This window comes from Lampetra planeri, chromosome 40 (genome assembly GCF_965212315.1).
Source record: "Lampetra planeri chromosome 40, kcLamPlan1.2.h2, whole genome shotgun sequence".
Classification (NCBI taxonomy): domain Eukaryota; kingdom Metazoa; phylum Chordata; class Hyperoartia; order Petromyzontiformes; family Petromyzontidae; genus Lampetra; species Lampetra planeri.
The window spans coordinates 1,526,117-1,670,295 of record NC_136146.1 but is presented as its reverse complement, the minus strand read 5'-3'; the positions used below and the strand labels follow the sequence as shown (position 1 = coordinate 1,670,295).

Sequence of the window (144,179 nt, the reverse complement as noted above, 5' to 3'; positions counted from 1 at the left end):
TGTGAGTGTGAAATCCGGTTGATGTGTGTGTGTGTATAATCTGGAAGGTTTGTGTGAAATCCGGTAGATGTGTGTGTAATCCGGTAGGTGTGTGTGTGTGTGATCTAGTAGGTGTGTGTGTGTAATATGATAGGTGTGTGTGTAATCTGTTAGATGTGTGTGTAATCTGGTAGGCGTGCGTGTAATCTGGTAGGCGTGTGTGTAATTGGTTATATGTTTGTGTAATTGGTTAGATGTGTGTGTGTCTGTGTGTAATCCGGTAGGTGTGCGTGTAATCTGGTAGGTGTGCGTGTAATCTGGTAGGTGTGCGTGTAATCTGGTAGGTGTGCGTGTAATCTGGTAGGTGTGCGTGTAATCTGGTAGGTGTGCGTGTAATCTGGTAGGTGTGCGTGTAATCTGGTATATGTGCGTGTAATCTGGTAGGTGTGCGTGTAATCTGGTAGGTGTGCGTGTAATCTGGTAGGTGTGCGTGTAATCTGGTATATGTGCGTGTAATCTGGTAGGTGTGCGTGTAATCTGGTAGGTGTGCGTGTAATCTGGTAGGTGTGCGTGTAATCTGGTAGGTGTGCGTGTAATCTGTTAGGCGTGCGTGTAATCTGGTATATGTGCGTGTAATCTGGTAGGTGTGCGTGTAATCTGGTAGGTGTGCGTGTAATCCGGTAGGTGTGCGTGTAATCTGGTATATGTGCGTGTAATCTGGTAGGTGTGCGTGTAATCTGGTAGGTGTGCGTGTAATCTGGTAGGTGTGCGTGTAATCTGGTATATGTGCGTGTAATCTGGTAGGTGTGCGTGTAATCTGTTAGGCGTGCGTGTAATCTGGTATATGTGCGTGTAATCTGTTAGGCGTGCGTGTAATCTGGTATATGTGCGTGTAATCTGGTATATGTGCGTGTAATCTGGTATGTGTGCGTGTAATCTGGTAGGTGTGCGTGTAATCTGTTAGGTGTGCGTGTAATCTGGTAGGTGTGCGTGTAATCTGTTAGGCGTGCGTGTAATCTGGTAGGTGTGCGTGTAATCTGGTAGGTGTGCGTGTAATCTGGTAGGCGTGCGTGTAATCTGGTAGGTGTGCGTGTAATCTGGTAGGTGTGCGTGTAATCTGGTAGGTGTGCGTGTAATCTGGTAGGCGTGCGTGTAATCTGGTAGGTGTGCGTGTAATCTGGTAGGTGTGCGTGTAATCTGGTAGGTGTGCGTGTAATCTGGTAGGTGTGCGTGTAATCTGGTAGGTGTGCGTGTAATCTGGTAGGTGTGCGTGTAATCTGGTAGGTGTGCGTGTAATCTGGTAGGTGTGCATGTAATCTGGTAGGTGTGCGTGTAATCTGGTAGGCGTGCGTGTAATCTGGTAGGTGTGCGTGTAATCTGGTAGGTGTGCGTGTAATCTGGTAGGCGTGCGTGTAATCTGGTAGGTGTGCGTGTAATCTGGTATATGTGCGTGTAATCTGGTAGGTGTGCGTGTAATCTGGTAGGTGTGCGTGTAATCTGGTATGTGTGCGTGTAATCTGGTAGGTGTGCGTGTAATCTGGTAGGTGTGCGTGTAATCTGGTAGGTGTGCGTGTAATCTGGTAGGTGTGCGTGTAATCTGGTAGGTGTGCGTGTAATCTGGTAGGTGTGCGTGTAATCTGGTAGGTGTGCGTGTAATCTGGTAGGTGTGCGTGTAATCTGGTAGGCGTGCATGTAATCTGGTAGGTGTGCGTGTAATCTGGTAGGTGTGCGTGTAATCTGGTAGGTGTGCGTGTAATCTGGTAGGCGTGCGTGTAATCTGGTAGGCGTGCGTGTAATCTGGTAGGTGTGCGTGTAATCTGGTAGGTGTGCGTGTAATCTGGTAGGTGTGCGTGTAATCTGGTATATGTGCGTGTAATCTGGTATATGTGCGTGTAATCTGGTAGGTGTGCGTGTAATCTGGTAGGTGTGCGTGTAATCTGGTAGGTGTGCGTGTAATCTGGTAGGTGTGCGTGTAATCTGGTATATGTGCGTGTAATCTGGTAGGTGTGCGTGTAATCTGGTAGGTGTGCGTGTAATCTGGTAGGTGTGCGTGTAATCTGGTAGGTGTGCGTGTAATCTGGTATATGTGCGTGTAATCTGGTAGGTGTGCGTGTAATCTGGTAGGTGTGCGTGTAATCTGGTAGGTGTGCGTGTAATCTGGTAGGTGTGCGTGTAATCTGGTAGGTGTGCGTGTAATCTGGTATATGTGCGTGTAATCTGGTAGGTGTGCGTGTAATCTGGTAGGTGTGCGTGTAATCTGGTAGGTGTGCGTGTAATCTGGTAGGTGTGCGTGTAATCTGGTATATGTGCGTGTAATCTGGTAGGTGTGCGTGTAATCTGGTAGGTGTGCGTGTAATCTGGTATATGTGCGTGTAATCTGGTAGGTGTGCGTGTAATCTGGTAGGTGTGCGTGTAATCTGGTAGGTGTGCGTGTAATCTGGTAGGTGTGCGTGTAATCTGGTAGGTGTGCGTGTAATCTGGTAGGTGTGCGTGTAATCTGGTAGGTGTGCGTGTAATCTGGTATATGTGCGTGTAATCTGGTAGGTGTGCGTGTAATCTGGTAGGTGTGCGTGTAATCTGGTATATGTGCGTGTAATCTGGTAGGTGTGCGTGTAATCTGGTAGGTGTGCATGTAATCTGGTAGGTGTGTGTGTAATCTGGTAGGTGTGCGTGTAATCTGGTATATGTGCGTGTAATCTGGTAGGTGTGCGTGTAATCTGGTAGGTGTGCGTGTAATCTGGTAGGCGTGCATGTAATCTGGTAGGTGTGCGTGTAATCTGGTAGGCGTGCATGTAATCTGGTAGGTGTGCGTGTAATCTGGTATATGTGCATGTAATCTGGTAGGCGTGCATGTAATCTGGTAGGTGTGCGTGTAATCTGGTATATGTGCGTGTAATCTGGTAGGTGTGCGTGTAATCTGGTAGGTGTGCGTGTAATCTGGTATATGTGCGTGTAATCTGGTAGGTGTGCGTGTAATATGGTAGGTGTGCGTGTAATCTGGTAGGTGTGCGTGTAATCTGGTAGGTGTGCGTGTAATCTGGTAGGTGTGCGTGTAATCTGGTAGGTGTGCATGTAATCTGGTAGGCGTGCGTGTAATCTGGTAGGTGTGCGTGTAATCTGGTAGGTGTGCGTGTAATCTGGTAGGTGTGCGTGTAATCTGGTAGGTGTGCGTGTAATCTGGTATATGTGCGTGTAATCTGGTAGGTGTGCGTGTAATCTGGTAGGTGTGCATGTAATCTGGTAGGTGTGCGTGTAATCTGGTAGGTGTGCGTGTAATCTGGTATATGTGCGTGTAATCTGGTAGGTGTGCGTGTAATCTGGTAGGTGTGCGTGTAATCTGGTAGGTGTGCGTGTAATCTGGTAGGCGTGCGTGTAATCTGGTATATGTGCGTGTAATCTGGTATATGTGCGTGTAATCTGGTAGGTGTGCGTGTAATCTGGTAGGTGTGCGTGTAATCTGGTAGGTGTGCGTGTAATCTGGTAGGTGTGCGTGTAATCTGGTAGGTGTGCGTGTAATCTGGTAGGTGTGCGTGTAATCTGGTAGGCGTGCATGTAATCTGGTAGGCGTGCATGTAATCTGGTAGGTGTGCGTGTAATCTGGTAGGTGTGCGTGTAATCTGGTAGGTGTGCGTGTAATCTGGTAGGCGTGCATGTAATCTGGTAGGTGTGCGTGTAATCTGGTAGGTGTGCGTGTAATCTGGTAGGTGTGCGTGTAATCTGGTAGGCGTGCATGTAATCTGGTAGGTGTGCGTGTAATCTGGTAGGTGTGCGTGTAATCTGGTAGGTGTGCGTGTAATCTGGTAGGCGTGCATGTAATCTGGTAGGTGTGCGTGTAATCTGGTAGGCGTGCATGTAATCTGGTAGGTGTGCGTGTAATCTGGTAGGTGTGCGTGTAATCTGGTAGGCGTGCATGTAATCTGGTAGGTGTGCGTGTAATCTGGTAGGTGTGCGTGTAATCTGGTAGGTGTGCGTGTAATCTGGTAGGCGTGCATGTAATCTGGTAGGTGTGCGTGTAATCTGGTAGGTGTGCGTGTAATCTGGTAGGTGTGCGTGTTATCTGGTAGGTGTGCGTGTAATTTGTTAGATGTGTGTGTGTGTGTGTAATCCTGTAGGCGTGCGTGTGTGATCTAGTAGGTGTGCGTGTGTTATCCGTCTCAATCGTCAGTGAATAATAACTAAATAGTTGCCCAAGTTGCACTTGTTTTTGTCCCAATAATACTGTTTTATGATTTAAACAACCGTATGTTGAATTGGAAACGCCGCAACGTCACGGTATTCTCTGTTTTATCACCAACTATGTTTCTCTGTGTTCTAAAGTAACAGTTCGCAGTGAGTCCGATAATCCGCTATCTGTGTGCGCGAGTGATACCAGACTTGTGTAACTTTATTGACACCGGGCACCCGTTTGGGATGTGTCTTACATTCCACAGTGTCTTATAAGCCGGAGAATGTGGTAAACCTGATGGTGTAATTTTTTGCTCGTTCGTAATTAAAATCTAAATATGAATAAAATATAACTGTTTCGTAAAAAATCACGAACGACTGAGATGAACAAACGTCAACAAATCACGTCTTTGCAAAGACTTTCTGAGGAGAAAAAAAAAACCCATCCGCTTTGTTATTTATGAAATAAGTTATTAATTTATTTATTAAAGTCAGTAAGTGCTGCATTTAATTGCAACAGGAGATTGCAGATCTAAATAACTCAAGGGACCCTGACAAAATTACACTCGTGGGATGCAGACTGACAAACAAATGAGACGTGGCTTTGGCACGGGATGCAACAAAACAGACGAGTTCACATTTAGTTATCGTAACAACATTCGGCCTCACACGGCTACATTTTATATTCTATCGGACACAAAGGCGACCTTGACACACGCTGTTAATTCAATTGCACACGAGGAGGCTGAACGCTAACACACTTTACAGAAACAATCGCAGAATTATACCTGCATTCGCTAAAGAACAATAACAAACTCAATAAAGAGGCCAAGGAGAAAGTGTATATATGGCTACGTAATTGTTGATGCTTTGGCTAATGGACGTTCTTCATAGCAGAGAGACAGGGAAGTCAGGTGAATGGAGTGCGTCATAGTCGGAGACTCCAATATACATCATGCGGCCCTGATAATACATTATCTTTGAATAATCTTTCTAGATGAACTTAACTTCAAGTGGCACGTGAAAAGTTGCCCAATAGTAAACAAACCCTTACAATTGTCAAAAACTTTAGAGCGGACACTCATTTGCCGGAAGAGTACAATTCTCTGAATTTGTTGACACATTGAACTCTGGGTGCCCATGACGTGTTATGGTATCTTATTGCAGATAGGCCCATTGTACAATTAGTGATGCATTCCTGATGCCAAGCCACCATTATCATCAGCCATGGTTAAGCCACTGCTGGATGAAGGCCTTACCAAATCCGTCGCTACTTTTCACGATCTTGCATCATAATAATCGACCGTGCACCTGTGCACAAACCTAATTTCATAACTTCATCTCCTCAGTGGAACGAGTCATACCGAACATATTAGTTGGCCAAATTATTTTAGGGAAAAAAACGTACAGTCCACTAAATATCCCACCACAAATTACACTTTTTTTTGGATGACTCATTGCAGTCACATTTCCCGCACCTCCAATAAGCACGGTGTGTGAAAGAAGTTCAACATCCATACACACGTTAATTTTTTTCTATCACAGCTTGGCAAACCACCAAAATAACTATGCCCAGGGTTTCATTTGCTGCTCCCTGGAAAGAGAAGAAAATGTGCAGCCGATCACGAAAACACGAGATGATGTTGAATATATTTTCTTATTCGATGTAGCACTGAGCTTGCTGTTGCAAAACAAGGGGGCTTGATTGCCTTATGAAGCCGAGTAGCTAGGGGGGCACTCGTGACTGTCATGTACTTGGCGAGTAGCGAGACAAAATTAGTTCTCTTCAGAAACTCGCAGTGACCGGCATGCAGAAGTGTGGTCAAGCCCCCCACCCCCATCCCTAATAATCATAATACAATGTGACTTGTTGGGTCAGAGACAAACTGACATTGGCTCCTCCCCCCTCAACCAGTATATATACGGGGTCGGATCTCTTGGAATTTCTCATTTACTTGATACAGCGAGCGTGCTGTGACGGTTCCACCTGAACAAGGAGGCTTGTGTTGCCTCCGAAACGTCGTGATTTTCATTATATGTTTTATTTTATTTTTATTAGTTAATTTTTTTTACCTACGTGACTTTACCGAAAAAACCCAAGAATATGAATCATTGCAGTCACGAAAGCTTCAAATCTAGAATTGACATTGGCAAATGAGAATAAGAAATGGCTCTGTGCTGCGTGTACATCCGTAATGGCATCCTCCCATACTCTTCCATTGGCGGTCGGAAGGAACGCGAACGCACCAAGTACGTATGTATCCACAGCTTGAGCGCTAATAGCCTGCAACTCAAATGTGTTGTTGGGCGCAGCATTGAGCACAGTGCCATCATCAAACGGGGCATTATGCATGCTGTCCCATCTGCTTGCTTGCGAACAAAGTGCGTCCCTCGATGCACTTTACAAAAGTGAGCCATTGCGACATCCCGCGACGATTGGCGTCATACACCGAACTTAATCCGCGCTACCAAGAATTCCAAAACGAGCGGATTGTCTTTTTCTCCGGAATAATGCACTAATCCCAAGGAATAATAATAACATCCATGTATACATGGAAGGCCAATTTCGTCCATAGATCCCAACGTGCCGTGGCATGGAAAACAGGACATGTTAGAGAACCGGCGTGAACGGCAAGCGATGGGGGGGGGGGGTTGAAGAATAGAACGCGCCTGCGTCTGACAAGAGATGGCGCAATGACATCAGTTCTCGTGCAGGTTGCGAGGTGGATCACTGTGATATGGGGGAAGCTTTCATCCAGCAGAGGACTGACCACGGCTGATGACCAGAGACACTGCGAATGTGTTGAATAGGTCTCGTGTCCTAGACAGTGGGGATTTAATAGTGGAGGTAGTGGGGTGGGGGGGGCTCTCATGGCCCATTTAAGAACAGCTGTGTGCCTCCCCCACGTGTCCCCCATTCAAAGGCCACTTACGTTCAAGGTGAAGACGTAATTACGCCAACAAATTATGACACCTTGTCATAACATCAACTGGGACTAAAGTAAACCATTTTAGTTCTACCAGATAAGGCTCCACTGAGCCATATAGATATTGTTGCAGAAGTGAACCTGGCCACAGACGATTGCTCAATGAAGCGGCTAATCATGTGGAAACGTTTAGAAGCCAAATACTCTAAATGCATGTTTATAAATGTGGAAGGGAAACCCCGGAAAACCCGGAGAAACATCCACACGACCATGGGGAGAACTGGCAAACTTCCAAACATATAGGCGTTAGGGACGGGATCGAACTTATGACTTCCTGCAAACCCGACGAGGGAGTTAACATCTCGCCACTGCAGCGCCCGACCATTCCTTGCAATCGCAGCCTTCATTTTGGTCAAGGGCAATTTTAGGGACATTTTCAAGACCAATTGCTGATCACTATTTTTTATCATCATTATTTTGAAAAAATGCAGTTGACCTAATTTGGAAAAAATAAAATCTGGTTACATCTCTCCGACATGCTCTCCGGTTTCACGGTATGTTTTTTTTTTATTCGGTACGATGTCCGACGTTTCAGTTCACGTCCCACGTGGTTTCTTTACGTGGAGCACAACGTCAGCCAGTCTCACCGTTGCCGGACAGCACGCGGTGTGACCCGAGGGTGCAGCATCAGCAGCAGCATCAGCATCAGCAGCATCAGCATCAGCAGCATCAGCAGCATCAGCATCAGCAGCATCAGCAGCAGCAGCATCAGCAGCATCAGCAGCAGCAGCATCAGCAGCATCAGCAGCATCAGCAGCAGCATCAGCATCAGCAGCATCAGCAGCATCAGCAGCAGCAGCATCAGCAGCATCAGCAGCAGCAGCATCAGCATCAGCAGCATCAGCAGCAGCAGCATCAGCATCAGCAGCATCAGCAGCATCAGCAGCAGCAGCATCAGCATCAGCAGCAGCATCAGCAGCATCAGCAGCATCAGCATCAGCAGCATCAGCAGCATCAGCAGCAGCAGCATCAGCAGCATCAGCAGCAGCAGCGCAGCTGTGAAGACCTTGCACAGTGGAGCCCTCCCTTGTGGGCAACTGGGATAGCCACTTCCACTCAGATCGCACAGATCACACGACTACCCAGTGGTGTGCGTTCTGTAGATCTGGATCACCCCCTCCTCCCATCCCGCCCCCCAAAAAAACATATGAATGGGTATACCTTTGAACAAACTGTGCTTTTATTGGTTTCAGATAACTCCGTTAGTTCACGCCGCTCCTATAACACGCTGCATGGTTGTGCATGGTAAAAATGCGTTGCTGGTGATGATTGCCCTAAAGTTACCTGAGCGTAGAGCCATCATTACAGCCTGCCACTTAATGAGTGATACCTATAGCCTCTATCCGTGCCCTTCCATGATTAGGCTGTGTTCCTGCCTTTTTACTCTGCCCAAGAACCATCACTGGCTCAGAAAATAGTTTTCTAAACTTATACTATGTTGTTATTGTTGTTGTTGTTTTCGCATTGGTTTAATATCGAGTTTCCCAACTACTCAAACCGTGGGTTGCAACCTCCCACCCCCCTAGGGAGGATGGGATGGGGGGGGGGGCACAGCCTGCGGCGTGGTTACCGTGCAGGAATAATTTCGGAGTTGCGATGCGAATAGCCGGTGCCGTGTTGTCGCGCGCGACACAACGCGCGAATACAGAATACGAAACACATTTCACAACATTCCCGCTGACACCGCGCTGCACAGAGCTGCGGACATGCGATATGCGTCTGTGTTGTGGCCTTAGTAGCCACCGTTATGTTTCGGGTGGATATGGGTGGGAGGCACGGATCCCAGTGGTCTTGGCTGGGGAGCTGCCTCGCCAAACAGATTGAAGACCGCTGAGTTCTCCCTCTCCCAGAGGTCGCAACCGGGTACCCGATACCCGTACCCTACCCGATACCCGGCTACCGGCCGGGTACGGTACGGGTACCCGTTTGCGACCCTGTTGCGGCCGGGATACGGGTAGGCTGTGAGTCACTGGTGAGTCACCGTTTGTCACTCATTTCCCAACGTCTTGTCTCTTCTCACAATTCAAGTTCCTAGAATCAACCTACCAGCGCCTGCAACATGGCTTCATCCCAGAGGTCGCAATCAGGTACCCGATACCCGTACCCTACCCGGCCGGGTACGGGTAGGGTGCGGGTACGGCCGGGTACGGGTACCCGTTTGCGACCCTGGTGCGGCCGGGTACGGGTACGGGTAAGGAATCAAAACCCGTTTGCGACCTCTGCCCTCTCCTAGCGTCCACGCAACGCTCCCCTCCCCCTTCCCACCTCCCTTGCTCCTCCCCCCTCTCTTACCTATATAACCTCTTACCACGGTATCTCTCTCCTACTTCAGCAAAACATTTTCTTGCTGTGGTTTTCCCACCTGATGATGATTTGCTTGTGTTGCGATCGAAACGTCGTGATTTCATTTATTTTATTTTATACCTACGTGACTTTACCGAAAGAACCAAAGAGTATGGATCCATGCAGTCACGAAAACTTTAAATATAGGTTGACTGCTGGGTTATTTGTGTGTTCCTGCTCATTACAAATACTGTACCGCATTCTAAGTCGAGGCTGCAAACAGCATTAGCCTGGAAATGGGAAAGCATTGGTATTGACAGCGCCCAGTCGAGGTTTATTGGCTACACCTTGATTCAAGAAATGTGGGGGGGAAAACATTTCCGATTCCATTAACTGGAACATAATGTCATAATAAACAAGCCTGATTAACGAGGTTATTATAAAGTCAGACAGTCCACAGTTTGACTCTAAAAGTAAACAAACAGAAATACATATAACCACACACACACACGAGGTAATAAAAACAATCTTTAAATAAATTTCGATTTAAAGCTTTCGTGACTGCAGGGATTCATCTTCTTGGTTATTTCGGTAAAGTCACGTAGAAGGGAAATAATAAAATAATAAAAATAGAACATAATAAAATAATTCTCAATAATCCATTGAGGATGTAAAGAGAAAGTGGTTGATGGCCCGGTGCTTTGAGCCAGTACCTCTAATCAGGTTTCAACGACTTATTACACATTCTTGCGGAGGGAGCTGGTAGGAACGTTGGGTTGCTCGGTCAATGGCCAGGGTCAACGGCGGCGTGGTGTATTCCGCAAATATGCCCGACTGTGAGGGCGGGCACAAGCCGGCGTGAGTAGGTTAAACGTTGAGTTTTATAAGGGCACCACGGGGTGACCAGCCCCTCCCCACCCAGCCCCACCCCTCCCACCCCCCACCCAGCCCCACCCTCCCCACCCAGCCCCTCCCCACCCTCCCCTCCCCACCCAGCCCCTCCCTGCACGATGGACGGACGGACACAATAATCCCCTGTTAGCTGGTGTAACCAGGAGGTTCCTACCAGTATTATTCATCTCTCAATAAAGTTGGCACCAGTTCTGGTTTTTCCATGCTCCTTTTGGGGGGTCAGCTGGCCTGGGAGATCGGTAAGGGGTCTTGGGCAGGTCATCTCGCTCGCTGGAAGAAGCCGATGGCCAAGGGATGGAATGCATCCAAGGAAGAGGTCATCCATGAGGATATGGAGCAACAGAAATTCGCGCGTGTAGAGGTGCTAGGCGGAATGAGACATTGCAGGATCGTGACAGATGGCCAACGGCTCGGGGGTTGTCTTAATCCAGCAGCGGATCGAGCACGGTTGAGCATTATGATAAGCCACCGACGGTGATCGGAAACTTATGATAAGTAACGTGCGGGCCGGATGATGAGATGACGCTTTCAGACGCGCTGCTGAGGCCGATATTAGGAAGCCACTGGAGTTAGGCACTTTGAAAATGTAGATTGAAAACTAATTTCTTTTAAACTGCTTTTTGTGTTTTAGTTCTCTCCCCCCCCCCCCCCCCGGCTGTCTACGTACGGTGCGAAAAAAAAGTTCAACATAAATACAGACATGACGTTCAGAGCGGATGTCCCATTTTGACCCACAAACACCGTCCCATTGCCCGCATGCCTGTGCAGTGTTTGTCTGGGCATTGGCACACACGACACACACAGCATATACCCATCGTAAACAGTCTGCGTGATTATACTCTTTGGTTCTTTCGGTAAAGTCACGTAAGTATAAAATAAAATAAATCACGACGTTTCGGGCGCAACACAAGCGTCCGTCATCAGGTGGAAACGCGACGGACGCTTATGTTGTGCCCGAAACGTCGTGATTTATTTTATACCTAGGTGACTAAAACGAAAGAACCAAAGAGTATGGATTCCCGCAGTCACGAAAGCTTCAAATCAAGTCTGTGTGTTATTTACATAACCCTAATTAATCGATTAGTGGGCTAGCGATTCGGCTCTCGTTACGATGACTCACCCTGCAATGCATTCCATGTGTTTGTACCCCTACATACATTCTTGATTTGAAGCTTTCGTGACTGCAAGGATTCATACTTTAAGGTTTTTTTCGGTAAAATCACGCAGGTAAAAAATTAAGTAAATAATAATTTATAGAAATAATAATAGAAAATAAAATAATAAATCACAATTATTATTTTTATTTCTAATATTTACTATTTATTTAATGTTTTACCTACGTGACTTTACCGAAAAAACTCAGAGTATGAACCCCTACATACAGTCATCATCATCGCCATCACGGGCGATCTGCATGTTGGTGTCCACTGCGCAGTGATCGTGTTCTATGTTTACTTGTTGGATACTGCCACCTAGGGGTAAAGAATGGAAGCTTTTTTTTAAAGGCCGACAATTACATCACGTGGCTTATGTCAATGTCATAACGAAAGTCTTGAGACTGGACTTGAACAGTGCCAACTCGGCCATTGAGAGCACAACGTTCTGAGAGTAAGGGGATGTCCTGACTTTGTGGGCAGCAGAAGAGAATGAGCGACCTTCCACCAATGTATCAGTCACCAATGCAGGAGTATTATCTCCGTCCAGCTACTTGATATTAAACGACGTAGCCAACGGTGCTAATCGGAGGCGCGGGGGCGGTGGGGAAAAATTCGTATAGTCATCTAATTGCGTTGATTGGCTGCGCGTGCCGTGCGTCTTATTCGCCACCGTGCCAGATGTTTCGCTCAACTTGTTGCGCAGGAGCCGAGTTCTCGTCAATTCCTCGAGCGGCGAGACAATTCAAGAGGCCCATCGGAGAGCCACGCAGCCCAACTCGTGCAGAGTGATTTTGTGTTGACCGACCCAATATTGTTTTGCAAGAGCATCGTTCATCTCTTTCAACGAATCGCGCTTCTGGGCGAGGGAATATTGCTGAAACCGCTGTTTTTATTCGAACGCGGTGAGTCAGAATATAAAGGTTAATAGCGAGCGTACGCGAGCGCTGATGGCAGTTACAAATGCCACGAGTGCACGCACACAAACACACGCAGACTGAAGTCTTGAAGCCAATTAACATGCGATATGCACTTTCTAACAACGGAGGGAAGAGAGAGAAAAAAAACCCAACTTCCACATCACGGTCAAATTCTCTGCTGCGGCTGCAGTACACCAACAGCAGAGGCATTTGTTTCCATCGAATAGCTTTTTTTTCCCCCCCTTTTCCAAAAGGTCTTCTCGACACGCCGAAAACAATTGCCTCTTTTCAGAGATTGTGTCGGCTGCCTGGGAACCTCTGTTGTTGTTGTGCGGTGAGATGCGGTGGGGAGCGAGAAGAGCGGTGGGGCGCTTTGACTGCTTGGGAGTGCGCAGTTGCCGAGAGGATGCTGTGGTTTGATTCTATTCATGAGCATACCTAGAGGGCAGCCCTGTGTGTGACAGTGATGGATGGAGTTTAGCTCCGGTTCAGAGCCTCTGAAAAGACCCACGCAGGTGCAAAGATGACCACCGAAAGGCAGGACGCCGGAGTGAATGTGACCTTGGTTTTATTGACCTTTGGTTTGTTGGCAATATTTTCAGCCCACAGACCATAGCTTCGTAATTGTTGACTTTCGTGGGGGTTTGCTTTTGCTACTTTTGAAATGCGGTAATCGTTTATTTATATGTTGTGGGTGGTACGCTGCGTCCTATAGCGTCTTTGGAATTCGTCTTTATGAATGTCAGCCTCTCGTAAAATACTAAATCGTTTTCACACCGTGTAGAAATGTAACTATATAAGCGTACAGAGAAAGCCATGCAAAGGGTGCAATTTGTTGATATTCATAAACAAGTCGAATTTTAAAATGAGAGCAATTCACAGCGCACACACACACACACGTTCACCTCCTAACAGCGTAGCCAGCAGGTGGCAGACCAAACCTTGACTTGACACTCAATCCATTGCTTAGACGGTGTTAAAATATATAAACAACATTGTTTTAGCATAATGGAAATACTATACGAGCTGCAGTGTCCTAACAGCAACCCACTGCACCTCAATTATTAATTGGGAAATGCATTTAATTTTAGTGCACATATTCAGCAGATACGCTATGAATGGTTATTGCATCTATATTATTATTAGTTTTGTCCCCAAACATTTTGTAATGTTTTTATACAAAGCTCCATCAGTTCCAATGCATTGTTGTGCAAAGCACACACACACACACACATGCCGGACAAGATTAACAATGCGATGTAATAGTACACCGTTGCCCAAATACCTTCGTGAAAGAAAGAGAATAGTGGAGAATACCTCTCGGAGCGTGTAGCATGTCCCCGCGTGCCCTACAGATCATCGCACGTGCGTTATTGCAGCAGCAAATCACATTATTTCCAGCATTTTACTCTGTCGCCTGCCATGAGGCGTCCATTTATAATGCATGCAGCTGAAATGCTGTCGATTCAGCAAACGTCCGAGCTGATGGTGCGGCGGATGTAGATTAGCGATCGCTGGAATACTGGCACACCGATTGAGATTTGAAATGTTACTTCCAATAATGAAGGCGCTGTACAGTGACAATAATTGAGAACACTCCAGGATGTCTTTATACACTTTGTGCACCGGGACCCAAAAGCCTCGCTCCAATTTCTTAATTTGGCTTTTTTTTATAATTGCCCCCAAATTATATTCCAAATTATATTCCAGGCACAAATGCCCAATCGTCAGATAAAAAATGCTCATTCGGAACTCGACATCGAACCTTGTATGAGAACGGCCTTGGAAGAGGCTTTGACAGAGCAATTGTTGAATTAACTCGGGCCCTGTGGCATCTTTTACAAATCTTACGATGGCACACCCAAGCCATGGCCTGATACGGTTGGATGTGTTTTCCCATTTTCTATTTGCAGAGCAAGAAGCACATTGTGAACCTGTGGCCTTACAATACATCTGCATCTGGCTTCGGGCCAAGCTGGGCCAAGAGCAGCATGGCTCAGGTTCTGTAGTGGAAAAAAAAACCCTGGCAACACCACCGTTGTACAGTGGGGGAAAAAAAAAGGGATTTGTCTGCACCAGGGTCACACTATTGTAATGCCCTGTGGAATTAAACCACATCTTAAGCCACAGAGTTGCTATAAACCAAAATTGAGTGACAAAAAAAAAACTAATTTAAAGTGGATTTGTTTGTGTGTGTGCAGACATTGGTGACTATAAACTCATTCCACTTGAGAACCCGGGTTAACCGCCTGGATTTGAATCGAGGATCTCAGATGCGCCGGTTCAGGGCTCTCTCACCGCTGAGCCAACCGATCACCGCCAAAAGTTGGCTATGAGTCGGAGATTTTTTTTTTAACTCCCCACAATCCCAACAAATCCTTTAAATCCTATATTTGTACAACACCCCAGAAGCAAGGACGGATGGGTTGGGAGCGGTGGTGTGGAGGGTGGAACAGCTTTTAATATTTTTTCTTCTTACAGAAATAAGAAATTGTGTTGATAGGCACATATTGAGAAACAAATCAAAAGTATTTTTCCATCACCCACTTGGCTCCCCGTCTTAAAATATGATTAAACCCAATTTGTGCGGCGCAGCATCGCGCACACACACAATGCAGCGTCGGCCATCGAGACCGTGAAATTTACATTTTCACCTGCATTTGCATTCACAGCTTGTGTCAAAACTCGCAGCTGTGCCTATGAGTCGTTAACCTTCTTCGAGCACATCGTCGCCGCTGCCTTGTCTTGCGGCGTTATGACATTGCGATAGCTACGACATGAGTCGCCCCCCCCCCCCCCGTCTCGCATGCTCTTTCCGTGCCCGCTTTATCGATGCAACATAGCAGCAACAACAACAAAAAATGCCGCCCACGTTAGTCCAACGAAAGACAGGCGTAGAATTCGGCAGCAAAAAAAACCGGACATCTCTTAATGAGTCGCGGCCTCCCTCGATGTCAAAGTCACGAACCGCGCGGCCGTAATGGAAACGGTATGTAAACCAAGTCCAACCCGGTGTGACAAGCCTCCTTTCACCCAGGCGGAGATATGCCCAAGGACACTGTACAATAGATTTCTATTAAGGGCCTAGTTAAAAATGTATTACGTTTCTGTCACCGAATGAGTAAATCTCTGTCACCTGCTGTGGGCTGAAACAAAAGGCTTCACTTTTAAATATCCAAGTGCACCGTTTGTAATCAAAAAGTCAAGGTGTTTTTTTTTTTGCTCAAACGGTCATTGGCTCTCTGAGCCAGTGGTGGAAATTCCACATTTCTGTGACAGGGCCAAGTTTATCCACGGGACAACCACTGTTGACTTACACACAAAGTGGTGCTCATGTTATTGACCCTGATGGGATGATGGGCTGAGACATCCCCCAACCAGGATTTGACCTAACAACCATCCAATTCCAAGCCCCACTCACTCAAGTTTATTAAAACCTCCACCTGCCCAGCAATACAATTTGCGTACACCACAGTTAAGCCTATTGGCAGGCGGTGTTGCGTTGGCGTAAAAAAAACAATGTGCCTCCTCCCACCTCTTCAAAGATGTTTGGCCAGTTTTCAAGTTTTCAAGTTCATTTATTAGGTATAGCCCTGTGAGCCATTCGGCTCTTGAATCGGGTGCAACCGCAACAAACACAAAACAAAAACATGAACAAAAAACATCGTAAAGTGAATATGTGACTGAGTGCAAACAGAAAATCCAAGAAAAGACAGCAAAATATTGCAGAAAAAAACACCGTACACCAACGCTGTGTGCAAAAATCCCAGTGGGATGCAAGTCAAACAACCAACAACAACCACAAGACAACTTAGATTAAGGCCATCAGTCTAACTCTGTACTACAACAAACAAACATGGCCAAACCAATACACTTTTCGAAATCACCAAAATAAAGCCATGAAACCAATGAAACAGTGATCATAGGAACTGTGACGGAATTTTCACAATAAATGGCATAAACAACATGTACTACCAAAATCCTGCAGCCATAGCTGGCTGCATGAGTCACTCCACAACAGCAGGAGCATCAATCGGAGTATTATAATTTTTCAATGCACCAGTGAGGAAGAGTCGGCACAAATACCGTGTTGAGGTGCTCTCTAGGCCTCCCTATAGTCGAAGCCCTTCTGCCAGCAGCTGCGTGAATAAACAATTTCAGGGCTGCACATTTCCCTCTCTATATATACTTACAAGCTAGAAAATTAAAATAAATCATTTGGTTCCATTCCACTTTGCATATTCGTCTCAGGTAAATGAGGTATGCATCGCATATCATTATTATTATTGTAATGCAGCTTTAATTTTTGGCAATGACCTTTCCTTTTTTTTGGTGACATTTGCAATTATTTTCCTCTTTATTGACCATATGCAATTAACGAAGGGATAGAAATAACCACAATGGAAGCTCATTACCAAGGCTAAATGCTGACGAGGATTGACGGAATCTACTAAAGAAATCAATCATTCCAAATGATTTTGCTTTAATTAACGAGAAATTTTCTCTATCGGATGGGTCGCACACCCGTGACGTGGCAGCATACCGTTAACTGCGTGGTTCCACACATGCGTAGCTCTACAATCTGACGTCCAACTAAAACAAATATATATATCACGACCGCTGTGGATATTATACACGCTAAGCAATGCACTCGGAAATTGTATGTCGATGCAACGCGAGGGTGGTGACTGAAGTCACGAGCTGTGGAAACGATCGTCCCTTGATGCCAGACCGTGAAACCGTCCCCAGCGTTGGCGCATTGAGGAGACCTTTAGAATGCGCGAAGCGGTGAACGGAGCTGACAATGAAACACCGTTAACACGAACACTTTCCATCCACGGTGTGTCTAGGCGCGTATCATTTCGATCTTTAGTTATTGTACTCGTTTCATCATTAGGCAGAGACTAACATTGACTGCGTCCGTAACAAGTGCGGCGAGCGCATGGAGTCCACGCGCAGAGCATTGCACGTACGTCTGATGAACTTCTTTCGCACCGCACGTAGCCAAACGTGCTAATCGGAGGTGCGGGGGAATGACATTGCAACTCATGCCGTTGTGAAAATTTCTGAATCCTGCTGAAATCTCATGGCTTCGATGCCTGGGCAGTCTGGAGTTGGGTGGGCTGGAGTTGAAGCGTCAACTTGACCCACCGCTATTGTCAGCATCACAAACATGCTCACATCCTGATCGAAACCTTGTAAAAGTCGCCACGATTCGTCCAGCTGCCACCACAACGCAAACTTTCTTCTTCAATAAATGTCGCCTGTGTTATACTCTCCGAAGACAACAACAATAATAACAATAGTAAGATGTCACTGCTTTTCTAACGTCCATTTGTGCAAGCGGTACCACCATTTATGATTACGTGATACATCTGGCATTTACCAAAATTGCAGCAACCTGGGTTACAGAATTGTAAAAAAATTCATTTAGTCATTGAAGCAGCGTTACGTTCATACTTGTTACGCTTTTCTACCAAGTAATGTCAAATCTTTATTGCCAAATAACACATTCTCATGCACACGGATGTTCTTTTTGCCCAAACAAAGATGCAGTTAAACCTGTGTGCTGCACTTAAATGTATTGCCCCCCCGCCCCGCCCCCCCTCCACGTGATCGTCACTGCGCTATATCAACGCTCCAGTGTTCATTCGATCATTCAAAAGCGAGCGCTGTTGGACATTTGGAACCTTCCATGGTGCCGTTCTAGGCTGCACCAAGGGTCTCCCGAGATTGCGGCGTGCGATGCACTTAAAGTGTTACAACAAGTTTTAATCTTAACATAATAGATGGCGATCTGGTGGCTGGCTCACAAGCAAAGACGCAAAAATAAGGTAAAACATTATTTTGATGTTGCATCCTCCAACAGCATCTCATCTCGATTGGCTTAAAGGGCACCCGCCAGTGACAGCTGTCCCTGTGGGCACAATGTGGCTGAGCACGTGACCTGCAAACTAAACTAAACTATTTATTTTTTATTTTACCAGGTAAGGCTCAATGAACAATATAAAGCTCTTTTTCAGAAGCGACCTGGCCACAAATTGTAGCCCAATGAAGTGGCTTATCACATGGAAATGTATAGCAGCCAAATACTCTAAAACGCACGTTTCTAAATGCAGAGGGAAAAACCGGAGGAGCTGGAGAACAGTTCACGCAACCGCGGGGGGAGAGACACGCAAAACTCAAAATACACAGCCGACGTCAGGGTCGGAATCGAATCCACGACGTCCAACATACCAGGCGAGGGAGCTCACATCTCGTCACCACTGCGCCCCGGGCATCATTCTGGCAGTAGGGGGCGATGATTGCTACGTATGATCTCAATTTAGTCATTTGTACAATGCCACACACTGTATGATTGCCAGACACCTTAACTCAATGTAACATAATGCACAGGCTTATATCAATAATATAATAATTATTTACCAAGAAAAGCCACACTGATTCTATTATATTTTTTTACAGGAGGACCCTGCATTTGGATGTCTGACCAGCATCAATTACATTGCAAGTCTTTGGTTATAGGAGGAAACCAGAAAACACAGAGAGAACCCATGCAGAACAAGAGGAAACATTCACATGCCAACGAGAAAGCCTCCCGAGTTAGGATCTGAGCCTAAGTGGTCCCACTCTACGCAACCCTGCCACCCTAAATCTACTGCTGGATGATTGCCTCCCCACACCTTTAGGTCATGGGGGTTGTTTGACTGCACAATACACCCTTGTTAATTCGGCATATATGGGGCTCTTGCCGAATTATCCAATATTCCGAATTATGTACGATCGTACTCCCCAAATTTGTTTTCCAAACTCTTCACACACCATACGCGTTGATGTGCCGACATCAATTTAATCAGAAACTTTTAATTTGTCTCGCAGACTAAGGACTGCATACTTCAGTCCCCTATTACGTCTTGATGTAGGTGTAGACGACATCTCTGCCTGCACGGAGTGCATGAACAAAGCGGCAGGTCTGCACTACCGCTGACCACACGCCCAGCCACTAGACTGAGTCATTGTCTTGGTCGTGGCACGCGACGTCGTCCCACGTGCTATGCCGAAATTGGACCATTCGGTTCAGCAATTCGGCTCATGCCGAATTATCCCCAATTACGAATGATCAAATACCGAAATAATGAGGTTTAATGTACTTCAAAATGCTAGGCAATGCATGTTAGTGTGTGGGAGGCCCAGAACATGTTCATATACATATATCACTCACTATATTCATATATACCACACAATACTTGTGTTATCCATGGCCTGGAACTGAACTCAGATCGTCAGTTTTATAGTGCAATAACCACTGCGCCACCACTCTAAATTACATTTTTAATAAATGTTCCACCTAGACTCATGTCCATATTTATTCATTGCACCACAGCAAGAGAGAGATAGAGCCCAGCGTGCTATGCTCACAATGAGGAAACGCCTATCAACGACATTGCATGCCACCCACTATTGCGCATGGAACACATTAACAGCGGATGTGACGCTATAGCATTCTATACATTTGCCATTGCTACAATATTGAGAACAAAAATGAAGACCAATAGGTCGGAGCGTTAAGCAGGTATCACTGAATGCATTGGGCTCGCATCTGGGCATCCGCCGGTGATTAAACCGAATTCTCAAGTGCAGTCAGTCGATGATTTCAGTCCAGTTACCAATGAGTGCACACAAGAAATGGCGTCATTAAGTTTGTTGTTTTTCTTCACGTAATTGAGCCAAATCCTAGCTCTTAAAATTGTTTTGACTTTCATGTAACATTTCACTGGAGGAAGGAGGTTGGGAGAGTGCTGTGGCCGTTGTTTAGGTGAGGGTTCCACTTGATGGGATCTTTCGATTTAAAGCTTTCGTGACTGCAGGGATTAATCTTTTTGGTTCTTTCGGTAAAGTCACGTAGAAGGGAAGTAATACAATAATAAAACAGACGCTGTCTCCCCGACAGACCTGGTCTTCACCTGAGGACGGCTGCTTGCGTTGTGGCCGAAACGTCGTAAGAATGTTTTTATTATGTTGTATTTTTATTATTTTATTACTCTTCTTTGGTTCTTTCGGTAAAGTCACGTATAAAGATAAAATAATAAATTAAATAATAGCATACGACGTTTCGATCGCAACACAAGCAATCATCATCAGGTATAATGAAATAGCGACATAAAATCTAACCAGAAAACTATAGACAGACATATAAGCAGACAGATATCACCAAGATACATAGCGAGAGCAACACAGGTGACAGAGAGGGGTGATCGTCTCTGTGGGGTGGCCTTAAATAGACAGAGGGGGGCGGAGGCAGCGAGAGGGAGGGGTTAGAGACACAATTTGCATGTCAATGAGTACGAGGAGACGCGTAGAGAAGTACGCAGGCTTAGAGGGAGAAAGAAACACACTAAAATTAAATAACCTAGCAAAGTATCGAAATGTTATGTTTTACTTCCCTTCTACGTGACTTTACCGAAAGAACCAAGAAGTTGATGGAATCTCAGAAGGAGTTTCATGATGTCTGCTTCTGCTCTCTAACACGGGAGGGGGGGGGGGGGGAGGCAGGGGGGTTGCACTGCTTTGTGAAATTTCCTAACAGAATTGTCTCATTGCATGAAGCCAATAGTTTAATTGGTAGAATTTGTATAAAACTAGCAGAACATATATTTCATTTGAGTGTTCTCCAAGTCCAATATCTTAAGGTGCACATTCGGTAGATTCAGCACGTAATTGGTATACAGCATTCTAAACATACATTGGCCTTTCGTTAATGATGTTATACAGTAAAATCCCTTTCATAAGCGTCCGTTTATTGATAATTCGGTCATTGTGAGTATGTGTGGCTAAACCACAATAGTTAAACCATGGGATTCTGTCATCATTAAGCCCATACACTGCTCTATAATAATGATTAATCCATTTGTCAATTAATTCACTAAAATCAATTCCAATGCTCTTCATATATGAATTGAAAAGTGGTACTAATCAATATATTTTATTGATCCATAACCTTTACCGCATATAATCGACATGGTCCAGGGGTGATGAACAAAAACAAATATATAAAATATTTTTAAAAATCTATATATTTATGAATCGAAGTAAAGCGCATATCGTTATCGTCACACAGAATCATTGAGGTAGTGAATCTTTACATAGGCCGCCAGCTTACGCCCTCCGGCGCCGATTTGTCTTCATTGCGAGAAACACAAATAATTCCGCTTTGCGGTGGCATAGCCGTGACATGTAATAAATATGACACGTTTCAATTGAGTCAAACAAAAGTTACGTGTAGCAACTAAGCCTCAAGAAGCGACCATGTTTGTTGTTGTTTAATCTCCCAAATAAATTTGGACTTTAAACTTTCGTGACTGCAGGAATTCATATTCTTTGCTTATTTCGGTAAAGTCACGTAGACATAATAATAAAAATAAAGTGAATACAAATAAAATCAGGTGCATTGTTGAAGTCTTCCGAATGACATTTGCATCGCCTTGCGCCGCATATTGAGTAACGAGGAATTCTGAGAATGGGAAGCTCGCATCTTGCATTTATATTATCAGTGTTTTATGTCCAGTGCGGGCGCTTGGACTAGTGATACGTGTGGAGCCATTACTCATGTGTCAACATGGCCAGGGCTGATTTATGGGCTACCAAGCTTTTCCTTGTTCTGTACACTTGCGTTGTTATCTCTTTAAAAGGAAGCACACTCGCCGTACCGCTGTCTTGATTCATTCCATTGTCCTTTTTGGTCATCTGCAAATTATGTTAATCAGCTGTACGTACGAAGCTGCTGCATCTTTATATTCTGCGTTGCTGTAACTCTGGGCTCCTACGTAGGGAGAAGCTCATTGTTTTGTTTCTTCCAAACTCTGTAAAATATATATAAAGGAGTCTCCGACGGCCGACTGCGCGCTACTGCAAAGGCAATAACCATTCGGCATATTTCACCAAACCCAATTAATTTTGGCAGAGTGACCAGCAATATTTCCGTCCCATTAATTGGGATGGGGACGCTCTCCGTGCGCAGTTCTGGGTGGTGACGAGCGGAACCTAAACATCATTACAAGCCGAGAAGTTATCCCAAATAAGCCAGAGCCTCAGAACCCTGCTCTGATTGATGAATGGAGTTTATACAATGTCACCCATTGAGATTAATTTCCTCCCACATGTGTTCAATCCATCTTGGCCCTTGCGAGCGTATGAAGGTCAGTACAGCTGCCCGGACGACGTGGACCCCAAAAACTAGCTTCACATTCCCTTTGAGTCACAAACTCTTATTCACAATGTGACCTCACCTCCCAATGACCTGCCTAAATCCGTCCATTTTTCTGGTGGGTGATATTTGTTTATGATGACGGGGCCACGTTGTTGTTGTTGTTTTTGCCTCCGAAAGACAGCAAATGATTTATATATATACTAAGCATGTATGCCTCCCACACCACCACCACCACCCCAACCTTGTCTTTCCAAATGTCATCTGTTTGCATTAACGGTTGGCTGGAGTGTGCTTACAATGTCAAGGTTCATTTCATTTCCGACAGAGCCTTGCAAACATCCAAACAAACACACACACACACACTTTGCATGAGCAAACAAGGCGCTCCTCAAGGTGTTCAAATAGGCATTGCGGGCTTTGTTGTAAATTAGTTCGGTTTGTTAAGTGCAGTTTAAGGATGATGAATGTTGGCCACTGTGCTATCTTGTGGGCACGTGCAACCCATGTTAATCGCAGACGGGGAATTATTAATTCGATAATTCTCGCAGCAGAAGCCACGGGAGAGGCCTGTGCCTTGCATTTCAACGCGCGAGATGGGCAAGTAATTCAGTTTACAGCTGATCGCCTTCATGGCACACATCAGCAAACAGGTAAAGGTACAGCTCTGCAATTTCTCGCTCGCACCACTGCCGGTGGATAGGCCTCCACCAGAGGGAGCTCTGGAGAGCCTCACAAACTGTGGACGTACGTTTAACTTATTTTGCACCGTACGTGGCGAACTATGTTCATCGGCGTCATTGATTCTCCGTGTGTTTAACAACCTAAAGACAAGCGCTGTGTTTAAATCGCAACGCACCCATGCCACAAGCGCCATTGTGATTTTACTTAATTTTAAGTAATAAATGTGTTTTTTTTGGTCACAGCCTTCCGCTTCACAGATTAACCCGCATTGCGTGGTATTTAATTGATGTTATGGAAAACCACCTGGGATCCACCAAAACAATGGAATTAATTGTTGGTAATTAAAGTAAGGTCCCTTTGGAATAAAACAAAAAAATGGGCTATGCATTATTCCATAGCATAATACTGATTACCCTAATTACACGAGAGTCCACATGAGATGAGTACACAGAAACTGGTCCGTGCTATATTAAATAAACGTTCGATTTAATGCTCAAAAAAGCAACGCATATAACTGAAGGTGTGGTTTCATGTTTATAATACGTCGTGGTGATAATAATAATGAGGGCAATTATTTGCCCCGGAAAGCTTCACCGAGTTATAAGGAGATGCAATGGGAACGTGCGGACGATACCAATAACGAGTTTCACGCTTGGTGAGAGAGGACACCAGAGGAACCCGGTGACAACGGCAGGTGCGGGAGGTGACGCACATCACTTTGCACACCTGGCCATCCCGACCGATTTCAGGGGTAGGCTTCCACTTGTTTTTTTTTTTACACCATTGTACCACGTATCACTTTTATGAGCGAACCATTTGGGTGAAAAAATATATCTTTATATATCTTTATATTCTCAGAGGCATAGGACACATCCATGCGGATGTAGCAAGAGATGAAATAGCTACTATTCTTAAGAATGCTAAGAAACCCACTAGTAACATCAGCAAAAACGAACGCTCTGAACTCGCGAATTTAAAAAAGAGAGATGATATAGTCATCCTCTCGGCAGACAAGGGCAATGCCACGGTCATCATGGATAAAGATTCATACAACAACAAAATCCTGGACCTGCTTAATGATGGGAGTTACTCCAAAATTAAAAATGATCCCACTAAAAGCCTAACGACAAAAACCAACAGTATCATCACGAGTTCGACTTCCCTAATCGAACCAAGCAAACGTCCCTCTCTAAAACCATCGGCGGCAAGACCTCCCAGACTCTATGGTCTTCCAAAAATCCATAAAGAAGGCACCCCGCTACGACCCATCGTGTCGACGATAAACTCTCCGACGTACAAACTAGCCCGTTTTCTATCAGATACTCTGCTCCCCTTCACAGGCAAGACCTCTTCGGCAGTACTCAACTCAACCCAATTAGTCTCTATGGTTAAGGACATGGTACTATCTCCTGATGACATCCTCGTCAGCTTTGATGTAGTATCTTTGTTTACCAAAGTCCCAGTACCGGACACCCTAACAATAATTGAGGACTTAGTCCAACATGGATTGAATTCTGATGTACCTGTGCTGGTTAGGCATTGCCTCACCAACACCTATTTTACCTGGAATGGCACCTTCTACAAACAGAATGAGGGTACCCCTATGGGCTCCCCCTTGTCACCAGTTATAGCCAACATGTTCATGGAAAAGTTTGAATCAGACGCCATCCAGACATCCACCCTGCGTCCTTCCCTGTGGAAGAGATATGTGGATGACACTTTCGTCATCTGGCCACATGGCCTCCCAGAATTGAACCACTTCTTGGACCACATCAATTCTAGACACCCATCTATCAGATTCACCATGGAAGTGGAGAAAGACGGTAAACTACCATTCTTGGATATTCTGTTTAAGAGGAGGCTTGACGGATCCTTGGGACATTCTGTCTACAGGAAAGCCACCCACACAAATTCCTACTTGAAACCGGATTCCCACCACCACCCATCTCAAAAGAATTCTCTCATCAAAACGCTATACCACAGAGCTCATGGCATTTCTGACCAACACCACCTGACTGATGAATTAAGACATGTACATCGGGCCCTCAGGATGAACGGATACTCTGACCGCACTATCCGCCAAGCTGTCTCTCCCACCACACAGAAACAACCACATGAAACTCCGACCAAAACTATCACGTTACCATACATAGCAGGCGTGACCAAAAAGATCTCCAAAATTCTAAACAAACATAAGATCCAAGTCCGATTCAGTACAGTGCATAAAATCCGTGATCTGATTCCATCTGTGAAGGATGTCGTTCCTGACTTACAGTATCCTGGAGTCTACAAATTGAGTTGCATTTGTGGTGATTGCTACATTGGAGAAACAAAACGTCATGTTGCTGATCGTGTCCGCGAGCACAAGTCAGATCTGAAACACGGCAGAACTGATTCTTCGGCCGTTGCCGATCATTGCTACAACTCGGCGGGCTCTCATGAAATTGTCTTTTCCGAGACCAAGGTTCTCTGCAAACCTCCGGGCTACCATCAAAGGTTTGTACACGAAGCCATACAAATATACAAACACAGACATAATTTCAACCGTGATGATGGGTACAAACTCAGTAATCACTGGAAAGATGTTATTAACCACGCAAAAAAGACTTAATTACACTTTTTGGACCATCTTATCTGACAGGCACTATTTTAATTTACTTCACCGAGTGTTAACATCCACAGTGTTTAACAGTAATCTCTTCATTGTTCTTTGATCACCGCTCGCCACGTTTCCATTCATTGTGTTGAGCACTACGTGATGTCTTTGATCACCGCTCGCCCTCCGTCCCGGCGCTTCTCCATTCATTGTGTTGAGCACTGCGTGCAGTCTTTGATCGCCGCTCGCCCTCCGTCCCGACACGTCTCCATTCATTGTGTTGAGCACTGCGTGCAGTCTTTGATCACCGCTCCTCCTCCCTCCCGATACGTTTCCATTCATTGGCTACCACAGCCTGATAAGCTCTCCCCCCCCCCTCTCCAGCTCCCTTCAACTTGCTTATAAGGGATTACATCTTGAATCATTGCTTCACTTGATGCAGCTAATTCGGCTGTGACGGTCCCACCTGATGACGGAGACTTGTGTTGCCTCCGAAACGTCGTGAATTTTATTTTTGTTTTGTTTTATTTTACTTTCATTAATTTTAATGTTTTTACCTACGTGACTTTACCGAAAAAACCTGAGAATATGAATCATTGCAGTCACGAAAGCTTCAAATCTAGAAATATATCTTTATTTTACTTTAATTGCATGTTGTGTGATTGTTGAACTTTTTTCGCACCGTACGTAAACAACCGTGCAAATGATTTAAAGTTGGTACATTGTAAAATGGTTTCAGCATTAGCAGCCTAGTGCTTTGCTTACTCATAGCTTCAAGCATACTACACTTGGCAAGCGTTGGTGGGTCACCCATCCAAGTACTAACTGGGCTTAACTCGGTTTAGCTTCTGAGATCTGATGAAATCGGGTGCATTGAATTGCGATTTGATAATAGTATGCCGACATTATATGTACCATCTTCTATGTGAAAACACGGTTTGGAGCCAAAGACAATGTTCGGCTGGTGAACGGCTGTACATTAAAGAAAGCATTTGTGAAGGTTCTTATTCCTATTTAAAGCTTTCGTGACTACATGGATTCATCTTCTTGGTTCTTTCGGTAAAGTCACGTAGAAGGGAAGTAATAAAATAATAAAAATAAAACATAATAAAATAATTCTCACGACATTTCGGCCACAACGCAAGCAGCCGTCCCGACAGACCTGGTCTTCACCTGAGGACGGCTGCTTGCATTGTGGCCGAAACGTCGTGAGAATTATTTTATTATGTTTTATTTTTATTATTTAATTACTTCCCTTCTACGTGACCTTACCGAAAGAAACAAGAAGAAGTTCTTATTCCTGTTCAGATAGTAATTGGCTACAAGCAAAATGGGGGAGGGGGAATCAATATGCTGGCAACCACAAGATGCCTCTGTGCCATTCTGCGATATCTCATTGTGGGCATCTGTTTATGCTGGAGGCGATTTGCTGCTTCATCTAGGGCAGACGAAAATGCTGTCTCTTTTTTCAACAAGAGTGGTAGGTTTATATAATCCCAATGCACGTTCAGCGTCTTATAAGTTACGCGAAGCGGTGAAGTCAGTGCTCACAAAAGAATGCATCGTGTAGAGCTAGACATTGCTTGACATTCAATGTGCGTTGTTTATCATGAAGCGTTACCGTGGACTGTAGAGCACTTCTTTGGTATTTTTTGATTTCTGAGTGGGGATATTTGTGTGAACTGTGCAAACATAATTTTGAATTAAACAGCATTATACAAAACATGGATTTTATTCAAATAACTAATTTTGTTCTGCATATATTTATAGAGCTGAAAATTACTTAAAATAAACCATAAAAAAATGTCCAAAGAAGCAAATAAAAAATAAGCATGAACATGTAAAGAGATGGCCGTAACTTTCCAGCTGTGAATGGCCGATTTATTACAGCTGCCGCGGTGCGATGAAAATTGATTTTGCCCGTTGCATTGCAAGGCATCCCACCAAAGCATGTCAAGCAAGTGCTAGCCCGGTAATTGATTCGGTTAAAACAAATCCTCCTCCGATTTTCCACACTTTAATTGCCACGTTCTCACTGGGAGAGATGACGCACGTCTGCCATTTCAAGACGATGGCAGGGGTTAGCTGTCACCCCCGTGACAAAGAAAGCACTTTGACCTGTGACAGAAGGGCCTGTGTTCTTGTTATCTGAGGGTTTGTATATCCAAGAAGCTGGCTTCTGCTTTGAGCCTGCCTGCCAATTAGCGGGTATAATGTCACATTACATGTGCATCAGATCGTGTGTGCTGCCTGCTGCATCATTAGAATTTCCGGCACAAAAAGTGTGCAGTGCTTCATCGGTGGCAATTTTTAATATCTATAATTACCTGCAACACTATGAAGCATGCAAAAACAAAAGTAGCCCGAATTTGGATTGTGTTTTACACTACATAACAAGAATGCAAGCTTGGAATTACTTTGAGAGATGGTGAGGCGAAACACGTGGATTAGATCCAATGTGCAGGTTACTGACATCATGCCATTCGAAAAGACGTTTGCTCAGAGATGGAGCGATGGAATTGCCTCGTGCAGGTGCTGGGTGGATCGCTGCATCATTGTAAGAGGTGCTGGTGGCTTGGGTAAGCCTCAATCTGGCAGTGTACTGACCATGACTGATGATTTTGACTTAAAAAGTGAATAAAATAATAAAAAATTCATGAAAATGAAATATTTTTTATTTTATTTTTATTATTTTTATTCACTTTAGTTTTATATCTACATGACTGTACCGAAAGAACCAAAGAATGACTGATGATGATTATGAGAACAAATTTAGTAAAACGAATTAGATATTTGTTTCTTTCGTGCACAAACTGGCAAATGCTGCAGTACATTTCTTTTGGCTGCATTGTCATTTTAATATCTCACACGCTAACATATTGTACTGCATATTATTATTCTTGGTTTTTTCGGTAAAGTCACGTGGAAGGGAAATAATGAAATGATAAAAATAAAACATAATACAAATTCTCACGACGTTTCGATTGCAACACAAGCAATCATCATCAGGTGTGAAAACTACAGCAAGAAAATATTGTACTGGACTCATTTAACTTGAAAACATATATTTTAATCTCCTACTTTATCGAACACTAAATTCGTCATTTATTTTGCGTGGCATTTTTACTTTTACCACCATTCCTCCCTCCCTCCCCCCATTGGTCAATTAATTCTGACGACATCCTCAAAGCATGCAAGTGGACACACTAGAGCGAGTTTAGCCTCCCCCCGCCGTTGGCTTTGCCACCGTGACGCAAGAGTCGTCACAATCGTTACCTAGGCTGCAGGAGGTAGGAATCCGATGAGTCACTAAGCTCTTCTTGTGCCACAGCTGTCCAGTACGGGCTGCTTCGGCGGCTTGTGCCGGGGCAGCAGCCGTGCGAGAACTCCAGATGAGAGCCCGCGTCTGCTCGGCAAATCCCTTGGCAATGTTTCCCAAACGGTTTCACGAGGACACTTTTGAAACTTTGACTTAAAACTTTCGTGACTGCATGAATTCTTATTCTTGGTTCTTTCGGTAAAGTCACGTAGATAGAAAATAACAATAGTGAAATACAAAATTTTAAATGTCAAATAAATTAATATTTTTTTATTAAAACATTTTTTTTTCATCTACGTGACCTTACCGAAAGAAACAAGAATACTTTTGAAACTGTAACGTTGTCCGCGTCGTAAATGCCACAGGCACTGGGTATCCTCTGCGTGGCCGGGTGACACAGTCGTAACACTTGTGGCCTAACAGAAAAAAGCAACGGGGATCGTACTCTGAGTTTTCTCGGTAAAGTCGCGTAGGTAAAAACATGTAAATTTAAATTAATAAAAAATAAAATAAAAAAATTCACGACGTTTCGGAGGCAACACAAGTCTCCGTCATCAGGTGGGACCGTCACAGCCAGATCTGCTGTAGTGGGCAAAATAAAAAAAATAAAAATATTTGCTGGGGTTGTCCCACCTGATGACCGAGACTTGTGTTGCCTCCGAAACGTCGTGAATTTTTTTATTTATTTTTTATTAATTTAAATTTCATTTTTTACCTACGTGACTTTACCGAAAAAACTAAGAGTATGAATCCTTGCAGTCACGAAAGCTTCAAATCTAGAATCAACGGGGATCAATTTCAAACTCGAGCTCCTTCTCTGGGCAGAGGTTTATGTTCTGCCCTGTTCTGTGCAGGTTTCCTCTGGGTTTTTGTAGTTTTTGTAGTTTCCTTCCATAGATTTGTTTTACGTGCCATGTATTTGCCAAACATCCTAATGCTGAAAGAAAAATGCATCTAAAAATTACTCAACTAAGATTACAGGTAGCAACATGGCCCCCTACTGGATAAACTTGGCAGGACTCTCCTGAAAAATAAGTTTGAGACTCAGTGAGGATTTCCCGGGTAAAACAGCATGAGCTAAATTTAACACGTAAGGCTTTTCGCAACCAACATTATTCATGATATTGTTTTTGTTTGTGTTAGATCGTGTTAATGTAGATGTGCCGTGAACCCACCTCCACCCGGCGCAGCCAATTAATTTGGTTTGTCACCTGACCAAAACGTGCCGATTAGTCTGCACTGCACGTGACAAACCTTACTAAGGTGGGTTCATGACAAATGTACGCGATCCAACACACACACACACAAACGTGATCATGAAACAGAAGGAAAGGTAATGGCTGCAGATTATAAATTGTGCAACACGTCTCTCCTCCCCTTGACTAACATTTGAAGGGTATGAGGTGGGGTCTCATGTTAATTGACACTTCGCTGTGGATTATTATAATTATTGGATTACAGGTGTACATCGTGAAACAATGCTGCCCATGTTTTGATGTTTTGGATCAATACGTGCCTAAATTAGGCTGTAGGAAATGCTTGTTATAAATAAGGGTATATACTTCACTTTCATAAAAACGTATACATTATTTGAACATAAAAGTGTGTGTTTGATGTAGAAATCTGCTTGATTTAATATCAGATAATTTTTACTCCAAATATTCTAATATTCCAAAAAGCTCATGGGGCAAAACAAAATCTTCAAATGAATGTTTCTAATCTCAATATTTTTTTTGTTATCTAAGATATTGCCATCGCAGGTGTGTGCAAACTGTTAAGCATATGCTTAAAATGCACATTTTGAACAGAAACTTGCTATACGCGACACATGAAATGCATTCAAACGGTTTCAAACATTTGCGTAGCAAATGCATCAGAACTTCTGAGACCCATTTCTTTCTTCATGAAAAGAACTCAACTTTTAAAATAATATTCTTAGCTGGCTGTCACATATAGAGTATATAGTTGTGAATATGATAACAAAAATCCCTACTGTGACCAGAGAAAAATGTTGAAATGTCCCATTGTTCTCAGGAATGGGCTTCCCTTTTTACGTGAAGAATATGCGAGAATCACCACAAAGGAAAGTTAAGGACTCGGCTTCCAGATGTCCACGTGACTCCCGAGGGAGTTAAATAATGAGGTGTGAGAGGCGTCGTGGAACACATCTCAATAAACAGACACACTCTGTCTGCGGCAGCCCGAGCCTGTGACAAGCGCGACGCTTGATGGATTCCGGCAGGGATATCATGCAGCTTGGCCATCATTGGATAGTAATGGTAGTTTCCAGGTCACCATTTCATCTCTCCTTCAAATAGCCGAGTAGAATCAATGCTGCAGGCATAAACTCTATGTTTTTTTCATCTCTCTCCTGCATTATCCAGAGGAAGGAAATCTGCGTGACCTATCAATGCCCCAATGGCTCAATCACCAACGCAATGCCTTTAATCTGTCACGAGTGTTCATTATTTGAAGAGAGGCACACATACAGACAAACGAGCATAGATAGGTGCTGTCATATATATGTCCTTTAAAGCACTGCATAGATATAATGCTCGCGTGGGCTATCTGTACTTTATGCTGGTTTAAGGAACGTATACGCATAACCTAAGCACTCTTACATGTTGATTTCATACAGCATCTAGAGATGCAGTGACATTGAGATGGTGCATTCATTCAGAACGGTGTTGTATATTCCTGGAGATTCATTTTCGACGCCAGTTTTTCACGAACAAAAAAAGCAGGCACTCAGAAAGAGGCTGATAATATTTTAAATGAGGATTTCTTTTCACCATATGCATCCCCATGTTTTTGTATTTTAAGACGAGTATGATCCAGGTGAAGATTAAAATGTCACTCAAATTGGCAACCAAAATATACAATCTAGATTTGAGCATGATGCGTATGCATCCTCACTAGTAAAGAAATCTCGTAGTGAAATTCTGGATAACATGGATGTGAAATTAGAATGACATTTATTTATTGTTTCCTTCTCACGAGGGCAGAACTTTAATGATTAGCATGCATAGGCGGTTGAGTGGTGGAAGAGCGGTGTGCACAATGTGACTATGAGCCCATTGGCCTGAGTTGAGTTCGATTTCAGGCCATGGCTAACATCACCAACCCACACTGACCGGCATGGTTCAGTATGGTTTAACAAACCCTTCATGACCGACACAGGATGGGCAGGCCTTCAAGTAAAACATTTAGTATGTTTAACATTTGACCCAGACTGTGTGGGCGTTGGCATCTGTGTTTGGGTGGCAGAAATCCATCTGTAGCAAGCTCTGGTACAGCTATTGTGTTGAACTTTCTTGGATAAGGTGGAAAACCTCCATCGCAATCATTTCACAATGGTGCTATGTTTCCTAGATTCCCTGCAGTGGCCTTGCAGTTAGGGTGATTACTGCCATGTGTTTTCCAAATTGAGTTATTTGATTGACAAAGCACCGTAAATTGTTATTATTATAGGATTAAACGATACGTAGCAAGCAGAAAGAAATTACTTTCAAGGATATCAATGAGCGTATAAGATGTCTACAACTGCAGGAACATTCAATGCGACACAGAACAAACTCACGAGATATACAGGCCCCAGCGTGCTGGCCTGACCAGGTCCACTTTACAAAGGAGAGGCAGTGGTGCATCTCAGTGTATTTTATATTTACTTATTTATTCAAGAAACCCTGAAACACGGACATCACAGAGGTAGGGCTCTCACCTGCTTTCTAAATAGAGACCATTCACTGACTGACAGGATAATTGACCACTTCACGCATCGGAAATGTTTGCCGCACGGCGTTCTACCGCCATTCTTACTATCACCCAATTACCCAACAGTTTTTTTTGGTTTGTTATCGAGAATGAACACCCCTTCATATGAGCAGCCGATACATTTATCTCTCTCTCTCTTCAAATCTGATACCGGCAACAACAAACTCTGACACGTGTGATACACCGCGGTAAGCTGCGAAGGGGGAAGAAATGCAATCATTAGCAATGTGCAACGCTTCTAAATCGCTCGCCTGTGGAAATGATTCCAGAGCCGTAGTGGTTAATGCAGAGGTCAACGCAAAAAAACACCCCCAGAATCCAGTCACACTGACGGCGTGGCACCTAATCTCGGTGACTTTAAATGATATGTGTGTTGGAAATGACAAAGCACTCACAGATGTACGTTTATTTTTCTAGGACTTAAGCAGATCAACCAGGTTACATGAGACGTTGTTAAGAGAGTAGGGGTCGCTGGGGAGAAGGGATGGACTCTGGATACTACACCACCTCTGATAACATACGATCACTAACCATTTTTTGTTACCGGTTTTTTTTTTATTTTATACCAGAAGCGACCTAGCCACAAGTGATAGCTCAACGAAGTGGCTTATCACGTGGAAATGCATAGAAATAAAATGCTAAATGTGGAGGGAAAACCCGAAGGACCCGGAGAAAAATCCACATGACCACGGGGAGAACATGCAAACTCCAAATATATAGACGTCAGCGTTGGGATCGACCCCACAACCTCCTCTATACCAGGCGAGGTAGTTAACATTTCGTTACGGGAGCAGCGATAATTGTTGTTTCTGGGAGAAAACAAGAATGACAAATTTTGACTTAAACCTTTCGTGACTGCAGGAATTTTTATTATTTGTTTTTTTTTTCGGTAAAGTCACGTAGATTGAAAAAGAAAATTAGTTTTTGGGTTTTTAATTTTTTTATCTATCTACGTGACTTTACCGAAAGAACCAAATAATAAGAATGCCAAACTTGGATTTTGCGTTAATCTTATTTGTTGCTGCGTATGTTGTTATTTTATTAGATTGTTGTTTTATTTGTGGTTGTGTTTAGCTGCATTATTCTCCCCCCCCCCCCCACCATTCTCCCAATCTTCTTCTCCCCTTAAACAGCCCGCTCCCGATCGCTACCCCTGTCGCTTCAGGGCACCAAGCCCACACGTGCCCTCCCTGCCCAGTCGGTCCCTAATTTAGAGTGTGCATCGCTCCGGGTTTGATACACGCGATTTGCGATGTTTCCCCCACCACCCCCCTCTTCTGTATGTAGCCAACCAAACTAATCGGAGGTGCGGCAGGGGGCGGGGGGGTGCTTGAACAAATATACAAAACAGAGGCAACATCGCGGAGGTAAGTCAGCATCACATTGAGTACTGTGTAGATTTCCGTGGTTGTGCTGCTGCATATTTATCCAATGCGCTGAGGTTTAGGTGCCATGGACATGGGGGGGGGGAGGGTTGACCATACTTCACCATCCTACACAAGCGCCTCCGAAATGATGCCGCCACGGAGATGGAGCAATGGCACCAGTTCGCGTGCAGGTCGGCTGGGTGGATTATTTACTCCGCAGGATCGTGGGCAGTGACAGCCGCTTGGGGAGGACTTCGCCCAGCAGTGGATTGACCACGGCTCGTGATATGAGGTTTAGTTTATTCCCTTGTGGGTGCGTGACGCACAAGAGATGTTGGAGCGCTGAATAAGGATAGGACAAAGAGCTCAGAGCCTAAATATAGAAGCCAATATCAGAGAACATTGATATCGCTGCTGCTTATTAATCCACGTTGGGTCTCGCCAAACGGCAAGGGTACAATATTTCAGATTGCTTGCTTCCTTATTTATGCGTTGTCCTTTGCGAGACAGACCATGATGGATGCTGAACTCCAGGTAATCAAGCAACGTGCTCGCGTAGAGCGTCTGACGCGGGAGAAACACCAAACCGAATTGCATTTTGTGAACGCGTGAAAGAAAACTAACAAACAACAAACGCATGTGAATATCTCAGCCTCTCTTCTCGGACAATATTACGAAGCCTCGGCTACTGATTGTCAACATAGATCCGATCCCTACTTCTCCACTCAGCCAGTGTAATCGCGTGTTAATAATGGGACTGGCAGTAATGATAATTAATGTCATGCAGCCGACCCATTTGGCCTCGCGTATGCTGTTTGCGATGTCACGTCACTCACCCATCCATTGAAACAAGATTTTTTAATGAGCTTCATCAGCCAATGGCTTTTCAGACCACTGCCGCTCGATTCCAGTTGAAGTGCTGCGTACGTGCCGAGCCGAGACAATTAGTGAAACAATTCTACGATGAATTCATTGACACAGCATTTGCAGTCTACTACGTTGTTCTCTTGTCATTAACGCGGGGCCATTTTAAACGCTGCAATTGCCCCCCACAACCTGCCTTACCGAAGGCAGGAAACCTCCCCACAAGCCACTCCCAGTGTGGTGTGGCTTATGATGCCGACGGTGCCACGAGCTCCGCCCATCACCTCCCATTCAGCGGCACACATCTATAGAGAGGTGACAATCGGCCGACTAATAGGGGACTCAAATGACCAGAGATGCCAGCTTTATATCTGTGAGTACAAGTATGCAACAATAAGTTGCTCATAGTGTAATTAAATACTGATGTGCATCACAATCGACAGTGCTCTTTCAATTCACTTTGTCCATTCATCCAGCAGTGAATTTGCCAATTCACTGCTGGATGATGGCTTACCCTGGCCACGATGGTTATGGATGTTTGTTTAACCATACTTCACACCTCCCATTAGCATGGTTGGCTATGTGCAGTGTGACAGAAGTTCAACATACATTCATACATAAGTAGTGTCAGTGATTCGGAGTTTGTAGGAGGCACCTTCTTTATATAAAAAATTCCATGGTCTCACCCACACACTCTCCACAGTTGCTCAGCCTCGCCTGTACACAACACTAGCCGTCTAACACTGACGGCGCTGACTGAGAACGCCAACTACTATCTTGTAGCGCAATATCTAGCGGAGACGTTTAGCGACGACGGCGATGATACGACAGCGACGACGAGATGAGTCCACTCCCAGAACCGGCAGCCCCGAGCTCCCCGCTCTCGGCTCCTTTTATGCTCCCAGCGTGGCCTGGCTCCGCCCTGACCACGCCTCCCTTCTCGAACCCACGAGCAGGTTCCAGGGGCCTCCAGATGGGGTCCTCTGTGACCCTTGCCCCAGTTCCTCTGCCCTGCCAACACACCCGTGCCCACCCTCAGCAGCGTGTGTGCTGTCTGTCCACCACAGTTGTCACTGCTGTCCACCAGCCGGTGCTATTACACTACACATACATACTTCACTGCGCTGGTCAATGTAGGTTGATGAAGTAATAGCATCAGATAACACTCACCACTCATATTAGGAATTAAACTAAGGTCACCGGGTTCGTAGTGCAGTGCACCAACCACTGCACCACCACTCCACACTCAATATGTGTGGATAAAAACAAATATCCCCCGTATAGCCTTGTTGGTACAAGTGACTGTTAGCGAGGGTCAGTGAAGGCCAATACGGCACACGGGTGGCCATACCATGCGCGGCTACAATTGAATCTCTAGTGGCGACGTTAACACATCACATCAGGTAAACATGTGAGGCTGAGTCCACCTAGGGGAGGCCCAGGACCGGTTCAGATAATCATCACTGGTGTTGGCTGTGAGCGGATTCGAACTCGGTTCACAGGACCCATCGCGCAGCACTCTAAGCACTGCTCCACCACTGCCCATCCTCATATGCACAAACACAAAGACAATGATCTCCCCTATATCCTTAACAGACTGTTGGGGCAAGTGCTGTTAGCGAGCGCTTATGAAGGCCAGAACGGCACACGAGGGGATGGGTGGCCAGCACCACGCCCGACCGCCTTTGTCTCCCCAGTGGCGATGTTTACACACCGCACCAGGTAATAATTTGAGGCTGAGTCGACCTAGGGGAGGCCCAGGACCAGTTCAGATAATCGTCACTGGTGTTGGTCGTGAGCGGGAATCGAACTCGGGTCGTTAGGTTCGTAGCTCAGCATGCTAACCGCTACGCTACCGCTCCCCACCTTAACACACACTCACACACACACACTTGCATACACACGCTCAATAATAAAAGGGGGGGGGGGGGGGTAAAAGAACGAGGAGCCTGGCAACCCGTGATAAACCGCCCCCTTCCTAATTAATTACCGGCTTGTCAATCGAGACCCATCATCGGCATATCTGTGCGCTCCCTCTGTCATTTTTTGCCCCGGCTCAATATTGACTCAGCCATGTCACGGGCCACACGGCCTGAGATTCCAGTGTTCGGTTTCACGGCTCCTTGTCAACGGGCGCTTGTCTGACAGATCCCCACGCCGAAAATCAATTTCTTTGCTGCACCCTTTCCCATGCGACGCAGCAAAAAAAAACCCACATCGCCTGCATTTGGCTGACAAAGCACCTTCAGATACCTGCTCAATAATAACGTATTTACAGCCCCCCCCCCCAACACACACACGTATAAAGTTGATCTCGCGTTTAAACGAGGACAAGAAAGTTCCCGAAGGAGACAGAACAACTCTCAGATATTATGATCATAATTTGCATTGTTTTTTTTATCAGGTGTGAGGCCCACTGAGCTATACAGCTCTTTTTCAAAAGCGACCTGGCTGTTACAAATTCTAGCAAAAGCGACGTGGATTATCATCGTGTGGACATTTTATAGCAAGCAAATACTCTTAAACGAGTGTTGATTCGAAATGTCGAGGAAAATCCACACGAACTCAGAAAGAGAGTGACACGCATTCTCCAAATATACAGGCGTCCGAGTTGGGATCGAACCCACGGCCTCCTGTATACCAGGCGAGGTAGTTAACATCTCGCCACCGTTCACTCTGGCTTCCTGTCATTGTCAAAATATGCCACACTCAAGAAATCGAACAAAAATTCCAGGAAGACCTTGTTCAAGGATCACAATGCGCTTTGTTTAACCAGGAAAGCCTCGGGACTTTCTTATTTTTTTGAGTATCCGGCATTGGGATGTTTCGCCACTTCCATTCATGAGATTTCACCATCATTAAGATCATCAGTTATGCTCAATCCACTGCTGGACAAGGCCTCCCTAAGCAGCCGACATCGCCTCTGATGATCATGCGATGCAACAATCCGCCTAGTAGCACTACACGAGCCGAATTCATCGTTCCATCTCCCTGCTGAACGTCATTTACAAGAATGTTGATCTCCCCAAGCATTATCACCATCAAAGTGCACACCAGGCTCAATCTGATGAGCTTCCAAGATTTTGACGAGATAACAAAACATATCCAGGGCTATTGAATTGTATGACATGCGTTCCGTTGGATACTTTCCTGGGTAAATGTCGCGTTGTGAGATTATATACCCCCGAAACCGTAGCACGCATTTATACATGCAGATATGCCACGCGGAAATTGCCACAAAGCCTACTGTCGTCAACCGTTCGATCGCTAAAAGTGAGCAATCGTGTCGTGAAGATGCACTTAACACAGTGCTGGATGAAGAAAGGTCTCTCCACTTCTGTGCGAGTCCTGGAGGCTTGTTTGAACCGTACCTCGCCACGCCCGTCATCATTATGTTGGTGTCGTTTGAAACTTAACGGTGGGAAGACGACGACGAAGAAGGAGGCACCCCACGTCGGCGAAAAGAAACCAGAGCCGGGGGGAATCGGCAAAAAAAGGGCACCGAATCTTCCCGTTAAAAACCGTCGGCCACGTGATGAGTGCTTTAATTAATAGCAGCCGAGATGGTGCTCCTACGAGCTCTGGTAAAGCTTGCGGGGTTTCGCGCTGCGAAAGCGGCGAACGGCACTCCGCAAACACAGGGGGGAGACGCGAGAGCCCGGCAAAGGCGGCGAGCAGCATGTTTACTCTGACTTGTAAGCTGTGCATTAATCTTTGACCCTTTTTTTTCATACTCCGCCAAAAAAGAAGAAGAGTGGTTAATGTCCCCGTCATTGCTCGGAGTGAATGATGTGACACGGCCTGGGATTGGACAGGCTCCAAAGCACTCAGTCCTGCTGTGACACTGTGTAACGGAGCGGTGCTCTCTTTAAAGAGACCCATTTTCTCAAGCTCCACACTCCCCTCTCTCATCTCTCTCTCTCGCGTATTTTGTCTCTGGGCATCGTCGGATCAGTCTGAGAAAGCTGGTGATGCGAGTGTAAGATGTATGAGTATTATTTTATGACGGTATATTGTTTTCCATGAAAGCCTTAGCGTGTCTTTTTGCAGTCGCAGCAACAAATGCTCTGTTTCCCAATTAAGCAATTTGCAAGTCTTTTAGTTTTTACGTGTTGACATTTAGAGCGTGATGCCAGAATGAATTGGCCTACTTTTCCCGGAGTGATGTCACGGGATCGGTAACGTCCACTGTGAAGCAGGTGGCGCTAATGTTCTGGGCAATTCCACCTGCGGTGTTAACCAGGGCGGCCTTCCAGAGTTCAGACGCGAGACCTCTGCCGCAAGCAGTGAATGCACCACCCCTGGGCCGTGGCAAATCGACTCCAGCCGAGATGTCAACGCTTTGCCCAACGTCAACCGTCACCAGGTGTGCCGATGTATCACGATACCCATTAATGTGCAGGAACATGCTTTATGTATTTACTTGTATGATTTCAGACACTTTAACCCACACAGTGCCTTGAGATTGGCACGACCCGCTTTGCAAGAATGTCGAGGGCGGCAAGTGAGGCGTACGTAGCAAACTCGCAATGCCACGTGCGCAGGCATTTTAAAATCTACAACTTATCGAGGCTGCGTTGATACAGGGTGACCCAAAAAAAACGGGCCCCGTGTACACTTTATGTGATATCTCCTTTATTTATTCACCGATTGCCCTTATTTTACAGGACATGGCAGAATCAACGACCGTGAGTACACCAAGACCCCAGTGGGAGCTGGGACAAAGAATACACTGTGTTAAATTTTACTGCAAGACAGGCTCGTTTAAGAAAACCCAGGACAGTTTCATGCGTCAGTTCGAATGTGAAAAGGCTCCATCCAAAAGCAGAATTCAGAACTGGGTGGCCCACTTCGAGAAGTATGGGACCGTGGAGAACCTCAACGCTGCCAGTGAGAACCGTCCAAGCCACTCGGGACGTCCCAAGAAGCGAACAGCCGAGCTGGTCGAAAGTGTGAGAGAGTCTCTCCAGCAGAGTCCGAAACGCTCTGTGCGTAAGCGAAGTCAGTCCCTCGGTATGTCCCGTGAGACTTGCAGGAGAGTGCTGGTGAACGATATCAGGGCTTACCCATACAAAATACAGACGCTGCAGACCCTTACAGCCTCAGACAAGAAGCAGAGGAGCGCTATGGCAGTCAAGATGCTCGAGAAGATCGAGGAGACACCAAGTTTCCTTAACCTCCTTTGGACCTCAGATGAAGCCCACTTCCATCTTGACGGAAAGGCGAACTCCAAGACAAATGTCTTCTGGGGGTCCTCCAGACCCAATGAAGTAGCCACCAAGCCCTTGCACTCTCCTAAGTGCACGGTGTGGGCTGCAATCTCGGCCAGAGGCATCATCGGACCAATCTTCATCGAAGAATCTGGCGCAGCAGTGACAGTCACCAAGGAGCGGTATGTGGAGGTCCTCAAAACCTTCAAGAGTGAGCTCCAGACCCTCTACCCGTCGCTCATGAGCAAGTTCTGGTTCCAGCAAGACGGAGCAAGTTCTCACACCTCAAACCTGTCCCGAGATTGGCTGAAAGAGAACTTCGGAGGCCGAGTGATCAGTCTCAAGACTGATTTTGAGTGGGCACCCCATAGCCCGGACCTAAGCCCCCCAGATTTTTTTCTTTGGGGCTATCTTAAGGACAGAGTCTACGCAGGGAAACCCAGAACCATCACGGAACTCAAGGAAACCATCAGGGAGGAGATGAGAGCCATTACCAATTCAGTCTGTAAGAACGTCATGGACAACTTCGTGCTGCGCCTCAAGAAATGCACGGAGCTAAATGGAGGCCATCTAGAGCACATGCTGTAGAACGGAGAAAAAAAGGCCAAAGACCCTAGTGTTTTGATTTGATGTTTTGAATATAATAAACTAGTTATGACCAAAGTTTCATTTCATTCGGACAAAACACTAAGAAACGGGGCCTAATTAGAGTTGGGGCCCGTTTTTTTTGGGTCACCCTGTACAACGTCACGCACATTTACATAGAGGCCACGACAGGAACGAGACAGCCAGGGCAGCGTGCATGATTTCGCACCTCCGATTGGCACGGTTGGCTACGTACGGTGCGAAAGAGGTTCAACATGCATACGAGAGCATCACTCTGCGGCCGCACACGTGGATGTCACACTGCGGTCACACGCATGGTCATCACATCGTGGTCACACGCATGAGCATCACACCGTGGTCACACACAGAGAAAAGCGGTGCACACCACCGGCTCGTGTAGAATGTTCTCTCAGCCATAACGGTTGCGAATGTCGTGCAATTGATTTCTAATTAAAGACTGAAATGCATTGCGACTGCGGGTAGATTGCAGTGCGTGTGTGCGAGCAGCTGCTACTTTGTGACCACGTTATCAGTCGCTTAAAGCTCAGGCTGGAGACCCATCAAGTGTCGCAATCCAAGGTACAGCCCACATCGCCCCACGCACAAAAAACATCCCCATTTAAATGAAGGATTATCCAATAGCACCTATTAAAAAAAAACATATCCCTAGCATTAAGTAAATAATGTCATGTATTTAATGCGCGTATCGCTTGGGAATGTACAGCCTATGAATAATCAGCAGCCAGTCTCTAGATTACGGAATCACGCATTCTGCAATGCGATCATTCACTGCGGTGAACTTTTCATACTGCTGTGTGGACAGAGGTTGGTGATTAGTCAGTTTAACACGTCGGCTTCTGCGACCAATATTATCTATAATCGAAGGTGCAAATTCGTCACTAGTTCAGGACACCAGCGTGTGTTGGAGAGTAAACCCACAATAGTAAATTGTAAATATCGTGGGTTTGCTCACCAACACACAACCGGTGTGTTGTACTCGTAACATATTGGCATGTTTCGTTTGCGTGACAAACCTTCCTGATTGGCTGTGTCGGGTGGTGGCGGGTTTCACGATGCATTTTTGTTGACACGCTCTCACCCAAGAGCCTCTATTGTGGCGAGGTTGGGAAATCTAAGCAACTCAGCCAAACGCCGAGGTTTGTGTTATTTTATGCTGGGCTAACGATTCGGGAGCTTCGCGTTTTCCGTTTGAAATTCGAGACTCCGCCAAAGCAGTGCAATCATTGGACATTTCCGTTGCTGTGAGTTGGCCGCCTTTGTTGTCTAATAGTTTTGCTTTTCATCGCATTGCACTCCATGCATCCTTTAAAACAGAGCAGATAAAACAATTATTGTCCCGACATCCAATTGTATGCGATATTTTCCCAATCACCTGCAGTGTGCTACATTTGTCGTGTTGTATTTTTTACATTGCATTCCTTTGTAGTCTATGTTATCATGTCATGTTTATGTAATGCATGTTTAATATGTATGCCAGTATACCCACATGTAATGGTGTTTGACGATGTGATGTCCTAAACAACCCACCGTATACTCATGGGTTTGGAATTTCAGCCGCATGTTATTAAGTAAATATATAAACTGAAATCTATAATGAATAAATTTCAAAGGTGCATATGCCATTAAACACAGAGCATCGGTAAACAGACATTCACATGAAGACAGACATATTTGCTGCATTCATTATACATCATATGCAAAGCAATAGCGGCGTTTCCTTCGTGTATAAGCCAAGAAATGTTTTAAATTTTACAAACGAATCTTATTACATTCCCATGGTGCAACGTCAACAACAAGGTGCAGCCCCGCAATAGCCCGCTCACAACACCGCTGGCGGAAGGCCTCCAAGGAAGTGCATTTTGCCCTGCTCAGCCTTGCCCATCAGACGTCTCGGAAGACGTGGCAGAAGACAGCGCGCTCGTGACGAGCTGGGTTAAAAAAAAGGAGTGTCGCGTTCACGAATGTGCTCGCTCACCTTCCCACACTTTCGCCCAAGCCACACGCGGCCGTCCAATCGACTCACTGTGGTGTGCCCATTGAGACTGCCGGGTGGACAGATGCGGTGGGGGATTGAGAAACCCGGCGCCGCTGTCGTCAACTGGTGTGCCTGAAGACGCGAACCGGCGAAACTCGGTAATTGGAAGTCCAGTGTGCTAATCGAATTAGTACGTAATAAGTTGATTAAAATAAACACTGCTCCATGTTCGTACAATTTGTCCTGCCACCTCATTTAAAATCCACTGCAAATCCTTCCAAGAAGGCTCGGCAAGCTAAACGGTTCAAATTGCACGTTTCAAGATCACCCGGGAGAGCCATGGGTATGATACATCGGGTGCTGCAAAACATTAATGGCAATTGCATGACACGATTAAAGTCTCGGTGGGATCCTGCACACCACCTCCTACTACGAGCGTGGTATTCTCGGTAGTAACCTGCAAAATCACCACACAGGCGCATTCGGTCAAGCAGTGCCGTCTATTTCACACGGAAGAGTCCACAGTACTGCTCCGGGAATTCGTTTGCCTTTAAGTTTTAGTTTCAATGCAACAATTTTAGTTTTTTTTTATTGCGATCATTAAATTTCGTTGAACAGTACGATTTTGTTTTTCCTTCGTCTCTCCAACCCAATCCAGTTTTAACTTTCGTTCGCGAAAAAAACAACACACGGACCATAACTGTGGGTCCTTGCGAATCGATTTTTTTTTACGAAGACGTTCATAGGATTATACGAACAGAGGGCAAAATTATATCGGAATATTATAGACGGCTGTATCTTGTACTAAAGTGTTAGTGCCGTATGCCAACAATCCAAGACAAGCCTAGCAGAGTTCTGGAAAATACCGAGTGACCAAATCAAGCCCCTAGTGTAGGTAGTACACACAGTTAAACCAGGGAAGTGAGCAATAGGGCTAAACCACTTAATCTTATTTGTTGTTCACGGAATGTCGGCGCAGATGAATAATCAACAACAGTAACAAGAGAGGATCGTAACATCTTTAAGTGTGAACACAAGATGAGAAAAATTGAAAGATCGGTATTTGGGTCAACCCTAAACGAACGTCGAGATCACGTGCGCACATTGTGCTTTGATAATAATTTGCGCGGCATAATGCTTCAGAACATTATTTCAAAATTAGCATCATCTCATTTCCCCGGGGGCAATGTTACTATGGGCCTCCTTGCGGCCGAGTAGTGCTGCAGAGGAATATATCCACATTGTATCCGTCTCTCTCCTTTGATACATGCTTTTCTCACGAGGGAATACTTTTAATTAAATGAATGGGATGGGTAAAACAAAATATCGAATTGAATGTTTTTTTTTTGATGCGGTTCGTTCGGAATGTCAAAAGGCAGCTAACCTCCCTTCAGGCAAATTCCATTTTTGCTTGCCACAAAAAAGATATTGGATTTTTCATATATTTTGATTCCCTTCTCTGGAACACAACGCCAGACACGCACCCAAAAACGCGCACGAGTGCCAGGAACCCGTGCGATGAAGTACGTGATGTCGCCGCACGTGACACTATCGCTTCTGCGACAAAACCAAGCCTCGTGTCATTGACTCGCTGCCGCGAAATGGCGAAAAGGCAGAGAGAGAGAGACAGAGAAACAAGCAGCCAGATGGATAAAATACCGAAGCCGGGGGACTAAGTCTCGGTGTGAAATTTCGACACACGGGCCAAGGGAGCTGGAACTTATCGCATGACAGCCAACAAAACAAACGAGATCGTTCATTCTGCTGAGCGCTGAACGTTTGTTTCAAGTTTGCCCAACATCGCCTGTGTCGTGCCCGCTCTCCCCTCTCTACCCTGACTTGTTGACCCCCTTTCAAACAAGGTCATGGTACAGAGTTGTGTGTGTGTGTGTTTTTTAAATGTTTTTTAATTGAAGAAGCGATCCAACACAAAAATGGGATACTCCTGCTGTTAACTTGTAGATGCCTACCCTGCTGTGGCTGCGTGTCTCGTTCCGTCCGGTGAGATTTGGAAGCTTCGCGAAAAAAGCTTTAGAGCCACAACGATGCCCTCCTACTGTGTATGTTGTGTTGTTTGCTGTTGCAACGTTCTGACCCGCCCCCACCTGGACATTTACGAAAGAGAGCTTTATAGCTCATCGGATTCCTCCAACATAAATGCATATTCTGATTCACTCCTACTGCATCGCCAGCGACTAACCGTGCTTTGTCCACTGCTGGATGAAGGCTTCTTCAAGGTCATCGCCACCCCTATGTATGTATGTCTGTTGAGCTTCTTTCACACCGCGGGTAGCCAACCGTGACAGCCGATCCATCATGTAGCTGCTGCCCATCAGCTGATCTCATCACCAAGCTGGGTATCCACGAAGGCAAGTTCCATCCTTTGACTGCCACTCCATCCTCAGTCTCAGACATCGGTGAAAAAAGAGGAGCTTCATAGCTCATCGGATTCCTCCTGTGTAAATAAAGAGTCCGATTCTGAACCATCGCCGTTCTCTTCAACTGAATGGGGGTGAAGTCATTGAGATGGCACGTTAGCGTGGACCACAATGCAATGCTCGCTGTGTAAACTTCACACAGCTACTTTATGATAAACAAACCTGCTTAAATAGTTCCTTCACTGTGCGATAGTCCAAAAATGTGTTGGACTTGTCGGAGGTGAAGGAAGTCGAATGAGTTTTTTTTGTTCGCGGTTATAAAAACTCAACCTGTTCTTTGTACTCTGACAATGTATTAGCAAGTGGAGAGCCGGTACCTCTTGCTGGAAAGAATGGGTCTGTGAACCGAGAGCAATAATGTATTCAAGATTTCTAAGTGAGCCATCCTTCACCCAGTCCACGTGCAAAGGATACATTTTGAGCTCTATATTGACTATTTGTCACGTGCTTGTTTGTTGAATGCACGGTCTTTATCAAAGCGGTTACTCTCTGTGAATATTAAAATATTTACAAAAAATTGTCCAAGCGGGTTTGTGATACAACTTTCGCATTGCAATCCAGCATTGTGCCTTCCGCAGCAGTGCGATTGATGCACGCGGATGTCTAAATGCTTGCTTTTGTCCGTCGCCGGGTTTAAGGAGATGAGGTAAGGAATCTATACATTTTCTCAGAAAATAACGGAGGTTCTTACACTGTTCGGCGCCAGTAATTCACCCCTGCGTGCAGAGCGTGCAACGCCGCCTCTAGTCGACCACGCCGGAGGACAAACATCACAACAAGCTCCGGCAGTCAGACAGAACGTTTGAATTGTCAGATTGTGGAATTTTGAATTGTCAGATTGTGGAATTTTTTATTGTCAGATTGTGGAATTTTGAATCGTCGCATGTGGAATTCGGTGACATTAAGTAACGAAAACCTAAATTGGTGCTGCGCATCGGGGGCGGGGCTGAGACAATCGACTCATTACTCAAGAACGTGGTTTGATGAAAATGTGGTTTCCCGGAGTCGAGCCCAGGTTTTCAGCAGTGCCGGCCCAACGCTCCGACCACTGAGCCACCCGGCCACCTGGAAATGTAATCCGCAAACTGATCACGAGTTTGACTTAACAAGCGGACCACCTCGAACCCAATTCACTGCCCTGCATTCAAATGGCCAACATCGGAGGCAGGTATTGCTCTGTGCACTGCTGGATTGAGGCCATCCCTCACGCTCTTGGGCACCCAAGTTTCCTCCTTCCCCTCTGGCTGCCACTCCATCATCAGCGATGACCCCTTCTCGTGAAGCCTCCTTTCCCTCCCAAAGCCGACCTTTGCGATTATATTCTCATCAGCGTCGCATGCAATGCACGGTGAGATCGATTGCAAGTTCAATCCAGTCGTGTGCGACTAGACTGGCTAGGGTCATATCTTCGGATACGCGAGAGAGGCGTGGGACCATGTCGAGACAAGCCGAAAGAAACATCCACTCGGTTGGCAACGGTGCGCGTCGTAGCACGAGATGACATCCAGACTGGAAGGAGGAGGAGAACGTGGAAGCACCAGGAGGGGGGGGGGGGGTGGGGGGTACCCCGAGAAAGACCCAGAGAGAGGTGGCTCCCAGTGTTGACCCAGCATTGTGAAGGTCTCTGGGGCAGTGGACGTGAAAATGGCCCAGTCTGTGAGCTCCTTAACGTGCGGCGGCTTCTCTGCAATCATACCGAGACGATTAAAAAACTACACAGACAAACAAAGGCCACAGTTGTACGTTCCTGCACTTCACTACATCGGAGGAATCTGTGTTTCTTTTTTGTGGTCTGCGTGTGTGTGTGTGCTGCTTGAATTCCTGTAACCGAGTGAACAGGACATCCGTTGGAAATGCCCCAACGGTTTGGCTAAGTGAGCGGAACCGCGCACAGTCGTAGGCCTAGTTGTGTTGCGAGCTTGAATGGGCTGTCGCACACTTGCCGAACGTTAAAGAAGGGGCGACTTCCGATCACCCTTTCGTCCATTCTTCATTGGTGAGGATGCAGGGCAGTGCATTCGTCTGGCTAACTTCTTTCGCACCGTACGTAGCCAAGCGTGCTAATCGGAGCTGCGGTAGAAGGGCAACAAACTAAACACACCAAGCAGTTCTAAGCAGACGAGTTTTCAATATAGACGTCAAAGTGCACGACTTCAGTGGCTTCCTAATAGCGGAAGGAAGAGCGTTCCAGACGGCCGCAGAAGCGCATCTGAAAGCGCGCGATGCGGTGGCCGTCTTTGTTCGATGGTGAGCCAAAAGCCGCTGAGATGTCTCTGCTCCTCGACTAGAAACACATTCGGTGTGCCGTGGCAGTTTATGCATTTAATCAATAGCCACGCGGACGATGAAACGCAATTATTCACAAGCAGATAGAGGAATCAACATAAAGCAATTAACTGGATGGACACGTAGACAATGAAATAACAGACAGACGCACAGTTAAATTAAACAATTAACAGAGAAACACACACGCACACTGACACACACGCACACAGAACGTAAACTCCCCCCTTAGTTAATTGGCTGAGCCAGTTGCCCCAGGTGAGTAATTAAAACCGAGCCTTGCGCTTCTGCAGTTCTAATTGAGTCACGACCTGACGCCTGATGGACACGTGGTGATCGCGGGGAAAACGGACACACACGCTTGTGGAAATTCCACATTTCCATGACTGTACCAAGTCCATCCGTTGCGAATTATCGCTTCACAGAGACGTGCACACACACACATCATCGTCGTCATTGGCAGTGATTGATCCTCTGCTGGATGAATGGCCCACGTGGATGTGTCTGTTCAGTGTGCTACGAAGATTGATCGAGCTCAATACTGAGTGCCGTGAAACTCAAGAGGTTGGGAAGATAAGCGAAATTGGTTTGATTTTGGTTCAATACTTAAAGGATGCAACGGCATATTATTTTAAATTGTAGCCAATTGTAAAGAGCATTATTTAATAAAATAATCGCCAGCTGTTGTCTATCGACTGCTGGGTGAAAGCCTCCTCATAGAGTCACCATTCCACACAATATAGAACAGGCGTCAGGGTCGGGGATCGAACCCACAACCTCCTGTAGACCAGGCGAGGTGGTTAACATCTCGCCATTGGGGCGCCCAAAAATAGAATTCTCTAAGTCCAAAAAAATATAACTACAAGACGAATTAAATGCCATACCAGAGTAATATTGGTAGGAAATAATACACACACAGAATTGTACATTTCCACATAACCATCTGGTAACTCAGGCTTAGTTCTGTTGAGGAGACAATGAAAGTTGAATCCAGTGCAGGCGTTACGTGCTCAAACAAATCCTGCTTTAAAAATCTGATGATGGCATTAAATTAAATGAAATCTTCTTTTTACTTTGAAAAATAAAAAGATGTGTCTGTACATTTGCTTTGGACGCGCAAATTGACTTTACTTTCACCAAATTGTACGATGAAATCAAGGTGGTATCAAAGCGCGCGTCGTTATTCAATGACTTTCACTGACCGAGCTGAAATACATTTCAACACACGTAAAAAATATATCTGCATGTAGCAATAATATGTATGTAAATTTTGGTCAAGTGCGGTTTTTCGTTTGCAATATGTGCAATTCCTTCACATTCGCAGAGTGTTAGGGGGAGGCGCACACGATGTGTAGGGCAGTGCATTACAGCTCATTCCTCATGCCAGAGATTTAACAAATGAGACCTGTCAGCAGAGACAGCCCATTACGTTGTCGCAGCACAAGAGTCTGATTAAAGGAATCTTCTGTTGGCACCAGAGGGTGGTGGTGGTGGTGTACAATGTGGTGGTGGTGTATAATGTGGTGGTGTACAATGTGGTGGTGGTGTATAATGTGGTGGTGTACAATGTGGTGGTGGTGTATAATGTGGTGGTGTACAATGTGGTGGTGGTGTACAATGTGGTGGTGTACAATGTGGTGGTGGTGTAGAATGTGGTGGTGGTGGTGGTGTACAATGTGGTGGTGGTGTATAATGTGGTGGTGTACAATGTGGTGGTGGTGTATAATGTGGTGGTGTACAATGTGGTGGTGGTGTAGAATGTGGTGGTGGTGTACAATGTGGTGGTGGTGTACAATGTGGTGGTGTACAATGTGGTGGTGGTGTACAATGTGGTGGTGTACAATGTGGTGGTGGTGGTGTAGAATGTGGTGGTGGTGGTGGTGTACAATGTGGTGGTGGTGTATAATGTGGTGGTGTACAATGTGGTGGTGGTGTATAATGTGGTGGTGTACAATGTGGTGGTGGTGTAGAATGTGGTGGTGGTGGTGTACAATGTGGTGGTGGTGTACAATGTGGTGGTGTACAATGTGGTGGTGGTGGTGTACAATGTGGTGGTGTACAATGTGGTGGTGGTGGTGTAGAATGCGGTGGTGGTGGTGTACAATGTGGTGGTGGTGTACAATGTGGTGGTGTACAATGTGGTGGTGGTGGTGTACAATGTGGTGGTGTACAATCTGGTGGTGGTGGTGTAGAATGTGGTGGTGGTGTACAATGTGGCAGCGATTTTGGTCGCAAATTCGAGCAACGAGTTTGTTCGCAAAATCCGCGATGTTCATCGGAACGACGACGACAAAGACGATAAACTCGTGCCGCTGTTCATTTCCCAGCCAGCTGCTCTTAGTTCATCTCTTCCGTTTGTGTCCCTCACTCCCTCCTCCCATCGTTTCCTCTCTCCTTCCCTGTGCTCCTTGTTTTCCTCCTACATCACACCTTGGGGCTGTAGGGGGGAGGGGCACGTATTGCCGCGTGTCTTGTGCGTGTTATCCTGGTCGCCTCGACACATCGTACTCGTTGCCACGTTTTTGCCTTTGAAAATGAAAATACGAAACAAATGTCACAGCAAGCCGGCGTAAAATGGCATTGAATGTGGCGTCGGAAAGCGGCGAAGAAATGCTGCACATATCGTATAAGATTTAAATGATTAGCCGTGGCTCTGCGACTGTGCGCTTGACAAAGCTCGCCATCGCTCACGGCAGATTTATTCGGAATATTCCTTTCTATATATATAGCTCCTAATTATCTCCAAATGTGTGCGTTGCACCAATTGCTGCATTAATATGAAATACTTTGAACGTAATGTACGAAACGTTTACTGTATTAACGGGGGAGCATATTTGTACACATCCCAGAGTGTTTCATGGAGGTTCAATTGTCCCAGTTTCAAATGAATCGGAAGCAAACCGTATAAACATTCTGACCCTCACGCATCCTCGACTTCCCGTGAAATAGAGAACACAAACTCAACTACATTTTGCATCAGGTGGGACAACCCCAGCAAAAAAAATGTTTTACTGTAGTGGGCAAAATAAAATAAAATATAAAAATAAAATAAATAAAAATACAAATTTGCTGGGGTTGTCCCACCGGATGACGGAAGCTTGTGTTGCCTCCGAAACGTCGTGATTTAGTTATTTTATTTTTATTTATTTATTTTTCATCTACGTCACTTTACCGAAAGAACCAAAGAGTACGGATCCTTGCAGTCACGAAAACTTCAAATCTAGAATCAACTAGATTCTTAATAGGGCAGCACATGTGTCTGCGAGAATGAGAGTTAAGAGCAATACATCGCATCGATGCACAGGCCCAATGCGATAAGGAAGCTAATTGTTGTAGTTGGTATGACTATGCAATGGGAACTCACGTGTTGTTAACCAGCTTAAAGGCAATCTAGCATAGCGGATCTGAAGAATTGACATTGCTCATGATAAAGGGCTTTGGGTTAGATCGCGTAAGTATAAATATGTCGTAACCCTCCACCACCCAACGCAGCGAGTGAGGTTTGTCACGTAAACAACGCGCGCCAATTAATGACCACTTCAGCCCACCGGTGTGTTGGAGAGAAAATCCACAACATTTACAATTTGAGTAGTACGACGTTTCGCTGGTAATTACATCCCAGCATCATCGGGCGATTTGCCAGAACAATACTGCTGGATATAATTACCAGCGAAACGTCGTTCTGCTCAAGTTGTAAATGTTGTGGTTTTACTCTCCAACACACCGGTGGGCTGAAGTAGTAACTAAACGGCGCGTTGTTTACGTGACAAACCTTACTGTCTGTGTCGGGTGGTGGAGGGTTACGACACATTTATACTAACGCGATCTAACCCATGAACCCTAATTGTGAAAAATATTGGACGCGAAAGCCTACGTGTTAAATATGGCCTTGCATTACAGATGTTTTAAAAAAAAACACTCGTGAACATGATTAAAGAATTGCGTGAGAAATCTCACCTAGCCTAATAATAACAATATGTACAGGTGATTAAATATAACTTTTTTTTTTTACAGAAAAAAGAAAAAAAATCCACGTGTATTCGCATGTTCGATTTTATCAAGGCTAAACATGATAATTTGTTTTTTACCCTTCTATCTGGCAACAAAACTGACACCTTTTTACAAGGAGTCATGTTTGCATAGACCGCAATACCTGCAGTCATAATACAAACAAAAGACATAACTCTGATAATGTGCACTGTCCTTGAAGTTGATTGGTCCACACCCGAGACAGCTTTCCTTAGAGCCTAATCTCACATAGGTTGGACCAGATGACGCCAAAAGGCGCACAACTCAAAGACAATGCACCATCGGAGTATGAGAGCTCGGGGCAAGCATCTACACTATGGGAACCAATTATGATATTTTTACTGGCAAATGAGGTTCCCATAAGGCTAAACATGTTTTCTGTACCACCTCGCCCAGATGCATCAGTAACTCACTTGCAACGCTGCCTCTCGCCGACATCTCAATTGCTAGATATGCACGGCTTCTCGTGCACACGCTGGCTTAATCTCTGCGTAATCCATCAACTCCATCTCCCAAGTGGCTGATTGCAAGTTGGGGCTCGTGGGTAGCCTCAGGGTGAGAAGGACGTACCTTAACACGACGTTGAATGCAATACATTATATAGGTAGTCTAACCGTTATTGGTTTAGCGGTTACTTAACCGTTATTTCCACCTCTTTAAAGACGCTCAGCCAACATGGAATAGAAAGCCAAGTGCCCTTGGAGACGGGGGTGTCTCGATAGCTCTCGCGAGTGGAGGCCCTTTCCGTCAGCAGGCGTTGGAGTGAGCAATTGCGGGGCTGCACCTTGGCGTTCACTCTATTTTTGAACACCAGAATGTCGGCGGCCTTGTTCAAGCTCCATGCGGAGCACTTCTCGGTGCTTGGCGTTCGCCCGTCGCCCTCACTGATGTCCTCTTCCCTCCCCCCTCCTCCTCCAATGTGTGCAGATCCTACTGACTATATTGTGTGTCGGGTGTGTAGCTATATAGGGGCCGTCCATAAATGACGTCACGCGATTTTTGACGATTTTTGACCCCCCCCCCCCCTTCGTCACACGGCGTCACAAAAAGTCAGACCCCCCTCAAAGATGACGTCACAAAGCTCTGCACCCCCCCCAAAAAAAAAACATGCTTCAAATCGCTTTAAACTATTGTCATTGTCGTGCGTATTTAATGTGTATTAAAACGTATATTTAATTAAGTGGAACGTGTTGTCGATATTTATTTAAAGTTACGTATGTTGATGTGACGTCACATTTCTCAACCCCCCCCCCCCCATCGTCAACATCGTCACAAATGTCTGACCACCCCCCCCTAGGTGCGTGACGTCATTTATGGACGGCCCCATATCCCTTTCTTTGGGGGGGGGGTGCAATATTTTTTTGGGTGGGGAATTGACAATTGTTGGAAACCTATAACAGAAGATGCGCTGACCGTATCCACGATAACACTGGTCAACACACTTTTTCTGGTATAAGGTATTCCAATTGTTTTAAGGAAATTTTGGGGTGCTGATTCCAAATCTGGCATCAGTTTTTGTCTATCACATCAGGTTTTTGAGATATCAATATTGCATTTTCAATAAAAACTGCAGAAGAAAAATATTAAATAAATGTGGATATCTACATACAATTATATTATAAACACACTATCCTAAAAATACAGCACCATATTTTAACACTAAAGCAGTCACTGACTCGCAACAACTTGCAATCATAAGTGAGAGAGCTAATTTCGGGTAAAACCAATGAAAATGGGGTATGGCGATAGCATAAAAATGAGATGTGATAGAGCAAATCTGAAATCAGATTTGGAATCAGCACCCTGAAATTAGTCTAAAACAGCTGCAAAAGTCCAGGCCAGAAAAATATTTTTTTTGTTGACCAGTGTTATTTTCCGTTCAATGACAAGGTATGACAGAAACTTTTATCTCTATCATTTTTTTGCCGTTTGCTTACCTTTCTCATACTCCTATCGTGTTGTTTTCTTTTGTACTGTTTGTTGTTGTAAGATTATGATTCTGGATAACTGATTAAATTGCTTGCAATGCCTACTCTCTATCGTAACCTTATCCCAACATGAACCGTCACGCGCTCTTTGCGACCGGATCAATGTCCACCTTTTAACGACTCGCAGTTGACAGGCGGGATGGTGGGTTCCTTTCGTTAAACCATTTCGTCCACTCTCCAAATCATAGCATGCTATCGTGCGTGTAAGTATGATCAAGTTATCGCCTGGTCGACTGACAAACAACATATTTCAATAAGTCGCCAGTATTAAGATGTAAGGTTGGCGCGTGTGGTTTTGGAAACGAGCCAATAATGATCAGGTTTGGCGTGCGGCCAAACGATGTAATTGATGTTAAGAGGTACAATTATTGCTAACTTCGCACACTTTGCACATGCGCAGGGAATGTATCAAAATGCAAATATCTGTCGAAGGAGAAAGTCAGCCTTTGGTCGCATATTTCCATTTTCTGGGTAATGTTTGCAGAACAGGGAAAGGTTTGTGTTTTGCCCTGACGTAATTACCCAGTATTGTGATAAAGGAAGACACGTATGTCAAATGTCTTCACGTAAACCTTTCGTGACTGCAGGAATTCATATTCTTTGGGTCTTTCGGTAAAGCCACGTGGATAGAAAAAATAATTTAAAATATATCACGACGTTTCGATCGCAACACAAGCAATCGTCCTCAGGTGATAACATAGCGAGAGAGCTGCTGAGGCAGGATGTTCTAAAGGTTTGAGATGGGTGTAGCCCAAGGGTCATAAGTGAAGTGGGTGAGGCTAGTGAAGAAATTTGCATGTCAATGTAAGATCGGAGAGCTGAGCTACCTCCACGACGACGAAGCTGCGGAGGTGGCCATTGTATTGTGAGAGATTAGCATGTCAATGTTAGATCGTAGAGCCACCAACACAGCAAAGAGAACGAGCAACGGTGGCGGTGTTAACGAGACATTTTACCTGTTAATGTAAAGACATTTAACCTGTTAATGTAACACCAGAGTGTCGAAAATAACTACTAAACACCGCAGCCAGTTATGACTTAACCTGGTTAATAACGTCCTTCCAATGATTGTTCAATTTGTACCCATCTTCTCGGTAACATTGTGTCTGTATTTATATGTCTGGATGGCTTAACTGGCTGTGGTCTTTAGTAGTTATTTTCGACTCTCTGGTGTTACATTAACAGGTTACATGTCTTTACATTAACAGGCTAAATGTCTTGACAACATCCTGCCACAGCAGCTCTCTCGCTATTTTTTTGTCACCCGATGACGATTGCTTGCGTTGCGATCTAAACGTCGCGATATTTTTTATTATTTTTTCTATCCACGTGGCTTTACCGAAAGACCCAAATAATACGTGGCAAATATATTTGTGATTTCGATTTTCTTTTTTGCAATGCATCGTGTCTGCATCAGCGCGTGCCACGAGTACGCGACATTTGTAGTCGAATATCAAAGCAACAACAACAACAACAACTTGCGACTTTTTATGTATTTAAAACTCTGGGCGTCTGGGCTGCTCGCTCTGCGGAATGAACCGTGAACAAGCCGCCAACGCGAGCGGCGATTCTTCACGCCGTGCTTCTTGCTGCTTCCAACAACAAGGCGAAGCTTCTAATCTGTGCTTCTTGCTTCCAACAACAAGGCGAAGCTTCCACGCCGTGCTTCTTGCTGCTTCCAACAACAAGGCGAAGCTTCCACGCCGTGCTTCTTGCTTCCAGCAACAAGGCGAAGCTTCCACGCCGTGCTTCTTGCTGCTTCCAACAACAAGGCGAAGCTTCCACGCCGTGCTTCTTGCTTCCAGCAACAAGGCGAAGCTTCCACGCCGTGCTTCTTGCTTCCAGCAACAAGGCGAAGCTTCCACGCCGTGCTTCTTGCTTCCAGCAACAAGGCGAAGCTTCCACGCCGTGCTTCTTGCTTCCAGTAACAAGGCGAAGCTTCCACGCCGTGCTTCTTGCTTCCAGCAACAAGGCGAAGCTTCCACGCCGTGCTTCTTGCTTCCAGCAACAAGGCGAAGCTTCCACGCCGTGCTTCTTGCTTCCAGTAACAAGGCGAAGCTTCCACGCCGTGCTTCTTGCTTCCAGTAACAAGGCGAAGCTTCCACGCCGTGCTTCTTGCTTCCAGCAACAAGGCGAAGCTTCCACGCCGTGCTTCTTGCTTCCAGTAACAAGGCGAAGCTTCCACGCCGTGCTTCTTGCTTCCAGCAACAAGGCGAAGCTTCCACGCCGTGCTTCTTGCTTCCAGTAACAAGGCGAAGCTTCCACGCCGTGCTTCTTGCTTCCAGCAACAAGGCGAAGCTTCCACGCCGTGCTTCTTGCTTCCAGTAACAAGGCGAAGCTTCCACGCCGTGCTTCTTGCTTCCAGCAACAAGGCGAAGCTTCCACGCCGTGCTTCTTGCTTCCAGGGGGGGAGGGGCATCTCCTCTCGACGCCGGCTCCTTGCGCGCCGCAACGCAGCCTCGCTGTAATTAGTGCATATTCATCTATCACAGCTGCCAATTTACAGAATCCCCGTGGCAGGAATCATGAATAGTCAATGAGGGGCCCTCATCGCTATGCTTGAGGCGGAGCCTATATTTATATGTTTTTTTAAAAAGCGAGCGTCGGCATGAAAAACCCGCATCGGCGTCTTGACGGCGTGAAATCTGGGGGCGGGTGCGTGCCGCGTGCCCTCCCCACGCGCGCGTGCGTGCTTACGTGCGCGCGTGAGTGTGTGCCGTGTGCCGCGTGCCCTCCCCACGCGCGCGTGCATGCCGCGTGTCCTTCCCACGCGTGCGTGCTTACGTGCGCGCGTGAGTGTGTGCCGTGTGCCGCGTGCCCTCCCCACGCGCGCGTGCGTGCCGCGTGTCCTTCCCACGCGCGCGTGCGTGCGCGCGCCACGCAGCCGCATCCTCAGGCGGCAGGGCGGACGAGAGAAGAGGGCGGGTGGGGGGTGGGGGGTGCTGCGAGGTAATGGTGAAGGACAGCGATTGGAAGAAGGCAACCTGCTGCTGAGCCCAGGCTCTGCCCTTCTGACGATCGAGTGCGCGGGAATTCGTCCGAAAGCGCCGCTGTGACTGCAGCAGGAACATTGTTGTCGGCGGGCGACGAGGCAACCCTATTTATTTATTTATTTACCTCCCCCCTCCCGCCCCCAAAGAAAAGACAAAAAAAATCTCGCTAGCCCGTTTTCAAAAATTATAGATATATTTCATTCCAATTTACTTAGATGTGGAAATATACCTTTTCGTTGCTGCTGTTAATGTCGTGCCTATAGCCCTGCGCGAAGGGTCTCTCTCTAATTGTGCCACTTCAACTGAGACCAAACATGGGATGCAATCTCTGCGGTTCACAGAAGCAGGATGAAAACTATAATTTGCTGTATGAAGTTTGCAAGGTAAGGCAATGCACTCCGTACATATTTTGCATTCCTCTCGTTGGCATGCGGCTGTTACATTTGCAGCCGTATTTATCACGTGTCTGCATGCGTGTTTGCTTGCCTTCGTATATTTCCTTTCGTCTCAAGCGATCGCTGGTTTCCAAATGCATTCTCTGTCACCGTGGAATTATCTGATATTTACATGACACAGGAGCATTCGTATTCAAAAATATAAAAGAAAATCCAGCGTCGTTGCTTAGCAATATGTGCATCTCACTCGGCACTTGCAAACGAGGAGAATTGAAACGGCTATATGCAATGGGTTTTGTTGTCAGCAGATTGGGTTTGGTTTCCAACGATGACCTTGATATGCTTTTCAGATCGGGTTGCACTCTGCATTACAAAACAAACAATTGCACGAAGGAAGTTTAATTGCAGGATAACACCGACGCTTTAATCTTTTACAAGGTGATCTGTGAAATGAACACTTTTTCACGTAGCGGAAATGTTCCTTTAATTAACAACCACTCAGTAAATGTTACGTAGGATAATTGTATAAAAATGTAATCATACACTTCAGTATCGACACACACACATTGTAGCGGGATCTAAGAAAATACAGAATAAGCCCAAGGGTAATGCATGAATCATATAATAGTCATGTGAAAAATAGAATTACTGAATGAAAAAAAGGAATCTTGAAATTGAACACAATGTTTGTCTTTCTTTGTGGATGATTGAACAAAAATAACAATTTACCAACAATGCCTAATTAAAACACCGATTAGGACATTGGGTCATTGTCGCGGGTAAAATACACAGTTAATCACTCGAGGTAATGTTTTCCTCTTCGAAAAATCAGTTAAGACGAGACAGAGGCAATTTAGGGGCCTGCAATTGGATCTATAAATTCGAAATTCCCTGCAGAAGCCCAAAATTAATTTTATTTTCTACATTGATTTTCTAGCTGTGAAGAAAGAATGGTGCAGAGCAATTGCAGTCCCCTTGTAGAACATGTCCTTGTAGAAGCTGTACAAGCACTTACACACTCAGTACGTGCATCCCACGAACCAAATCATTCATTAATCGCATATTAAATATCCTGCCCAGCAATATACTGTTCAATGACTCGCACAGGGATGGTAAAAATGATGCTCTGATCGTTCAGTGGACAGGAGCGCTCACGATTTACTGCTTTAATGCCACGGTGTAAATTGCTGATTCGCAGTTTTCTGCGTGCCTTGACCGCACACTTATTTTTGTTCGTCGGGTATCAGAAGGTGCAACGATTAATGTACCATCTTTATCAAACACTGCATACTTACACGAGCATCAACAACTATTTATGACCATGAGACACAAAGCAGCATTGAAATTTCTACAAATAGAAGACGGATAATCTCAGCGCTCAACCGAGAATAAAATCTAGCCAAGGCAGCATGCTGCCTCCCGAAATTTCATCAATGTGTGTCTATGTTGTGTGTCTCTCTCTCTCTCTGTGTTCTCTCTCTCTCTGCTTGTGTGTCTGTCTGTGTGTCTCCGTGTCTGTGTTTTGTCGCTATCAAATTTAGTTCTACCTGATGACGATTGCTTGTGTTGCAATCGAAACGTCGTATTCTATTATTTAATTGATTTTCTTTCTACGTGACTTTACCTAAATAACCAAAGAATAATTCCTGCAGTCACGTACGCTTCAAATCAAATGTGAAGTCTATTTTTAAAAGTAAATACGCCAATATATGGGGGGAGGTGTATAAATAAATAACATGTTGGTGAACAAGCAGCAAATTGCATTTTTTGTATTATTAAAGTGCAGTGCTACTATACTTTCCTTGTTTATAAAAAATATATTTAACACTTGAGGTCACATAATTGCCACAGACACTGATACAGGTCCTTTCATAAAAGGGCAACAGTTCAGTTCTCAGCTGGCAGTTTTAATAATCCCAAAAAATATATCTCATACATAATATATAAACAGCTCGCAAAAAAATGTGAGTGATTTTTATCTAAAAATTGAGCCAAATGTTCAATCAACTGGCGTGCTTTAATTAATCAGGTGTGAGTCCACTGAGACTCATTATTTCTTTTTCCAGGGAGATCCAGGTCTCCAGTTTGCCGTTGTTAAGTGTTTAAAATTCAACTGGGCTTCATTTGCAACATTGCACTTTAGGCTATAGCAGACACACGCACACGTTGACCCACTGATTGCAAATGCCGTTGATGGAAGTCACCAATTCCTCACAGTTTTTTCTTGTTGTTGCCAGAACGGCAGATGTCGTCGGTGGTAAATATAGAGGGAATTGGAAACAAGGCAGCCGACAGGGTTGAAATGGGTTCATCGCTCGCAGACAACCTCTTGCAGCAGCACAGCGTTGGGTGCGAGGGGAGGTAGAAACGTGGAGGAGGCACACTGAGAGGCTTCGATTGAAGCAGCCTTCCTCGGGAGAGGCGGGGGCGAGCTAAAATTAGCGTTGCGCACCTCTGCACGCCGCAAAAATCATCCCGTCGTTGCAAGGCATTGCTTCGAAGTGCATTGTCGCATTACGGAGAAAGCCATTTATGTTAATCTGTCTGTACATATCTTCCTATGGGAAACACCATCTGTTTGACCCCCCCCCCCCCCCCCCCCAGAATCGTACCGTAGTTGCGTGACCAATTTGGAGAGGCACACCTGGGAGAGGTGGGTTGTGCCTGCTCTCCGAAATCGAGGCGCATGTCTCCCCAGTGGTCTTATTGGAGATGGCAGTCTATTGTCCTCGCGAGCTTTGCCAAGACTACCCCGGCCAGCCAGCTGCTGCGTGTACAGGACAGGTTGCTGCTCTGGGATTGATTCTGGAGAGCATACGGAGGAATGTGAAGGATTACACGAACGGGCACTGAAACGGTGTTGGCCACTGGCACAATTTTCACTGCTTGTCCGTGACCGAGCCACTTGGAATTGTCGGGTCGAGACGAAATGAAGCTGCACATTTAGCCTGCGTGACAAAAACAAAATTGCAGGCTATGCACGATTGTCCTTTGTCATGTATACACCAGCAAGCGTTGGCTAACATATCCTATGAGAAACACCCAGGGTGCCAAACACTAATGTGGATTTTCTTGAGTCATTTGTTTTAATCCCTGCATTGCATCAATGCGTGATAGCAAGGTCACAGTGTGGTAGCTTTCATGAGAAAATAAATTAACTGCAGTATGTTTGGAAGACACAGTTGATTTTGGAGGGGAAGGGAGGGTAAAACGCAACGTGATACTAACATCTACGGAATATGACAATAAATAGGAATCATGTCTACAACACAAACAGTGCACTGCCCATGGTGGACATGAGTAGCATTTGCCAATCCAGGTGGCACTGACAAACCCCCGAGGCTCGTGGGCTATCGCAAGCAGAAACGAAACGATACACACCTCGGTGTAGATTGATTTGTGGGCACAGTGCACATTATAATGTTGTTCTTGCGACAGAGGTTAAAGCAGCATATTAATAAACGGTCCGCTGGAATAATGGATCAATCGGTGTGATGCACAGCCTTCGACACCGTTAACTAAATTGTTAATGGAGCATGGCACTCTTCATTCCACTGTCATTTTGACATTCAATCGAGCCACAACAAAAATCAGCCCTGTGGTGGGAATTCGTGCCCAGAAGACGCACGGGTTTCTTAAAATTCCAAACATTTCTTACGTGAAAAATGAAAGGGAGACTTTGCTATTTTTCAATTAGACTTTGATTGCTTTTTTTGTGTACAAATAATTAGTGTCTTGTGTGTGAAGCAGCTTGGTTATTCCTCCAGAGAGGACTTCTTCAGTTAAATGGTAAACAGACGTGGTTTATACTTGCCCAGGATATAAAGTGTATTGTGCATCGAAATTATAAACACAAGAACAACATCACATGTATACACAGAAGACGTGGCCATCTGTGTATTTTTGGGGAAGTAATTATTCTTTGTGTAGTTTGTGAATAAATAATGTAATAATTCGACTTACCCATTTCATTTTGAGTTATTTTAAAATCGCAATCCATTGAAGCGTGAAAGCCAGGTTTGCACACGTCACATATGTTAGTTTTAGTATAAATAACATGTCCATGATTGGCTCCAGATACTACAAATAGCACGTACATTTGCAAGCTCCAAATTCAGATATGTAATTTATATATATACAAACTCATCATCTTAAAATTTCTAATACAATATCGTTTTGTAAATAATAATAATTACATATGCATTCTATTATTTTAAACATTATTCATTGTTGTCCTTGAGTGGATTTGTTTTATTACCATAATCTCGTCTCTCAATAAACACATATTTTTTAAACCTGGAATAAAATAGCGTCCAGTAATATTAGTTATGGGTACTTCAATTACAATGTTATTTGCATGTGACTCAAAGTGTATGTGCACAGGTGAATTAATATATTCAACAATTCAAGCTGCACACACTCAGCCTGGCCGAGCAGACTTCTGCTTGGGATTTGAGATTACACAAGCGAAGCCCTGTCCAATGCACAGAACTCGTGTAGAATAAAAAATTAAATAAGCAAATGATATGCCTCTGACCAATATTTGTCTGTTTCCGTAAAAACATTTTTTTTACACATTCCATCAGCCACGAACATTCCGGGAGTGTGTTTATTCAGCATCATTGGCTTAAGCAAGCTTGCCGTTGAGACGATAAATTTTCAAAGCCAGCCCAGTGTGTTCTTGCATTCAACAACAAAACAACTGCCAGATGGGTGAACTGCCAGATGTTAACATGCAATGCCTTTCTCCATTAGATAACGTTCCGAGTTCGACGTGAAACTGGATTCTACGTATCACAAAATGATCATGAACATGTACAATAGGGGAACTCTCACTAAAAAAAATAGACTTTGAGCACGAGGTCAAAAGTTCGAAGTGATAAAACTGGGCGGATTGAGAGATCGTGCAGTGGCGAGCGCATGGTGCCCCCAGTTCAACTCTCAATCATGGCTAATGTGTTCATGTATACGTTTTCTTGGTTCTTTCGGTAAAGTCACGTAGAATGGAAATAATAAAATAATAAAAATAAAACATAATAAGATAATTCTCACGACGTTTCGGCCACAACGCAAGCAGCCGTCCTCAGGTGAAGAACAGGTCTGTCGAGAAGACAGAGTCTGATTGACACACCTCCGTCTTCTCGACAGACCTGTTCTTCACCTGAGGACGGCTGCTTGCGTTGTGTTTTATTTTTATTATTTTATTATTTCCATTCTACGTGACTTTACCGAAAGAACCAAGAAGATGAATCCCTGCAGTCACGAAAGCTTTAAATCGAAACATGTATACGTTGTGTATGTATGTTGTGGGAGCCGTGGCACAGCGATGACTCGAGTTTGATTCCCGCTCACGGCCAACATCAGCGACGGTTATCTGAACCGCGCCAATAGAGAGAGAATAAGGCAACTGAGCGTGGTGCTTGCCACCCACCCCCTCGTGTGCTGTGCCTGCCTTCATAGGTGCTCGCTAACAGCACTTGCCCCAACAGTCTGTACAGGCTACACGGGGGACCTGTGTTTTTGTTGTATTTATTGTATTTACGTTAAACGCATTTTGCACCGTATCGGAGGTGCGAGATATCTGAACGATCTCCGAGCCCTCTGAGCTTCACTCAGCCTGCCCGAGCAGGGCAGTGCAGCATGACCAAACAACCCCCAAGACCACAGCGTTCAGAAAGACCATAATACAGAAATCGGTTGATAAATTGATATAAATTAATATTGTTATAAAAGAGTGTGACTGTAATTGACCCATGTAATATATCGATTTGTTTATTATTATTATTCTTTACTTTTAAGTAACAATCAAGAGCAGGACAATCAAAACCGATCATTGTCCGAAATGAGTGTAGTCAGTTGGCTCGTGTGGACTCACCCGCCCCTCCTGGACATCTCTGAAAAAGAGCTTCATAGCTCGTCGGATTCCTCCAGCATGAAGATTCCTCCAGTTTGAAGATTCCTCCAGTTTGAAGATTCCTCCAGTTTGAAGATTCCTACAGTTTGAAGATTCCTCCAGTATGAAGATTCTTCCACTATGAAGATTCCTCCAGTTTGAAGATTCCTCCAGTATGAAGATTCCTCCAGTATGAAGATTCCTCCAGCATGAGGATTCCTCCAGTTTGAAGATTCCTCCATATGAAGATTCCTCCAGTATGAAGATTCCTCCAGCATGAGGATTCCTCCAGTTTAAAGATTCCTCCATATGAAGATTCCTCCAGTATGAAGATTCCTCCAGCATGAAGATTCCTCCAGTATGAAGATTCCTCCAGTATGAAGATTCCTCCAGTTTGAAGATTTTTCCAGCATGAAGATTCCTCCAGTTTGAAGATTCCTCCAGTTTGAAGATTCATCAAGTATGAAGATTCTTCCACTTTGAAGATTCCTCCAGTATGAAGATTCCTCCAGTATGAGGATTCCTCCAGCATGAGGATTCCTCTAGGATGAAGATTCCTCCAGTGTGAATATTTCTCCAGTTTGAAGATTTTTCCAGCATGAAGATTCCTCCAGTTTGAAGATTCCTCCAGTTTGAAGATTCATCCAGTATGAAGATTCTTCCACTTTGAAGATTCCTCCAGTATGAAGATTCCTCCAGTATGAGGATTCCTCCAGCATGAGGATTCCTCTAGGATGAAGATTCCTCCAGTGTGAAGATTCCTCCATATGAAGATTCCTCCAGTATGAAGATTCCTCCAGTATGAAGATTCCTCCAGTATGAAGATTCCCCCAGTATGAAGATTCCTCCACTATGAAGATTCCTCCAGCATGAAGATTCCTCCAGCATGAAGATTCCTCCAGTATGAAGATTCCTCCAGTATGAAGATTCCTCCAACATGAAGATTCATCCAGCATGAAGATTCCTCCAGCATGAAGATTCCTCCAGCATGAAGATTCCTCCAGTATGAAGATTCCTCCAACATGAAGATTCCTCCAGTATGAAGATTCCTCCAGTTTGAAGATTCCTCCAGTATGAAGATTCCTCCAGTTTGAAGATTCCTCCAGCATGAAGATTCCTCCAGCATGAAGATTCCTCCAGTATGAAGATTCCTCCAGTATGAAGATTCCTCCAGCATGAAGATTCCTCCAGTATGAAGATTCCTCCACTATGAAGATTCCTCCAGCATGAAGATTCCTCCAGCATGAAGATTCCTCCGGTATGAAGATTCCTCCAGTTTGAAGATTCCTCCAGCATGAAGATTCCTCCAGCATGAAGATTCCTCCAGCATGAAGATTCCTCCAGCATGAAGATTCCTCCAGCATGAAGATTCCTCTAGTATGAAGATTCTTCCATACTGGAGGAATATAAGATTCCTCCATACTGGAGGAATATTCAAACATATTTTCGATTTCCATTCTGAAATGCGTCGACTAAAATAGGCTAAGCGTGGAGAGAGAGAAATGTTTGGTTTTTATCGAGTGTTTGCCCAGGGAGCACAGACAGCCCAGTCCATTGACGGCATTACGATGGCGAGACTCACAGGGGCTCAAACCCGATGTCAAAAAAAACGATGGGAATGACAGTGACCTGAGTGTGACCCTCTCTTAGCACGGGTCACCCACCTGTTACTAAGGAGAGAGATTTTGCGCGGATTTCTCTCGTGCGAGCTTCCCATGAAAGTGTAACGGTTGGGTGCTTTTAGACTCACTACTAACTGCCCCGGGGCTTAATATATTCGTACGCACACATGCGGTTAGCACACTGGACTTGCATTCCAGAGGTGCGCTTGTTTGATTTGATCTACTGCCATGGCAGCACAAAATATTGAGAATGTTTTTTTTTTCATCCCCATGCCTCTGTCCATCCAACAGTTTATAAAAACGACGACACCACAACTGGTGGCTTGTTGTGGGGTAAAATGTGAGCACTCCCAACCCATTTCGGATGACACGGTGGCGAAATGTTAACTACCTCACCTTGAATACAGGAGGTTGTGGGTTCGATCCCGACGCCTGTATAATTGGAGTTTACAAGTCCTCCCCGTGTCCACGCGGATTATTCTCCGGATCCTTCGGTTTTTTCCCTCTACGTTTAGAAGCATGCGTTCAGAGTATTTGCCTGTGAAACATTTGCACGCGACAAGCCACTTGGTTGAGCTATCATTTGTGGCAAGGTCGCTTCTGAAAGAAGAGATACATAGCTCAGTGGGCCATACGTTGGAAGAATAACCATCGTTTAGTTAGTTGTATTGCAAGATGTCTGGCCAGAATGAAGGAGTAGGCCAAATACAGGACCACCTAGAGGGGGGGACTCTCTCGAGCTCGCTGTCGTGGAGGCTCTTCCACCAGCAGGGGTCTGAGCAAAAAATTGCAGAGCTGCACCTTTACCTTTGTATCGAGGAAATCCGGGGCTGGGTCAAGATTTGTTAATGGAGATCCCTGGCTGTGGATGTTTGTCCGCTGGATTTGTCGGGGAATATTTTGATCGTATTTTGATTGCACAGGGGTGCCGTGGTGGCGAGATGTTAATTGCCTCGCCTGGTACACAGGAGGTCGTGGGTTCGATCCCGACCCTGACGCCTGCTGCTGTATATTTGGAGTTCGCATGTTTTCCCTGTGGTTGCGTGGATTTTTCTCCCGGGTCCTCCGTTTTTTTCTCTACACATTCAGAATCAACGTGCATTCAGAGCATTTGGCTGCTGTACATTTCCACATAGTAATACGCTACTTCGTTGAGCCTTCAATCGTGGCCAGGTCGCTTCTGAACAAGAGCTACATAGGTCAGTGGGCTTTTACCTGGTAAAATAAAAATAGTAAAAAAGATATGTAAACTTATATATATTTTAAATAAGCGTATTTATATATTGCAGCAGAGATATGTTGCAGTGGTTTGTTGTACTGTACTCTAATCGTGGCCACAGCTAACATGAGCGGTAAGTGGCCCACACTGATCAGTCTGTGAGAGAACCCTCATGGCCAACATGGGTACTGGGATTGGCACGGGTCTGCACAGTATTGTGTTCATTTAGCAATGATTCCATACACTGTTCTATCCAACCTTCAGTTACGTACATGATGTTTTTTTCCACGTGCGTAGCATTCAAACATGTCCTGGTTTTTTCGACGTAAAAACAAGTCACATTTTTTGCAACGTGCTACATTCTCCGCAGGACTTACAACATCGTTTTTGATTCTGAGTGTTGAAGCGTCAAAACATTTTGCGTGTCTATTTGTGAATTATTATTTATTAATGGAACCCGATTAAAAAGTAATGCTTCAGTGCAGACACACTTACATTAAGGGTTATTTACAGTCAGTCTGATCTCTGTCAGATGTAAATCAACTATAAATGTGAATATAACCCTAAGGAAGTGGATATCCATAATAGGGTTTTCCCCTTTTTTCTGGCAACAAAACAGGTGTTAAGATGTTAAAACACCAAACTGAACCCTTTTACAAGGAATCACGTCTGCATTAATGTGTGTGGTCAGAATGCAAACAAAAAACACACTGATAATATATGCATTGTCTTTGAAACTGATTGGTCCACACCAGAGACAGCTTTCTTTTGAGCCTCGTCTCAAACGGTGTTAGACCAAAGGACACCAAAAGGCTTTTTGGCCAGCCTAGTCTCTGGTGTAGACCAATCAGTTTCAAGGACAATGCATATATTATCAGAGTATGTTTTTTTTGCATTCTGACCACAACTATTGTGGTTAATGCAGACATGATTCCTTGTAAAAGATTTCAGTTTGGTGTTTTAACATCTTAACACCTGTTTTGTTGCCAGACAAAAATGGGAAAACCTATTCTCATATATTGGTACTGGCAAATGAGGTCCCATGATGGATATCCAGAATAAATGTTGTTTTGGGTTAGATCGCGTAAATATAAATGTGTCGTTAACCCACCACCACCCGACAGCCAATTGGTGAGGTTCGTCACGTAAACTGAACGTGACGATTAGTCACTAGCTCAGTACAGCAGTGTGTTGGAGACAAAAACCCACAACTTTCACAATTTGAGTACCTCGCTCCGCCGGTGACTACAACCAGCTTCATCAGGCAAGTTGCCAAAATTGCGAAGAAAAAGATGTCCTGCTTCTGGTGTTAGAGTAACGTTGTTGTGATCACTGTGAGCCTCTCAGCGGCGAAGGCCAGAGGGGGGGGGGTGAATGTAATCCTATTCATTACGTATATATATGTATGCATGAAGAGGATATCATTATTGTATGGAAGCTTACATTGGCCATGAAGCTGGTTGAGACTACGGTGTAGCACTATGCATGTATCCTGTTTACATTGGCTATTCATCACACGTAACATAGTCAAGCTTTCACTGCCTAGCAAAGCCTCAAATGATCCTCGTGTCCTATGATCGATGACCCCAAATACCCCCAAATCACGTCACATCCCGCAAACCAAGCAAGGTTTTGAGCCTGGACAGTAGTCAGCTGTGACTTGTAAATAAACAAGCAGGTACCAGCCATCGCGATACCCAGCAAATGGTGCAATCATTCACACGCACCAACATTGTGAAACGAAGCCCAATGCACAATCGGTTCAGCACGAGCTTGTATAGAGCGCAGTCAAAGGCGGATTTCTCCCCACCCCCCCCCCCCCAAATAAATGGACAAAAGAATCAAACTAAAACATCAGACCAATTCACGCGCGTCCCGTCAGCGAAACGAGACCGTGGCTGTGTGTTTGTTCAAACGGGAGTGATGGGCATGAGGGTGAAGAACCATTGTTGCTGAACATCTTCCACCAGTGCGGATGCGCGCTGCCGCTGTACCTGTCACCGCAGCTCTGCAAGAGTTGCTGCTGCTGCCGCTGCTGCTGAAGCCAATTCCTCCCCATCACCCCCATTAGAATGCGTAAGCCACCGCTCTACGCCGAACGGGGAGCAAGGGAGTGGGGAGCTGTTGATGCGACTCCCCCCAGTGGGCCGTGCCACAAGGCTCGTGTGCATTAGCGCTAAGACGTATCGCGTCGTCCCAGTTCGCGGTGGAATTTGCCGGGGGTATGGGGATAGAATCAGGTCGCGGCTCCGAGCGACTGGATAATGACGAACGAGGTCGCGCGTGACGCCGTTGCCGCGTTCCTTTTGACGATCGCCCCTAATTCGAGCGCCGCATTGAAAACGAGCTGCCGTCGTCGATGGGAATATTTGAACGAATGTCCACGGTAAAATGTTATTTATTTGTCCGTGGTGTGCGAGTTGACAATTAACAATGTAACGACGTTGAAATGCGCGCACCGGAAATGGTACTGAAGGATCTTTTGATTGTTATTTTTTTTACATTTGAATGCTCTGCCTAATGAATTGTGAGCTTGCAAGAAAAATTGCACTTTAGAGCACTGCGTGGAAGCATTAATCATTCTCTGAAACTTAATACCAATAGTGCAGCAGTTAGCACAAACCCAGAAGTGCAAACTTGCAGCTTTCAAAGCAGCATGAACGGAGTAACAATGAACCCAAATTTGTAATCATTCATCAAAGGAAAGAACAGGCTTTGTAAATAAATATGCAGATTTTCAAGACTGTCCCAATTTAAGAAGCATAATTTCTAAATCATTTAATTCCTGTTCATTTCCCCCATCAGTACCATATAAAGCATGAGATTTGGCAATATTACATATTGGTAATAATTTCACGAATTAAACATTTATGCTCATATGTAGATTTGTTTTCTCTGCTCATAATTTTTAAAATTCAAACATTCCCACTGTTACAGTGCTGCAGAAACTTATGTTGACACAACCACGTTGCAGCGTAATATTTCCTGCATTTATAATTCCAATGTTGCTCATAATGCAGTAATCTGCAACATTTACAATATTGATGCGTGTAGGTCACCGATGCATTCTATTTAATAGCTTAAGTTGTAGTATTCTGTTAAATAAACAATGCACAAAAACACATCCAAGTATCCACAATTTGACCAAACAGTCTGATGGGACAATTTTCGTCAGCCGGCACCTTTTCAAGGCACGCCGTTTTCGCCGCAAGTGCTGATGTTCACTCACTGCGCCGGGTTTTCGATTCAGGCCGAGTAAACCTAAAGGCCGCACAGGACAGCTTCTGATGACACCTGCCACTGGCGTGTGACGCGGCTCGAAATGCAACTCGTGTTCAGTTTCATTTCATTTTCATGTATTAGGTATAACCCTGTGAGCCATGCGGCTCTTGACTCGGGTGCAACTGCAAAAAAAACATGAACAAGAAACATCTTAAAGTGATGAAACTCAACAGACAACATCCTGGAAAAAACAGCAAAGTCTTCCAGAAAAACACACCGTATTTCAACGCTGTGTGCAAAAATCCCAGTAGGATGCAAGTCAAACAATAACAACCATAAGACAATGTAGATTAAAGTTATCAGGCCGACTCTGTACTACAACAAACAAACATGGCTAAACCAAAACGTTTTCAAAATCACCAAAATAAAGCTATAAAAACAATGTAACAGTGATAATTGTTTTTTTACCCTTCTATCTGGCAACAAAACTGACACCTTTGTACAAGGAGTCATGTTTGCATAGACCGCAATACCTGCAGTCATAATACAAACAAAAGACATAGCTCTGATAATGTGCACTGTCCTTGAAGTTGATTGGTCCACACCCGAGACAGCTTTCCTTAGAGCCTAGTCTCACATAGGTTGGACCAGATGACGCCAAAAGGCGTTTTGGCGTCATCTGTTTGTATTATGACTGCAGGTATTGCGGTCTATGCAAACATGACTCCTTGTATAAAGATGTCAGTTTTGTTGCCAGATAGAAGGGTAAAAAACCAATTATCATATTTTTACTGGCAAATGAGGTTCCCATGGTGAATGTAACAGTGATCATAGGAACTGTGATTCAGATGTAACAATAAACGTTGTACATAACATGGACGGGTTTCCAGCCTTTCCACACTGCGCATCAATCCGCGTGGACAAGGGCGCAAGGCACTTGTTAATTCGGGCAGTAGTGAGAGTGGCGTCAACAAAAGAAGCACGTGCCGAATGCCTCCACTGCGAGACGGCGAGGACAACACGGATTAGAGAACGCACCCAGCAGGTTGAAGGCGTCACACTTCGCAGGAAGGGACGAAGGGCAATGGTCAGACATTATTTACCGAGTGGCAGCCAAGCAATGGGACGTGTCCGAGAGGAAGACCAGGATCGTGAGAGGCGTGAACTTATTTCGCGCCGTACGTAGCCTACCGTGCTAATCGGAGGTGCGGGGGGAAGGACAGCAAACCAAACACAAAAATCCGTTTTTAAGAAATTTGTTTGCGATCGAGATTTAAAAGTGGCACAGCTCCAGTTGCGTCCTAATATCGGGAGGAAGAGCGTTCCAGACGGCCGCAGAAGGCGCATCTTAAAGCGCCGCGCAATGCGGTGACCACCGCCTTTGTTCGATGTCTCAGCCAATAGCCGCTGCTGCTGCGAGGATGAACGGAGTTCGCATTGAGGTGGTTTATGCTCCTTGACGAAGCGACGGCTTGGGTGTAGGAGCCCCCCCTTTGGCCAGCAGTGGATTGACCATGGCATCAACGACAGCTCCGCTACCTATCAATAATCGACGCCTCGTGGGCGTGAGGAGGTTTGCCCAGGGATGTCAGCAGTGTTTCTGGGTGTCACCGTCCCGCACCATGAATCACGGTGCTACCTCCAGCAACCCCCACCAACCCCTCGGAATCGCCACACAATTACAGCGGGGCTTTATTTATTGGCTCGGCGGTGAAGCCCTGCTGCTGCAGCTTCCACATCACAGCCACTACCCCCCCCCCCCCGTAGCTTCGTGGACGGCACCAGTCAACTGTACCGTCGTCGCAAGGGGCCGAATGGATGCAAGGACGCCCTCTCCGCGTTTCCGTTTTTTTTATTTTTACGACCGTGTAATTAAGCCGTGATGGAATAAGGAGCACGTATCCCCCTGCTAGAAGACCCCAGCGGCGAACAACGCCTTACGGATACGAATTACGCAGCGGCAGAATTAAATTCTTACAAGGATTCCGCAGAAGCTCCTTCACGAATCCTGCAGAATTGCACGGTGGTTTATTCCAAGGACCAAAATAGAATTTGCGAAGGTCGCTTTGTTTTTTTTTATTTTGGTTTGTCTTGCGATGTACGGTTCCATGCAGTGTATTGCCCCAGGATCATTTTTTTCCCTCCGCCACACTAATTACGGCATTCACACTCGCTGGATATGTTTTTTTTATCTACAACAGGGATCGTGTGACATCACCACGTGTATATGCAGCAGCAACTGGATTTTGTTTTGGTAGCCATCGCTCATCTAAAACATCGCTATGGAATTGTTTACGCTTGTGATTACAGTTCTATTGATTGGTGTGCGTATTAACAATCTGCTATAAGCATCGTTCTTGGGTTGTGTTAGATATCGGCCATACTTGATCTTTCATTTGTTCTCAAGAAAAATGCAAATGAGCGCCCAATTAACATGTGGAGAGCTTCGGTGTTATTCCCTTGTACGCTTGGAATTTTCTTCAGACACTCGGTTTTCCCGTCGCACTAATGCGGTGCCAATAACGTGGCCAAACGTCTCAAACAACGACCTTATGTAAAAAAAAAAAAACTGCCTTGAGACTCAGTCTGTTCTCGGTAAATTAATACTGTAATGTCTCTTTATATATCCTCTATATAAATGTCTCCCTGACACTGGGGTCTGCCAAGGGCATTTAACACGACTCGAACCACAACCTTTTGCCACCCAATACGTGGCTTCAAATCCCATTTGCTTCCACATTGATTGGTGGCGATGTGGAATTGGCATCAGCCGAATGATTTATATATTTATATAAAACCCACAAGCACAAACCCACATAGATTGCGCCTGAGTCAGCCCAAAGTGAGCTCTCCAAAAGCCTGGACAATTGTCCATCACTGCTGGTGTCAATCAGCATTCATTTAACACAGTGCCTCTTCCGATTCAAGGTGTTTGTGGAATACAGAGATCATTGGGAATCCCGTTCCAGAGAAACGGAGCAGCGAATGAAAACCAGTGCCTTTCCTCGCAGGCGTTGATTCAGGCGCCATGGTGGCGAGATGTTAACTACCTTGCCTGTTGTGCAGGAGGTCGTGCGTTCGATCCAGACCCTCGGGCCTGTATATTTGGAGTTTCATGCTCTCCCCGTGGTTGCGTGGATTTTTTTTTCTCTGGGTCCTTCGGTTTTGCTCTCCCCATTTAGATTTTTTGTGCGATCATAGTATTTGGCTGCTATCAATTTCCACGTGACAAGCCACTTCGTTTAGCTATCAATTGTGGCCAGGTCGTTTCTAAACAAAGAGCTATATTCGCTCAGTGGGCCTTACATGGTGAAATAACACAGTTTAGTTTATACTCTTTGCGTCTTTCAGTAACGTTTAGTTTTTAGTAAAATTTGGTGGCTTGAGGAGGCCACACGGCTCTGATCAAACCCGGACAAGGGGCATTGCTATGGAGAGGGGGCATTGCTATGAACAGGGGGCATTGCTATGAACAGGGGGAATTGCTATGGAGAGGTGGCATTGCTATGGAGAGGTGCATTGCTATGGAGAGGGGGCATTGGTATGAACAGGGGGCATTGATATGGACAGGGGGCATTGCTATGGAGAGGGGGCATTGCTATGGACAAGTGAATGGGGAGCCCAGGAGAATCGGCTTCAGAACTAGGGAGACGCGTTCCATGTTACGAGTGAGAGAGGAGTGAGGGGACAAACCGAACCAATTAGTCACGTGCGGAGTTGAGAGACTGAGGATTTAGACAATCGAGAGTGCAGCAAGTTGTAGGGATGAAGGTGACAAGCAAAGCAACCACGCATACCTTCTCCAGCAGAAGCCCGAAGCAAGGCTGAGCCTGGATAGTTCTTGAATGGTGACCACCATGCATAGAACAGGTGCAGTAGGCGTTGTGGGCAGTAGAGGACAGTGCGGCAACATCTATAGCAGTTCTATTTTTTTATTATTTTTTTATTATTTTATTACTTCCCTTCTACGTGACTTTACCGAAAGAACCACGAAGATGAATCCCTGCAGTCACGAAAGCTTTAAATCGAAATCTATTGCAGTTCTCTGCTTCCTCCACCTTCACCAACCCGCACTGACCAGCATGGTGAAGTGTGGTCAAATAACCTCCGCGACCCACATGGTGTGGGTAAGCTCCCATCCAGCATTGGGCTGAAAAACAGACTGTACGTGTAGGTGATACAACCTCCTTCTAGGGATGTAAGGAACGTCTTCCTTCACTTAACTGGCCACACCACTGACGCTTCCAGCCACTCGTTAAACACATTCCTGCGGAGGGAGCCGGTAGGAACGTTGGGTTGCTCGGTCAATGGCCAGGGTCAACGGCGGCGTGGTGTATTCCGCAAATATGCCAGACTATGAGGGCAGGCACAAGCCGGCGTGAGTAGGTTAAACGTTGATTTTAATAAAGGCACCATGGGGTGACCAGCCCCTCCGCACCCAGCCCCACCCCTCCCACCCCCCACCCAGCCCCACCCTCCCCACCCAGCCCCTCACCCTCCCCACCAAGCCCTTCCCCACCCTCCCCACCCAGCCCCTCCCCACCCACCCCTCCCCACCCAGCCCCACCCTCCCCACCCAACCCCTCCCCACCCTTCCCTCCCCACACAGCCCCTCCTTCCCCACCTAGCCCCTCCCTGCACGACGGACACAATAATCCCCTGTGGGCTGGTGTAACCAGGTGGTTCCTACCAGTGAAAGAGCAGCTGTGAGAGTGAATGTGAGAAAGTTGATTGAACCTATTATTGGTTTAATTAAGTTCAGGTCAAGATTGGTCAGAGTACAGGAGATTATTCCCTCTTTGAATCGTTGGAGCTTTTGAGAACAAAGGCTTTGGTAAATTACCGAGTTCAAACAATGGTAATCTTTAAAAAGTGCATTACACTTTAATTGAATTAGAATTGGCCTCTCCTTTTGTCCGAGAAGTGAATAATGTATTTATTTTTTCACCTGAAAAAATATAAAGTGTTCACACTGTCATTATTGTACTCTGGATATGCAGTGGACCTCACCACGTGACAATATTGTATAAATGTTGCAAAAGCCCGTCTGGTATTTTAAACTATAACACATTAATTTATGGGGCATTTATAACGCTGCCTCAGCCTTGCAAGGACATCAATTGGTTCACGCTCATGCTAACTCGCATTTTTAGTGTACAACTTTGATCGTGCTGTTTTGTTGTTGGCCACTTGATATTTCAGGCCTTTAAACAACAGCAGCAGCCATTCGCCATTAAGTGGCGGTGATGTCACCTTAGAATTTGTGCCAGGCTAGGTTCACATTGACGCCACGTGTCCAATGCTCGCTAAGCGAAGGTCAAGGGACAAACCCAGGTGCGCTATGGGTTAACTTCCGAACATGACAGACACCACCTACCCTTCTCACTGTGCCAACCTGCTGCTCGTTGTTGTGAGCGTCACTCCTCTGCCCTCTGTTGGTGAAGCGTGACTGCCTCCAACTGCCCAGTATCATCCTTAATAAGCCTTCTCCGGAGGCCGAGCTTGCCACCACTGATATTAGTCCTTGGCAAATCCACTCAGCTCCACATCATCCTGTACCGCAACAACCCATCTCCTCTCTAACCAATGCCAACCAAATAAAAGATGCTTGAGCATGTGGTGGCTGGGCGGGCACATGGGCGACATGACCCAGCCAACACAGCCTCGCCCGCAGGAGGAGCTCATCGAATGGACTGTGTCCACAACTTTCAAGGATATGCACTCCTCATAAAAGGGCTGCATTATTTCACAAGCATAATTGTGGCCAAGAAGGCCCAAAGCTGTATATGGATTAATGGGCCAGGCACCTTGCACATGGCGTTATAGAGATGATGAAAAAAGAATGCTGCACGACTGATTCAGTGAGACCTCTGCTGCCAAACTGGAACTGGTCATAGGCGCACTGCCCAGGTATGGGAACTCCTCCACCTGTTCCACAGCTGCCCCATCACTCATGGGGCGTTTAGGGGATGCATAATGAGATTACATAATATACTCAGGCAGGTGCTTCGTTTTTATGGAGCTGATGGTAAGGCCCCATATCTTAGTGGCATGCTCCAGCTTCGACAGTAGAGTCTCCAACTACTTATTTAGAATGAACATCAATTACCTGATAATCAGCATGCATAACATGGTTGATCAATAGCGTGCCATCCCTTGACTGCACCTGGGCATCGATCATTATTCCATTGTATCTGTACAATCTGGAAATTCATCCGGTACAGCCATGGAAAGCTTCCCGAACTACGTGGTCAAACATATGTTCAGTAATGTAGGAGCCAGAGGACATCCCGTGAAAAAACATGAACACCACTTGCACTCAGCAGACGGTATGGAATGTTATATTTCCAAATGCAGTCAATGAAGGTAAAATGTATCTTAATGTTGCTTTCAAATCAAATCTCAATTCAGAGTTTGGTTGCCATCATTGCTACAGTGACATAAAATTCGCATAGCGTTTGGCAGTGTCCACTGATTAACGTTGGCTTTTATGTTGCTTTATAGATGTTCATGGCAAAATTAGATTCATAATTACATGCGAGGGGGGTTAATGTCCCGGCAATAAGAATTAAAATGCATTTCGCACGAATGTAATATACAGCAGGCAGCGGTCACTTATTAATGTGATCCGGATTAAAGAGTGTGGTGTTTTATCTTTACACTGTAGAGTCGACAGCTTTATGTTGCTGTATATTTTCATTGTTTAAAAGGAAGTGTGGTGGAGCAGTTATATTTTCATTGGTTAAAAGGAAGTGTGGTGCAGCAGTTATTCCACAGCTCGTGTGCTCTGCCCACCATGTGGAGTTGCTGACCAACTCAGTTAATACACACACGACTGGCCCCTTGCGTGCACAAATTTAGAAAACGTGTTAATCGCTAATGCACCATCTCCAATTTCCATTAAAATGATGCAGATGCTTGCAAATATAACTACAAAGAAAACAAGATGACGAAGCTGATGAAGCTGATGCGCACACAATCGTGCCTGCAATGCAGAAAGTTATTTTCAACAAATACTTTCGTAAAAGCTAAAAAGAGAGGGAGGATAGTTATTCGTAAGTGGTCATCACGGAGTACGAATAAATATAAATACATATGTTTGTGCCGGTTCGACATAGCCATTCATAAATGCATCTACGTGGGAAAGCCTCACTGAGGCTCAACATTGTCCCAGGTGGGCCCTGCATTGTGGGATTTTTGACCAATTTCAAGATTATCCAGCTACCTTTAGAAACAAAAACAACGCATTTGTGGTAAAAAGGCATTGTTGCTGTGGTGTAATTGTTGACACATTCCAGAGGTTACCGGTTTGATCTCCCAGGCACAGCAGTTGCAACGATGGTGCAACTTTCTTAAACCCCCTCATCTCTAAAATTGTATTTAAAGCTTTCGTGACTGCAGGGATTCATATTCTTGGTTCTTTCGGTAAAGTCACGTAGAAGGGAAATAATAAAGTAATACAAATATAAAACAATACAATTATCACGACGTTTCGACTGCAACACAAGCAATCATCATCAGGTGTGAAATCCACAGCAAGAACATTTGAAAAAAGTGGCGTTTTTTTTCTTAGCGTCAGCACCACGGACAGCGATTTGGCAGTTGGTCAGATGGACGAGTTAATCTATGTTCGGAAAAGAGGAGGGGGGAGAAGAAGAAAATGGAATGCGGTCTGAAAGTCACCGTAGGCGTGAACACAATCAATTAAGACCCGAAATGGTTTATCAAATCTTTCCAATGATTGCTAAGCCAGAATCCATCTTCTCGGTTGAAATTGTCTCTGTGTTTGTATATGTGGATATTCTCAAGAACGAATCTCTCATGGTAGCCAGATGGCTTGCAGATAACCTCTGTCTTGGAGAAGTCAATGTCACGTGAGTCCCCTCATCTCTGTCAATCCAACAACGTACACGGGCACATTACGGAGCCATGTGTGTCTAACAGTTATTTTTTTTACAATAATTTTGGCAAGCATGGAAGAGTAGGCCAAAATCAGCCTCTCGAGTGGGTTTTCTAGTGCCACCTCGAGTGGAGGTCCTTCCGCCAAAAGCAATCGCAGAGGCTTGCACGTTTGAAAACGAGACCCCGAGTCTCAATGGACTCTTACCTGGTTATAAATTAAAGGTCACCTATCATACACTCGGCCAGAGCACATTCATTTACATTGGCCGCATTGTTTAATTCCGCGAGTCGCCGCGCGCTCGGCGTGGCCCCTGCTGCCGGTTGATGTATGGGTCGGCACAGCGAGCAAGTGCAGTACAGCAAGTCCCGTATGTAGAAGACACCTCTGGGGGGGTGGGGGAGGTGTACGAAATAATGACCCGAAGGGCGCAATAATTGGGTGCCTTGTAAGCCGCGTGTGCACGTGTGTGTAGCGGGAGGGGTCCCGTTTCAAGGGCACATTCCAGGGCTCCGTGGCACATGTCAGGCCAAAGGGAGAATTGCCAGGAGCGCAGGAAGGGCTCCCGGTCCTAGGCCATTGCATGAACTTCATATTCCAATGGAATCATTAATGCTTAATGAGGTACGGTTATATATTCATCGCGCGGTCTGTAACCCCGAGGAAGCGAGTGCACGTGCGTCTCGCCCCGAGAGCCGAAGGGCTCCCTCGAGAAGAAGCCACAATACAATGATGCACTGGTGGGAAAAACCACGGACGTTAGGTCGGCGAATGGAACACGTGCAACCTGGGTGGTGTTTATTGATTTATAAAAGTCTGTCATTGCACGGGGCATGCAAATAGGTTTTTTTTTTGTGGGGGGGGGGGTGTTTCCACGGAGGGGAAGACCTTGGGAGCCAGGGCATGTTTATTAACCTTGCACCCACTTGTGTTGCAGCGGTCAATTGTGCACGAGTGCTGTTACCAAAAAAAAAACATCTAGCCTTATTTACGACTGTATTCGTTTTGCCTCATCCAGGGAGGGTGTGTTACACGTGAACATTTTTTGCAGATGGTTACTGTGGCGAGAAGTGCCACGGGATGAAACCCCTGCCGACCTATCCAAGGGGGCCACTGGGAAGCTAAGCATACACGAGTCTTACTCTTTGGTTCTTTCGGTAAAGTCACGTAGGTAAATAAATTAAATTAATTAAATCACGACGTTTCGGACACAACACAAGCGTCCGTCATCAGGTGGGACAACCACAGCAAAAAGCAGTTGCTGTGGTTGTCCCAATTGATGACAAACGCTTGTGTTGTGTCCGAAACGTCGTGATTAAATGTATTTCTTTTCTTTACCTACGTGACTTTACCGAAAGAACCAATGAGTATGGATCATTGCAGTCACGAAAACTTCAGATCTTAATTGAATGCACAAGACTTCCAAAGTGTTTCCCCCAACGCTGGCAAGATAACTGGGGTGGCCGTGTCAATGCCGAACGTACGGACAACAAACACACGCGAGATGACGATAGAGGGGTGACAGCCCTGTCGTTTGCTTGCTGACTCCACTGCTGTCGGAAGGAACTCGATCGGGGTGTGTTGTCCAAGAGAGAACCTCGAGTGGCTGTTTTGGGCTACTCTTCCACGTTGGCCAGACGCCTTCCGTGCCCACACTTTGCCCCAACGCATACAACCTGCGATTTGGCTAAATGTGATGTACAAATGTATTACTGCTGGGTGGACAGAGGCGAGTGGGGGGGGGGACGGGATCGTTAAAGAAATCTGCCCCTTAGTTTCAGCTGCCGCACGAGCAGATCGAACCGGTGACCTCCAGAGGGCGAGTCTGGTGCGCGAACTGTTACACCGCGAGCTAGTTATGTTCATATCGATAGCTGAGAGAGTGATCCGCATCCTCAATGAACAGAAGCAAAATAACAAATGGGAATAGCATGCAAATGTTTTCTTGCGTGGGCATTTGGCCGCGGTGGCGAGATGTTAACTAGCTCGCCTGCTATGCAAGAGGTCGTGGGTTCGATCCCGATCCGGACCCTGCCTCCTGTTGTATTTCTCTTTCCCCGGGGTCGAGTGGATTTTTCTCCAGGTCCTCCTGGTTTTTTTTCTTCCACATTTAGAATCAACATGCCTTTAGAGTATTTGGCTGCTTTAAATCTCCACGTGACAAGCCGCTTAATTGGGCTATCATTTGTGGTCAGGTCGCGTCTGAAAAAGAGCTACATAGCCTTGCCTTGTAAAATTAAACATGGTTTTTATATTATTTTTTTAGTAGACATTCAAATTAAACTCCACTGTGCATATTCTCCATCAGCTCTCGATCCTCACACCGACGCACGCTTGCGTGCAGGGATGACGCTCTAAATAATTTACGCCTCATCAGTATTCCAGTGATGATACGCAGTTGGTACATATTCCCAGCTGAGATCTGCATTCACTACCGCCGAGCAAGGAAGCGGGCAGCTACAAGGCCGCCGCTTGTAAAGCCATTAGGAGTGTCGCCAAGGAAAAGGTCAACAGATTCGTGACATCACGTCTACATCGTTAGGAGCACAACATACGGAGCCCTGTGCTACCTCTGCCCTGATGAATATGCGCCGAGTTTCCGCGCACCATCGCGTGAGTGTCAGCGGCGAGGGTTTCACGCGCGCGATTTGTTTTTTTTTGCTTTCGCCGCAAGTGATAATTTGCATTTACGAAAAATAGTTTGCACCTGGCGTGAGCTGTGAGAAAATATCACGAGACAGTACGGCCGACGAGACAAACGTTGTGCCGCAGAGGGATTAAGCGAGAGATTTGGCGTCCTTAGTCTTTTCATCGTTCCCGCGTTCCTTCTCTCCGCCGCTTCTCATTCTGGCCTCAGTGCACGACGAGGTTCTTCACGAGAGCCATTCGGCTGTATCGGACGCGGTGACCTCCATTGCACCCTGGTTCCATTTGTCTACGTTTGCTCGGTTGATGATATCAATAAAATTGAATAAAAACCAGATGGATCATTAAAACCTCAGTGCAGAGATATGGTCTAGCGAGTGCAAACGATTAATTTAAAATCATCGTCGTGATTTGCTGCCCAATGGAGCGTTGAGGCGGTGCTCTACTTCCCGTTTAAACGCCGAGTCGATGGTGGCAATTCCACGTTAACATTGGCGGGGTCGAGTTTATTCATCGGGCAACCACCGATGATTTTCTCACAATCGGGTATTCACTTTTTAGACCCCCAGGGGGGATGATGGGCTGACTCAAACCCCAACCGAGGTTTTGAACTCCAGATTGCGAGACACTCACTCCACGTACAATAACGGCACGCAGCGCTTCTAACGTTCACACTCCACAGGGACAAACAATTACCCCCACATTTTTAGCAAAATATTCTACAGCCGAAAGTGAAACGTTTCATGGGCGAGCATTACAATGGAATCCTCTGAGCTTCGAGTTTCATGCAATCCTAGAAGATATGTTTAAATCCAACAAGGTAAAAAAAATTGCAAAGATATAAACAATTTTTGGTTATTTATGATGTGATAAATCTTTTGGGATGGGGTTTTTTAACACTGTAAGGGAGCTGCGATGTAACATTTCCTGGCTCAATTCCCCACGTGTTTGGAGTGTCATTCGAAATGTATTTTCAGCGCCTTTATAATACAAAGTGAACGGCTTACAACCTTAAGCATACCTTTCTCTTCCCACAGGCTTTGCCTTGCGATGATTCCACGAGGAATGCATTTTAAACGCGTACTCAAGTTTTTTTTTCTGCACGCATTCGCAAATTCGATTCAAAAAGATCTCTCCGACGAGAAAATTCGCTGGCCCCTGCTCTGCCACTATCTCGGTAAAATCCTCCTGCCCGATACAGAAGCCAACGCTGAAAGGGAAATGTCGCTTCGTGTTACCATCATGATGCGAATGCTCTACGAATTTTCATGAGAATGCTTCTTTGTACCTTGCATCGATGGTACAAAACATTATCATTGAGGGGTTTATTTCTTTTTCAACTTCAACACATTATCAGTGAAGGGTTTATTTTTTTTGTCAGAGCGACGGAAAATAATGCTGCCATTAACCGCACGTGAAATGAGGGGCATTTGTTAAGGGCACATGCTTAAAATGCACATTAATAATGCTAGCAAAAAAAACCTGACGTGTAAGTAAGAACATTAACCATATCAAATGTGAAAGTGCGCCCATGCCCAGCGGTATCCATAGGCTCTCAAGGCGCATAAATGCCACTGTTAACATTCTCCACAATGACGATTATTGTACAAAAAGGGTCCTTGCCTATTAACAAAGGGGTAGCTCGTGAGCACTGGTTCAGGTACGTCTGACTGCTGATGAGACACTGAAAGCCAACATCGACCCCAGAGTTTGCTTGCATCGAAACAATGATGCTGATATGACGCACACTCCCACGAGACGGTGTGGCCATTGGGGTTGGGCGAACGAAAAAAAGAAAATGATATTCACAGTTCGTGTGGAGAGACAAAGCTGCAACGTTGACGTTTAATTGTATTTTTTTTGGGATTACGCATCACAATGTGAAGCGCGTTCTCCGCAAAATGTATTCTCTCCACTCCAACAACCGATGGGGGCTTCTCACCGAGCGGTGCTGGCAACGGAGATGACGAGAGCCCCACTTCCAGCTGTGTTCAGTGGTCGATGGGCAGAAGGATGAGGAACTCTTGGTGAAAGTGATGGCTTAACGGGGCTCTGGAGTCGGGCTGTGGAACCCCTGGTTTTCTACTCACTATACATTAAGGCAGATACACCTCTCAAGAGTCCAATGGCACCAGGCACGTGGTTTAAAGTGCACACCACTGCTCCACCCACGGTGGCATTCATTTGCAAAGCGGCAATATCTTTTACCGACTCTACAAGAGATGAACGGGCTGAGCTGATCTTGTTGGCTGGGATTTTAACTCCCAATATTTATGGGCCCTAAGCTCCGAGCGATGCCCGGCCCGATAGAATCTGCTACGGACAAACAGCCGGTGTCCCCAAATCTTCAAACGAGCGCCGTGCAGCACCCCGGGGAGGCTCCGAGCCAGCGCTCGAAATTCCTCGGCTAATAATTCACCACCGCCCGGAGAGATTTCTCGCTCCTAATTGCCACCTCGACCACCTCTCGCCGGCAGGTGAACGGGAAGGACCTGTCTCGCATTAGCCATGAGGAGGCGGTGGAGGCCTTGCGCTCGGCCCGAGAGCCGATCACCATGCAGGTGCGGCGGAAGGCCCCCCTGCGACCCCGAGCCCACGGGGGGTCACAGGTCACGGTCGGCGGAACGCCAACTGCGACGACGGCGGCGGCGGTCGGGACGTCGGCTCCCTCGCCGCGAGCGGACGCCGCCACGCAGACCGAGTGCCCCCCGGTCCCAGAGGGCGGCAAGCCGAGGGAGCAAGCCACGGTCGCCGTGGCAACGGAGACCGCGCCGACCGTCCCCGCGGTGACGCCGGGACCGCGAGCCGTGCAGCCGCCCGACAGGTGAGTGGCTACGCGGCGGCGCTGCTGCGGCCTCTCCACCGGTTGTTGTTTTGGTCGGGTTGAAAAATGACGAGGTTGGGGAGGTGGGGGGGGCGGTGAGGGTGGGGGGGCGGGGGGTCGTCTCTCGCTTGTAAGAGTAACCAGGGTGGCCCAAAATGATGATTAATGTACAGCGAGCGATGAAGCACATCTAAATCAGAGGGAAAGTTGACCGCATTGTGGGGGGAATTTAAATTACTGTGTGAATCAATGACGAAGGAACGGCATTCCCGCAAGTCGGTTCGGACACATTTTCTCAAACTTTTCAGAGTATGATTATGTTCGTGAAACAATAAGCAGATTTAGGAAGATTACGGCACCAGTATATGAACCATGGGCGGCAGGGTGGCGCAGTGGTACCACTTGTGCCTCACAGCAACAAGAACCTGGGTTTCATTTCCAACTCGGGTGCCTTTTTGTGTGGAGTTTGAATGGTCTCCTCCTGTACTGCATGGGTCTACAATTTGCTCCCATAGCTATGATAAAAAAATATATATATATAGGTAACTGATATTAGCCAAAACATCTCCAAGCTGCAAATATCACTTGCAAATTATTCAATGGGGATTACACACAGCAGCAGCAACGTCACGCTTTTACTGCGGAAACTTGGCAGGACCCTCCTGAAAAAGAAGAGTCTTGAGACTCAATGAGGCGTTCCTGGGTAAACAAGCATCAGAAAAAAAATATGCTACAGCCATTTTATAATCTATCAGGAATGATTGTATGCCACTTGGGCTATCGGAGGTGTGAGGAAAAAAAAAGTATCGCCACAATGCTCACACTCAGGGAATTGCCTCGGATAGAAATGTCACGGACGTTTTTTTTCAAAGGTCCCTTCTGTAAGGCTGTCCTTACCCAAGTATCTTTCTTCTTGCGGATGGCTGTGTTGAAATAGCAACGACCATAAATCTCAATCGAGGTTTTAGGCACGTCATAGATTTATTTTTGGTGACGCAAAGTGAGGACGTTCCATTCCTCCATCGAAAGATCTGAGGGGACATTTGTCGATGATGTGTTCTGACTCAATAATATATGAAATTTCCATAAATTGTGTAATTTTTTGTGAAACAATGAGATGGCATATTACAAATTATAGGTACGTGGGAATCCATCAATTAATCGACTTGAAGTGATTGTGGGTATAAAGTGATCAATTGCAATATATTCAAATGATATGCTAATGATAGAATAATTTGAACAAAAATGTACAGCACAAACAGGGCAGTCGAAACAAGGAATAATTACTTAATCAAATCGTGACCCAAAATTGTGACAATTCAGTCAATTACTCAGAGAAGCTAATCGTTGAATGCCTCCTACATTGAGGGAAAGCTCAGATTTTATTATTTAAATTTTGTGCGAGGTCATTTGTGACTGGACTGAAACCATCAACTAGCTGCACTCGATCGCCGAGTTGAATCGCAGGGTCTCAAGATTATTGGCTCCCTGCGATCCCTTGCCACGTGTCTGTCATTTAAAAAAAATAAACACTAGGCTCTAAGAAACGCTGTCTCTGGTGTGGACCAATGAGTTTCAAGGACAATGCATGAATTATCAGAGTATTGTTTTTTGTTTGCATTTTGACTGCAAGTATTGTCGTTAATGTAAACATGATTCCTTGCAAAATGAGTCAGTTGTGTTGCCAGAAAAGGAGGCCTCATGATGATTTCATTGAAAAGTGACGATTTTCATTGAGAACGGTGGGTCATTAAAGCCATCTGCTGAGACATGTTTAGAAGGTCCGTTTGCTCAAGAGACGATGTTATACGTTAGAGACGACGCACCCAATGAGATTGTTTTACGAATTGAAATAAATAAAAAATAAGGATCCATCCTGCAATATTTTAAGTTATGTTTACAATAATTCACAGATTTACGCGAGAATGTTTAATCTCAAAAGGCGTGCGGGGTCCTTCATCCAGCAGTGGATATACAATGGCTGATGATTGGTAAATGACGATTAAAATGATGATATAGAAACACCTTACCTGCCTAGCCTCAGCAGCTGGTGACAATTCAACGCTGCTTAACACTCTTAAGCTATGCATTAAGGGGTTAAACATCTTGAATTAATCATTAAACAATGTTTTGAATACTGATGCGCTTAACGACATGTAAATGCCTCGTGTGTGTCATCTGCTCATCTCTGCAGCCAAATCCTAGTGGAGGAGTGTAACGATGGACAGGAATACTTAACGAGCTTGCAGCAAGAGGCGGAGAGGGCGGCTGAAGTGGAATTTGAGGCAAGTGTTTCGTGTCGCACGGTTGATCTGATGCCGAGTGGTGTGCGTGCATTGGTGGTTGGGATTTGTGTTTTTATCAATCTCCACCGGGCACTCCTTATTCTAATGTTATTCTCGTGCTCGGTTGAATTTTCTCTCTGTTTCTATGGCAAGTTTGCCGAGAAAATTACTGAAACATTCTGAAATGACACGTTGCTTATATTAACCTGTTTGGGTGGCACAGCTGTGGAGCGAGCAGCTTGCAATCCATATGCTGAAATTTCAGTTTCCTGTCGGGGAAAATAATCACCGATTGATCCCTCTTTGGTAATTAAAGTCAGTACCAACATTTTTTTTAGGGAAGTTAATAGTGGTTGTCCCGTGGATAAACTTGGCCCTGGCATAGTAATTTCGAATTCCCACAACTAGCTCAGGGCTTAACAGGAAATTGTTGCCATCCTATGCTCAAGCTGAGCCGGAAAATCACTTTGACTTTGACCTTGATATTTGTTGAATAACATTACAAGGTACGGTATATCTAAAGGCCAACAACTTTATGTTACTCTTAGCACATCCATATTAAATGTTCACAATGATTTGCGTGATTCAAATGTCAAATATGTTCACGTTAAAGTTTGGCCCAGGGATTTTGATGGAAGCTGAATGCAGAGGCAAGAGATATATAAAGGTCAGCACACAGAGCAGATTGATGCCAATGCAAGATCATGGATCTCTGCTTTTGAAGCAAATGCATCTTAACGATTTTTCTGCATAGAAGAACACATATTTGGGGGAGTGGTGACATAGCTGTAAGTGTGCTGTGCATTGAGCTTTGTGATGTTAAGCCTGCCATTCTTAGGCGGGCCTAACATCAGTGGAAAGTAAACCTGAGTGATTGTCACGATTGCTAGCCACCGACTGTTATTCGACTCCTTGAATTGATTACATTTCCTAATAGGATAATGGGATTGGCAAATTTAGTCTGGGTATTGCATGGGGCCTGGCATTCAGGCAAGAGAAGGCCTATGGGGAATGCCAGGCCTAGTAGACTCTCCATTCAAATGTATGGCTGACATTTTAATACTTGCTCAAATACATTTTTTTCAATTCAGGATTTTTCTTGAAAATGCATCACATATTTATATTCTATTAATTAAAACCTGGGTAAAATGATCTCATTTGGAAATGTATTTGTTTCTAAATTCTGGTCAATACCTGTAATCAAGCCCAAAAGCAATTAGCCAGTATCTAACAGCATCAACATTAATTATGCTTCTGATAGAGACCCTAACCCGAAAGTTAAACCTTAATAAGCGGGGCTATATTGGTCAGGCCCACAACAAAAACTGCACTCGCGGTTAAGAACAGGGGAAACCTCACTCATCTGCCGCAGTGTCATCTGCTAGAGGAGATCGTGCACAGCTGACGATCTAAGTACTGCCAGCGGCCGTGCCAGGGCCTGTGCCCACACATGGTCGTCATTGGTGCGACACAGTTGGTATGTTGGACACTGAATGACGATGACCATTCAATGCATTCATGGCCAATGCCTAGTGCATACAATTGTCCAAATTTGACCCAGATTCTGGAATGACGTTCAGGCAACATTGTAAAGCTGGTGGAGGGGGCTGGAGAGCCGAGTGGAGGCTAGCCCAGGTACATCCCTTACCTACGTCCGAGCATGCCTGGGATGCATTAATTAATTCCTGGCAGGATCCCAGTTAGAATCCATTCAAATGATAAGAAACGGCATGTGGGAATCATAGCACACTGAGCTATGAACCCAAATCTGAACCCAGCAAGCCTCCACCTTAATCGTTTTACGGGCACTGAATTTTTAACAGGGAATTCTAATTCCATTGATGCGTAAACCAACCGCTAAATTTGCAGTGCATTCAAAGCTAAAATGCTTTGTGTAGTGTTGAGTTAAACTAAATATTGACCGAATAATCAATTGAAGTTGAAATGACATAGGGTCCCACGAAGCATAACAAATGCATTCACAAATTTAGTGTCCGTGCAATTGAGTTTTGCGAGAGAGTGAAAAAACTGACCCAAAGTAAAGCTCAGACAAACTATTTGGAGCAATTTATATTCATTGCATTATTATTACAAAAAAATTAATCTGTATATTCTTTGTGCTTTTTTTGGTCAAATAGTACATATATAAAATTGGTATGTTTATTTATTTATTTGTCATAAAACATGCTTTGAAAACGTGTTACATGAGAAAAATCCATTTCCCGTGCGGTGGAGAGAGAAACATTGGCGTGTTATTTTTTTTTCCAAACAATCTTTGAACCAGCTGCATCACTTTAGCGCAACACTATTGCATTTTGTAACAATTTATATTACATGAAAGGACAGAATAAATATAAAACAAACATTTATTAATACAATTAATCGTACCAAACAGTATTTAAATTGACGATCCACTCGAAAACCCCCACATTTCCTTGTGCTTTAAACATACACAACTTTCACGTCCATCCTGTGTCTGGTGGCAGAAGATTGTCCATTTTTTTTCTTTCTTCCTCTTCTTCTCAAAGATGCTTTGCTGCAAATTTATTCTAAGAAGCGTTTGGGGAACTTAAACTCGGGCACTTGGTATCATGATGCCGTCTGCCCAAAACAGGTGAAATTCTCGGTGGATTCGAAATAATTTCCTGCACATTGTCGTAACCGTCATGCCACAAGCATCTGGAGCTTAACCTCAGTGGGTCCCCCCCCCCACCGAGCCCCCAAGCGATAAGCATGGCTAATGAGTCATCTCCAGCACCTGAGGACTGTGCTTTGGTGTTTACCTCCGATGCCATATCCTGCCACCAGGCGTGTATCCATTATGAATATTATAAGTTGAATGGAGAGATGTTAAGAAAAATATCGTAGCGAATGTTGTAGTTTCCTCCACATTGTAAACACATACTTTCTCTCCCCTCCCTCCTGTATTTTGAAGCAAAGCAAAAGTTGGGGATGAGACGTAGCATCCATTAGGTGTGCGAATATGTGAAACCGTGGGGATCGGTGGCGCAGTGGTTAGCACACTTCGCTACGAACCTGGCGACCAAAGTTCGATTCCCGCTCACAACCAACACCGGTGACGATTATCTCAACTGATCCCGAGCCTCCCTTAGGTCGACTTAGCCTCACATTAGTACCTGGTGCTAAATACAAACATCCCCACGATTGAGGCAAAGGTGGCCATGTATGGTGCTGGTCACCCACCCCCTCGTGTGCCTTGAGAAGAGAGGACTATAAACATCGAAATGGAAGTAAAAATATAGCAAATATTATATACACATTCCGTGTTATTGTCAACTCATGGCAGATGACAGCATGGCCCTATTAAAATATATTTTTACGAAACACAGATGTACATAGTGTTCATCTACGAATCTTCTCCATTTAAATCAAAATTATTGTAAGCCATGACGTGCTGCATGCACCTGATGATTGCTAAACATGTCCCACGTGACACGGATCATCCTGTGTCTGTAGAGACAGCCCTGTTCATTTGAACATGCGTCGTCTACATCTTACGAGACGAGTGTAACAATCATCGGGCATGTGACGCATGTAACGATGCAACATTGTTTTAAGCCATCGAAGACTATATGAACAATGGAAAAGCATGAAGAATAGGACTGCGGTTGAGAAGTGTCATACACCGCGTCAGCTTTATTGCTTGACTGATGGCGAGACGTTAACTAGCTCGCCCGGTATACAGGAGGTTGTGGGTTCGATCCCGATCCCGACCCTGACGTCTGTATGTTGGAGTTTTGCATGTTCTCCAGGTCCTCCGGTTCTTCCCTCCACATTTAGAATCGACATAACGCGAGTAATTTGTCTGCGACAAATTTCCACGTGATAAGCCACTTCATGGAGCTATTATTTGTGGCGACGTCGCTTCTGAAGAAAGAGCGATATAGCCCAGTGGACCCTTACCTGGTAAAATAAAAATGGTAGTAAATAGTAGTATATTGACGGGAGTTTAACACAGACGCTGGAGTAATGGTGAGCACACTGGACTCTGGATCCAGACATCGCCAGTTCAATTCGATTTCTCGGCATGGCAGTTGAAACAATGGTGCGAGCCTCTTGCAATCCCCTCCACCTCTGTCCACCCAGCGTGACGATCGGCAGGTGCACGTCTCGTGGGGCTGTGTGGAAGAGCAGCCCAAGCGGCGTAGGGAGGAGTAGGCCAAATGACCTTTTGAGGGGTTCACTAGAGCTCTCTCGAGTGCAGGCCCTTCTGCCAGCGGTGGCGTGAGCGAGACATTGCAGGGCTGCGCTCTTTTCCTTCACCTTTGGCAACACAAAAAAGCCAACGTGGTTTCGTTGAACTCCATCCCACGAAGCCGTGGACCAGCTCACAAACAGCTGACTAAGGAGAAGCTGATAGGAAAAAAAAATGGAAAAATGTTAAGGGAGGAAGGGGAGAGCTCACATTCCTGGTGCCCCCCCCCCACATACACAACCCACGGCTATGGCCAAGTCTGCAGTTTTGCCGCAGTCATTGATTTCTCTGAGCCTTCAGAGACAAGCAGCCAAAGATGAACGCAGCAACAACAACAACAAACCCATACGGGCTGTTTGTGTGAATGTGTGGGCAACACTTTCATCCCCCCCACTGTAGGAATGATTGACTTCTTTCTTTGCGTCCTTCTCAGCTGCCACTTTCGCTTAGCAATTCGCCCACCACCGTGGGTCGCCGTTAGTCGATGCGAATATTTGATTACGCAACCTTTGGACAGGGTGCTCCAGATGTCTTGTGACCCCCCCCGTCCCCCATTTAATAATGTTAAACTTTATATTTGTGCACACCAATGGGTGTGAAAATAGAAATGGGTAAACGATTTAAAGCTTTCGTGACTGCAGGGATTCATCTTCTTGGTTCTTTCGGTAAAGTCACGTAGAATGGAAATAATAAAATAATACAAAATAAAACATAAATGATTTTATTTTAATTATTTAAAAATAAAACATAAATGATTTTATTTTAATTATTTTATTATTTCCATTCTACGTGACTTTACCGAAAGAACCAAGAAGAAGGAAAATATGTTATGGATCAATTAATTGGGGGGGGGGGGCGGGCGGGGCAGTAACAATACATCTGGACCAGCCAGTGTATTGTAAATTTTGTAGATACATAACGCACAGGCGATTTTGCACAACACTTGATAGGAAGGCCTCTGGGCGAGAATGAGTAAAGTGCAGGATTTAAACGGAATGAAGAGCTGCGTGCTTGGAAACATCGCACCGAGACAAGAGGGGAATGCACGGATCGGACAACGTACACGAATTCAACATCGTATTGGCCGACAAAAGTCTGGTGGATTTGAGTCGGGACCACGTCGCTCCAAGGGATTCATGGGCCAATGGTCAACATTTGCGACGGCAGTGGCAGCCAAAATACAAGAGGCCACGTGGTCCGAGAGGACAGCCACCACAGAGGCGGACGAATGAGGTCTGCTCCTGTGCCACCTGGCCAGATAAAACTCATCATCATCAACAACATCGCCACCATCATCAGCCATGATCAAGACACTGGCGGATGAAGGCCTCGCTCAGCCACTGCTGCCACCCCTCACGGCTCTTGAACGTACCACATCCACCCAGCAACTTGCACTGGGAGCTGATTCCATCGCTCCACCCGCTCAGTAGACGGCCTTTTCCTGAAGTCGACGGAACTAATAATAATACTGGTCTGGTCTGCATCAGGCTGAACTTTAGATTTTATTGAGACGTTTGAACAAAATCCAAATCGTATTTCAAACACTGAAAATGCACGTTGTCGTATTCGTTATAGTGTGCGCGATAATAATTTAATCACATTTGTATGAGCGCTCTTTACACACACAAAAAAACCAGACCTGTCCTTGCTTTCAAGCCGAGACAAATACAACGAATTTGAGACTTTTGCTTTTTTATATAAAGGGCACGACTCACAACACGTACCTGTTACAACCACCCTTTAGACCCTCGTATTCCTTGACAGCCTCTCCGAAACTATTATAATGTTAATTGGGCCCAGGAATCCATCACCGCGTTCATTATGTGAATGCTGATTTTGCAAACTTAACTGTAACATGTCTAACAATAATGCAATATGCCATTGTGTAATATTACTCTCAATACGGATGCGGTAATACATGTTCGATTATTTAAAATTATTGATCTGTGATAGCTGCTAATAGGTGACGATTATTAAGCGAATTTTAAGTATTCATCATCAATTATTTTTAAATGTAGTTCTCATCAAACCCCACGGTGTAAACTGGCGCCTCCAACTCTCATTATCCAATCGATCTCTCTGGCCACTAAAGTCATCAACAAGAAGAGCCACCGCCCAACAACCGTGATATACTTCTGCGTCAAGGCCACGGCCACGTTTGGTGAACGTGTCGAGTTTTTGTTTTGTTAAGCGACGACAACCAAGGAGATACTTCTTACAGCCTCATTCATCCAGCAGGGTCACAGCAGACGGCGTGTGCTTCTCCCCCCCATGTCCCACACAATGCACCTCGATCGACGGACCGAAGAGGATGTCGGGATGGTAAAGGGTGTAACCGGTCCTTCGTTCACGAGGTCCACACAACTCATCCTTTGTCTCATGATCTGTGCGCCCTTATCCCGTGAACTGATGCCACTCCAGAGAACCAACGAGTCTGGTGTGAGCAACATGAATCTCCCAAAACAGGTTTTGCTCTACTCGGATTCATGAGTTATCTTAATCGTGCGTGATTTGCATGACAAAAACAATTCTGGGGAATTTGGGACACGTGAACCACCAGACACTTGAGCCGATCATTTCAACAGTTTCTGTTGTAGGCTATTTAATCATATAATACTCTGCTGCATGTGCAGCGAACGTCATGTATGTTTGTGTCTGGATGTATCCACAGTAGCGGTGAGTGGAGCGGTTAGCGCGCTGCGCTATGAGGCCGGCGACACGAGTTCGATTCCTGCTTACCGCCAACAGCAGGAACGATTACCTTAACCAGTGCTGAGCCTCCCCTAGGTCTGCTCAGCCTCAAATGAGTACCCAGTGTGGGTGTAAATATCGCCATGAGGGAGATAAAGGCGGCAGGGCGTGTGCCGTGCCGGCCGTCATAGGTGCTCGCTAACAGCCCTTGCCCCAACAGTCTCGTAAGGCTATAAGAGGGATCTTTGTCTTTTGTATCCACAGTGATAAAAAAAACTAAAATCTCTCACAGCCAACTGCAAAACTATACTACCGTGTTTACACTTAAGACAGTAGCAATTGGATTTTAACAGATATGCAGGAATAAATTGAGCCTACTGGTTTCTATTGAGCAAAATCAACTTTACACCTGCAACAAAATAAACATTCGTTTCACTGTAGAGAATATAACAACGTTTTAAGTTAGACAATACCACCACTTCACATATCTGTCCCTTGACGAAAAACAATATATTTTGTAAACTATTTAGCAGTTTCACCATTCAGGGTCTCATTAAGAGAGTCGGGCTTGCTTGAACACAGCTGCCGGATTTTTATAGGCGTGATCCTCTGTTAAATATGGGTCCTAGTTCAACGTCAACCTATCAAATACGAAACACAAAATAATCATGTTCGCCAAAATAATTCTGACATAATGAAATCATTTCACAAGGCATCCCCCCTTTATACAGCCTCGCCAATGCTCCGCACACCATTGTGGAGATTTCGCGATATCCTGCACCTCGAGAATGTCGAGAGATGACACAAAGTGAAGAATACAACAATGAGATAGGATGGCGGGAAACAAGTGTGAGATAAGGACTATAATGGCCAGATAAAAGATTAAATATGTGGATCCACAGGCTGAGCAAAAAAAAAATTGGCCCGCACAATTAAATTATATTTCTTTCCGCTTGCTTACTTCATCCCGTGACCGAAACCACCGCATTATAAAGAGCGTTAAAATTCCACTTACTAAAAATAAATAGCGCACAGATAAGCGAGCGCCGGCCTTCTCGGCAACGTGCGGGTGAAATTCATCCCCCACGCGTGCCACTGCCGCACTTGAAAAAAGACTTCAAGATCGTCGTTCCATTTCTGCATATCTTGATGGACCACATTCGCAACTAAAATGGTACCGAGCCCGCGTGCCACGCTTAAACATACTTGGATGACTCATTTCACTACATCTAGCCAGCGTCATCATTTTTATACAAACTAACATTTAGACTGTTTTATTTTGATTTTACCAGGTAAGGCTGACAGAGCTCGATACCGTACAGCTCTTTGTCAAAAGCGACCGGGCCACAAGTGATAGATCAATGATGTGGCTCATCATGTGGAAATTCATAGCAGACAAATCAAGGCCGAAATATAATAAATAATGGGACACATCCCCCCCCCCCCCCAATATTCAAATATTCTCAAAATGTCCCCTCCAATACATTTCTGTTTATATGATTGTGGTTATGGTTGTACTTTATCAATCCCTAATCTCTGGCATTACATACAATGAAACAGAGCAATGTAATACAATACACTATTAGACATTATTGTAAAAAATAAATACAAAGTCCATCCTGCGCGTTAGTGATATTTTTTTATATTTTAGGCAGGAAATGACGGGAAATTAGTTTTTAAATTTAGATTTTTTTTTTCTGGGGGGGGATCCCCAGACCCCCTGGAAGATTTGGTCCCCCCCAATGTTGACTCCATGGCTACGTCCTTGAGCCATATACTCGAAACGCATGTCATCGTGATCGTCAACATTGTTTAGCCACTACTGGATGAAGACCTTGCCACATTCTCGTCATCCCTCATGCTACCACGATGCCACAATCCAGTCCATATCCTCACGTGCGAGCTAATCTCACCACTCCATCTCCTCTCGAGCACGCTGCCTCCTTTGGCTGGCATTCCATCGCCAGCCTCATCCCTCGCAAGCGGTGATGCGTCCGGGCTTTCACGGTCATTGGGATGTCCCCGATTTGTGATTGTTCCCCCGTTCCACGTGTTCCTCTCTCCGTATGTCAATGCATAGGTAGACAGGAGAGCGCGAGGTATCAGGTGGTTAGGCGAGCTCCGTCCACCGATTCATGAGGACCAAGTTGTTAGAGGTCCGTATGAGCACTTGCCTCTGAACCTCAATGCGAGTAAAATCTAAGCGCCCTCCGCATCCGAGTGAGTGTATGCCCACCACTCTGTACGCCTGCATCCATCGCTGGCGACGCGAAGCGTTCACGCGATGACTGCGGTGGCTCGTGCCTGTGATCCGGCACCGAAGCGGACCAAGGGGCTTGGTGGATCACGCAACATTTGTGAAACTCTCCACTTCACTGGGCTGCTAGGTTGGCCGTGAAATACGAGGGCTGCAAATGGATTCTTCGAAATGTTGTTGTTATCTTTGTGTGCTCCGGTTTCTTCGCGAAGTTACCTCCAGTGTCCTCCCACGTGCCAAACAGCCAAATGCAAGACCCTCCTGAAGGAGAGGCCACTCGACACCCTTATCCTTACACAATGTCATGGCACGTGCAACAAATAACTGACGCTGCTCATTTTGTGTTATACAATAAAAAACAAATATATAGAAACATCGAGCACAGGTGACCAAAGGCTTCAATCGCCAAACGACCAGCAATAAACAGCACCAAATTTTTAACAGATACGAGTTGACGCCTTTCTTGAATGGAAAGGAGACGATGGGAAGGGAATTGCAAGTGTCGAGTGCCAGTATGAATGTATAACATCATCACAGTGTGTGGCGAGGTAGAATGTAGCCACTCCCACAACTCTTCCAATATATTTGGCCAGCGTGGAAGAGGAGGCCAATCATCCCCTCCAGAACACCATCCAGAGCACCATCTCTCGTGTGATTCATCTTGTGGAGGCCCTGACACCAGCAGCAGTGGTATGAGTGAGCAATTCCGTGGCCGCACTTTTACGTTCTTGTATTGTCGAAAGGCGCAACTTCAAACGATCCTTATTCAAACGTACGAAGCTAACATTGCCACCGATGTAAGTATAACAAAATAACACAAACCGGGAAAGCATAAACTACATAGCAGCTACCTTTGTTACAATTAAATCTCGTTGCAAGCATTCGGGGGGAATTGTGCGTTGACGAGTTCACAATTGGTCCTGATATCGTACGGAGGCAGCCATTGACAAGAAAGATGAATATAGTCTGTGTTGGGGACCTGGGTTTGCTCCTGTTCGCTCCCCCACCCCCCTACTCCATGGACTCGCCTCTCTCCCTCTGCCCATGCATTGTAAAGCAGCTCTGTGCCGTGACCTCGTAGCTCGTGATTAATGGGCCTGCCTGCCTTTGTGCGGCAGAGGGGAGGAAGCCAGGAGCCAGCGCTCGGCAGAGAGACTCCGCAAGGTCTCAAAGAGCTTCGCACGTGGCGCGCGGGGCGCCACGCGGGTTGTCCATGCCGTGTCCGGATGGATTGTTTTTAATGATATAAATTAAAATCATCGATGAGTTCTGTGGGGTGCCGTTGAGCTTGGTGAAGGAGGCAATGGAGCAGTTCAATAGTTCGGGGAAGTCTCCAGAAATATTAGTTGTTACCAGCAGGGAGCACCGGGGGGTCCTCTATTTGTTTGGTAATTATTAATTTTCTAAATAAGTTGCTTTAGCTGTGAAAATGTCCAGTAAATCTCTATTTTACTTGTTATTATTGCTATCATATTGCTGCCTCTTAGAGGGATGTTGGTCTTCGTGGCGAAGCCTGCCCCCACCTCTAACACCCCCCCCCCCTCAACCACAACCAATGGCCCCAAATGAAACAAGCCCCGACCCTCGTGATCGGAGGAGTGGGCGGGGGCATGGGCGTGGCCTGCAGCACAATAGGCGTGGCCTGCAGCAGAATGGACGGGGCTTGCAGCAGAATGGGCGTGGCCTGTTGCAGAATGGGCGGGGCCTGCAGCAGAATGGGCGGGGCCTGCAGCAGAATGGGCGGGGCCTGCAGCAGAATGGGGTGGGTCACGCACAAAAAAAGGAAAGGCGCACGGAGCCCGACAGAGGGGGAAGAGACCAGTGGGGGGGAGGGGGGGTTCGTCAGCAAGGGGTGGGGAGTAAGGGGGGGGGCTTTGAAGAGGAAGGAGGTGAGAGCCTACAAAGGTTGAAACTGCCTGTTGATTTATAGGACAGTGGTTGTTATACCTTTACTGCAACCTTGCACCCCATTGGTTGATGAAACAAAGTAGGTGTACTGACGTGGCCGTGCTTAATTAGTGTTTTCGATTATTTACCTGCTAAAAGAAAGTACCTGCCATGTTTCGCACTCCCCCAGAGTGTATTTCGCACCCCCAAGGGGTGCGTGTACTCCAGGTTAAGAACCACTGATACGTGTACGATCAAATACGTGCAGCAGGCAGCATAACTTCAGCGCTGGAGATGTGGCCACAGGGCAACTTTTTTTTCTTCTTCAAATGCGTGCGTTTATAGATCTTTCAGCAGTTGAAACAACGGGAAAGCTTCACGAATTCCCCCACTTCTGTCCGCCCGGGAGTATAAATGGGTAGCACCACATCTACCTTGTTCAGTAGATTGCAAGAAGAAGAAAAAAAGTTTGGCCAGCCTGGAAGAAAAGACCAACACATCCTCTAGATTGGCTTTCTAGAGCTCCCTCTAGTGAAGGACCATCCACCAGCAGTGGCATAAGCAGGCATTTGCAGGGCTGCACCTTAATCTTCATATATGCGTAAGAACAATATATAATAAGTGTACGTAATGCGTAACAATGTGCACACATTGGCACTTTTTCTCTCTCAAGAGAACTCTTCCGTGTGGCAAATGCGTGGATCAAAGGGGCATTTTCTTTGCAGGCAGGAGGCCTTGAATTCAAATCCCATCACAGCTCCGCACGCTCATGGAACAGAATATATAACGATTCATCTCCGTGATCTCCAACCTCTGTGAATGTAGCGGGTCACTCTTATTACAGTCCAGTTATTATATGCATACCCACAATTGTGACCGACTGGTGTGATGTCAAGTTTAATGATGTTCCAGAAGTACCACAGATTATCCTTACAGCTATAAAACAAAAACTTTCAAATGTGGGCACCCCCTTAAAGTATGTCCTGGCAGTTGATTGGTTCCACATATCGTGCAGGCTCAGACTTTTATTATTCGAAATCGCTGTAAGCCATCCGATGAAAGCTTTAACAAATTGTATGATTCCCATCATCAGTGAACCGAGGAGTTGCATCCCATGGCATGTGATATTAAAGCCACTTGAAAATAGGAAAAGATTCATACTAGTCACAAGTAGACTGCATGTACAGTAATTCCTCGTTTAAAACGCGGTAGATGCATTCGTGAAAAAAGTGCCACGTTAAGTGAAATAGCGTTCATAGAATTACCATATATACGCTACGGGGTATGAATAAATAATGGGAATTCGAATCACATTTGTACGATAAACTCAGCCTGCAATTTATCTCCTGGCGAGACAAAGCTCTGAGATGAGAGTACGGTGCTGCTACGTACAGTATCCTTCCGCGGACTGTATCGTCCCACATACTGTATCCTTCCGCGGACTGTATCGTACAGCTTAGCCGCGCAGCTCAGGAAAGTAGTTTGTCGTCGAACGCTCAGAAACAGGGGGGGGGGGGGCTGGGGGGGGGCACGTTCTGAATTGTTAAAAAAAATTGCCAAACTGAAGAACTGTGTTAGGGACCGTCCATAAATGACGTCACGCAATTTTGGACGATTTTTTACCCCCCCCCCCGCTCGTCACACGGCGTCACAAAAAGTCAGACCCCCCCTCAAATATGACGTCACAAAGCTCTGCCCCCCCCCCCCCAAAACCATATTACCATTTTGAAAATAAAACATGCTTCAAATCGCTTAAACTATTATCATTGTAGTGCGTAGTTAATGTGGCGCTGCACTCTGATGTTGTAGGAGAAAACACTTATAAGAAAGTATATTTAATTAAGTAGAACGTGTTGTCTATAAGTTGCACATTTTGATGTGACGTCACATTTCTCAAACCCCCCCCCCCCTCGTCACACATGTCTGACCACCCCCCCCCCAGGTTCGTGACGTCATTTATGGACGGCCCCTTAAGTCGACAACGCGTTTTGTGAACATGCTTTAAGCAATGCCTTGCCGCGTCGACACGTGTGTGTGTTGTTGGATTATTCCTGAAAGTCAGAATAATTGGAGTTTGATATGAAATGTCAGACGATCCGAAAATTGTCTTCGTTTGGGATTGATCCAAAACGTGACGTCACAATAGGTGACGTCACTTCCGTGATGTCACATCCACAATTCTCCTGTCAAAATAGGAGGATCATATGGCATTGCTATTGTCAACTTTTTAAAATAAAAAAGACACGAAAAATAACGTAATGTAAATGATCTGAAAATCCTAGAAAATCATATGGGATCCTAACAGTCCTTAAAACACCTATGAATCCTAAATATTTGAGTTTGAAACTCATCCGTAATATGTTTATCAAACACAAAATTAGTTGATACTGCATTGGCAATGGTGTACAAGGGACAAATCGCAACGAACTAACACATTCGTCAAAATCATTGTGGCCTCAAGAGAACAAATAAATTATAGGTGACTTTTTGGGCAATGGACCTTCTTCATAGCACATATATAGAGAAGCCTGGGAGAGAGAGAAGATGATATGAGTTGGAGACTGCCCTTTACACCATGGGGCCTGAATTAAATACATATATACGTGTGTATAGCTTCATATTAAGTGATATAATTTATTACGTAATGTGATTTTTTAAAATTAATTTTACGTTTGCACATCCGTTCTGGAGGCTCTACTGCGAGACAGCTCATTTCGAGTAAGGCCCTCTTGGTGGCATTTTTGTATGCAATTAGAGGTACACACTGTGAATTAAATTCCATTGAATACCAATATTTAGTTGTTGTTTTGTTTAAACTACTTCCGCAGCTTATTAGTACATGTACACACACAGAGGGTGAGCGAACACGTCTTGACAAACCTTGTTCGAGCTGCACGGCTGATAGTCGCGTGCCAAGGGGTTACGTATCACAAAACAGCCAAACTGGAAATGAATTCAGCCTCAAATCGTGTCCATTCAGATCCCATCACGCCACTGAGGATTAGGGAGTAAGATTGCCTTACAATGAGCCATCCATACATCTTTAACGACACTCGCCGGTGCAAAACGATTTTAAAACAGGATTGCAGTGGATTATCTGCTCTGGGGGTACGTGCGAGGCGACATGTCCCCTCCAGTTGTGCCTGGCCTGAACCCACGGTCACTCATTTAAGTCGTAACGCCGGAGAAAACACACAAGCACGACACCAGAACGCTTTCCTCGAATTCGTTCTACCTTTGAAGCAGCGTTACCACCTTTCTGCACCCCCCCCCCACTCCACGCCCCCCCCCACCTCATAATTCTATACCCCCCATGACACTGCCGCTGGAGATTACGAGCAACGTCGAGAATATAAATAAATAAGCAGATAAATAGATACATCCAGCGTACAAGGTCCCGCTTACTCCACCTTGCCACGGATTTTCGTGAAAAATGAGACCTGATGCATATTTAGCTATGGGTGGGTGACACAGGCTGTGGGTGAAGAACTCCACGTGCATCCACAATTTGCCCTACTTTGTATCGCCTCCCCGCGATGGCCCTACCAGGTCTGGCAATTGATTAGAATAAGGAACGATTTTATTTTTGTTTCACTTTTACAATCCCGACCGCGCGCGCGCCATCCATCCAGTGGCTCATTATGTGAATTCCCCAGGAGGTGGCTTTGTACCGGATCTTCAGGCAAGAAAAGCTGGGTCTGACTGTGTGCTACCGCACGGATGAGGAAGAGGACTTGGGAATTTACGTCAGCGAGGTGGGTGCTCGTCACAGCAACACTCTCTCGTTTCTTCAGAACTGCTTGTTGTCGCGTTCAGTTTACTGTCCTTCCACCCCGGCAGCTCCAATTCATGTACGGGAGGCGGCCGGGTGGCTCAGTGGCTCAGAGGTTTAAGAGCACGAAGCTGCTACTGATGAGATCCTGGGTTCCGAATCCAGGCAGCTGCCTGTGATTCAAACCGGGTTCACAAGTGCAGTGACTTGATGGTCATCGGTTCGTCAATGGCGGCGCAAACCCACCCAAAAAAACCCCATCACATTCAGTGTGGTACTTGCACAAAATTTGGCTAAATTAAAATATTTGTTCGACTGTGACGCAATGAGCATTGCTCTCGCGTAGCAGGTTGGGCTGGGCGATTGCTGCCCCCCCCCCCCCGCCGTGCCCTACTGTGTGGACCAGAGATTCACGTGAAGGGATTGCAGAAGTAGCTCTGTGACATCCACTTACGTGGGTCATTCTCCACCAAGCAAGGCTTGCACTGCTCTGTGTGACATCCGTCTGGTGGCACGATGCCCATAGAGCGGCGTTTCTCAAACTTGTTTGGCCCGCGGGCCACTCAGCCGATGTAAACATTTCCCACGGACCGCCCATCCCTGGTGACACAACACATACACTTATCTATAAATACCAGCAATTCAGAATTAATTATATTACTGGGACATAAACACAGCTTGAAGGTGTTTTTTTCGGGGGGGAGGGGGGGCATTTAGATCTTAGGCTTAGGGTAGGTTAATGGGTGTACTTTAGCTAACTTCATTTTGAAATTAAATATCACAAGTAAAACATTTCATTAACCTCCGAAACAAATGGCATAAATTCTAGATTTGAAGCTGTCGTGACTGCAAGGATTCATACTCTTTGGTTCATCTTGCGGATTTCTAATTCCCCCCCCCCTCCCCCCGGCAGCATAACAAAAGGCTGCTTAATCTGAGCTTTCTTATCTACTTCCGCCCCCTGCATCACAAAGCTTCAGTTTGAGCTCCATGCGTTGCCACCCAACGCCCTCCCCGTTCCTCACATCGTTGCCTCCCAGTCCACAGCCCACCCACACACTCACCATGCCCCCCCCCCCCTCCATACCCCGCGACTATATAATTCCTCGTCACAGCCATCTCTTAGACACACTTAAGCGGTTGTCCTTTCGCTACGTTGTCCCCACCTTAAAAAGGACGCTTGTGTTGGCACCCGAAACGTCGTGATTTAATTTAGTTGTTTTCATTTATGTTATTAGATTTTTTTACCTACGTGACTTTACCGAAAACCAAAATGGCATAAACGTTGCCATTATTATTGTCTGGAGCAACCTGCGTTTGCATCACAGCCCCGCGCACCACCTGGAGGTGCGTGACGGACCACCACCGGTGCTGGTCCAGGTACCGCCCTCTGAGACCAGCTGCTCAAGAAGAGAAATCGGAATAAATAAATAAAAATTGCGGGAAATGACAAAGAGGAGTGCCAGTGTTGGAGCTATCCATGGTAGGCTTGTGAACTCCCAATTCCTCGTAGACCTCGCTTCCCACTCCACTCTCCCCCACCCCTCTCTCCCCCACCCCCTCCCCACACACAATATAGCCCAACTCAAACTTTGAAAGGGCAGCCAATAGTGTCCATTCATACTCAGATGTAAAATCAATTGGCAAATTAATGTACGTGGGATACCAAGTGATTTGAAATTTGGGCACGGTCAAACATTTTCAAGCAGGGACAGATTAAACCACGTGTGTTAAGATTTTAGTATTTTCCAATTGATGCACGTTGTAACAATTCTGTTAAGTTTTAGATGAACAGTGTGGATAAAGCGGTACTATTGAGACAAAAATGGTGTTTCTTGAACACCGACCAATGAGATGATAAAATGAGACACAATAAGACGTTATTCTTCAATCGTGAACCTGAATCGTGGCAGCTCATTGAATTTCTGGTGATTTATTGTTACACGCCTAGCTTCCAGTGGCAATTTTTTTTTAATATATGCAGAATTCGAATTATGTTGATGCATATTTTTATCAGTACGGATAGACATTCTTAACACTCACTCAATCATACACACACTACTTGAATATTAAAGTACAAATTCGACTTCGTTAGACTTTGCCGAGTGTCTTGTTCTCAGAACGTTTGGACCACCTCCTGTGCATTACAACACCGACACCAATATTTCATCCCAAACGAGCGCATGAGGCGCCACGTGAGCTGATTGGCTGACGTCGAAAATCAAGACAGTTGGTGCGTCTGCGAGGACACACGTTGAAGAGCATCGTCGTTCATCGCGAGAGGGGTAGCGTTCGCGACCAAATTTTGTTTAAAATTAATCAGCGACGCAGCAAACTGCATTCGAGCATTTTAAATCCACGTGCTCCTAGACGAATCAGAGACGCAGTACGAGATAACTGGATAGCCGTGCGTGTCCGTTTTACGATCCCTTTGTGCTTTTGTTTGGTTTGGCTATGCCTTACGATCGCGAACACTCACCTGGAAATTGAGTGGGCGGACGCCTTGTTCATGCGACGTAAGTAGCACCGTGTGTGCACTTGCCCGTGACATACAGCGTTGCATCCGTGTGCTTCGGTGGAGCCAACGGTTAGCGACGTCACATAAATCATGCAAATGTCTCATTAAGGCAATTCAATACCAGCCAGACACCATCCACTCAAGGCATGTAACTAAACCTCCACTGGCTGGGAGCGTCCACACGTGTAATTGTGATGGGTTTTTGTGTGTTAATAGCAGCATTGGCTGTATTTATTTACGTAGCCCTCTCTCTTTCTCTCGTATGTGCTGCAAAACACAAACGAAATATTCGCTTGTTTTTCCGATATAAAATACATGTTTGAAATAAGATGCTTTTTCAGGCCGATGCGCGGCGGGAAATAAGTCACCGAACTGATATTCAGCCTCAAAGCAAGTAGAAACAATAGCGAAAATAAACTGCGGCTGGGAATTTTTACAGCCAGAAACAATACATCACCCGCAAGCCATGAGCAGCCAGCAATATATGCAGAATAGATATGTGCAATGTTTGCAATCCAAATGTCTCTAACGTTATTAATGCAAGCAAATCTATTTTTTGATAGCGTGACAATTTGTTGCCGTCGTATTATTTGATACACAGCAACTTTAAAATTAAATACTCCATTGCTTCCTTGCATAATGCCTCTGTGGGCATTTATATGTCTTCAGGGGGTCTCCTAAGACATCTGTGAAATACAAGAGGAGCGTTTCGTGAGCCTAGAACTGTAATAAACAACGATACGCTACCACACTTTCGTGAGCAATTTCAATTGATTACGGAGAGCCTCGATCTACACGAGAACACTTTCAATACATCAGTTGCTTTTCTTTTTTTGCCAAACAAGGGGAAATGGCCGTATTCTCTAACATCAAACACATTTGAAGCAAATTCTTGAGAGCATTCCCACTTATATATTTATATTTTTACAACCACCTCAAAATCAATGGCAACAAAGGCGTACTCTTGTCATTAGCGAGGCTCTATATGGGATGTTTACAATGCTCCGACTTTGTTTTTTTGCACCACTGCTTCCCCAGTTACATTTTTGGGGGATAGCCAAATGAGTGACGAAAAAAATGTTAATTGGGGTGTAATAAATTGCATGATTTACTAATTGGCATATTAGCCACTTGGTACTTAATTGGATATTTGAGTGTTTACTACTAATTTAGATTATGCCACTGCATCCACACTGGAATTTAGCAATTAAATTGATGAGCTTGTTATCCAAACCTTACTTCATTCAATAGCGAATATATACAAACACTCAATCACTTTATACAACACATACATGCAGTGCATCCACATAATCCTTTGATGTGAATTTTAGTAATACTGTGCTCTTATTTGGAAGCTATTGCATGGGTATATATATATATATAATTCAAAGGCGCAGCCCTGCAATTGCTCACTCACGCCACTGCCGGCAAAAGGGCGTCCACCAGAGTGGACCCGAGAGAGACGCCCTCTATGAGGTATTTGGTCTACTCTTCCAGACTCGCCAGACACCTTGGGAATGGTGAGAGTACTCACAAAGACAAAATATCTCCCGTATAGCCTGAACAGACTGTTGGGGCAAGTGCTGTTAGCGAGCACCTATTGAAGGCCGCCACTGCACACGAGGGGGTGGGTAGCCAACACCACTCCCGTCCGCCTTTGTCTACCTTGTAGCGATGATTATGCACTGCACCAGGTACTAATTTAAGGCTGAGTCGACCTAGGGGAGCCCCAGAACCCAATCAGATAATCGTCACTAGCGTTGGCCATGAGCTGGAATTGATCTCGTGTCGCCAGGTTCATAGCGCAGCGTAGCGCAGCATAGCGCTAACCGCTGCACACCTGCAGTGTACCCCGCCGCATGGATGCATCCTGCCGATGAACTGTGCTGCAGCTATTTATGCTGCTGGCTTGACAGATGTGGGAGATTTCATTGCCACTCTGGGAGATCGAATCAAACCGGTGACCTCTAGATTGGAAGCCCAGGGTGCTAACCATTCCGCCGCGTGTTATACGCGTGTGTGTTTACATATATCCAAACAATGCATTACCTGCTCCAAAATAAGTAATTTGTTAACGGTACATTTAATAAAGCGCTCGGAATGGTGCGTGTGTGTGTGTGTGCTGAAACGGTCTTTTGAGATTGATTACACAGCGCTGGAGGCAGGGCTGGGCTAGTCATCATGCAAGAGTGAACGGACATTTATCCATTTCGTTTTGAGTATCATTTAATTTGTGTGCCTGCTGCCAAGGATAACAAACACGTTCTTGCACAGCACGGAGAAATGAATTCAGGGTCATTGCAAAATGGGCTTTCTCTGTGGCATGACCACAAACTTGAATGTGAAATTAAAATAATATATTTAACAAAGATAACTTTTAGTCATCCGGTCAGGTGGCTCAGCGGAAGAGTGAGTGGCTCACAATCAGAAGGTTGTGAGTTCACATCCTGATTAGGGATTAGCTCAGCCCATCATCCTTCTGATGTAGATAAAAGTGGTTCGATGGGTGGATAGAGTCGCTGTTTCCACAAGAATGTGGAATCACCATCACTGGCTCAAAGCTGCTAACAGTCGATGACGATCACTGCAGAAATGCTCAGGAGGAAATTACATTATTTCCGCGCATTATTAGTCTCTCATAGCAAAAGGAAATTCCGAGAGGCGAATATATAATTGTAACGTAAATTTAATAGATTTTTAACGAAGCTTTGTTTTCCATTATTACCAGTACTACCTGCCATGGTTCAGAAATGTCGGGATTATCAATTTATGATAATTATAGAACACAAACTGACAATTGCACACTGAAGCGTGGAGAGATGCACGCTTGCAAGTACATTGAAAGACAAAAAGAGGAACACACGAATTAGAAGATTAAAACTCCTTCCAGTTCAGACGACGTATGTGTACATGTGCGTACGTCATCGTAACAGAACCCGAAACATTTTTAATAAAAAAGCTTAATCAGTACCGAGGCTCCCACAAGGCCATGCGGGAGGGCGTCTGGCACAGTTTGGCGACAGCTATCGTAGAGTGTGGTCGTGTCACTACAGCTATCTTCGGAGAGTACAATATATTTAAAAAACAACGGTGCCACGCCTCTCTAAATTCAATGTACCGCTGAACCGCTGGCGCGTTCCGTGATTCAGCGGTGAACGTGACCCCACCCTGCAGGAGGAAAGGATTAATGACGTAATTAAAACTGCTCAAAAAAGTAAGTGGGGCTTTGGCAGGACGTGTCGCTAGGGGGGACGATGGCTCTTGGTCAAGAATAGTGAGCGGCTGTCAGAGAATGGAACACGTCCACAAGTACGGCTACCGAGGAGATGGAGCGATGAAATCAGTTGAGCGTCCAGGCGCCTGGTGGATTGTTGCATCGCAGGATCGGGAGATGTGTTGGCGGCTCAGGGAGGCCTTCATTCAGCAGTGGATTGACCCCGGCTGATTATGACGATGAATTAACACGCTTCGCTGAAGAACACAAACCAAACACATATTTTTAAAGATAAATCTTTCCCATATGTTTATATATAGAATGTCAATTTCCCATTGACCTTTTGAGATTGTGAACTCCACAAATCATAGCGTGTGTGTGTGTATATATAAAAATATATAATGTGGGGTAACAGTGGAGGAGTGGACAGTGAACCGCGCTCTAAACCCGACAAGCTGCGTTTGATTTCCACCCCCAGCTAACATCAGTTTCAAGTGATATCTGAACCAGTCCTGGGCCTCCCCTGGGTCAACTTAGCCTCAAACGAGTATCGAGTGGAGTGTGTGATGGAGACACAAAGGCGGCTGCAAGTGGCGCTGGCCTCGCCTCCATCAATTCCTGGCCTTGATGGGTGCACGCGAACACCAGCGACAACAATCTGTTAAAAGCCTGACACGGGATGTACGTGTGACCGTTTGGTTTGCCCTGTATATACACACAGCGGATGGTGCAACGGCTCGCACATTGGACTTTGCAATCCAGAGGTTACCGGTTCAATCTCCTGGTGCGGAAGTTGAAACGAAATGGAGCAAGTTTCTTCAATATGTGACCCCCCCCCCCCCCTGTTCCTCGCGTCTGTCCACTCTGCGAACGCCAGAGTCAGCCGATGGGCAGGTTGCGTGTCTGGCGGGGTCAGGGTTTGTGCGTGCCTGTCCAGTGTGTAAGAGCCACGGCTGAAGTCCTCTCCCCCAACAAGGGGGGCTCTTGTTGGGGGAGAGGATTTAACGCAGGTTTATCTTTCACACACAAAGTCAAATCATGTCTCTCCACGGTGGCGAGATGTTAACTACATCGCCTGGTATACAGGAGGTCGTTGCTTCGTTCCGAGTTTGCGTGTTCTCCCCGTGGTCGTGGAGACTTTTCTCCGAGTATTTGGCCTTCAGTTGAATGTCCACGTGATGATAAGCCACTTTGTTGAGCTTTCATTTGTAATGGCCGGGCCGTTTCGGAAAACAAGAGCTATATAGCTCAGTGAGCCTTACTCCCACATTGTGCAAGAGCGCAGAAGCGTGGTTACCACATCTACGCCTCTATATAAGGAACGAAACAGTAAGACTTCTCCACAAATCTGTCTGTCGCCTGATGAAGCTAGTTCTTATTACTGGCAAAACGTCGTACTCAGATTGTAAATGTTGTGCCTTGGCTCTCCAACACACCGGGGTGCTGTACTAGTACACTACACTATACACTACACTATACACTAAACACTAGTGCTGTACTAGTGACGAATTGGTACGTTCTGTTTACGTGACAACCCTTACTAGTTGGCTGTGTCGGGTGGTGGCGGGTTTTAATGACACATATATATCTTGATTTGAAGCTTTCGTGACTGCAGGAGTCCATACTCTTTGGTTCTTTCGGTAAAGTCACGTAGGTATAAAATAAAACAAATCACGGCATTTCAATCGCAACACGAGCGATCGAAACGCCGTGATTTATTTTATTTTATACCTACGTGACTTTACCGAAAGAACCAAAGAGTACACATTTATATATTTACGCGACCTAACCCAAAAACCTCTATCATGGATTTTGTTTTGTTTTAGTACGCACACCTGCTCCAGAGTGGCCGACCAGGGCAAAGGAAAGTCACCGCCAACACATTACATTCCACCCAACCCCAACCCCCAGCGCGCACACTAACAACTACGGCCGCCTGCCACACGACTCCCTTTGTCTCGCACACGACCGTGTCTGCAGATCGACCCCAACAGCATCGCAGCCAAGGACGGGCGCATCAGGGAAGGCGATCGCATCTTGCAGGTGCTTCTTCACTCGCCCAACCCAACCCACCCGCGGCTGGGGTGTGGGGTGGAGGGGGTGTGGAGGGGGGGTTGGTGTGGAGGGGGTGTGGTGTGGTGGGGAGGGGGTTTGGTGTGGAGGGGGGTGTGGTGTGGCGGCTGGGGGTGGTGTGGAGGGGGGGTGGTGTGGAGGGGGTGTGGAGGGGGGGTGTGGTGTGGAGGGGGGGGTGGTGTGGAGGGGGGGGGTGGTGTGAAGGGGGGAGGTGGTGTGTAGGGGGGTGTGGTGTGGAGGGGGGGGGTGTGGAGGGGGGGAGTGGAGGGGGTGTGGTGTGGAGGGTGGGGGGTGTGGTGTGGAGGGGGGGGGTGTGGAGGGGGTGTGGTGTGGAGGGTGGGGGGTGTGGTGTGGAGGGGGGGGGTGTGGAGGGGGTGTGGTGTGGAGGGTGGGGGGTGTGGTGTGGAGGGGGGGTGTGGAGAGGGGGGTGTGGAGGGGTGTGGTGTGGAGGGTGGGGGGTGTGGCGTGGAGGGGGGGGTGTGGAGGAATGGGGTTGTGGACAGCAGCCTGCCGGACTGCCGGCGCTGTCCCCATGCCCCGTGCGACGGCAGGCGTGGTGGTGGTGGTGGTGAGGAGGAGGAGGGAGAGGGGGGGGGGCCCCGTGGGGTCTCCATGCGCGACTTTATCAGCGGCAGACGCGCGCGCGCGTGCCGTGCATGCGAATCACCGCCGGCCTCGGGAGGCGAAGTGGAAATGCGGGGCGCTCCGAGTCGCTGGCGGCAGTGACGGTGACGGCGGCGCAATGGAATTCGTCGATTTTGCTCAATCTTGCCGCGAGCGAGAAATAAGAGTAATAATAAGAATAATAATCAAATAACTCTACCGCACAAATAGAGACAAATGATGCACGGGGTTTTGCCATCGTGCATCGGCTGGTCAATTAAGGAGTCGTCACAAGCACCTAGGACATCAGGCAGTATTATCGCTGGAGACACACATTCCTTGCTGGATATGCGCGTACGGTACAGCATGTATGTTTACCATACTTCACTGTGGACTCTATTTTAGGGTGGCACTGCCTTCATCCAGCGGTGGATAGATCACGGCTGATGATTATGATGATGAAAAACAACGGCCAATCCTGTCCGTTTGCTATTCGGCAAACAAATGTTTTGCTAATATCGGCACGCGCTGCTCTGTTAATGACGTTAACAAAGGTAGCAGCATTCAAACGGCGCTTGATGTTTGCAATGTATTTTATGCAATTACAGCACCAACTTGCCATGCTCGCAGCAACACCTGGTGCAATTCACAACGCCCTTCGCTCTGGCACACTCTACCAGAGCATCGGAATGACACGCATCTAAGCTATAAACTAATTTTTATTTTACCAGAGTAATGCCCACTGAGCTATTGTAGCACTTTTTCAAAAGCTACCCGACCACAGATGAACAAAGTGGCTATTCACATGGAAATTTATAGCGGCCAAATGATCTAAACGCGTGTTTCTAAATGCGGAGGGAAAACCCGGAGAACCTGCAGAGAAATCCACGTAGCCACGGGGAGAGAGCACGTGCACACTCTAAACGTACAGGCATCGTCAGGTTCGGGATTGAACCCACGACCTCGTGCATTCCCGGCGAGGGAGTTAAGATCTTGCCACCGTGACGCCCCAACATTCGCGTTACTTGGGCGCACCTTGGAACATCCTTGAAATGCACGGCGCTGAACGTGTCCAGCTGACTGTCGTACGAGACCGCAATTCAGTTTTTGCGGCTCTATTTTTGAAACGTTGCGCGTACGGCAACGTTTCAAATTGCCGCCCCCCCCCCCAATTCGTGAAGCAAGGCTGCTGTTGCTGCTGCTGCAGCGACGGCGTCGTGCGAGCGTGACGCAATGCGTGCGCATTATGTTGACGCCACTTGAGTAAAAGTATTTACGGTGCAACAGCTCAACATTCACGCTCGATACAAGCAGCACTTACGGATACAACAACAACAACAACTCGAACCAATGTTGCTCTGCGCTGCATAACAGGAGAGTCGAACGTCGTATTCACGCCGTGCTCATGTGCTGGATGGCTTTACACCATTTGTTGTTGTTGTTGCTTTTAGATCAACGGAGTGGACATACAGGGGCGGGAAGAGGCAGTGGCCCTTCTGACAAATGAGAAAAATCGGAGGGTGTCTCTTCTCTTGGCGAGGCCAGAAATCCAGGTAACGTCGCGCACACCTCGGCACAGTGACCTCATTAGGCACTGTACGGACCTATTCCACGCTGCAACATCCCACGCTGTCACTTTGTGCTGAATCCACCGGAGCCTGGGGTCATGGCGAGGCGTCGCTGCATGGCCTCCCGAAGCTTTTGCGTCTCACTCGGTGCTTTGACCACGCGAAAGTGCAAAAAAATCTGCTTCTGAGCAGCCGCCCAATTAGTGTTCTGTCTGCCTTCTACAAGCGCCATGGCAACGGCATGAGATGATAAGGGGGAAAGAAAGCAAAAAAACACAAACACACACATTTATGAAACACGCACAGGCAATTTAGACCATCTGGCTCATCCCTTTATGTATCCATTCTCGACATATTCGATTTGGTTTTTCTCTCTCTAAAATGTTGGCTGCTGTTGGGGACTGGACACAGTGGGGTGTGTGCATGAGCACAATCAGAGACCTTAACCTTCGGAACCTTCGGTTGAACTTGTAACGCCGTGCCACTGTGATCTGTAAAAAAAAAATTATACACCCGGCATAAACATGAGCATTTGCAAGAGGGATTGACCCACTTCTTCAGCTGCTTAATAGAAAAGATATATCTTATTGCATCCCAATAGACTGTGCATCCTGTGGGCCCGCCGCTCGCGGTATTGCGGTGTGAATTGATGAGCGGTTGAAGGCCAGCAGGCATCATTCTCCTGCATGGCACTAACAGTCGGAATGCCATTACGCCTGTGCAGGCTACGGGGCTGAAGAAGCCACCATTTTTTGCACAGATATTGCTTGTGGTTTTTTTTCTTTTTCGGGCGAGGTAAAAAAAAAACCGCACACGTTACGTACACCGCCAGGATGAATCACGGCATCGAGGGCTTGAAGGTTAACCCTTTCGTCTGCAAATCTCCCACATTGCCGGCACACCGTGGCTGCGTTGATGATTCTACTGACCAGGCCTTGGGAATTGTGGCGTTACACGGTGCCCCACGTGATTTTGAATGTTGTGAAACACAGCCGATTTAACAGTGCCTTTATAAAGTAATGTTTGAACGTGGAATGAAACGATTTTAGTGTGGACTGTGGATGGGCATGAGCAAAGTACCATGACAACACACATGTGAGTATATCGTGGATACATATGTAGTAAATATGCATTTTTTTGAACGAGAAATAGTATTCAATAATATCTAATCGGCGTGTATGAATTGTTCATGAAGATCACTGGAAAGGAACATGTGGGAAATCCAGAGGTCAGCAGAGCACATAAGCAAGACAGATTTAGGAAAATTTTCTGCCATCAACCACATTCGTACTATCAATAGTGTTCTGCAAATAAAAACGAAATGTCATCATGCCCAGGCTTTACAGGTTATGAAAGGGCATAAGACTCGGCGGAAATATATGGAGTTATTCAAGCTCTGACAAAACCTAGCCTAAAACAAACATAGTAACGATAAAACCTTTGACAGGGGTGCGACCGCTTTCCTGGGATTGCACAAAGTAATAAAACACCTACCAGCAGGTGAGTCAGGCCAAGGGAAAACGCTCTCGGCAAAGTTATTCGCAGCGACATAAACATATATTTTGCAAAAAATTGGACCGGACGGCTATGTCCTTAACTAGAAGACAATCCAGGAGCATTTACTTAACAGACCGAACCGTGCTGATGAGACTCAGAACGTTGTGAACGGTCTAGAGTGTATGCTTATATAAATGTTCCCGTAATAAAAATATTGGTCCAGAGACTCATAAGCTGACAACATTGTGATTTTATTCTCATAGACAGGGTCTTGCCTTTTCAGTGAAATGTATATATTACCCACAATCCATCACTATGGCGTGTAATTCCTAAATGTGTTACGTGTACGCACTGCAAATATGCACAGCTGACGACGGGTGAAACAACTAAATCCTACAATATGTTCATAAAATACACCCATTACATTCACACGGAGGCCTATAATTCACTTCCAATTGTGCACTGTATTGTTATCCAACCAGTAGTCCTAGACCATAGCCAATAGAGTGTCAAAAGGTGATGAATTATAATGCCTTATCAATGCCTCCAGCGCAAAATTAATGCACGCGTGGAGGAACTGCGCTTTGGCAGGGCAGTGAGCGACTTACAATGTAGGTATTAGCGGATTAGTAGATCCGTTAAGAGGATGAGGGCTCAAAGCCACACCGTGCTCAGGGGAAAATGACACGGAACGCCCCAATGAAATTCACAGACTTTGCAACCGGAAGCAACGAGTGCTTAGGTTAAGTCATCGCGAGGTCATGGCCTTCTCCGCACACTGTGTTTGTTAGACTCTATTACAATGTGAATGCGTGAATGGGAGAAACCAACGTGAAATCGGCAGTGCAGGGGTGTAGTGGAGAATTGAAGGACCCCCCCCACCCCTACCGAGACGTGAAATGGAAGGCCCCATCACCAGCTCCCTCGGGAACTCAAACCTTTTTAGAATTCTAAGAATTAAGTGAAAATGCCTTTGGCTCAGCAACACATACTCAATAGACACAAGTGATGAAAGCAAGGAAGAAAACGATGCAATCGAGAACTTTCTTTCCTGGAAAGAGTCAAATCTTGGCTTAACGCTTTCGTGGCTGCAGGCATTCATATTCTTTGGGTCTTTCGGTAAAGTCACGTAGATAGGTTCAAAGAAAATAACAAAAAAAACTACGACATTTCGATCGCGACACAAGCGGTCGTCATCAGGAAAAGGGGCCCCTGAAAGACCCAAAGAATATGGAAAGAGTCACTCGGATATTATGGTATTTGTCAAACTTCAAAAAGACCATATTTTCCGATTAAAGTACGAAAGAAAGCAAATGACGCACAATATTGAAATGTATAGGATGTTTTTCTTTCTTCCGGTGACTGATGAATTCTTCTTCAGCATCTTTGCTTTGCAACCATTAGCAGAGTGATGTTCCATGACTGGGTTTGCACCAACAGAGCAGAAGTCATGCGCCACCACTAAAATGATAACGCAATGCGAGCTGTTGCAGAGCAATGGTTTCACGACCAGATAATTGAAATAAATAGGAACAATTTTTCCAACTTGCCACCTTGACGTCAAGGAAAGCTGCACAGCACAGCAGATGCCTTCAAAATTCTTTGGAGATTAACAGATAAGTGGAATCATGAAAGCACAAAATAAACCAAAGCCTGATTAGCCTCCTTTATTGTATATTGCATTTCTGGCAACTTTTTCTTCGCAAAGATCGTGTGGGGCCTAATGCAGAGGGGAAAGTCAATTGCGGGCAGTCGGCACACAAGACACGAACAACTTTCCGCTGCACTGCACGATCGCAACCTGTATCAGGTGTTAGTCCATCGGCCACAGCGGAAATTGAAGCCACCCGAGGTGGCAAAACTTTAACGATGCCAAAGTATTTATAACAAGAGTGCATTATTTGATAAGCCACTCGTGTAAAATAGCTATAACACAATCTGCCGTTATTGGCCACAAAATGTCACGCCACATCCGGTGTTACAGACGATGTAGCTTTTGTTAGACATTACTTTCCCATTTATATATGGATAGAAAACCTGATGTGTCCATCTGTGAATCAGTCAGTCAGTCGTTTTCAGGACTTACCTGAGCAATTGTCATCACGCAGAAACAAGTGTTGACTGATTTTGACTGGAAGCCACCAGGGTGCTGTGGTTTTTGATGTTGCATATGCATGACCAATGATATTTCAAATTGATATGAAAAAAACTATAAAGACACATTTTGACTATGCTTATATTTTGAGAAATCAATTGGTTGTTTTCCCCCTTTGAGGTTAGAGAAAAGTTTGGTAAAATGAAGAATAATCTATTAAGTTTACGTATTATCTAGAATTCAACACCTTCCTGTTCCGAGATGTCTGCAATTGCATGGTGGGTCCCATCCACCGCTGAATTTCGGAATGTGCGAGCGGCTCGCGTACATTTTAATAAGAAAGGCGTAACGCCATTGTTTTTAAAGACATAATACTCACCGTAGGGAACCGTAGCGACACGACCGCATTCTACGATGGCTGGCGCCAAACTGTGCCGCACGCCCTCCCGCATGGCCTTGCGGGAGCCTCAATATGTCTTCCGACTTGACTTTATTTTATTTTAGTTAGTCCGATGACGTACACTAAGCCAACGGAATGGGAAAAGGGTTAAGTGTGCTTATTTTCGTGGGAAGCCAGCGTGTGTAGGGTGTCGGGTGAATTATGAAATTCCAATATCCGTGACAGGTGGGAGCCGTATTGGGAGGCCTTCGTGCAGCGGTAGATTGACAACGACTTGATGATGAGGATATCAACAGCTGACTTCCCACTCCTATGTCCACCATGGTGGACTGCGTTAAACTGCCCTTGAACAAGGCAGTTTGTGCACGTCCGCACCGTGCACAGAGCTGACCTTTAACTCTCTTAGCAGCCTTGCTGACAGACGGCCTTGTCTTCTATCCGCTTGCAGCTGGACGAGGGATGGATGGAGGACGAACGCAGCGAGTATCTGGAGGACATAAGCATGGACGTTCTGGAAGAGCAGGACAACCAGGACTTTGAGGTCAACGCCAGCGTCCCTCAGCAGGTCAGCGCACGCCGACATGGAGCGTCTGTCGACGAGTCCGATCGGGCTCGGAGCACGATTGCCAGAGCGGGTTTTCGAGCAGCCCTTCTGCTTGCTTGCTTGTATGTATGTTGAACTATTTCGGCACCGTAGTAGCCAAATGCGCTAATCAGAGGTGCGCGGGAAGGAAAACAAACTAAACACAAAAAGCAGTTCTAAAGAAATTTATTTTCAACCTAGATGATTTAAAAGTGCATAGCTCCAGTGGCTTCCCAATATCCGAAGAAAGATCGTTCCAGACGGCCGCAGAAGCGCATCTGAAAGCGCGCTATGTGGTGGCCGTCTTTGTTCGATGGTCAGCCAAAAGCTGCTGCGAGGATGACCGGAGTTCACGTGATGGGTTTATGCTCCTTGACAAGAGCAGCAAGATGTCGTGGTTCATTTGTGGCGTGCACGTTGTGTATTAAGAAATGCGACCTCATGAAGTGCGTGCGCGCGCGCGCGTGTCTCACGCGAGCAGCAGATGAGAACCCCGGAGGACGACGGCACCACGGACAGCGCCCACAACGGGCAGGAGAAGGACAGCGGCGTCGGCCGGACGGACGAGAGCACGCGGAACGACAACGACGAAAACGAGAGTTCCGAACCCGAGCAAGAGATCCCTGCCGACGACGACAACCAAAACTTCGCGGTGCTGACGGACAGTTCCAAAGTCACCAGTCAAGTCGGGGATAAAAAGGGCACCGGCGACGCGTTGTGCGGGAACAGGACGGGCGATAGCACAGCGCGCTCAGATTTAAACATTCCTGAAATGCCTGAGCTCCTGGATTTTAAGTGCCAAATGACGAGTGCCAAGAGGCTCAGCCTGTACTACAGTGCCACGTCCACGCTCGGCGTGGGCAAGGTGGACGCGAAGATCCCGGGCGACACGGAAATCGAGCTGCTCAACGAGGAGCTCAGGAACATTGAGATCGAATGCCGCAACATCATGCAGGCCCACGGCAACAGCGCCAGCACGCATCCCCGCAACTACGGCGACCTGTGGCGGCTGCAGGACGGCGGCAACTTCCGCACGTACGGCCGCAAGCGGAGCAGGTGCCTGGACGTCACGGACGCGCCCGAGAAGTCCGACAAGGACACGTCGAGCGCTTACAACACGGCGGAGAGCTGCCGCAGTAGTCCCCAGTCGCTCAAGCTCACGGCCATCCGCTCGCTGAACCGCTCCATCGAGAGCACGGACAGCCAGCGGTCGGACAGCGGAGCCAGCCGCGCGTCCACCAGCGTGTGCTCCTCGCAGCCCGGCAGCCGGGAGGCGAGCCCTGCCAAGGGGAAGGTTTCGACGCTGTCCAGAAAGCTGCCGGAGAGCGGCGACGTCGCGCCGGCTCAAGCCGCGGCGAGCGCCGGCGCCTCCGGCAGCTGCGGCGGCGGCAGCGCCAAGCAGCTGTACCAGAAGCTGGGCCGGCAGCAGGCCCAGCTGCAGCTGTCGCCGTACCGCCGGGCCAACGCGCCGTCGCAGTCGCAGCACTACCAAAGCTACGTGCACCTGGTGCAGCAGGGCTCGTCCGACTACGGCCACAGCCAGATGAGCCTCCTGAGTGTGTGCAACGAGGCGTCCTTCTCCAGCCAGCAGGACTTCTCGCAGGCCGAGCCCAGGGGCGAGTGGAAGGTGAAGGTGCGCAGCGACGGCTCGCGCTACATCACTAAGAGGCCCGTGCGAGACAGGCTCCTGAAAGGTAACGTGCGGAGGTTCAATTGCTTTGTTGTGTGTGTGTGTATGTGTGTACATATGTAGATTATCTGAACCGGTCCTGGGCCTCCCCTAGGTCGACTCAGCCTCAAATGAGTACCTGGTGCGGTGTGTAAACATCGCCGCTAGGGAGACAAAGGCGGTCGGGCGTGGTGCTGGCCACCCAGCCCCTCGTGCACTGTTCCGGCCTTCATTGGTGCTCGCTAACAGCACTTGCCCCTACAGTCTGTTAAGCCTATACGGGGGATCTTTGTCTTGTATGTATATCTAGTTGGCACAGTAGGGGGCACAGGTGGTGCATCACCGGTCATCTCAGTCAGCCAACCCATGGCACTTGGATCTGTCCCAAGAGCTCCTCCTGTCAGCGAGCCTTCGACACTTCACGTGGCCTCAAAGTGCACCTGGCCTGGCACAGGCGCCGTGGTGATGTCACCGTCACTTAATGGCGAATGACGAGTATTGGTGTGCATATTATTGGTTCTTTCGGTAAAGTCACGTAGATAAAAAATATAAATAATACAATTAAATAGAAAATTCTAAAATCAAAATAACAATAAAAATAACTTAAAAAATAAAAATAATGAAAGCAAAAAAACACTATATGTATGTTGTATGTTGATAGAGGCAGTGAGATGAGAAGGAAACGGGCACTGTGTGTAGGGTGGACAGCGAGAGGACAATTAAAAGTGTTCTTTTTATTGGAAAAGTGGAAGGGACAGGAAAGAGGAAGACCTAAGAGAGAGAGAGTGGCTTGATGACGACAATAGAGATTGGTGCCAGGGAGATGTGGCACTACTTGAGAATGTCGGCACAAGACAGAGGAACGTGGAAACGAATGACGGAATGTGCAATGGGCACCTGACCATACATCGTGATGGTGTATATTGAACTTCTTTTGCACCGTACATAGCCAACCGCACTAGTCGGAGCCACGTGCTCCGTTTCCGGTGCGTACTTTTGGACGTCGCCACCGTTTGCTGCATCTCTGTGGCTCTTCTGCCACCCCAGCGGCGACAACGTGCCACAAGAACCGGGGGGGGGGGGGGGGGGGAACGCGATGACGACGTGTGGCCCGGCACAAGAACTTACAGTTCCTCGTCGCCATCTAGGAAGCAACAGCAATGCGTGAACAATGTAAAGGGAATGGGAGGAAGAGGGTGAAAGAAAAAGAGGGCAGAAGAGACGTTTAAAAAAATGTTGTTTCTCCCACTTTAACACTTTGACGGAGCACACCAATTGGACCTATATGGCCATACTTAAGCTTTGTGTGCTGCATTTATATTGGGTGATTACCAAAGCATGGGGATGGTATGACAGTAGCATTCTCGTTCCCATGTCACCCCCCCCCCCCCACCGCTAATACAATCAATACGGTATAGAGTAAGCGTGCCCTGTTTCAAAGAAAAGGTCTCGCCAGCTGTTTAACCTTGTCAGCGAGTCTGTCAAAAGGTCGTCCGAAAAAAGTCCAATAAGTACATTGAGTCTATTGAATGCACTCGGTCAATTGTGCATATACTCAGAATTGAACTGAGACTGTAGAACAAAACAACTAAGCGCAGCCTAATAAGTTGCGCGGGGAGACACGGAAATTGTATACCGACCCCAAAACTTATTCCGGCGCAAACTTTTTTTGCTTCGGATTTCAGCTCCAGGCGGCACTCATTTCCCACTGGTGGCTCTGAACCCAGCCGTGGAAATTCCACGTTCTCATAGCCTGGGGCCGGTGTTTTATTCCCCCCACGAAGTGGTGCTTCTTTTACGAACCGAAGGGAACGATGGTGCTGTTGATTCAGTCCTTCACCGGGTCGCTTTTCAGATGACCTTCCAATTGCACCAGGCGCTCACTCTCCCCCCAAAACACCACCGGGCTGGGTACAAAAAGGTAAAAGTGCAGCCCCGAAAGTTCTCGCTCGTGCAACTGTTGGAGGAAATGTCCCCAATAGGAGCCCGAGTAAGACAAGGGATCAAGGGTCTTTGTCTTGGAAGGGGTGGGAGTGACCACTCTTTACTCCACCACACATGGCCTACCGATCGACGAGGCATGGCGAACACTTATATACTGATGGGTGGACAGAGATGATGAGACTGGTGGGGGGGGGGGGGGGTTAAACAACAAAACGTGTTGATTGTTTCAATTGCCGCACCAGCAGAACAAACTGAACCGGTGACCTCTGGATTGAAAGTGCAATGCGGTTACCATTGCACCACAGCAGAATGATCCAGGCGTAGAAGCAGAATATGTATTTATGAGCCTTTTGTCCGTCCAAGGATGGGTGCATTGCAGTAAATCTGAAACTTGAAAGCGAAAATCAGGCCGTGATATTCATTGCATCAATGCGTGTGCAATTTGTAAGGGCGCGGTGACACAGACTTAGTTCATGTAAAGGTTATAATCCCTTGTTCATCATGACGTCCTTTTTACTTTGATGTCTCAACAGCGTCACGGAGATCACGTGACGTGGGGGTTGTGCCTGTGTAGGGAGGGTTGTGAGTTGGCGCCGAGAAGGGGGGAGGAGGCGCCTCGCCCCCCCCCCCATGTGGAGTGACGTCACCCGCTAATTATTATGAATGGGGGGGGTCCATTTAGAGGACGTCACCTTATAATGATTATTAATGAGGGGGCTGTTCGATGTGGAGTGACGTCACCTGCTCATGATTATTAATGAGGAGGGGTGGGGGGGGGTGTCCGTGTCCATTTGGAGGACGTCACCTGCTCATTAATATTCATGAGGGGGGGCTGGTCGACGTGGAGTGACGTCACGAGCGTTCAAGACATTATCGGGTGATTATAGTAGGTATACTGGAGGAATCCAATGAGCTATTCCAGTATGTTTCGCAAATGTCCATTAGTTTCACAGAAGTCCACAGGTAAAGGCAGAGGAGCGGTCTTGCATTTCGTTTCATGCCACTGCTGGGGAAAGGGCCTCGAAAGAGCCCCTGTCGGGGGTGTGTGGCCTCCTCCTCCGTGCTGGCTGACGTCATGCTGGCCGCACCTCCGATTAGCACGATGAACGATGAACTGACTAGAGCCATGAGCAATGGCAGGCACTTTTTTGCATTTTGATTCATGTCTCAAAGGGGGGGGCGATATTAATGTTGCATACGGGAAACTGTGGCTGACAGGTACGGTTATGTATACATACGATATATGAAAAGAAAATAGGATAATTCAGTGAAATTGTATGCCCATGTACGTACTAGGGAGGGTTTGGATAAGCATTAAAGCATGCAGTTTACTAGTCTTCATGTTTCTGTGAATGGCTGGCTTTGTAACATCTCTCATTCACCAGACTTTACCATCTCAGGTGTACAATTGCAGTGCCATGATCATACGCGGTGGTAAGCTGTAACCAGCACAAGTTCAACGTGCATACATACAGACATTGGTAGACAGCCCGGGCATAACTGTAATAAAGTTTCGATTTAAAGCTTTCTTGACTGCAGGGATTCATCTTCTTGGTTCTTTCGGTAAAGTCACGTAGAAGGGAAATAATAAAATAATAAAAATAAAACATAATAAAATAATTCCCCCTCCAACCCAGCTTAAATATACGCTGCCAAGCGTGGTGGTGTTCATTCAGACTCTGTCTTTCCGACAGACCTGTTCTTCACCTGAGGACGGCTGGTTGCGTTGTGGCCGAAACGTCGTGAGAATTATTTTATTATGTTTTATTTTTATTATTTCCATTCTACGTCGTGAGAATTATTTAATTATGTTTTATTTTTATTATTTTATTATTTCCCTTCTACGTGACTTTACAGAAAGAACCAAGAAGAAAAAAAAAGTGTGAGTAAAGTATTTACTTTTTAATCCAATCTCGCCCGTCCTTTCATCCGTCCCAACAGAGCGAGCGATGAAGATCAAGGAGGAGCGCAGCGGCATGACGACGGACGACGACGCACTCAGCGAGATGAAGATGGGCCGCTACTGGTCCAAGGAGCAGCGCAAGCAGCACCTGAACCGGGCGCGCGAGCAGCGTCGGCGCCGCGAGTTCATGATGCGCTGTCGCCTCGAGTGCCTCAACGAGAACCCGCACGAGGGCGGCTCCACCGCCGGCTCCGGAGGCTCGGCCGCCGGCTCCGCGTCGGCCTCCGCGTCCGGCGCCGAGAGCCGCAAGGAGGTGAGCATCCTTGAGCTCAGCCACCGCAAGATGATGAAGAAGCGTGGCAAGAAGATCTTCGACAATTGGATGACGATTCAGGAACTTCTGGCCCACGGCAGCCGCTCCCCGGACGGCACGCGGATTTACAACCACTTGCTGTCCGTCACGACGGTGTGAACGTTGACTGTCGGGAGATGGGTCACCCCCGCACACCCCCCGAGGCTCGTCGCGCAGTGTGGATGTCGGCTTAGGTGCAAGAGCCGTCCTTATGACCTTTGGTGTTGTCGGAGGGTTTAATAACACTTGCCAATTCCAGGTGGTGCCATGGCATCTGTAACCCGCTGCCCTGACTTTTTGTCACTGTTGAAAAACGATACGAGATGGAAAGCAGTTTTAACTGACGTGTATTTGGAATAAATTGATGTTTTTTTTGCCATTTATGTACTGTATATTATTCGGTTTGTACTCCACGTATCGTCGATGACTACTCTTGGCAGTTCCTTTTGCGGAACACTCACTTGTGTGAGAACCTGCTCACGCTCACAACAACTGAAGGTAAATGGGGCACCGTGGTGACGAGATGTTAACTACCTTGCCTGGTATGAAGGAGGTGGCGGGTTCGATCCTGACCCTTACACCTGCTGAATATTTGGAGTTTGCATGTTCTCCACGTGGTCGTGTGGATTTTTCTCCGGGTCCTCCGGTTTTTCCCTCCGCATTTCCAATGAACATCAAGCGTTCAGAGTATTTGACGGCTATAAATGCCCAGGTGACGGTGAGCCACTTTGCCGCGCTATCCACCTTTGGCCAAGTTGCTTCTGACAAAGAGCGACGTAGCTCAGTTGGGCCTTATCTGGTAACAATAAAAAGAAGAAAAAGACGAAAAACAAGTCTAGCGGACGTGATGTTTGCAAAGAAAACTTGCTCCTTGTGTACGGTTTACGAAAGTGTTTTGGGTAGACATTATTTTAGTAAAAAAAAATACAGAAAAGGGAAAGAAAAACGAGGTGCAAAATGAATGCGGTGTTTGCTAAAATAGAACAAAACAAAAAACAGTGCCAGCTTATTTCAGCAATCTTGAAATACTAAACGAGGTCTAAACACACTGTACGTTTAAACATTAGTGTTATCGCAGCCATCGTTCATTCTGAACAAAAGTACTTTTTTTTCAATACAAATGATTACACATGCTTTATTACGATTGTCAAATCTAAAGTCTCTTCCACTGTTCCTACTCACGCTCCTCTCAGGTCAAATCGCAGGATTTAATAACGCTAAATCGACCAAGAAGAAATCGCTGGGTGACCTATTTTGTATTAGATATGTAAAACTAGAGGCCTCACTCATAGATTCTGAAACCGATCTAGACAATGTTGTATTATATCCCACAGTATGTATTCATGTTACCGTATATCAGTATGAAATCCTCAACAAGAATACAAAGTACTTCACTGATACATAACTAGTGTGTGACGTTTGGTTTGTGCCCTCTGGCCCATGCCATTAAATAAATATATGGTTCGCAGTGGATTCTACTGTACTACAAGCATTGGAGTTACCAATCACACTGAAATAAGCACATTTTTGCCATTGTGCGAATGGAAATTTCAATACTGTACCATTTTCTATCGCAGTTAATAAAACACAATCCTGTATATATCACACGGCAATGGTTCACCAGCGAGCTCTTGAGAATTGCATGCAGGCAACCGCAGAATTTACATAGCGATGGGATTTACACATATTCCAGAGTAATATTACAGCAGCATCTGTGTTATACAGATCTTCATTAAAGTAGCAGGTGTAATCAGCGTCAACCAGTTAACTTTAGCACCTAAGTAGCACCTAAGTAGAATAGTGCTCCACTTGCAAAGCAATTTGAAATTTGCAAAGCAATTTAGCACTCACTTATTTAATTAATTTATTTAAATTCACTTGTTCACTTCTGATTTGCATGTTTTGTAGCGTGGCGGGATTGATCTTATTCAGTCCGTAGAGGATTATCTTTGTACATTCATCACGTCACAGAGTTTAACTGCTTTTGGCATGTGTGCCATGTAAGATAACATTATAAAACAGTCGTAATAGTCAGTCGTGCTTTTTAGGAATACATTAAAACGAATAAATTATTTGTGCGATAGGACAAAAAAGAAGTGACGCATTTGTTGCTAATCATTTTTGCTGTTACGCGTCAGAAATCTATGGTGGATGTTTTTTTGTTTGTTAATCAGATGCTCATTTCGTTCAACCAAGGTCAACGCAACAGGAGGATGAATGAAATTCGCGGACGGCATGAAAACGGCGCATTGTGGACTTTTTTCTCCCATAGTGCTTGCTGGTAATCGCAGGTGAATGCGACATTGTCACGAATGCTAATTAGCATATTTTCAATAAAATACAGTTTTTTTGTTTTTTGCGGCTGGAAAAAATTGAAGAGCAGTGGTCAAGAATAGCTTGCACAAAAAGAAAGCCCTACTCGGAAAAGATGCAACGGACAATTAATAAAACTGTCAAACCGTCTGACACGTTGCCACTGACTGTAGCCATGAGCAATGGCAGGCACTTTTTGCATTTTGATTCATGTCTCAAAGGGGGGGGGGGGGGGCGATATTAATGTTGCATACGGGAAACTGTGGCTGACAGGTACGGTTATGTATAGATACGATATATGAAAAGAAAATAGGATAATTCAGTGAAATTGTCTGCCCATGTACGTACTACTGAGGGTTTGGATAAGCATTAAAGCATGCAGTTTACTGGTCTTCATGTTTCTGTGAATGGCTGGCTTTGTAACATCTCTCATTCACCAGACTTTACCATCTCAGGTGTACAATTGCAGTGCCATGATCATACGCGGTGGTAAGCTGTAACCAGCACATATGTGAACAATACGTTAATAAATCCAATTAGAAATGTTCAAATCTTTGTCATTGTGTGTCTGTTATATGTTTTTTTTCAGTTTTGCCACCCATCATCCGTGACTTTCAGGTACAATGAACCAACACACATCCTGATTGAGTCTCCACCAGAAAATTACTTCGTGGGAGATGCTTCGAAAGTTTATCTCCATCGAATTGCCAGCAACTCTTTTTTTATGAATCTCGAAATCTCAGTCAAAGTGGTTTAATGTTACAGGGCATAACAAAGAAAGCAATACCTGTTCCATCAACAGCTGTGTGCATCCATGATTATTGTTAGTGGAAAACATTGCAATGTTTGCTGCATGCTTGGGATCACCGTCGACTTCATATTTTTCTGATGCCAGATTTTTGGGGGGGATTTTTAGGCCCAATTTCAGATTGTTTTAGTATTTGGAAAATGTCTGGGGGGTGGGGGATTGGAATTAAACGTGTGACATTTTAATAATTTTCATTATTAAAATGTCATGAATTTCCATACTGTTAAATATGAAGCAATTCATCTTAATAGTTAGCAAAACGTTCCATCAAACGTGTTCATAATTGTCTAATTGAAGGCAAACACGATGGCACATGTTGTTAACGTGTCGTCCTGTTGGTGTCGCACTTTTTGGCGGGAAAAGCGAGGATGGTAACGTCATGGAATTGACACCGCGTCGTGTCGTCATTCCCAAACAAAACACTTTGGGGATCACCCCAAAGCATTGTATCTAGTCCCGAATGTTGTGTTTTTGGGAATCATACAAAATGAGAAACACATTCCCTACTCAATGCTCTCTAGCAAAGGTGTAAATGGCAGTGTGCCACTTATAAGGACGTTGAAAGGTGTTATTTTTTTACATGTAATTTATTTTAATATTATGAATCTTGTCATAAGGTAATATACGCCTGTGGGCTTATGTGAATTAATTTTAGATGAGTACAGTGATAATAACGTTTTACAGTTGCTGCAAGCAATTATTTAATTACTTTAGTCCATAGTCCTCTTTACCTATAATTATTTTGATCTTGTATGCTTTATTGGCTTTTCCACAATGGCATTCCAATTTTTTGCTATCAGCATGATGTGACAAGACAAAGTACCCATTTGAAGCTCTTGCAGAAGAGTACAACCACATGTTAGGGAATGGCTTGTGGAAGGTGATATCACAGAAGTACTGCTGAGATCTTTTCATGTGACGTCTCTTAACCATACGCCTAAGAGGTGCTGTTCTTCCCCACACCCTGGTTAGAGAGATATGTATGTCGCATGACAGTCAAAGTGATGTCATTTTTTTTGTCAGAGCAGGAATTTTGCCAAATGACGGTGACAAGAAAATGTCACGTCATTTTGATTGTCGTGTAGCTATTGGTGACCAGGTTGAGACAATTAACTCACTTTCACGTTAGCATGGTTGGCTATGTATGGTGAGAAAGACGTTCAACATACGTACTCACACATGATAATCTAGTTTATTCGTTGGATGGCTGAAACCCAGTATTTAATCCCAGGATCTCAGCAGTCCTCAATGCGTGCTCAGATCTCTGAGCCACCCAGCCTCCTCTTGGACTTACAATTCTGAAGACGACTCTCTGGCTTCGGTATTTGCATGCTATTAACATGGGCCATTGCTCAAAACGCCTAGCTGTAATATATCTGTTTCCTCTTAAGGCAGTGTTATTGACGAATGTGTTGAGTTTAATTTTTGTCTATAATTATTAATGGATGGCACAGCTGCTTCGAGAAAAATGTGTGTTTTAAAGGTGCTATTTATATCCATAAAATTGAAATGTACTTGACTGAGACTCCTCTATCGGTTAGCACAGTTGCTTACCTACGGTGCGAAAAAAGTCCAACTGAGCAGCTCAATTAATTTCTGTTCCAAACAGACACATATTCGGTTGGAATTGCCATTTCTCCTTCCGAATCAGAGAACCAGGATCCTCTTATCCAGGTCTCCCTTCAAAAAGAGACTTGTAACCGGTAGAGGCTCTCCATCTGGGTAACACATTCCTGTGGAGGGAGCAGGTAGGAACGTTGGTTTGCTCGGTCAATGGCCACGGTCAACGGCGGCGTGGTGTATTCCGCAAATATGCCAGACTGTGAGGGCGGGCACAAGCCGGCGTGAGTAGGTTAAACGTTGAGTTTTATAAGGACACCACGGAGTGACCAGCCCCTCCCCACCCAGCCCCACCCCTCCCACCCAGCCCCACCCTCCCCACCCAGCCCCTCCCCACCCTCCCCTCCCCACCCAGCCCTCCCTCCCCACCAGCCCCTCCCCACCCTCCCCTCTCCACCCAGCCCTACTCCTCCCATTTTTGGATGCACGACGGACGGACACAATAATCCCCTGTGGGCTGGTGGAACCAGGAGGTTCCTACCAGTATATCTCTTGCTTTGTTATCCTTCCAAATAGCAAAAGTTTTACTCGACTTGCTGTGGCCAAACACATTTACGAGTATCACTTTCAATGCTAAAATTCTTGCTACGTAAGGAATTTTATGTGACGCTCATTTAAAATGGGACAATTAATCAGAATCGTGTGTAGAACCACGTTTTAGGTTACGGTGGCGGTGGTAGTGATGATGATGATGAGTCAGTGCGTTGACTTTATACAATGGAAATTCAACTCACTTGCCCTCAGCCTATCGAATACCGCTTAATTTACATTCCGTGCGCGGAAAATATTAGGAAGCGTAATTAAAGTCGCCCACAATTGGCCGCGATGACTTGAATATTAATTGAACATTACTGGTGAGTTACGCTAATTTTGAATGCTACGCCGCAGCATATGCTATTCAGGGATTACATTTACAATTTGTGTAAAGCTTAAAACATGATATTCACGTAAAATAATATATGAAAGATTTCCACTCGGCTCACCACGCAGCGGCGTGCGCCCGCAACGCACACAATGCGCCGATGCTCTGTTCAGATTGATATTCATATGGCACGCTCAGTGAAGATTATTTATCGCCTTTTTGTGTAAAACAACAAGGACACCGGAGGACACCCTAACTGTATAATTTCCCATCAGATGCTAAAATTTAGATTAAATAACTGAAGTGCGCAGACTGTTAATTATGAAACACAGCTGTGTGTGCGCTGTTCGAATAACGAGTGTTACGATGCATTGGAGGCATGGAAATATATATGCAAAATTAATGTGAGCCAGTCACGTTCATTTATTTACTTGAAATATCATATTGTAGCATTCACATCGCTCACATCCTGAAACTACTCATTCTGAAGTTATCCGAAGTGCGAATACAGTACGTAACTAAGTTTACTGGAAAATGTTTAAGATGAATACGAAACCATTCGAAAACATCCAAGATTGTTGGCCGAGCTTCCTTGTCATTGCGCTCTTTTTTTTATTTAGAAAGTCCGCAGATTTCACTGCGCCTTTCTCGGCAATGCTGGGTATTATACGGTCAGCAGTGAATACACGGCGAAGAGACAGACGCACACGAGTCGATTGCTGTGGAATCTTTGTTTTATTGAATGCACGCTGCTGTAAGAACGCATACAGAAGGCCTCCCTTAGCTACGATATGGGTTGAACTCAGCACGACATCAGCTGGCTTTCAGGTAACGGCATTTCGCTTGCAAACGTTTAAGCCTCGCTATTTCAAACTCTGCCCCTGCTACAGTTGTTTGATCATGAACGGAACAGAGCGGAGAATTCCGCAAATATTTATACACCGGGGATTTTATTTTTAATTCAAAACGCAAGGAGGGAGAAATTTCTCATTCTGTCCGCGTCCAACCACAGAGGCGATATCAGTGGCAGGGGTGAGTCATTTACGGCCAAATGTGACCTCAATGTGCCTATAGCTGCTTTCACGAGCCATGCTTAGAATGGTGAATGAGGAAAACATAAAAAACACATTCCAAAGGAAAGTGATTGATGGACTGTAAAGGTTATTGGGATAATGGTAGAATTTGCTGATCCGTGCTATCAGTATACATTATTGAGTTTGAACAAAAGCCATCGTTGGATGGAAAGCATCGGCGAGCTGCAATGCGGACTAAAATTAAGTTTCCACTGCACAGTGTTTGTTCTCTGGCTACGTAAATCAAATTTCCAATTTTCTGCATTGTAATACACGGTGTAAATTGTGACCTAACAGAATTGAAAGCTTTTCGGGGTGACCGTGTCTTCTCTTCACGTCTGGGTGACATTCTGCAATGGAATTCAAGGCACTCACCTATTAGCGGGGGTGGGGGGGGGTGCTATATTTTTTTGTTCTCACACCTGCTGCCCATATCAAATCAATGCCATGCCCTTTGTTTAACCAGGTGACAGCACCATCGCCATATCTTATAAGGGACACGCACTGGTCCTTTATTTTTTAACCGCAGTCAATTTTATAATTTGACATTTGGCTCACGGCACGGACGCGACAGGGGATGAAGCGGGAGAGGCGACGGTTGAGCCGCCGCTGCTCTACGAACCCCGAGTTCGATTCCCCGACATCAGTGGCGAGCGATATTTGAACTGTCCCTCTTCAGCAAGCCACACCGGCGATTGTGGTGAAAACAGCAGAGGTGTGGACTCGAGTCATGTGACTTGGACTCGAGTCAGACTCGAGTCATGAATTTGATGACTTGCGACTCGACTTGGACTTGCATAACAATGACTTTGTCCCACCTATGAGATGTGGACTCGAGTCATGTGACTTGGACTCGAGTCAGACTCGAGTCATGAATTTGATGACTTGCGACTCGACTTGGACTTGCATAACAATGACTTTGTCCCACCTCTGGAAAACAGACCCGGTGAGTGCCACAGCGTGGCGAGATCTTCAACCGGCCATGTACATTATGTTTCTTTCTAGATTTGAAGCTTTCGTGACTGCAAGAATTCATATTCTTAGGGTTTTTTTTCGGTAAAGTCACGTAGGTAAAAAAATTAAAATTAATAAAAGTGTAGTAACGCTTATGACTCGTTCACACCGGAGTTGGAGGCACACTTGTTTATTTAACACCACACGTTGTGACATACACACTGAGGGGGTATCGGCCCCCTCACCCGTCTATCTGAGGACACACCTCTAGGCTAACCCTAGCCTGCCTCTGAGTCCTCCTCTAATGGGCTAGGGGAGGCTATCTTGGCCCGACACTGGTCAGTCGGGCCCGGTACCCAGAGTCCAGACCAGCACGGGCTCTGGCTCTGGTACCACACCACTGGCTCGAGCCTGCGCGGTCCTGATAAGGACGGCGTGCCAGGGGGAGACCAGGGCTCTATCTAGGACGTCTTCCGTCTTCTCTTCTTAGCTAACACAACACTCCCGAGCCCTTCGATACATTCCCCTTTTATACCCAACCCCTCCCTGAGGGGTGGGGCCCCGGGGGATCATAATGACCGAATCGACCCCCCAGGGTGTCTGGCGCGGACGTCGCAGAGGGCACCTGCTCGTGCACACATGTAGCCCCGCCTACTGTGTTTGTTTACCATAGGCTGCCATGCATAACGGGCTCTCTCTCTAACACCCCTACATCACTCCCCCCCGCATAGCATGCAGCCGTCCCGGCTGCCAACATACAAAAATTTGACAATAAAGGTGCCTTCACCCCCTGACCGCGCGTGTGCCTCACTATTTTTGAACAATAACAGGAACCAGAACAAGAACGCAACAGCAAGATGAGAAAACAACCCGTCGCACCCCCCCCGAATAAATACGAATTCCGTAAAAAAAAACAGCCTATATACAATCAGCAGGGAACCCACCACGCACACACAACACACGGTGAAGCCAACATATGTACATCCGAGGAGTGGGGAACACACCACCCACACAACATCCAATGAACACAACAGCTATGTACACATTTTCCGGCCTCACAACAGTTTGCGCATTTTAGCGCGCGTCCTTGCAGCGGGCCCCTCACACGGGGTAACCGCGCGTGGCGGACCATCAGGTGGCAATTGTCCGTCTTGGGGTGAGCATTCATCCGACTCCGCGTGACCCTCGGTATCCGCAGGAGGGGTGATTGGGCGTGAGCCCGTCACTCCTGATGCACCTGAAGGTGGCACAGCCGGCAAGGCATTAGGTGAGAGCGACGGAGACGGACCCAGCGAGTCGGCCGACCCCCCACATGCTTGGCCACGCGCGTGTGAAGTGTGATTGTGTACCGCAGAGAAGGGTTTTAACCTAGAGGGGTGCACGAACCATCGCCGCTTCCCCCACTTGATGCGCACGCACTGCGGTCGTAACACCTCCACCACTTCCACAGGGCCCCGCCACGGCCGCACCAGTTTAGAGGAGGTTGCCAGTGGCACCTGGGGGCAGTGCAGCCATGCCTTGTCCCCCGGCTTCCACTGCAGCATGTGCGCTCGACTCAATCTGAGGCGCTCATTCGCCTTCTGACGGAGGTCAGAGTTTTGCATTGCAGCATCCCGTGCCTCGGTCAATTTGTCCAGATTAAATTTAACGTGGTCAGCCAGATTAGTTTTTCCCTGCGGCACGGGGATCTGCAACTGGGCACGAACAGGCGGGTCTGGTTCTCGGCCGTACATGAGGTAAAAGGGAGAAAACCCCGTAGCTGCATGGGGTGCCATCCGGTACGCCGCCAAGACCCCCTGAATTTGTAGGTCCCAATCCGTTTGCGAGTCCGAAACTTGTTGTGATAACATGGACGTGATGGTGCGATGCAACCGTTCGACCATCCCGTCAGTTTGTGGGTGATATGGGGAGGTCCGAATTTTCTTTGTGCCCAGGAGATCACAGACTTGTCTGAGTAGTTTACCGGAAAAATTTCTGCCCTGGTCGGTCAGCAGCCTCTCCGGAGCACCTTTGTCCAGGACATAACCCTGAACAAAGGCCTCCACGATGGCTGCTGCCGACTGGTTGGCCAGAGGCCAGGCCATAGGCCAGCGTGTAAAATACTCGACACCAGTCAACAAATATCTATTCCCCCTGGGGGTGGCGGGGAATGGTCCCAAAATGTCCAGAGCGACCAGCTCGTTTATCCTGGACACTTTGATCGATTGCAAGGGCGGGTTAGACTCCCGTGCCGGCGGTTTGCGTTGTGCACATCGAGGGCATGATCCCAACAAATCCCCAACATCCCTCGTCATGCCAGGCCAATAAAAATCAAGTTGCAGCAAGGCGAGAGTCTTTTGGGTCCCCAGGTGTAGGAGGCGCTCATGAGCGGCCCATACCACCCTGCCCCGCAACCCAGTAGGGACCACCAGCCGATGTCGACGCGACTTCCCGTCCCAATGCATCAGCAGGCCTTGGCACATTTCCCATGCGTCGGAACCACCTCTTTTTCCCCCCGCCGCACCGCCAACGCGACGTCGCCACCCGAGGAGGGACACATCCTCCATCTGGAGGCGCCCCCAGTCAATGACGGGCAACCCCAACAGGGAATCTTTGCCCTGTTGTTCGATCGAATTAGTAACTACTGTATCGTCGTCGTTGGCGGCCGCCAAGACAGGAACCGATGTGTCCCCTGGAGGTCTGCAACGTCCAGACCCCAGGAGGCATGCACACTCGGAGGTGGTTGGCAAGCGCGACAGAGCGTCCGCGTTGGTGTGGCGAACGCCCTTACGGTATGTGGTTTGGAAATCGTAATCCTGGAGGACCTCCAACCATCGGGACAATTGTCCCGATGGCTGTTGAACCCTCAGGGCGTACTGCAGTGCCGCATGATCTGTGCGGACGGTGAAATGCCGACCGTACAGATATGGGCGATACTGTTGGATGAAATGGACAATTGCCAACAGTTCCCTACGGGTGACACAATATCGTTGCTCCGCTGGAGACAACACCCGACTGCCGTACGCAACCACACGTTCCACGCCGTCAACCACCTGGGAGAGCACGCCCCCAATACCCGTGTTGCTCGCATCGGTGTCGAGCAAGAATGGTTTTGAAAAATCAGGGTAAATCAGGGGAGGAGCGTTTACCAAAGCGTCCCGAAGGGAGCAAAAAGCAGCTTCCTCCTCCTGACCCCAGCAGAACCGAACCCCTTTTGATGTTAAAGCGTGTAGGGGTTTTGCTATAGTCGCAAAATTAGCGACGAAGCGTCTATAATACGACGCAAACCCAATAAAACTCCTAACCTCTCCCACTGAGGTGGGAGTCGGCCAGGAGCTTACACACTGCGTTTTGGCGGGATCGGTAGAAATACCTGAGCGTCCCACGATGTGCCCCAAATAACGCACTGACTCGCGTAACAAATGGCATTTTTGGGGCTTAAATTTCAAATTAGCAGCCCGCATCTTTAGGAAAACCGCCCGCAACCTCTGGAGATGTTCATCAAAAGTTTTGCCAAAGACAATAACGTCATCCAAATAAATCAGGCACGACTCCCATTGCAATCCAGCCAAAACCAATTCCATCAACCGCTGGAAAGTTGCCGGCGCTGAGTGTAAGCCCATCGGCAACCGGTTGAATTGAAACAGGCCGTGCGGAGTACGGAAAGCAGTTTTAGGCTTTGAATCATCGTCCAGAGGAAGCTGCCAGAATCCCGAAAGTAAGTCCAATGTGGAGAAGAATCGCGCTCCCGCCAAGGCGTCAAGCGATTCGTCCATCCGTGGGAGCGGGTATGCGTCGGCAACCGTAATTTTATTAAGGCGCCGAAAGTCAACGCAAAACCGCAACGAACCGTCCTGCTTCTTAACCAGGACGATCGGCGCTCCCCAAGGGCTGTTGGAGGGAGAAATGATGTCGGCGGCTAGCATGTCATCAACAGCCGATTTGACATGGTCCTTTTCGGCGGGACTCAACCGAAAAGGATTCTGGCGTATTGGCGCGCTGTCACCCGTATCAATATGGTGACGCAGCAGATTAGTGCAGCCCAAATCGTATTTATCCCGACTGAAAACGTCGGAAAATTCCCTTAGTAGTGTCTTAAGACGTTGACGCTCTAAATTTGACAGGTCCGTCGATCCCGCACAAAGCGCCTCGAGCCACCCTTCATCGCTGTCCGAATGTGGTCGCGGTGCAGGGACAGCGCCGACATGACTCGCGACGGGTTCCTCACAGGGCACCGGCGTTGCGTGAGCAAGCACGGTCCCCTGTGGGACCACCACCGTCTGCGAGCCCACATTGAGGACCGCGATGAAGGGTTCTCCTTCCCCTCTCACTATGGTCTGGGCCGGGAGTAAATCAGGTCCACTGACCCCGGCCCTAGACGGTCCCAACAGAACCCCTTGAGCCCCAATGCCCTTAGCGAAGGGCCGCCGAAGTTTCAAAGGAATCAACATTTGCGCCCCCGGAGGAACGCGCACCGTTCTATCTACGAACGCCGGCACCGTCGCGAACGCCGTCCGGCTCGTAGCGGGGGATGGCAGAAACGCCATGCGTCGGCCCGATGGGAGCTCAATGCATCCCTGGTCGATTAATATCCTAATCGGCATTTTGGCCAGGAAGTCCGTCCCCAGCAGGCACGGAACCGCCAGCGAGGAGGAAACAAAAATCGGCCCAGACAATTTAATATCCCCGACACAAATTTGGGCACGAATTTGTCCGATGATGCCAAGTGAACCCCCGTTAGCAGCAAAGAATGGCACGTTAACAGGCATCAAAGGACGGCTTTGGGCAGGGAGAATGTTATAAATCAACTCCGAAATAATGGCCGCCGATGCTCCTGTATCGACCAGGATGCGCACCTCGACCCCATCGATGTGGCCCACAACGGCCGACGACCCTGACGACGCGGCTACAACCCGATGGGCCAACACGGACCACTGGCTGGGTTCAATCTGAGTACCCAGAGCGGTGCGTGTTGGTGCCATGGTACGCGATATTGGCCCCCCCTTCGCTGCGGTGTTTGAGTGTGTGACGGGCGTGTGCGTGGGCCAAGCATGAGGGGTGCCGCGACTCGCCGGATTATGATGGTGGAGCTTGTGACGAGGGCCGGCGTCCCGTTGAGGTGTCGTCCTGCGCTGCCCAGGAGAGCGGCACCCCGAGGCGACGTGGCCCCGGATGCCGCAGTTGTAACAGCGTGGAAGCGCTGGTGACGACGATGGATGTTGTAGACGGCTTGAACCGGCCCGGTCCTCCCGTACTCCCGCTCCATGCTGCCGTTGATGGTCGATGGCGCAACCCTCTTCCGCCGGGAGGGTGGCTGCAGCGACGGCACGCCCGCTCGCCGCCTTGCTGGCCTTCCGTCGTTGAGAGGACAGGTTTGCGTGGAGAAGACGGGCCGCTTGGAGGGAGCACATCTCTGCATCGTCCTGTGCGACAATGACGATGTCTAAGTCGTCCGCCAGCAAAAGTATCTTCTCTGTCACCATGGCGTCGACACCCTCGTCATCCATTCGTGGAAAGGCCTCCTTCGCCAGTGCCAGGAGGCTTGTGCGGTACGCCAGGGGCGACTCCTTCGTCCCCCGCTGGCGATCGTAAAAGAGTTGGCGACAGTCCGATGGTGGACCATATACCGCCGACAGCACCTGCATCGCCTTCCGCAGCGTGGAGCGCCTCTCCTTCGAAGCCGATGTTAGAGTGGCGAGGGCGTCGCTGTCGAGAAGTGCTGGCAGCGCGCGGAGAGCCTCGGCGTCTGTCCACTGTGCCATCTCCTGGTGAGCGAGGAAGCGCCGCTGGAAGCCGCCCCAGTCGCCATCCTCGCCCACAAATTCCTTGAGTGGAGGTAGCCGCTGATGTAAGGCAGCGGCTGCAGAGGAAGAACGCACTCCCTCGTCTGCCTCACTCAAGTCAGCGTCGGCACGAACCAGCGATGGCATCGCCGGTCGCACCCGTGGTGACGTTCCGCCCGTTGGTGGTGACGCGGCAGGTACTGTACTCCCGCCGTTGGTCGCGATGCTTAGAGCGGCCACGCCCTCAACAGCAGCTGCGGCGATGGCGGGAGTTTCAAAATGTTGCTCCGTGGAAATGGCGGGAAGGCGCTGTGATCGTCGGCTGCCGTTGCCCCGTGGCGGTCCCGCAGCCCCCAGCTGCGTGATGGTGTCGAGCATGGCGGCTGCGGCGTACAGCAGCTCGGTCAGCTTCGCGTGCGCCTCCCTCAGCCCCTCCATCGACGGCTCCCCTTCCTCCAGCTGCTGTGGCGTGGATGCGCCCAGCCCCGGCTGGTCGATGGCATCTTCAGCCGTCTCGGGCCCTCCGACTGCAGTGGTGTCTTCTGCCTCTGGTACCCCGACTCGAGTCGTCCGGCGTGTATCCATGTTCGTACTTTGTTTCACTTCTGACGCCAGATGTAGTAACGCTTATGACTCGTTCACACCGGAGTTGGAGGCACACTTGTTTATTTAACACCACACGTTGTGACATACACACTGAGGGGGTATCGGCCCCCTCACCCGTCTATCTGAGGACACACCTCTAGGCTAACCCTAGCCTGCCTCTGAGTCCTCCTCTAATGGGCTAGGGGAGGCTATCTTGGCCCGACACTGGTCAGTCGGGCCCGGTACCCAGAGTCCAGACCAGCACGGGCTCTGGCTCTGGTACCACACCACTGGCTCGAGCCTGCGCGGTCCTGATAAGGACGGCGTGCCAGGGGGAGACCAGGGCTCTATCTAGGACGTCTTCCGTCTTCTCTTCTTAGCTAACACAACACTCCCGAGCCCTTCGATACATTCCCCTTTTATACCCAACCCCTCCCTGAGGGGTGGGGCCCCGGGGGATCATAATGACCGAATCGACCCCCCAGGGTGTCTGGCGCGGACGTCGCAGAGGGCACCTGCTCGTGCACACATGTAGCCCCGCCTACTGTGTTTGTTTACCATAGGCTGCCATGCATAACGGGCTCTCTCTCTAACACCCCTACAAAAGTAAAATAAAAATAAATAAAAATCACGACGTTTCGGAGGCAACACAAGCTTCCACCTGAAGACGTAAGCTTGTGTTGCCTCCGAAATGTCGTGATTTTTATTTTATTTTTATTTTACTTTTATTAATTTAAATTTTTTACCTACGTGACTTTACCGAAAAAAAAAGAAAAAAAAACCTAAGATTATGTTTCTTAATCAGGTGTAGTGACTAACTCAGAGACGGTAAGACTTGGAGGCACTTCTTTTATGTAACGAGCACTATTGAGATAACACACCCTACGTGGGTACACACTATCACTGTTGCTAGCCTATACACAACGCTAACCGTCTAACACTGACGGCGCTGAACGGAGACAGCCAACAACTTTCTAGCAGCGCAATGTCGAGTGAAGCGGACAGCGACGATGGCGACGAGACAATGGCGACGACGAGATGGTAACGACGGCTTTGTTGAACAGCAAGACGGAGATCTCACTTCCAGCAACAGCCCCGAGGTCCCTCACAGGGGCCCTTCTTTTACTCCCAGCGTGGCCTCACTCCGCCCTGACCACGCCCCTCTCCACCCTGACCACGCCCCTCTCTGCCCTGACCACGCCCCTCTCCAACCCTGACCACGCCCCCTCTCTGGAACCTACTAGCGGGTTCCAGAGGCTTCCCGATGGGCCCTCCTCTGTGACCTTTCCCCCAGATGTCTCCCTCTCGTGTCTATCGTAGCCTGCTGATGTGGGTATTGCCGTACACCGCAGTTACCCTTTTTCGCCAGCAGCCAGCGCTATGCCACTACACAGGTATCGATGTACAGAGGCGCCGTGGTGGCGAGATGTTAACTCCGTCGCCTGGTATGCAGGAGGTCGTGGGTTTGATTCCAACACTGACGCCTGCTGCTGTATATTTAGAGTTTGCGTCTCTCTCTCCCCGTGGTTGCCTAGATTTTTTCTCCGGGTCTTCTTGTTTTTCCCTCCACATTCAGAAACATGCATTTAGAGTATTTGGCTGCTATACATTTCCACATGATGAGCCACGTCGTTGAGCTATGATTTGTGGCCAGGTCGCTTCTGAAAAGGAGAAATATAAATATATAGCCCAGTGGGCCTTACATGGTAAAATAAAAAATAGTTTAGACTAGAGGCCTAACTTCTTAAGGGTGACACACAGTCCTGAATGTCAAATCATCATAAATGATTAATCCACTGCTGGATGAAGGCCCTTTCTAAGCTGCCGTTACCTCCCACGACCCCGCCATGTAACAATCCACGGAGCACCTGCACGTTAACTGATTTCAACACTCCATCTCCTTGGTTAACGTGCTCTTGAAAGTGTTCCATCTCCTGCTCACACTGCCGCTTCGTGTCACAGTCCCTCACAGTCCCACTTCGTGTCACAGTCCCTCACTCTCCCGCTTCGTGTCACAGTCCCTCACAGTCCCGCTTCGTGTCACAGTCCCTCACAGTCCCACTTCGTGTCACAGTCCCTCACAGTCCCACTTCGTGTCACAGTCCCTCACTCTCCCGCTTCGTGCCACAGTCCCTCACAGTCCCACTTCGTGTCACAGTCCCTCACTCTCCCACTTCGTGTCACAGTCCCTCACAGTCCCACTTCGTGTCACAGTCCCTCACAGTCCCGCTTCGTGTCACAGTCCCTCACAGTCCCACTTCGTGTCACAGTCCCTCACTCTCCCGCTTCGTGTCACAGTCCCTCACTCTCCCACTTCGTGTCACAGTCCCTCACAGTCCCACTTCGTGTCACAGTCCCTCACAGTCCCACTTCGTGTCACAGTCCCTCACTCTCCCGCTTCGTGTCACAGTCCCTCACTCTCCCGCTTCGTGTCACAGTCCCTCACAGTCCCACTTCGTGTCACAGTCCCTCACTCTCCCGCTTCGTGTCACAGTCCCTCACAGTCCCATCCAATAGCCTCGAGGTGAAGGGCGGGCGGCCCACCACAACGCACTTAATGCAGCAAGAGTGAGTGAAGAACTAAGCTGCCCTATCTGATACCTCATCTGATCCTCGCTTTGGTTGAAAGGGTTAATTGCCATGTCTATTCCCTTCTGAGGTGCCAAGAGCCATCCTGCACCCCCCCCCCTCCTGAATAACAAACTCCCCGCGGTGACCTTCCATCGCCTCTCCTGGAATAAGGCACTTCATCAAAGGCAGAGCTGGGCGAGATTCCATTTGTTTGCTGGCACATGCTTTGCCGTCCAGAGATTATTTAAATTGGAGGGACACACTTGGGAGTACAGCTACAATTCTTGTGGGACAAAGGCAAACTGGAGTGGGGGGGGGGGTCACGATGGGTGGGGGGGGTCTGTGGGGGATGGAGGAGAGGGGAGAAACGTGCCATCAATTGTGGTGGTGGCCCTGGTGCCAGCTCGTATTGGCCGAGGCAGTGGGGTTAGATTGCATCTGAGATGCCCGTCACTCTGCACCACGCTCTGGAACTCCAACATGGAACCATTCCATGTTACCCACTGGCGGTAGTGGGGGGGGGGGGGTAATCGTTGGGGGACACTGCATTGCTGCTGCTCCCACAGAGCAGGGCATGTCTTGGTAAGGTCACACCTGACACCTCACCTCTGCTCATCATCATCAGCATCAGCAGTAGCAGCCATGGTCAATCCACTTCTGAATGAAGGCCTCCCCAAACCTGCCGCCACCTCTCACAATCCTGAGGCGCAGAATTCGTCCAAGCATACGCGCACACGAGCTCATTTGTTATTCTGGTATTAAAGTTCAGTGCCTTACTGACATTTCGTCGAACATTTTGTACTTGCGTATAAAATACAATTAAATAAATCACAACGTTTCGGGCGCAACACAAGCGTCCATCATCAGGTGGGAAAGCATGGTCTGCTGCTGAGACAGAAACGTCGTGATTTATTTATTTGATTTTTCACTTTACCGAAAGAACCAAAGAGTATGGATTCATGTAGTCACGAAAGCTTCAAATCAAGATTTGTTTACTTGCTTTAGATATTTATGTTGATTCGTATATCGTCATCGTCAGCAGCAGCAGCAGCAGTCATGGTCAATCCACTGCTGGATGCAGGCATCCCCAAGCTGCTGTAATATCCCACCATCTTGCGATGTTATAATCCACCCAGAACCTGGACACCAACTGATTTCAACGCTCCATCTCCTTTGCGAAGGTTCCGTCTTGGACAGTTCCATTTCCTGGTTGCCACCCCTTGACGTTTATTTACCATTTGCCAACTGTCCCTTGTAGTAAAGTGTCCCGCTCAAGCCCATGGAAAAAAAAAATAATGATGCCATTTACCGAGGTACGTGCTTCTAATCCCGCATCGACAAGCGTGGTGGAGTATGGTCAAATAACCTCCACACAGCAAAGGGGGAGTCACTCCCTCAGAAGTGCATTGGCAAAAGCGTTTGCGCACACACAAATATACGTGGCATTGTTTGAAATAGTCTTAATTGGGAAAGGGCTGGGTGACTGATGTAATTAGTGACAGACGAAATGCAATACAACGTGGATTGCATGTGCATTTCACTCCCTGTGATCTTAAATCTCAGGGCCTAATTGCCCGTGACAAATGTAGACACAAACAGATCCCCCCCCCTCCCTCAAATATTTATATACTTCAATCGATGGTTTAAAGATGTTTGCACTACGATGCTTGCACTTCTTAAAATGTCAACTAAATTTGTTTAACACGGACTTCAATGTGCGGCAACACGCCATGCATCTCAAGCAGCACGCTTACCAATTCATTTATTTACTGGCACCGTTTTCAATAGATTTGCATAAAGCGCATGCAACACAGTTTTAACAGCCGTAATTTAATGCCTTTGGAAACACCTCGCTGTTAGTTCACTTATGAAAAGGTAAGGTGCAGCCCTGCAACTGCTTCAATCTTAATTTTTGGAGCTTTCGTGACTGCAAGAATTATTCTTTGGTTCTTTCGGTTAAGTCACGTCTAAAGATAAAATAATGAATTAAAATAATAGCGACGTTTCGATTGCAACACAAGCAATCATCATCAGGCATAAGAGAAATAGCAACAAAAATATAACTAGAAAACTATAGACAACTGCAACTGCTTGCTCATGCCACTGCTGTTTGAAGGGCCTCCAAGAGGCAACGCTCTTAAAATCACCCCACCCCCCTCCTCTAGATGATGTTTGGGCCGTAACTCTTCAATGCTGCTCCACGTGAGTTGCAAGAGGTGGTAGTACACACATTCTCGACCCCACCGCTCGCGACCTGCACATCGACTGCGGCGAACACACCGACACTGCTGGGAGGGCAAAGGCGGTGGAGCCGTCGCGTCACGAGGTCACGAGCGTGGGGGCAGGCAGCGGGGGGTGCCTTGGCCCCCCCCCCCCCGCTGGTGGCCAAAGCTGCGAGTTGGGGCCCCCTTGCAAACCACCATGAGATATATTTTCCACAACAGCGTAAAAAGAACAAAATACTTATTTAAAACGCGGTTTCAATTTTTTGTTAAATATGAAAATGCTTAATAATGTGATTAGGCAAGGAGAGCTGCCAGATATAAAGGGTGCTTCAAAAAAATGTGAACACTTCGGAGAATTTGCAACAATACCACAAGAAATGTGCCTCCTGGCTCTGGAGACCACTTGAACAAGATTCCAGAAAATGTTTGACAATTATAACGAACAAGTGGGAGACTCCATGACTTGTTGAAGCTATTAAGATGCATTTGTTATCATGTTACAGTGTATTATCCGTCCATTTTTAACATAAAAAATGATAGTCCTATGTAAGTGTTAACATTTTTTTGAAGCACGTTGTATAATCGCGAGACAAATCAAATATTCGGGCACCCACCTGACCAATCGCGACACCCACCCAGCTGACAATGCCGTAGCTACTACGCCACTGGCGACTGAGATTTACACACAGACACACAAAAACTGACCCAGTTGTTTCAACTGCTACTAGATAGAATCGAACCCGTCGACCTCTGGATTGCAAGTCCAGTGTGTGAAACCATTCCACAGCAACAACAAACCGTGGCGCCCATGGTGACGTGATGTTAATTTGGCTCTCCGCATTTGATAAAAAAACATGCTTTAATCCAGCAGCTTATTGGCTTCCCAGACTAAGATTATCTCGTCGCATTTGTTGAAGCAAGCAACCCTGAACCGGCTTTTGACCTTCTGGGTTTCATCAGCAGAGGCAGGCTTGTTAAACGAAAGCTGCTGGATTTACCAGATGTAATTGGCATGAGCACTCCATTTAAACTATGCAAGCCCATATTTGCATAACAGTAGTTGCCTGCATGTGTGAGATGCACAGAGGCTTTGACGGTCTCACTCCAGTCGCCAAAAAATGCACGATAAAATGTTGGTGTTAAGCATTCGTAATCGGCCAGGGTCTGCACACCGAGTGTCCAACGGCAACAGATGGATGGGAAATTGCTTGCGAGTACAGCAATCAAGGGCACGCTCTCGAGAGCCTGATCTTGTTTAAGCAAGGAGTTAATTTATGTAGATGTTACATTGTGGGCCTGGACCAGTGGTTAAGTAGGGCTTTTCGCCAGCTTGACGGCCTAAACCCCTCTGCATCGACCTGCCACCCAACCCCTCTGTGCTGTAAATACAGCACTCACTCGAGTCGAGTCAGAGTCATTTTCTGATCAAATGAGCGCTGAGTTGGTGATCATCCCCCAGTTTACAGCGATGAGCCAGTGGCGGAAATACTGTATTCCTACGGCGGGGGCAAGTCTCTTCATTTGACAACCACTCTTGACTTCCCAACATCGTGGTACTAATTTATCGACCTGGGAAGGCTGATGGGTTGAGTCAACCCCCCACCCTCCAATCCTCGCAACCGGGATTTGAGCTCGAAATTTTCCGACCGCGAGCCGCTCGCTCATCCGTTAGGTTGCGAATAAAATTCAGGCGTGGCGTGCGTGTACGCTTATCTTCAAGCGGATGCGTGTGCACGCATTACCCTCCATCTCGGGGCAGAAATTGATGCTGTAAATTGAAATAAAATAAAAAATAAAACTGGTTTCACCTATTTGGGTGGATTGTGTAAGACATGTATCTGCTAAGCCAGGAGAGGTGGTACAGCAGTGCGCTTTGTTTTTTGCAATGCAGTGCCACCAGTGCCAGATTATCGTCGAAGCACAAGTAGCAACTGTAGCTACTACATATGCTACTTATGTAGTAGCTACATGTGTAGTAGCTGCACGTGTAGTAGCTACACGTGTAGTAGCTACATATGTAGCAGCTACGGGCCCTGCACTTTCAAGCGCCCCGCGCGAAATGCTTTCAAGCTATCAATTCCGGTTCAGTAATTATGCACTTGCTCTATTACTATAATACCATACTGCCTTCAACTATTATGAACGACTGGGTGTTTAAGGTTAGCGATTTGTCGTATTATCTAGCTGTGTCGCAAATGAAAAAATACAATTACATTACTATGCAAGTAAAAAATATGTGTTTTAATATTTGTGTTTTTGTTTTTATTATTTAAGGCCCCTTGATAACATATGCTACAGGCCCCCGCACTAGCCTCATCCGGCACTGCCACAAGGTCACTATGCATACATTTCAACACGTACATTGCACGCAAATTCAAGGTCATCGCATCAGCTGCTTCGAACAGACTAAAGCATGAATACGTAGGCTGTTCCACCACCCAACATTCCTCTAATTACCCAATATTCTATTTGCATGTGCCCTAAAGTCAGAATTAGACACACACAGATTTTAAAAAAATTGCATTTAAGATTTAATAACGGGGCTTGTGGTACCATTTCAAAACGTTGCGGTGCTTGCATATTTAATCGGCGCACAAAATATACATATTTAAAATATCACGTTGACAGAAGGGTAATTTAGATGCGGCTCTGTGTGATGTCCGTGCTAAACACGGGCCAGTTGTTACGAGGCAGAATGATCAAACGAAGTGCGTTAAGTGACTCGGTGATGATTGTAAATCTTGCGAGGTCCGGTGTATGCCACAAGCAGTGTGTTGCTCAAAATGCGCCATCGTTTCCGTAGGTTTTTTTTAAAAGGCAGATGATGCAAACTATGCATTATTGAAACTAACTTATCTAGAATATATTAAGTACCCTTTATGTAACGAGAAGATGAAATGCAGACCCTGAATGAGACACGTTAAAAATAGCCTCTTTCGCAAGCACGACCTGTGTTGCAAGGGCGATCAGGGATACCAAAAATGATTTATTGGTACATTCGATAAGTTATATACGATACCAAAAAATATTTGATCCATAAAAAAAAACAATCTTAACCCTATGCTCCAGATAAATATTAGATACTCTGGAAAGGAAGATGCACTCCAAAAATTGTTTCATTTTCAGTTCGTTTTGTGTTCACCAGGTGAGACCAGGATAAGTCTCATTTGCAACAGTGACATGGATCACCAAAAATAACAAACGCCAAATAAATAAAGCGCAACAACGAAGCAAGCAGAGATCCGTACAAAAAAAACACAACCGCATCCCGCGAACTTCGAAAATAGCGCACAGACATGAATCATCGTCAGATCAAAGTTAAATATTGAATTTCACAGTGAAAGTCAGCTCGATATCAATAAATGTATACAGATCTATATACCTTGAATGCTCTTCCTTGCGATATTAGGAATCCACTGGAGTGTTGCACTTTTGAATCTAACTAAAAAAATAATTTATTTACAACTGCTTTTTTGTGTTTAGTATTTTTGTCATTCACCCGCAGCTCCGATTAGCACGTTTGGCCACGTACGATGCGAAATAGGCCCCACTTTCATACATGCACTACAACTTTCACTTTCAAATACATCCCGGTGGGGGGGGGGGCGGAGTGCATTTTTTCCTAATCAACAGAAGACTGTGCACGCACGCACGCAGACATGATTTGTCAACCAGTCGGGCTGACATAAATATGGTTTATGGTTCACTATGAAGAGCCTCCTACACGGTATTGATTCCCCTGCCTTGCTTATAATTTGATAGTCAATTCCTATGGAATTGTTCAGCATGATAAGATATTAAACATTTTCCCTTCCGCAATAATCAGGGGAATCAGCCCTTAATCCCAAGTTCACACCAGGCCACATTTGCCTAAGCGGCAACGGTTGTGGATGCAGACCACACTGCGAGAGAGGGTTACGGAGGTTGGGAACTCAACGCATTAACACCGCTCTAGGCACTTACCCGTAGCTCTGTCTGAGACCTCCACGTCCCGATCGAGCACGGCCATTCCAGCTCCCCGTGGAGCCATCCTCATTAATGTGTTATTTCATTAATATATTCACACTTTTGTAAGAATGAATACTCAACAATCCTGAGAGGCGGCACTATCGTTTTTAATGGAAATAAGAACTGATAATGCACTGTTACATGATCACAAATGTAATGTTAATAGCTGCAAAAAGTCAAAAAGTATCCAACTTGTTCGCCATCATTGTCAACACATTCCTGGAATCTTCTCCAGGTGGTTTCCAGAGCCCGGGGCACATTTCCTGTGATATGGTTGCAAATTCTCAGAAATGTAAAAAAATGTAAGCACCCTGTATTTAAAAAAAAAAATCTCAGAGGGGTTCAAATCCAAAACCCAATCAGGTTGTACGCAAGTCCATAGGTTCTCTATCTCTTTGGTATGTCCCCCCCCTCTGCCCGGTCGTCCCCCATCAGCCACCGGTCCCCGTGCCCCCCCCCATCTAAGCCCAGACCCAGTACCCCCTCCCGCCCGGTCACTAAAGCCATACAAGGCAGAGAGGTCACATGTCAACGCCTCTAGTTAATGCGGTGTTAGAAAAGGCATTTTTGGTTCACCCTGTGCATTTGTGTGTTTTGTGTTCGTAACGGCTCACGTGGGGTACCCGGTGAGTTCTGTCACAGTGTGGCACCGACGTTCCTCGTGCACAATACGAATTTCTCCTGCACATGTTCCATTCCGCAGCTTGCGCCCATTCCCTTAAAAGGCTTTGGGGCGTGGTCCACCGGTTGACAGCTGCTGATGAAAGTTACTCTCACGCTAATAAGCAGACATTGCTTATACAATTGTAGTGACATCGTTGGATGTCACTGTGTGAAGCCGGCCTGGGAAAGGCACGGCGCGCGATGCATTGACATCGATGTCACCACTTGAATGTGGATGCAGTACCGGCCCGAAGCAGGGCTCGGTGAGTACTGACTGACAGTGACGGATGGCACCACGCTTTGCGTGCAGTGCCAGCCCCTACAGGATAGAGGGCGAGAGTGCCGGGCACGGAACGGGGTTGCAAGGTGCCATGGCACTTAGGTTGAGTCTGGAGGACACGTGACCGCAGGTATCTACCCGGGGACCATCAAAGCGGGGGCTATATATTCTTAGGTTTTTTCGGTAAAGTCACGTAGGTAAAAATTTTTATGAAAGTAAAATAAAATTAAAATCACGACGTTTCGGAGGCAACACAAGCTTCCGTCTTCAGGTGGAACCGTCACAGCACGATAGCTGTATCCACCTGAAGACGGAAGCTTGTGTTGCCTCCGAAACATCGTGATTTTTATTTTATTTTTCATTTAACTTTTATTAATTTAAAAAAAAAATTCCTACGTGACTTTACCGAAAAAAACATAAAAATATGAATCCTTGCAGTCACGAAAGCTTCAAATCT

The 144,179-nt window shown here is 46.4% G+C and overlaps 1 protein-coding gene across 1 annotated transcript; it reads left to right on the top strand.

Moving 5' to 3' along the window:
• The first annotated feature begins 56,703 nt into the window (after window positions 1–56,703).
• LOC144731678 (E3 ubiquitin-protein ligase PDZRN3-like) lies at window positions 56,704–122,854 on the top strand. The gene is made up of 9 exons (XM_078612854.1): window positions 56,704–57,133; window positions 82,125–82,471; window positions 84,666–84,756; window positions 99,464–99,562; window positions 107,292–107,354; window positions 109,439–109,540; window positions 113,996–114,112; window positions 114,612–115,824; window positions 119,685–122,854. Exons 1-9 carry the CDS (start codon window positions 57,065–57,067, stop codon window positions 120,116–120,118), a joined length of 2,535 nt encoding a protein of 844 aa, XP_078468980.1. The 5' UTR covers window positions 56,704–57,064; the 3' UTR covers window positions 120,119–122,854.
• Window positions 122,855–144,179: the final 21,325 nt, after the last annotated feature.

Excerpts from the sequence above, each read along its gene's own strand:
- LOC144731678 (XM_078612854.1), top strand. The coding sequence starts at position 57,065 with ATGGGATGCAATCTCTGCGGTTCACAGAAGCAGGATGAAAACTATAAT. Across the intron at positions 57,134-82,124 it reads TGCTGTATGAAGTTTGCAAG|GTGAACGGGAAGGACCTGTC; the intron begins GTAAGGCAATGC and ends TCTCGCCGGCAG. Across the intron at positions 114,113-114,611 it reads ACGCCAGCGTCCCTCAGCAG|CAGATGAGAACCCCGGAGGA; the intron begins GTCAGCGCACGC and ends TCACGCGAGCAG.